This window comes from Ovis aries, chromosome 7, assembly GCF_016772045.2.
Source record: "Ovis aries strain OAR_USU_Benz2616 breed Rambouillet chromosome 7, ARS-UI_Ramb_v3.0, whole genome shotgun sequence".
Lineage (NCBI taxonomy): Eukaryota > Metazoa > Chordata > Mammalia > Artiodactyla > Bovidae > Ovis > Ovis aries.
Window position 1 is genome coordinate 79,449,649 of NC_056060.1, and position 142,842 is coordinate 79,592,490.

Below are 142,842 nucleotides of genomic sequence, written 5' to 3' on the forward strand. Positions count from 1 at the left end.
AGAAAAGAATTGCTGGCCTTTAGGCAGTAAATTTTGTCAATAAATTATTACAAAATAAGAGCATATATATATAGATATTATAATAGAGCATATCAAGGAATTATTAGAATTCTTCAAGGAGTTTAGAATCTTCAAGAATTATTACAAAGTTGCAAAGCAAATATTCACAGGCTTACAAAGAGAAATTAGATTCAAATTGAATTTTTTCATTCAATGGAAAAGAACGCTATATTCATATGAAGCTTGAATTAAACCAGTTACTAACAAGCAAGGTAACTTCAAAATTAAGTTTTCTTGTCATTTAAGATACAATGAAAGAGTGCATAAATAGGTGTTTTAAGTTACATGCCAAAAATGAGGCCACTTTCAGTTTCTTATATGACCTCAAGGTACAGAAATAGTCAAAGGAAACATTAAAGAGGCGTGGTGTAAATTTACATTTAAAAACAAATTCAAACTTAGATGAAACTGATTCGTATGAAGAATTAAATCTGCCTAGAAAGATTGTTCCATGGGAATCATCAGATCTAAATGTACCAAAATTTATATTTTGAAATAATTTATCAAAAATGTATTCACAGGCCACAAAATATTCTTAACAGCTTCAGTAACAGCTGCATCAGCAGAAAACTTCTCAAAATAAAAAATTATTGAAAATATTTACTATCTTACATTTGCAAGAGCAACTAACATCACTCTCCATTATACTGACTGAAAATAAAGTTGCGAAAATTATAAATTTTGGTGAGCTAATAAATGAACTTGCAGATAAACAAGCCAGAAATTTCTTATGCTCAATCAATATCTAACATTAATGGATTATTATATATTGCATTATATCTAAATAGCATATTAAAAAGCAGAGACATTACTTGTCAACAAAGGTCCGTCTAGTCAAGGCTATGTATGTGGTGTTGAACTGTGGTATTGGAGGAGACTCTTGAAAGTCCCTTGGACTGCAAGGAGGTCCAACCAGTCCATCCTAAAGAAAAGCAGTCTGGAATATTCATTGGAAGGACTGATGCTGAAGCTGAAACTCCAATACTTTGGCCATCTGATACAAAGAACTGACTCGTTGGAAAAGACCCTGATGCTGGGAAGGATTGAAGGCAGGAGGAGAAGGGGATGACAGAGGATGAGCTGGTTGGATGGCATCACCGACTCAATGGACATGAGTTTGGGTAAACTTTGGGAGTTGGTGATGGACAGGGAGGCCTGGCGTGCTGCAGTCCATGGGGTCGCAAAGAGTCGGACATGACTGAGCAACTGGACTGAATTGAACTGATTGCATTATATAAAATATGACACCAAAAATACTTTTTTACAATGTGTTAGTTTATTTGTTACTTATGTGTCTTTATTACCCCTGATAGATTCCGTAAGTAATAAAAATATTTGTAAAGGCAAAACTTTTACATTCTAGTACCTTTAAGTTCAGTTCAGTCACTCAGTCGTGTCCGACTCTTTTCGACCCCATGAATCGCAGCATGCCAGGCCTCCCTGTCCATCACCAACTCCTGGAGTTCACTCAAACTCACATCCATTGAGTCGGTGATGCCATCCAGCCATCTCATCCTCTGTCGTCCCCTTCTCCTGCCCCCAATCCCTCCCAGCATCAGAGTCTTTCAATAAGTCAACTCTTTGCATGAGATGGCCAAAGTACTGGAGTTTCAGCTTTAGTATCATTCCTTCCAAAGAACACTCAGGACTGAAATCATTTAGAATGGACTGGCTGGATCTCCTTGCAGTCCAAGGGACTCTCAAGAGTCTTCAACACCACAGTTCAAAAGCATCAATTCTTTGGCACTCAGCTTTCTTCACAGTCCAACTCTCACATCCATACATGACTACTGGAAAACCCATAGCCTTGACTAGTTGGACCTTTATTGGCAAAGTAATGTCTCTGCTTTTTGATATGCTGTCTAGGTTAGTCATAACTTTCCTTCCAAGGAATGAGCGTCTTTTAATTTCATGGCTGCAATCACCATTTGCAGTGATTTTGGAGCCCCCCAAAAAACAAAGTCTGAAACTGTTTCCCCATCCATTTGCCATGAAGTGATGGGACCAGATGCCATGATCTTTGTTTTCTGAATGTTGAGTTTTAAGTCAACTTTTTCACTCTCCTCTTTCACTGTCATCAAGAGGCTTTTGAGTTCCTCTTCACTTTCTGCCATAAGGGTGGTATCATCTGCATATCTGAGGTTATTGATATTTCTCCCGGCAATCTTGATTCCAGCTTATGCTTCTTCCAGCCCAGCATTTCTCATGATGTATTCTGCATATAAGTTAAATAAGCAGGGAGACAGTATACAGCCTTGATGTACTCCTTTTCCTACTTGGAACCAGTCTGTTGTTTCATGTCCAGTTCTAACTGTTGCTTCCTGACCTGCATATAGGTTTCTCAAGAGGCAGGTCAGGTGGTCTGTATTCCCATCTCTTTCAGAATTTTCCACAGTTGATTGTGATCCACACAGTCAAAGGCTTTGGCATAGTCAACAAAGCAGAAATAGGCGTTTTTCTGGAACTCTCTTGCTTTTTCGGTGATCCAGTAGATGTTGGCAATTTGATCTCTGGTTCCTCTGTCTTTTCTAAAACCAGCTCGAACATCTGGAAGTTCATGGTTCACGTATTACTGAAGCCTGGCTTGGAGGATTTTGAGCATTACTTTACTAGCATGTGAGATGAGTGCAATTGTGTGGTAGTTTGAGCATTCTTTGGCATTGCCTTTCTTTGGGATTGGAATGAAAACTGACCTTTTCCAGTCCTGTGGCCACTGCTGAGTTTTCCAAATTTGCTGGCATACTGAGTGCAGCACTTTCACAGCATCATCTTTCAGGATTTGAAGTAGCTCAACTGGAATTCCATCACCTCCACTAGCTTTGTTCGTACTGATGCTTTCTAAGGCCCACTTGACTTCACATTCCAGGATGTCTGGCTCTAGATTAGTGATCACACCATCGTGATTATTACTGGCATGTTTTTCTTGCTTTTTGAACAGGGGCTCCCAGATTTTCATTTTGTACTGGGCCCTACAAATTATGCAGTCTTCCCTGTTCAGTACATTGAAGGCTCTCTAAATTTCAGTAAAGCCCATAGACAACCAAGATCTATTTTGTCCCTCCTTCAGGGGACATGTGGCAGTATCTGAAGACATTTTTTTTTTAATCATCACAACTGGGGGACTGTGGGCTTCCTAGGTGGTGCCAGTGATAAAGAATCCACCTGCCAGTGCAGGAGACGCGGGTTCAATCCCTGGGTTGAGAAGATCCCCTGGAGAAGGGCATGGCAACCCACTCCAGTATTCTTGCCTGGAGAAACCCATGGACACAGGGGCCTAGCAGGCTACAATCCATAAGGTCACAAAGAGTTGGACACACTGAAGCAACTTAGCACAGAACACTAGGGGACTGCTATCAGCATCTAGTGAGTCTAGGTCAAGGTTGCTGCAATATCCTACAATGTTCAGGACAGCTCCCCACAGCAAAGAATTATCTGGTCCACAATACCAATAGTGGGGCAGTTGAGAAACTCCTATCTGGGATCTCCAAGTGTGATTCTGGACCAGCAGAACAGCATTCCTGGTGGGTTTGAAATGTAAACTCTCAGGCTCCACCCCAGACCTGCTGAGTCAGGATGGGCACTTTTAACAAGATAGCCAGGTGATTCGTGTGCACAGAAAATTTGAGAAGCACCGAGCTAGAGGATGTGAATGGTGTATTTTAGACATGTGAGAGGAGCTGAGAAGCTGTCTCGGACCCCTTCAGTCATGCCAGGTTAGACCAGCCCTGCAAGGACCCCAAGGACTATGCTGTTCCTGCCACTTTATTCTCTCTTCTTGTTCATCTCCTGAGCCCCAATCCCCAGACATGTGGTAGATAATCCCAGGTGCAAGGACACTGTGGTCAGTGTCTGACAGCACCTCAGCCCTGGCACTCACCCTGGTTTTGAACTATCTCAAGTCAAGCAAGTATGCAGAGAAAGACAGCAGGCTGATCTCAGACCTGGGAACTTCCAAGTTCTGGCCTGGCTTCCAGCTGGTCCCAGGCCACCCTCTGTTGCAGTGGCCCAAGGACTCTGCCACAGGCCTCTATGTCCTAGCGACTGGTCCTCAGGCACGCCCCTGCTTCAGACCACAGCTGCTAAACACACCGTTTCCTTCTCCAGTGAAATAAATGTCCTTTCTCTCTCTCTCTTTTTTCTAACTTTTATAGTTAGTTATTTAGTTTTGGCTGTGCTGGGTCTTCACTGCCGCGTGTGGGCTTTCTTTAGCTGCAGTGAATAGGGGCCACTCCACGTTGCAGTGTGCAAGCTTCTCATTGCGGTGGCTTCTCTAGTTTGTGGAGCACAGGCTTTATGCTCAAGGGCTTCAGTAATTGTGGTGCATGGGCTTAGCTGCTTCGTGGCATGTGGAATCTTCCCAGACCAGGAATAGAACCTGGGTCCTCCTGCATTGGCAGGCAGATTCTTAGCCACTGGACTGCCAGGGAAATCCCTGTCCTTTTCCTCTTTATTTGCCTCCCAACAAGCATTCAAGGTGGCTTCCCAGGTGGCTCAATGGTAAAGAATCTGCCTGCCAACGCAGGAGATGCAGGACACGTGGGTTCGATCCCCGGGTCTGAAAGATCCCCTGGAGAAGGAAATGGCAACCCACTCTAGTATTCTTGCCTGGAAAATTCCATGGACAAAGGAGCCTGGCAGGCTATAGTCCATGGGGTCACAAAGAGTCAGACATGACTAAGTATGCCTGCAACGAGCATTCAAGACTCACTCACCTGCTTATCCTGGAGAGTTTTCATTTTCCTTGGGGTTCCCATAGCTACCAGCAGACAGATCTATGACAGTGGCCCCAAGCTCCAGGGTCCTCGAAACAGGGAAAGTAAATGCAGGCCAGGTGGAGACTGTGGCACAAGCAGAGCTCTCAACCAGACACACAAACGCAGGCCCAGTGTGCACAAAGCTTTGGATTTTAAAAGAGCAGCAGAAAGTCTTGCTTTTTATGTGAAATCTCCTTTTCAAATATTAGTAACTAAATTAAAAAATTAAAACAAACCAAAGGCTGACCACACTCCTGTACAGGAGGCTAGCATCGCCGATAGGCAATTTGTTCGTCTATGCAAACACTTGCTATCTTGTGTTGTCACTATCTGTGGACATCTTTGTCTTCCCACTCGGCCTGGTAGCAACCTGAGGACGAGGCCTGAAACAAGTTGTCCTTAACATATGGTTGGTGAGTAAACGAATGAATGAATGCTGCTGCTACTTCTTGTAAGCCGTGGTCATCTGGTGGGTTTAAAACCATGGTTCATTATGGGCAGTGTCACCTCCTAGGAGATGTTTGGACAACTGTGAGAGTATTTTTGGTTGTTATAAGTATTAACAGTACCATTGGCATTTAATGGGTGGGGGTAGTCAGAATGATATGGACGGATGTATGGATGAGAGAACTGGACCATAAAGAAAGCTGAGAGCCAAAGAATTGATGCTTTTGAACTGTTGGAGAAGACTCTTGAGAGTCTCTTGGGCTGCAAGGAGATCAAACCAGTCCATCCTAAAGGAAATCAGTCCTGAATATTCATTGGGAGGACTGATGCTGAAGCTGAAACTCCAATACTTTGGCCTCCTGATGCGAAGAACTGACTCATTGGAAAACACCCTGATGCTGGGAAAGATAGAAGGCAGGAGGAGAAGGGGGCAACAGAGGATGAGATGGTTGGATGATCACCAACTCAATAGACATGAGTTTAAGTAAGTTCTGGGAGATGGTGGAGGACAGGGAAGCCTGGTGTGCTTTAGTCCATGGGGTCGCAAAGAGTCGGACATGACTGAGGGACTGAACAGCGAGTCAGAATGATAAAAGTAATATTAAGCACTTATTTTGTGCTCACTGTGTGCCAGACTCTCTTCCAGGCATTTTATTGAAAGGAACTTATTTAATCTTTACAACAGTCTTACAAGGTAGACACTGTCTTCATACCCATTTCACAGTTGGTAGGGTGGGTGAGGGGATGCTAGTAGGTCAGCAACGCACAGAGCAGCCTTGCATCGTAAGAAACTGCAGTTTCTTGTATGCTCTGTTGGATGCTTATGCAGAAAAAAAAAGCCTCTGTTTATAACCATCAGAAATACAACGACCACATAAATGAAGGAAGAGTTTTATTTTCACTAACTGGTGAAAAGAGCTCACCATTTCATAAAAATCAACAGGCAGCAACATTGCTCAAGGCATTTGGGTCTCTAAACCCATATACCTACATCCATCTGTGTTTATAGTTACCAAAGTTATGATGATTCTAGATGCAAGCATTGGATTGATTGATTTTTTTCTATTAGTAAACTTTGTTTTGAATAACTATGAACTTCAAAGAAGTGAATGAATCATAAGTATACACCTTATGAGCTTTTGCAAAATGAACACTTGTCTAACCAGGACTCAGATCAAGAAACAGAATGTTCTTAGCACCCCGTAAGTCCCTTCTAGTCACAATGCACCCTAAAGGTAACCAGCTACCATCCTGACTTCTAACACCCTACATTCATTTTGCCTATATATCTTTGAACTTTATATAAATGAAATCATGCAGTATATGCTTCTTTAGTGTCCGGCTTCTTTTAAAATTGTGAGATTCAGCCACATGGTTGTGTGAACTGAAAGCCTGTTCACTCTTGTCACTGTGTAGTAGTCCATTGATGGACATACCACACGGATCTATCCCTTCTGCTGTAGGTGGACTTTTGAGTTGTTTCCAGTTTTGAGCTATTGCAAATAATGATGCTATGAATATTCTTTTGATAGCTGTTTTTGGGTAACATATGTATGTATTTAATTTCTGCAAGTATGTGTGTAGGCAGTTTATGGCATCTGTGATTTTCATCCCATAGTAGGAAGTTGTTGTTGTTCAGTCATTAAGTCTTGTCCGACTCTTTGCGACACCATGGACTGCAGCACGACAGGCTTCCCTGCCCTTCGCTATCTCCCGGAGTTTGCTCAAACTCATGTCCATTGTGTTGGTGATGCCATCCAGCCAGCTCATCCTCTGTCACCCCTTTTTCCTGCCTTCAGTCTTTCCCAGCATCAGGGTCTTTTCCAGTGAGCTGGCTCTTTGGATCAGGTGGCCAAAGTATTAGCAGTAAGAGGGGGTTACAAAATACTATCCAAAGGAAGTATAGGTTTGAGGGGACAGTTGAGACTCTGGTTTGAAGCAGAGGCTCTGTCCATGGTCCATTTTCTGCCCCACAGAGACTGTCCCTGCTGTCATGTGCTTCCTGCTAGGGAGTGCTGTGGCTGAGCTCTGAGGAGGGAGTTTTGAGAATCTTGCCGTAAGACTAAAGGGCCAGGACTTCCCCGGCAGTCCGTCTGGTGGTTAGGACTTTGTGCTCCCAATGCAGGGGGCATGGGTTTGATCCCTTCTGGGTAAACAAGATGCTGTATACTACTGCTGCTGCTGCTGCTAAGTCGCTTCAGTCGTGTCCGACTCTGTGCGACCCCATAGACGGCAGCCCACCAGGCTCCCCCGTCCCTGGGATTCTCCAGGCAAGAACACTGGAGTGGGCTGCCATTTCCTTCTCCAATGCATGAAAGTGAAAAGTGAAAGGGAAGTCGCTCAATCGTGGCCGACTCTTCGCGACCCCACGGACTGCAGCCTACCAGGCTCCTCCGTTCATGGGATTTTCCAGGCAAGAGCACTCCCCACCAAAATGAAATCAATCAATAATAAATAAATAAATAAATAAATAAATAAATAAAAGACTGAAGGGCAGAGAGCTGCATTCTCACTTCCACCACTAGAGGTCAGGCATTCACAAGGGACAGGGACTGGCCACCCCTCTTCCATTCAATCTTCCTTTTCAGGTTCCTGTCCCTTCTTCTTTGGTAACTGGAGATCCAACTCTGCCAGGGGAATTTAAACAAAATCTTCTTAGTGCACCTCAGAGGAGGCAATGGAACCAACACACTTTTGGGGCATCAAATCTTTTTCACTCAACCTTCCCTGTAAAATGGAGACTCTCTAGGGTCTGGCTGTCTCTTAGGGGTAACCCATGTTCTCTGTCCTCATTCACTCACTGGCTTTAATGGGGAGTGTATCCAACCCTGGGCCATCTCTGCTGGATTCACTGTTCCTGCATGGTGACTTCTATAGACACACACATGCTGGTAAATGTTTACCAACTTGTTCTGGGAGATGGGGGGTGGGGCGGATAATTTGTAGTGTTTACTAATTTCTGTGACGTAAATACTTTCACTCTGATTTCAGTTACTAATGAGATGTCACTGAACCTGGAATTGGGAAGAGATGCTAAATAGCACAGTCGTCATCATGCATATGTGCTCAGTAGTGTCTAACTCTTCGCAACCCCGTGGACTGTAGCCCTCCAGGCTTCTCTGTCCATGGGATTCTCTAGGCAAGAATACTGGAGTAAGTTGCCATTTCCTCCTCCAGGGGCTCTTACTGACCCAGAGGTCGAACCCCTGACTCCTGCAGCTCCTGCATTGCAGATTCTTTACCTGCAGAGCCACTGGGGAAGCTCAAATAGCATAATATGATATAGGATTTCCAACATACATGCATAACAGATGTAAATAAATGTGAAAGCACAGATAAGAGTACAATGTAGTAAAATTAGGAAGTGTTATGTTTTGAGTGTGTGTTAGTTTAAAACTTTTGTTTTCATGTAGTGTAAATGCCATTATTCAGAGAAGGCAATGGCACCCCACTCCAGTACTCTTGCCTGGAAAATCCCATGGACGGAGGAGCCTGGTGGGCTGCAGTCCATGGGGTGGCTAAGAATTGGACATGACTGAAGCAGTAGCAGCAGCTTTCTTTATAGTCCAATTCTCACATTCATACCCAACTACTGGAAAAATCATAGCTTTGACTAGGCGGATCTTTGTTGGCAAAGTAATGTCTCTGCTTTTTAATATGCTGTCTAGGTTGGTCATAACTTTTCTTCCAAGGAGCAAAGAGCTTTTATTTCACGGCTGCAGCCACCATCTGCAGTGATTTTGGAGCCCCCCAAAATAAAGTCTGTCACTGTTTCCACTGTTTCCCCATTTATTTGCCATGAAGTGATGGGACCAGATGCCATGATCTTAGTTTTCTGAATGTTGAGTTTTAAGCCACCTTTTTCACTCTCCTCTTTCACTTTCATCAAGAGGGTCTTTAGTTCTTCTTCGCTTGGTGATGTCATCTGCATATCTGAGGTTATTGATATTTCTCCTGGTGATCTTGATTCCAGCTTGTGCTTCCTCCAGCCCAGCGTTTCTCATGATGTACTCTGCATAGAAGTTAAATAAGCAGGGTGACAATATACAGCCTTGATGTACTCCTTTCCTTGTTTGGAAACAGTCTGTTGTTCCATGTCCAGTTCTAACTGTTGCTTCCTGACCTGCATACAGATTTCTCAAGAGGCAGGTCAGGTGGTCTGGTACTTTCATCTCCTTAAGAATTTTCAGTTTGTTTGGTCAACACAGTCAAAGGCTTTGGCATAGTCAATGAAGCAGATGCTTTTCTAGAACTGTCTTGCTTTTTCCATGATTCCACAAATGTTGGCAATTTGATCTCTGGTTTCTCTGCCTTTTCTAACAGGTTTCTCAGGAGGCAGGTAAGGTGGTCCAGTATTCCCATCTCTTTAAGAATTTTCCAGTTTGTTAGAGGAGGAAATTGAGCAGGGAGGGAGGGTGTCCACCTTCTGCAGTGAGTTTGGATCTCGGAAATGTTAAAAAACAAAATTCAACCCAATAACTTTGAAGAATTAGTTGACTTTATTCAATGGCTCAGGAATCAGGGAGAATCCCATCTAGCTATAAGGGCACCTAATCCCAACTATAAGGGCACTCAGAGGGGCTGTACAAAATGGAAGGTTTTTTACGGGGGGGTGGGGGGGGAAGGGTGGGGCAAGGGACCTATTGTTAAAGAAAAGAAAGTGGTGGGGAGGGAAGAAGTGCCAAGGGTTTTATTACGCAGATCGTTTCTTTTTCTCTTGGGGAATAGAGAAGGTCCCTGTGACAGGTTATTATGTGACAGCTCCTCATTGGTGCTGACCAGAAAATTCCAAACTCGTTAAGATTACATTTATGGTAAAGATTGAAACTGCAATTCGGCTTGGTATTAAATCTAGCTTTGGAATCATGGGCTTTAGCACAAACGACGCCATTTTGGGCCTGTGGGTTTTCTCTTTTACAGAACTCAGGGAGGAAAGAAGGCAGAACAAGGACAGGCTTATGGAAAAGGAAGCAGCAGCGGTAATGCAGGGCCCAGAATGGGAGGGTTTCCTTGCTGCTGCTGCTAAATCACTTCAGTCGTGTCAGACTCTGTGCGACCCCATAGACGGCAGCCCACCAGGTTCCCCCATCCCTAGGATTGTCCAGGCAAAAACACTAGAATGGGTTGCCATTTCCTTCTCCAATGCATGAAAGTGAAAAGTGAAAGGGAAGTCGCTCAGTCATGTCCGACTCTTCACGAACCCATGGACTGCAGCCTACCATTCTCCTCCATCCATGGGATTTTCCAGGCAAGAGTACTGGAGTGGGGTGCCATTGCCTTCTCCAGGGTTTCCTTGTGATAGGTGTGTATGCTGGGTGGTGGACATTCTGCTTGCTTTATTTGAACTACCTCAAACATTTGACTGGTTAATCACAGCACTTTTTTAGAGAAGCTAGAATTGGGCTGGGTGAGAGGCCCTGAGAGAGTCTGCCTGACCCAAGCTGCAGCAGAGGCTCTGGGTCCAAGCCCAGACTTTGGCACTGCCTATCAAGTAGGAACGCCTCAACGTTAATTGAGCACCTCTGAGACAAGTATTGTTCAAGACCCTGGGGCGCAAAGATATAAAATCAAAACTTTTTGTCATTAAGGGGTTATTCTCTGGTGGCGCAGTGCTAAAGAATCTGCCTGCGGATAGAGGAGACGCGATTCCATTCCAGGGTTGGGAAGATCTCCTGGAGAAGGAAATGGCAACCCACTTCAGTATTCTTGCCTGGGAAATCCCATGGACAGAGCAGCCTGGTGGGCTCCAGTGCATGGGGTTGCAAGAGTGGGACACGACTTAGCTACTAAAACAGCAATAAAGCCCTGTAAACACAAGCAGAGGACTTATCTCCTATGGCCGCAGGGGGACCACCTACATATAGAGAGAGATGCTGTAACCATAAAGTGTTCAAACTGCTTGCATACTGTATGTTGGAAAATAGCCCTGGGAGACAAAGCTCAGGCTGGGAAATAAAGCCAGGAATGCGGCGAGGTACTAGGGCCGACACTGACAGCCCTCGCGCTGAACTTCAGTTTTCTCAACTTTGAGATCCGTTGCGTGTTTTTAGAGTGCCAAGGAATCCCTTTTAGGAAAGCCTGTTAAAATAGATTTTTAACCGGCTTAAAGACTACAGTCGTAGCCTTTTTGAATCAGAATGGCTGAACGAGGGACCCTTTTACACCCCTACCCCCGGGACAATGTGACGCTGGTAGGCTTCGCAACAACAACAAAAACAACAGCTTAGCGACGGGCCTGAAGAGGGATTCCTAAGTCCTAAGCTAAGGCAGCAGGAACGAAAGCGCCTAGTCGACCGGAGAGCAAACCGATCCTTTGCAAATAACAGTACTCCAAAAAACCAAACCATAGCCGAATAATACAAATAATAATACAAACAATAAGAGCAGAAGAACTGGAAAGGCTAAGCGCAAAGCCGTCGCAGTCAGTCCGCAACTCCTCCTCCCAGTCTACTCTAGCGGAGTCGGCGTGACGGTCCCTTTAAGAACTCCCTTTCTTCCTCGGTCTCGCCTGCCGAGGGGCGTGCGGGCCGGCCGGCAGCGCGTGCGCGCTGGCAGCAGTCTACCGGCCGGGCCTTTTCCCCAACGGGACGATCGCGGCGGCGCGACGCCGGCGCTCGTTACGTGCGCGCGCGTGGCCCCGCCCCTCTCCCGCCCCTTCCCCTCCCCCGTCTGCGCCCTCCCCCGTCTGCGGCCTCCCCCGCCCGCGCCGTACAGCTGGCCCAGTGACGCGAGCACTGCCACTGCTGCCGCCGCCGCCGCCGCCGCGGTGTTCCATTCTCCTCAGCCGGCGACAGTCTCGTCCCCCTGCCACCGGCCTCCTCCTCACGCAGCGCCGGCCAGACGACGGCACGCGCGCGGGGGCTCGCGTAGAGCCGAGAGGGCTGCGGGCGCGCGCGGGCGACGGAGCGGATCCCAGCGCCGCGGAAGCTGCGAGCGCCCCCCTCCCGGAGGTCGCCGCGCCGTCCCCCCGGTGAGTTGTCACCGCGGCCGGGGAGCGGCGGCGGGGCCGGGCATTGTGTCACAGGAGCGCCCGACCGGGCCGGCTGTCAGGGGCGCGGGGCCGGCGCGCACCGCCCAGGAGGGGGACGGCTTGGGGAGCCCGGGCGGCCGTCCCGAGTCGGCTGCTGTCCGCGCTTCCTGCCCCGGCGCCCCGGGCTGTCACCCCGACGCCCCGGGCGGCGAGCCCCGGTGCTTGGCGTGGGCCGGGAGGGCTGGCGGGGTGGGCTGTGAGCCGAGGCCGGGAGGAGCACCGACCGGCAGGCGTACGGCCGGGAGCTTGCTGGCCGGGACCGGGGCGCGCTGCCTAGGGGCCTCGCCGACCGTGCGGGGTCGCGTTCCGGGCCGGAATTCAGGGTGGAGACCGCACTTTGCAGGTCGCAGGAGAGGAGGTAGGCAGAGGCTTGCTTTTCTTTATTACTTGTTAACCGTTTTCGCGTCAGGGCCAACGAAAGCGGCGGGTCCCGAGCTGGGGCAGGGTCAGCTTAGCGATGGTGGACTTCGCAGGACAACCTTGGAGCCCAGTTGTGCAAGCCCCGGAGCTTTCTGGAGCTCCCGCGTCTAGTCTGGTCTTTAATCTCCAAAACTTCATTATTATCCGGGCTGAGACGCACCGAAACCACTTCCTGTTTGTGTATGTAGACTTTTTTTTTTTTTTTTTAATTTCTGGTTTTTAGAAACTCCAAATATTGGTGTCGGTCTGACCCTCCCACAGGGTTGTGACTGTGGGGGCAGCTGAAGTGAGAAAAGTTACCCCGTAAGGGAGGTCAGGAGAAGGAGGTGGTTTGGGGCACCGTGAGACCCAAGAGAAAAGAATCGTGGAAACAAATCTTTATAGCTGGTTCAAGGGAAGTTCAGCAAGGAGGCCTGATGCTGCTGTTCCCTAGAATCTCCTCTGGTGGCAGGTACTTCCTCTGGCTATTTCTCAGATCACTTGCATCCTTATCTCTTTCTTCCAGGTCCACATTGATGGTATGTTTGCACAACATTGGCTTATTCATACATTCTTTTCTTTAGTTTCTCGAAGTATTGGTGATATAGAATATATGCCAGGCACTGTGTGCTGGGTATTCGGGTTACTGCAGTGAATAAGACAGAACCCAGCCATTCCTTACAGAGTTCACAGTTTTTAAATCAACTCATTTGGGATTATGTTGGTAATTTTCACTGGTGGCCATTGCTGCTTAAGGAAGTTCTGCTCAGTGTGTTAATAGGGGACAGTACTGGTACAAGGCCTGATAAATAGAAATCCCTGTCCACAGAGTGGCTTTTTGGGTACTGTAGTAGAAGTGTTCTGTGAAACCAAACCTCACCTACAGTTAGATGAGGCGGGTCCCTGATCAGAGTAAGACATCCCAGGGCTCCCCCTCCACCGCCACCACCACCCTGCCGTGCTTAAACCCTCCGAGCAAACCTGTTGTCAGATGGCAGAGTTCAGCTTATTTGCTGGAGGCTTGCCTGCTCAAAGGTCACAATTTGGGCAGATAGAAACAAAAGGAAGAAACGTAGAATGAGCTGTTACAGATGCAGGCTGGCAGACGATGAGCCCTCAGCACTTTGGTCTCCTGGCTGGTCTCCACCATGTGGTGGTTGAACTTGTGCTGTCATGTAATGGTCTCTTCGTAGGGGATTTCCTCCCTTGCGATGGCCAGGGCAGCAATCTCTATAGCTGCCCCCCTCCACCCCCCATAACACACGTATGCACCCTCCAAAGGGAATTATTCACCTGACTTCTTAAAAGTAAGAACATATTTCAAGTTTATTGCTACTCAGCATTATGCGTTTCCATCCTCCAGGAAAAAAATTTGCCTTATGTTTTAAATCTTGTTCTCTTTTTCCACATTCTTAGCTCTTTGATAACCAGATAACTACTGGTATCTGTCTGTGGCCTGGAGAATTATAGTACTGTGTCTTTGAAAAAATTCGTGAGTCATGTAATCTTCCTCATTTCTGTACGAAAACAGTTGAACTGGGGAGAATGTCTTTAGCAGAGCCTCTTGTAGGCTGAGAAGAAAGGCCGGAGAGCACATGTCCTCATCTTCCTCTGTAGTTCTCCGTTGACCAAGGGGCGATTTGCGGAGAGGGACATGATGCCTGTGTCCAGGCTTGACGTGCCCACTTGGAGGCCTGAATGTCTGCAGACCCACCAGGCCCAGTTGTGTAATTGCCATGCAGGAAGCACTTTATTGAGCTCCTAAACTGACATGTGATCTCCTAGTGAAAGCTGACAAGCAGGATTCCTTTTCCCTCTTCCATCCGCCTGGACAGTAAGGAAGTCTTGTCGAGGGGGTATTCCCTCAGGCAGTAGGAGAAACAGGAGAAGGGACAAGGAGACGGAGAAGCCCAGTGCCTTTTTTGTTTTTAACTTTGAAGGCAGATATTACTGTGATGTAGACTTGAGTGCAGATTTGCTTCTTGGGCTAAGAGTAAGCATTGGGATAAATGCTTGTATGTTGATAGAGATTCTTTCTCCTGGTCGAGATGGCTTCAGGCTAGGGTCCACCCACATATCCGACTAGGGTGAGGCTTAACTTAATGGAGTGAGTTTTTAAAAACTTAATATTCTTAAGTTACATTGCCACATTGCAGGAAACTTGAAACTAGAGCGGTGAGAAATAAGGCCCGTAATATGCCGGTGTTGTTTCCTTATTGGTTGGAATGAAGGATGCAACTGGAGGCTGGGGCTGGGGGTATGTGATGAGTGTTGGAAGCTGCTAACAGCTATGGATCTGAGACCAGTGAAGCAGTCTCAGGACAACATGGGGATGACCATCCTTGAGCATCAAGACATGTTCGCTCCTGCCCTGACTAGGATTCACGGCAGCAGCCGTTGTACCCTTAGATGGCTATGAGTTCCTGTGTCTCTTTGTAAAATCTTTATCTGAAAGAGTAGAGGTTCTGGGGAAAGAGGCACCTCAGACAAGGGCTAGGTTTTAGCAGCAGAGCCTGTGGGCACCTACGGATGTTTCCCTTTTCTTGTGCTCACCTGTGTCTGTGATGCTGGCCTTTTTCTTTCCCTCTTAGTTCCTGGGCCTAGAAACCAGTAGGATTCCTGTTTGCTCTCTCATCTTCTGGTTCATGCCTGAGTGCGGAAGTCTCCACTCCTTTGGTAAGCCCTGCAGTGGTGCTGAGCTGGGTCGCTGCAGCCGTGGACGGCCACCTGTGCTGCTGTCAGGGCTGGGGTACGGTCGAGTCTCTGTGAAGGTGCTGGAACAGCAGGAGCGGGAAATGCAGTGGCCATGGTGAAAACTAAGTGGGTTTCACAGACTCCGTTGGTGCCTGTGATGTATTCTGCCTCCCTGACTCTTTCCATCTCAAAAGAGGAAAATAGCCACCCTTGAAACATCAGAAGCTGCGTGCCAAGAATTCATGCAGTCCTCCAGAAACAGGATATTATTGAAGCATTTTTCTCAAGCAGAAACAGATGTAGTTCCCTGTTAGTGTCGCCAGTGTTAGTGGATCCTTATAAAATTACCTGATAGCAGTGTGCCCATAAGTGTACTCCTCCCCGATGCATATACAAGTATTATTATTATTAATATTTTTGGCAGAGCCTCATTGCTTAATCTGGGGAAAGTTAGCCTGGGATTCCTGATGAAAGTTAGCCTGGGTTTGTAGATGCAGAGGTGGTGACTGACAGTTCCTTATTACCCAAGAGGATCTTCTGTGGTGAAAAATTTGATGACTCAGGATTCATTCCTCCTATAGTTGGTGATTGAACACAGAACCTCAGCGAAGAGACACAGATAGGGGTTTTTCCCCCAGTTTCCTGTTTCTTTCTTTCTTTTTTTTTAAATGAAACACTTCACGAATTTGCGTGTCGTCCTTGCGCAGGGGCCATGCTAATCTTCTCTGTGTCATTTCAGTTTTAGTATAGTGCTGCTAAAGCATTCTTTCTGTCCGTTTTTAAGAAGGGGAAAGTCTAATCTTTTCCAAATCCAGCCTCCCGCCAACAGTGACTTGCCTTCATTCACAGAAGTGGAAGAAGAGAGCGTAAATTGCCCTATGTGTAGACTCTCCTTGCGGAAATTTTGGCTAGACTAGGCTAATGATGTGAAGAACTGACTCATTGGAAAAGATCCTGATGCTGGAAAAGATTGGCAAGAGGAGAAGGGGACAACAGAGGATGAGATGGTTGGATGGCATCACTGACTCAGCGGACATGAGTTTGAATAAGCTCCGGGAGTTGGTGATCGACAGGGAAGCCTGGCATGCTTCGATTCATGGGGTTGCAAAGAGTCAGACACAACTGAGCGACTGAGCTGAACTGAGGCCCATGAAACTTGCTTCTGGGAATGGGAAAGAAGGAGTGTTCATCCCTTTCTTCCTTCTTTGGGTTATTCTTAGTTGATCTCAGTAAACTAAGTTGATGGGAGTTTAAAAAAGAGAACTTGAAAAAGAGAACAAGGTGGTTTTGCTTATTTTGCATTTTAAGTTGTAGTCAAGACAAACTGAGGGAAGAGGGGAGACTGAGGTTTTTTTTTTTTTTAATTGTTAATATGCTGGGACAAGATTACAGAAAACTTGGAAAATAGAGGAGGGGAACCACTGTGATTCTACCATCTTAACACAAACATGTCCATGTATTTATTCTGTGGTAGTCCTGTACATTCAATTTTCTATTTCTTTTTATCATCTAACATTACAGCATAAACATTTTCTTGTAATGACACATCACTTTTATAGTTAGTTTTAGTGGCTTTATAAAATTCCGTTAACTAGATCAGCTGTGATTTAAATACCCTTTCTTATACATCTGCTTCCCTGGTGGCTCAGATGGTTAAGCGTCTGCCTACAATGCGAGAGACCTGGGTTTGATCCCTGGGTCAGGAAGATCCCCTGGAGAAGGAAATGGCAACCCACTCCAGTACTCTCGCCTGGAAAATTCCATGGACAGAGGAGCCTGGTAGGCTACAGTCTATGGGGTTGCAGAGTCAGACACGACTGAATGGCTTCACAACAATCACAACCAAGTGATCACTATAATCTAATCTAATCTTAGAACATTTTCGTCACCTCCCAAAGCAACTCCATTAGTAATCACTCCCTGTTTCTCTACAATTCCTCTAGTTCAGGGGTACCAGTAGTCTACGCTCTGTCTATAGTTTACGTATTAGGACATTTCATTTGAATAGAATCATATATTATGCAGTCTTTAATGATTGTTTTCTTTAATTTAGCATAATGTTGCTGACGCTTATCCATGTTGTAACATATGTCACTACTTCATTTTGCTTTTTTGCTGAATGATCTGTTGTATAGATATACCATATTTTGTTTATCCATTCATCAGTGGACAGACATTTGGGTTGGTTCTGTGTTTCGGTGATTATGAATAGTGCTGTTATGAACTCATGGTTTTGTGTAGGCATAGATTTTTTCATTCCTCAGGGAATTGTTTTTAAAGCTGCATCTGTATTTTTATTTTGGATTTAATGTTCTACTTGGTTATGTTGTTTGTTTGGGTAAGAACAGTATAGTGAGATCTCCTGCCGAAAGATGTTGAAAGTATTGCCCTGAATTTAAGAAGAGGTGCCCTATCTTTCTGTCTATATCATATATTTAAGAAGTTTGAACTCTCCAGTAGCATTGTTTCCAGATCTTTGGTGCAGAACTTTATAAACAGTAGTGAGAGCTAATAGATGCAATAGTGCTTAAATTCAATGTTCATGTACTTCTACTTTAAAAGAAAAGGGGGGGAGTGGGAGGGGGTGGTTTAGCATGAAGCCTCCCAGATCTAAATTGCATCATCATGTCTTTTGGAGAGAGAGTTACCATGAACCCCACAGAGCCTTCCTTATCAATGTAATTTATAGTTCTCAAAAGTTTTTCCTCTCTGTATGAAAAATTGCATGCAAGGGTTCTATGCACCTGCTTGAGGCTGCTGCTGGGCTGGGGAGTGGCATGCCTACTGAAGAGAAAGCCAGTCAGTGATGGGGGAGGGTGAGAGTCTATGTAAACACAAGTCTAGAAAAAATATTCTTTAGAACAGCTTTACAGGCAGACCTTAGTTGCACCCAAGGTTTAAAATATAGATCATGCCAGACACAAAGAGGAGCAGATGGTGCTGCTGGGAGTGTCATTTCCTCTACAGAATCTGCCCCTGGGTGGCTTTGCATCATAGCAGCCTCAGTACTGAAATATGCCATGCCTACTCTCGCCCTTGTCCTGATTGGAACTCCTCGCGTTTGTGATCAGTAGCTGGTCTTGCTTCTCCTGCTCCTAGATTCCTACCAGAATCTCCTGAAAGTGTGCATGTATAGGCCACCTGAGGATCCGAGAGTCCAGATAGTTCTGCCTCAGAAATGTGTGGGCCACAGGGCACATGCCCTTTGTCCACAAGCCAGACAAAAACTAGGAAGTTGAGTTATTTTCCCTTGTACCTGTTTCAGGTTCCTGTACCTGTAGCTAAGTCCCAGGACCAGTTCTTCCAGAAAGTTCGTGTATGTGTATGTGTATGTGTGTAAATGTGTATGAGTGCAGCCATAACTTCACAGCCACTGTTCAGTGCCGAAAGTTTTAGATTTGGAGTAGGCTTTACCTGTTAATGGCTTCCCTTGTGGCTCAGATGGTAAAGAATCTGCCTGCAATGCTGGGGACCTGGGTTAGATCCCTGGTTTGGGAAGATCCCCTGGAGAAGGGCCTGGCAACCTACTCCAGTATTCTTGCCTGAGAAATCCCATGGACAGAGGAGCCTTATGGACTACAATCCATGGAGTCATTGAGCAACTAACACTTTCACTTTCACTACCTGTTAATTTAAATTCTGTTCCTAAGTACTAGGAGTCTCAAAAGAGTGAGGAGATAGTATCCAGATGTTACTTGCACAGCACGCCAGGCATGTGACCAGAGAGAGCTCGTGAAATGCCGAAGTTGGAAGGATGGGACTTGAGGATGGTCTCATTTCACCACCTCACTTTATAGAGAAAAATGGGATATGGTTGCTCAGAGCTCATTTCCTAGAGTGGTGACGGGGCCAGGGCAGAAGCCAGGGCTTCAGATTCCTAGTCTGGTGCATTTTCTGTCCCAGTGTGATCAGCTTCTTTTCCCTGGGCCTCTTCCAGGAAAGAAGGCTGGAGCCCAAAAGGGTGTATGGTTCATATCGTTAGGAACAAACTCATATCCCTCTGTGATTGTGGCTTCTGAGTCTTTAATAGTGAAATTACAAAAGAGAATGAGCCTCTAAATTCAGTTCTTCGGAAGAAGAACTGTTCTTAAAAGGGGAGTTGTTGTGTTTAGCCTGGCCTGCTTAACTCTTCTATCTCTGTAGTGTGCTTCCCTACAATTTAAAAAACACTCTGACTCCAGGCCGAGGGGATGTGTTCTCTGAGTCATTTTCCCCTTGCGGTCTGTCTCACCCAGGTGAGACGGTGGCAGGTACTGGTGGCATCCTGGATGTAGGCGGACTGCCGAGTATTTGAGAACATGCTGTCTGGGCGAGCTGACTGCCTCTCCTTCCCACCCTGTTAGCAGACCGAAACCCCTTGCAGCCTGGCTCTGGTTTCCTCAGGTTTATTTATGTGGGTCAGCCACCCGTCCACATGCAGTGCGAACAAGGTCTCTAACTGTGTCTTTAGGCAGCGAGGAAGGAAACAGACTTCTTGGGCTGAGTTGCCACATATACTCTCTTTCTCCAGATAGCCAGTGAGCAGTTTTGTGTTCAGTAGGTGCTGTTCTTTCAGTTGGCATGCTCAAGGCATTTCTAGAGGGTTAACACATGGTGTGTTGGCTGGTCCACACCTTTATCAATCCTTGATTCTCATCCACCCCCAGGTAGAAACTGTGCCATGGGAAGGCCGTCTACCTCCTCGTTTCGGTCCTGTGGGGGATTTTGCTTGTTACACAGCAGGATGGCAAGAAAAACAGGCTCTGGGTTTCATAAGATTTCATTGGTCCATCTTAGTTTCCCCTTTACGTGCGCCCTCAAGTCCTGATCATTTGTGAGCTGAAAATCTGGTTGGGCTGTGATGTCAGACTGGTGGGAGGTGGGCAGAGGGTTGCTACAGAAACCAAGAGGAAGGAAGGAAGTCAGGTCATTTGTGTGGCAGGTACTTAGTGAATGCCTGTGGTTGTTCAGGCATTGTGAACAGAGAACAAAATGGACACAGCACTTGCCCTCATGAGGTTAACAGTCCGGGGGAATACCCATGGGTTCTTTAATATGACAGCAGTGCTGGAGGAATCTGTTGTGTAAAGCAGGCGTTCAGCTTGGCTACTCAAAAGGAGCGGCTCTGGCTTTTTCAGGGACATTTGTGCTCCAAACCCACAATCACCTTGGAAAGGAGGAGGGCTTGAAACATTCTCTTTGAGAATTCTACCTGGCCTCCCTAGCAAGAGAGCAAATTGCCTTTCTCTGTAGAGCAAACTCGATCTAGGAGTTTGGAGTCTGTATGCCCATTTTCTGGCTTTACTTGAGTGCTGCACAGTCTGTGGGATCTTAGTTCCCTGACCAGGTATCGAACCTGTGCCTCTTGAAATGGAAGTATGAAATCTTAACCACTGGGCTGCCAGGAAGTCCCAATCAGTTTTTAATGTGTGAATGTTTTTTGACCTTGAAGTATCTTCCCTCCACCCTGCCCCCTTTCTTTTAGTTTAGAGAGAAAAGCCTGTGTGAGTTTAACAGTGAGAAATTGGGAGGGGAGTAGGATCAGTGGTGTGAATTCCTTAGGGAATCTTTTATTCTCCATTTCCTTTGTCTCAATTTTAAATAATGTTAATTTGCAGTATCTCTTCCTGTTATGGGGCTTTCCTGGTTGCTTAGCTGGTAAAGAATCCACCTGCAGTGCAGGAGACCCTGATTCGATTCCTGGGTCAGGAAGATCTGCTGGAGAAGGAATAGGCTACCCACTCCAGTATTCTTGGGTTTGCCTGGTGGCTCACCTGGTAAAGAATCTGCCTGCAATGTGGGAGACCTGGGTTTGATCCCTGGGTTGGGAAGATCCCTTGGAGAAGGGAAAGGCTACCCACTCTAGTATTCTGGCCTGGAGAATTACATGGACTACAGTCTATGGGGTTGAAAAGAGTTGGACACGACTGAGTGACTTTCACTTTCACTTCCTGTTATATCTGGCTTTATAACCTGCCAGGGGTGGTAAAGGCCCTAGCACACTACTGGCACAGATAAGGGTCCCAATAAGCACACTTCTCGTGTAGGCTCAGGTTCTTGGCTAAGATTGTAAGTTCCCCAAGGTCAGTGCTTGTCTTGTCCACTTCTTTATACTCAGCTCCTGGATTAACTGGTTAAGAATTGACCAGATGTAGAGGAGTAAAGTCAAAAGGGTGAGAGGGCAAGGTGACTTTGAGGCTGTGAGCCTTGATGACAAGGAATGTTAAGAGTGGCATTATTGATGAAATTCTAAAAAGAAACATTCTGAGGGAGGCCTGGCTTGAGTGGAAAACAAATATAAACAGGGTGATAAGCTGTTAATGTTCATCAAGTTCATTCCGACTGCTGGCTGGAAAAGAAGAGAGCTCAGGAGCCACGGAGGTGGAGGTCGGGAGGGAAGGAAAGAGAGAGGATATTGGTTGTTGTCCAGAATGTTTCAGTGAGGCCAGTCATAAACAAGTTACAGGACTCCTTATGAATTCTGATCCTAGACCAGAGAGTCACCCCTTCTAATTTTCAGGTGCAGGTCTTTATTTCTGGAAAACTGTCATTCTTTTAAAAGCCTCAAGAGGTATCAGTCACACCCTTAATCCAGTTTACACGTGTGCCATCTACTTGTTTGGCCTTTTTTTTTACAGATACATGACATCCGCTGTAAATCTGGCTGCAGGCAAGGAAGTAGTTAACATAAGATGGCTTGTTTTCTGTTTGTTCTCCCGAACCGAGCTCTTCTGGGTGCATGCTCAGTTATGTCCACCTCTTTGTGACCTTTTGGATTGTAGTCCCCCAGACTCCTCTGTCCGTGGGATTCTCCGGGCAAGAATACTGGAGTGGGTTATAATTTTCTCCCCCAGGGGATCTTCCCAACCCAGGGATCGAACCTGCGTCCCTTGCATTGCAGGAGGATTCTTTACCACTGAGCCACCAGGGAAACCTGAGCTCTTCTGGGTTGGTACTTTTGCTCCTGGAATTGTAAAATAGAATTGTGTGGGTCATCTGCTTTGAAGATCTGTGTGTGGTTTGAAAAATCATGTCTTTGAAAGAACGGCTGCTCTCTGCAAATGCTGACTGCTTTTCTTGGGATGTATGTGAAACAGTGTATGAACAGATTTCACAGCCTTTGGTATTGGTAAAACTTCCTGTGGATGGTAACAAGTAGACATTTTTCAAGCAGTGCATCGGAACTCGTTTATTAATTGAACAAGTATTGAATGCTCTTTCCCACATAATCATCTCCCCACAGGGATTCCTTGCAGCACAGTATAACAGAGGTTTTGAATCGTTCGTCAGTATTTTGGTTAGTCTTTTCCTCTCATAGATTTCAAACCCCTAGAGGAGAGAAGGGCTGGTTTAAGTTTCTTCCTCATTTACTTAGGCAGGTTGAATGTTCATATTAATAGCAATAAAGATCTGTTTATTTTACAAAGTACTTTACATAAGGAATCAGATAATTACTGTGAGGAAGATTTCAGTCCCATTTTACAAATGGGACAGCCAAGGCCTTTGGTGACCAGTGGGCATTTAGAATTCACTGTGCTGGTAAATAGGGCCGCTGAGTCAGCTGGGGCTGAGGCTGAATCAAACATTGGTATCCTGCTGGGAAACAAGAAAACTCCTAGAATTGCAGACTTGGTAAATTTTAACTTGTGCATGAAAAGCAATGTAGCAAACCCTTTCCTCGTCCCTACCCCTGTGTTGGTGTGGGTGCTCTCGAGATCAGTATGTCAGTATGTTTTTGTGTATCAGTGGGACAGAGATGTGAAAGTATGTGTAATTCAAAAGGGCACATTGCATCTCCTAACTAAGGAAAAAGCATTGCTGTATAGTCTGAGAAGATCTCACTTTTATTTTTTCAGAGGAGCAGGGAGACCACAGGGGCAACACCCTGGTATTTAGAAACCTGTGCAGTTTGGGGGTTAATAGAAGGTCCATTTGAGGGTGAGCCAGAGCAGAAATTCCAAGTTCTAGGACTCTGTGTAGGGATCTTGAGGGCTCTGCAGTTCTATCCTGTATCAGCATTGTTGGAGTCCTATTCTGTCTTTCTACAGGTGTGTTCTGACTGGGACATCAACTGGGACATCCAACTGTGGGTCCTGAGCCCCCCTGAGATGCCTCCCACTCCTAGGGGCTCCTGAAGAGTGTCCTTTCTTGCTGACATGGGGATCCAGGGTCTCTTGCAGGCCTGGCCTGACCTCCTCTTCTCTTCCCCGTTGTCCTGCCTCTCTCCCTTTCAGAGGCAGAAGAGGAGCCTGTGTGGACAGTGAGCGGGCTGGGGGGAAGGTCCTGCCTCGCCCAGGACAGCTTAGAGTTGAAAAACACGAAGCAGCACTAACGTTGTTGGGGCGGGGTGTGCTCAGACTGCTCTGGCTGTTTTTCCATTTGGTCAGGAAAGTGGAGGAGTGAGACTGGCTGCGGGCCAGGCAGAGTTTCCACCTTTCCTATGGCGAATGAAAATGGATGATTGTTCGGGGGAGTGGGTATGAGTGGGAGGCGTCGGAGCAGACCTTGCACTCATACTGGCCCTGCTCAGCCACTTCCCAGCTTCATGACCTTGAGTGGGTTTAACCTCTCAGACGCGGAGTTCTATCACTTGTGAAGTGAAGGTGAGAATGTTACCACTACCTGTCTCTTGAGGGGTAACCACCAGAATATTAATAATTACCTGGGATGGGGAGTTCTGGGGTGATAAAGGGTAACAGGAAACTAGAACTTTTTGTTTTATTTTTAAAAAATTGGAGGATAATTGCTTTATAGTGGTTAACTATAACTTCTTAAACTTGCTTTTTGTTTCATTTGAATTTTCACTATTGGCATGCATGACTTAAATTATTTAAATTATGTTGAAAAGTAACTCCTCCTAGGATTGTCACGAAAATCAAATAAAATGGGATAGTTAAAACACTCGGTATGGTGTCTGACAATTAAAAGCTAACTCATGGCAGTTTATTTGGGGAAAGAAGTGATGTTTAGTAGTTAACCCTTGCTTTTTGTAGCGTTAGGTTTTCTGTCTGGCTTATGTATTTTGGGTGAGTCTCTTTGTTAAGCCCCAGTTTGTCAACTGAAAATGGAATTAAAGTCAATATCTACTACATACAGGGGTTTGGAGGAGACACGCAAAGCAGCTAGCCTGGTGCCTGGCTCCTAGTCAGTGCTCAGTAATTATTGCCTGTTAGCCTGTTATCCTCTCAGTCACCCTGGAAGTGAGGAGAGAGTGATGCCCACTTGAAAGCTTCAGAATGTGAGGCGCAGAGTGTAGTTTAGGACAGGTGTCCTGTCTTAAGGCCAGGTGCTGAGTTAGCAGCAGAAATGGTGATGCCAATGCTCTTGTGGCCTGTTGGCCCCTGTTGCAAACCAGAGAGGTCTCACGAGTGGGCAGATGGGAAGCACCGGCCAGGGCCGTGGATGTGAAACACGCCGCTGGCCTGGACAGTGTGGGTTACTGAAGGTCAGTCTGTCCGAGAAGGGAAGAGGCTGGTTTAGGACCACTTCCTTTCTCACTCTCCGAGGCAGATGGATGGCGTCCAGATTGACAGAAGGGAGGGGTGCATTTCCTCTCGCTTGTCTTTCGCATCCTCCTGGCTTGTCTTGGGGGGGACTCCTGAACACTGCCCTTGTAGTGGGCTGTTTTCTCAGCTCCTTCAGTCTAGCCTTCTCTGCCAACCTGCCCTGCTGCTGAGTCCACGCCAGCAGCCTCCCAGGCCTCCTCCCTGTGTCCTGGAAGGCCAGCACAAGGCCTCTCAGCTTCTTCCTCCACACCCCTCTGGGGCTGCTGGTGACTTTGCATCTGCTCCTCAGCTAGCTGCCTGTCTGTGCGGCTGACTGGGTAAGCTGAAACCAGACTTGGTGGGAAATCAGTCTTGAGCTTCCTTTTCTGTGTATTCACATTTTGAGAAGAAAAAAAACCAAACAAAAGACCCTGAGTGATTTCTGCCCAGTCTTGTTTTCGGAGAGTGAGAGAGAGGTCCTAGTCACCAAACCCACTTGTGGGGCCAGAGCTGATTTTGCCCTGGCTTCTCACCTTGGGTTTGTACAGTACGCTTCTCATCCTCCCCTTTTCAGTTCTCTTTTTACGTAACAGGCGTTACCGCATTTGCCTGGCTCCCTTCTTCATAGGGTCACGAAGTCCTTACCCAGCATTGGTGAACAGTGTAGGTGCTGCAGTGTCTGCAGTTCAGCAGCCCAGGTTGGCCCGGTGTACTGGAAGAGAGCATGTGCGTACTTGTGCAGAGTCTCGCGCTTGACAGTTTTTATCCTGTTACCCTGTGTTTCGAACACACCCTTTTCCATTTGCATTTGATGGTGGCTGGTGAGCCTTGTAGTCCATTTTTCCTTGGAGTGTATCCTTGCTATGGGTGTTGAGTTCACATTTTATGCTTAATTTCCCATCAGGATCTGAACAGTGGGCCTGCTGTGGTGCTGCCACCAGCCAAGTCATTGCACCTCGAGACAAGTCTTCTCTGACTCCCAGGCTGCTTTCTTTTTCTTATTTATGGCAGCCTGAAGGCCTCATGAAGTGCATCAAAGTGTTTCCTGTTGGCTTGGTGAAAGGAAGACACTTGGAGGACCTTAAAGGCCTCGTGGAGGGGACCCTCTTACTGTTAGCTAATCACAAATTAAGACTCTTGAGTGAGGAAGGAGCCCTCCCACCCACTCTGTAAAAGCCCCTCTGAAACTCAAGTGGTTCAGGCCGTTTTTCATGTTGCTGTATTATTTATCTGGTTTTTGAAGACAGACTTGATTAAATTAATCCTGGTTGTAAGGGTAGTGCCTAGAGGTCTTGGAGGAGAAACTTAGGGAAGAATCAAACTCTGGGTTTATTTCAGGCCTAATCGGGAGCTGGCAGCAGCGGCTTTGGGGCTCCAGGGAGAGGGGAATGGCACCCTGCCTTGGAGCTGTCATCTAGGATGCCACCTTTTGGGAACCAGACTGTAGACAGTTCCTGGCCCGTGTGAAGTTGTGCCTGGGCCTTATCAGAAATGAACCAGATGGTGTTTCTAGCAAAACTGGCAGATGTTCTTGCTGTCAGAATTAATTTGAGAGTTTTACATGTAAATGTGGAATTATGGGAATTTTTCTTTTGGGGTTTTAGTTGTGTGTGGAAGTGCTGCCCTTACCTTAACAAGGCCTTTATTTATCTCCTGCCTCAGGCCAGAAGTGACTCCCGACTCTGTGTCCTCCCATCCCCTCTGGTTGCTTTCCTCCCCAGATGGGTCCTTTGTGGTGGGGAGATAGAGGGTGACCAGGCCTGTCTTGAGCGTAATTTGAAGGTTGGTGATGGGACCGGCTGCCCAGATGTGTCTGCTCCACAGATAACATCAGTGACTAAAATGTTCGTCATTTGAGTCACTCCTTTGAGTTGAGACCTTTGGATGTAGCAGGTATGATACCTAGAAAGAGTGACTGTATCAGAGTCACAGAGCCCAGGAAAGAGGCAAGAAGAAAAATCCTGTGGGGTCTGGGACAAGGCAGGAAGTCCTGAGCGCACGCTCTGTGCCAGGCCCTGTGTTTGTACTGTTGCTAGGTGGGCCTGTATCCACTTTATACATCAGAAAATCAAGCTCTAAAAAAGTTAAGTACTGGGGTTTCCTTGGTGGCTCAGTGGTGAAGAATCCACCTGCCAATGCAGGAGACACGGGTTTGATCCCTGACCTGGGAAGACCCAGCCACGTGCCGTGGAGCCGCTAAGCCTGTGCGCAGCAACTGTTGAGCCTGTGCCCTGGAACCTGGAAGTCACAACTGCTGAGCCCACGAGCCCTTAGAGCCCATGCTCTGCAGCAAGAGAAGCCACCGCAGTGAGAAGCCGACACACCTCAATTAGAGAATAGCTCCTGCTCGCGGCAACTAGAGGAAGCCCACAGAGCAATAAGACCTGGCACAGTCCCCCCCCACCCCCCAAAAAAAGTAGTTTTTAAGTAACTGTGTGTACCTCGAACCAAGGTTAAAATGATTCCAAAGTCTTTGTTGTTTTCATGGCAGGTAAAAATACATACTGATGAGGAAGTTGGGGTGGAGGATGAGGTGGAGAGGGAGACGGGGCAACCTGGAGAGACCAGAGTGCGTGGGGGAGCTGCTGTGGAGGGGTTCTGGGGAGTGGGTGATCCTGGGTGAAGGATGTGGAAAGGAGAGGCTGGCCGAGCTGGAAAAGAAGGAAAAAGAGTTTTGGGTATCACTTTGGAGGGGCTGACCATTGGCCGTTGGCAGCTCTAACCTGAAGGACTCATCTTGGAGTCTGTTTGGGGTCTGGAGAACCAGAGAGCCTTTGTCTTCAGGCCGGTGGCAGTTGGGCCCGGCAGGAAGCCTTTTAATCCCTGGTATTTATAGACTGGCCTGTACTCTACTCTGAAGCAACTCCATTTCGGCTACTGAAGGCGGCATTGCCTTGCCTTTGAAGTGCCACATTTATGGGTCCCCTGTTTGGCCCAGCGGGAGGGGCTGGGTAATGCTGCGTCATATTGTGCTGATTCCCGGCTGCCTCAGAGGTTGTGCAGGGACAGTTCTGCCATTTCCCTCGGAGTGACCTCTGGCTGCCCCCGCTCCTGCAGCTGCTGCTTTTCCTCTTGAGGGTGAGGTGGGAGTCAGGACTGGGGAAGTCAGCCCTCTTGTCTCTGTGTTCAGGGTAGCCGGGAATTCCCTACAAGAGTGATTCTGATTTGTTCCCCAGCTCCTTGCCACAAGCCTGGGGTTGCTTGGTTTATAGCACGGGCAGCCCTTGCAGTAAATCCTCAGTCCCGCCCAGCCTTGATTTATTGATACCTGCTGGCGTGAGTGTGGGGGGTGGTAACCAAAGATGACGGAGACGGGCCTCTGACCCAGTACCTGGAACTGATGAACACGCAGCTCACGAGTAAAGAGCAGGTCAGTTCCTTTTCCTTATAGCAGGACGTGTCCGTACACCTTCAGTCCTGTCTATCGTAAACGATTATTGTGAGGGCTGATTGTAGCAATAATGAATTGAGACTGCTTCAGAAGTATAAAACTCTAGATTCACACAAAACCTTGTTAAAACCTTAATAAAAGATGACATGTCTTGAGTGCCTTCTGGGTACCAGGCACTGATGATCTAAGTGACTTACATAGTTTATATAATCTTCACAGCAGCTTCAAAATAGGTTGCTTATATTATACCCATTTTACAGTTATGAGAATTGATGCCAAAAGAGGATAAAAAACATCTTTCTAGGATGAACAACTGGTAAGTAGCAGCAGAAGCAGACACCTCTGAAGTCTTGACTGCACTATGTGACCTTTCTGAAAACCTCAAGGAATCATAATGGGGGTGGGTGTCCTTCCTCAAAGGGAGGCAGCAGCCAGGACTTACCCTCAGAGACCAGAAAGGATCAGGGAAAGGTCAGCCCAGTGCCCAGAAAAGCATTAGCATTTCTGTACAGCCTAATCACATTACCGAAAGCAGTCCTGAACTTGGAGCCATCTTTCTTGGATAGTAATGCAATTGACATAGATAATTTAAGCCAAAAAAGAAGGGCAAACTTGGTGAGCTCACATATGTGTATGGATACCTATTAACTGTAAAACACTGAGAGGCAAAACCTTACAGCAAGTGCGTCTGTCTTCAGTTTACAAATGAGTGCCAAGACCCAGGCAATATGCCCTGTGTTGGGACTTTAAAAAAAACATATTAAAAATTTTTTTTCTCCTGTCAGCCTTTTTGTATTGAAGTTTCTATGAAGGATATCTGAATTTGGTCATTAATACTCAGTGTATCCATCTTTGGCAGTTACTTTTCAGAGGAATCAGGCTCATTTTAGGGGGCAGCTTCTAGCCAGGTTATTTCAATTGTGGAAGGTGTGGGGCAGATGGCTTCCTCAGATGCAGATCTGTAAAGAAAAGAGAGCTTTGGGACTTAAAGTCTCTGAATTCCTGCTTCCCTTCACTCCATTCTGCCAACAGCATTCTTCACATGCAGCGCCTGTGACTGAGGTGACGTGTCTCATTCGCAGTTGGGGGGAATTAGCCATCAACATCTAATGACCTAGTTCTCAATCTCTTAAGTGGCTTCAGAAAGTTTCCTAGAATACCTCCAAAGCAGTGTTTCTCAAAGTGTGCTAAGTCACCTCATCCACCTCTAACTGAGGAATTCTTACCTAGAATCAGTCTGCAAGTTAAAACACTTCGCTCTGCTGAGGTTCTGGAGTAGAGCTGGGAATCCAAGTCCAAGTCCACTCAGGAGGGTGTAGAGCTGCAAGCTGCAGTGTGAACAGTTTTCAAAATTTCCTGTTTTTTTTTTTTTTTCTTCCCAAAGTGAATGGGCATTTTCCCTCTTATTCCATAATACATCTAGGATAATTTTAATATTTGAAATGAATTACATAATAAAGGACAGAAATGGTATGGACCTAACAGAAGCAGAAGATATTAAGAAGAGGTGGCAAGAAAAAAAAAAAAAAAGAAGAGGTGGCAAGAATATACAGAAGAACTGTACAAAAAAGATCTTCACAACCCAGATAATCACAATGGTGAGATCACTCATCTAGAGCCAGACATCCTGGAATGTGAAGTCAAGTGGGCCTTAGAAAGCATCACTATGAACAAAGCTAGTGGAGGTGATGGAATTCCAGTAGAGCTATTTCAAATCCTGAAAGATGATGCTGTGAAAGTGCTGCACTAAATATGCCAGCAAATTTGGAAAACTCAGCAGTGGCCACAGGACTGGGAAAGGTCAGCTTTCATTCCAATCCCAAAGAAAGGTAATGCCAAAGAATGCTCAAACTATCGCACAATTGCGCTCATCTCACATGCTAGTAAAGTAATGCTCAAAATTCTCCAAGCCAGGCTTCAGCAATACATGAGCTGTGAACTTCCAGATGTTCAGGCTGGTTTTAGAAAAGGCAGAGGAACCAGAGATCAAATTGCCAACATCTGCTGGATCATGGAAAAAGCAAGAGAGTTCCAGAAAAACATCTATTTCTGCTTTATTGACTATGCCAAAGCCTTTGACTGTATGGATCACAATAAAGTGTGGAAAATTCTGAAAGAGATGGGAATACAGACCACCTGACCTGCCTCTTGAGAAATCCGTATGCAGGTCAGGAAGCAACAGTTAGAACAATGTGGAACAACAGACTGGTTCCAAATAGGAAAAGGAGTATGTCAAGGCTGTATATTGTCACCCTGCTTATTTAACTTCTATGCAGAGTACATCATGAGAAACGCTGGGCTGGAAGAAACACAAGCTGGAATCAAGATTCCCGGGAGAAATATCAATAACCTCAGATATGCAGATGACTCCACCCTTATGGCAGAAAATGAAGAGGAACTCAAAAGTCTCTTGATGAAAGTGAAAGAGGAGAGTGAAAAAGTTGGCTTAAAGCTCAACATTCAGAAAACGAAGATCATGGCATCCTGTCCCATCACTTCATGGGAAATAGATGGGGAAACAGTGGATACAGTGTCAGACTTTATTTTTCTGGGCTCCAAAATCACTGCAGATGGTGACTGCAGCCATGAAATTAAAAGACGCTTACTCCTTGGAAGAAAAGTTATGAGCAACCTAGATAGCATATTCAAAAGCAGAGACATTACTTTGCCGACTAAGGTCCATCTAGTCAAGGCTATGGTTTTTCCTGTGGTCATGTATGGATGTGAGAGGTGGACTGTGAAGAAGGCTGAGCGCCGAAGAATTGATGCTTTTGTTTTTTTTTTTTTTTTTTAAATCATTTTATTTTATTTTATTTTATTTTTTTTTTAATTTTAGTTTTTTATTTTTTAAATTTTAAAATCTTTAATTCTTACATGCATTCCCAAACATGAACCCCCTCCCACCTCCCCTCCCCATAACATCTTTGAATTGATCCTTTTGAACTATGGTGTTGGAGAAGACTCTTAAGAGTCCCTTGGACTGCAAGGAGATCCAACCAGTCCATTCTGAAGGAGATCAGCCCTGGGATTTCTTTGGAAGGAATGATGCTGAAGCTGAAACTCCAGTACTTTGGCCACCTCATGCGAAGAGTTGACTCATTGGAAAAGACTCTGATGCTGGGAGGGATTGGGGGCAGGAGGAGAAGGGGACGACCGAGGATGAGATGGCTGGATGGCATCACGGACTCGATGGACGTGAGTCTGAGTGAACTCCGGGAGATGGTGATGGACAGGGAGGCCTGGCGTGCTGCGATTCATGGGGTCGCGAAGAGTCGGACACGACTGAGCAACTGAACTGAACTGAACATGGAATTGATTTGAACCTCTACCAAGATTATATGCTTTGGTGTCAGACTGATTCATTTGTAATCTTACTGTCATGAATTGCTATCTCTGTGGCCTTGGGCAAATTATTTAACTTCTCTATACCTTGTCTGGATAGAGAGTTGCTCTCCAAAGAAAAAGTCGCTAGGTCGACTCTGCAATACCATGGACTGAGAATTCTTCTCCAGGGGATCGGATCTTCCTAACACAGGGATTAAAGCTGTGTCTCCTATGTTGCAGGCAGATTCTTTTTCATCCGAGTAATTAGGGAAGTCTGAAGATAGGAGTAGTACCTTTTAAGGTTCTTATGAGGATTAAGTCAGATATTAAATGGAAAATGCCTAGAGTCATGTGCAGTGATTAGACAGTTAGATTCTAGGTAATAATAATAATGTGTTATTTTTCTTATCCTGAGGTTCCACGTTACTGGGAGTGTGACCACCCCGGTTACAGAGTCGAGTCCTGCAGGGTAACAAAACATCTGTCTTCCATTGGTACAGCCAAGTCACAGATTTCTAAAAGGCCTTTTGCCATCCATAGGAAGCCTAAACCAAGCACTGGGAAAATGTTTTGTGCTAGCATATTCTCAGCACCCCAGTTTTAGTTCTCTGAGGCCCTGTGTGGAGGGTGTGGGTGCCTGTTCTCAAGCAGTCAGGATATGTCACAGGTGGGAGGGATGCACTTGTTTGGAAAATGTCAGGATCCACCAAGTTGTTTTAACCCGCAGCTGTTTGTTCTTCATTCAGTCGACCACTCTTTTTCCTCTTATTCTTGTTTAATGGTTAGGAAAGAGGGCTAAACTGCACTTTCACTTTAATGATGTGTGTGTATTTGTGTGTGTGTGTGTGTGTGTGTGTGTGTGTGTTAGTCGCTCAATTGTGTCTGTGATCTATGGACTATGCTTTAATGGTACACATGTCAAATTCATTTCCCCCACCAACTTCTTGTTTTTAAAAAATTTAAGAAATCACAAGTTCTACTTTTTTTAAAATGAACTTACTAGTTTTTTTTTTTTTTTTTTAATTTATTTGGCTGTGCGGGTCTTAGTTGCAGCACATGAAATCTTTGATCTTTGTTGCAACACGCGGAGCAAGTGGGATCTAGTTCCTGGACCAGGGATTAAACCCAGGCCCCCTGCATTGGGAGCTTGCAGTCTTAGCCACTGGATCGCCAGGAAAGTCCCTCTACTTATTTTTTAAAGAAAGATTAGGAAATACAGATTACTTGATTCATGGAAGAAGGAAATCACCTGTGATTTCCCTTCCAGAAGTCACCACTGTTCACCTGTTAACTGTCCTACTTCTGTCTAGGATGGCCGGGGGCAGCAGTGGCCGCAGGGTGTCAGGGTTCAGAGGAGGGACCACCCTTCTGAGAGCTGGGATGGCCCTCCTGTGGCTCAGAGCCTCACATTGGGCAGTTCTGCTTTGGGACAAGCACTTGGCAAGTCCTCAGGTGTCCTCCTACCTTGAGAGCAGTTGCTGTGCAAGGCCAGCTGCTAGTTTCCATTTGATGCCGTGTACTCAAGCATTTTTGGCCTTGTTCATGTTGATTCCGCCCTCCTGATTGTGCGTTCAGTTTTCACATAGCCAGGTGGGGTGGGATCTTGGGCCTCTTTGCTCTGTAGGAACTGGTACTGGCTCTTAGGGTTGGTGGTGCTCCATCCCTTGCCTCTGCCTTGCTAAATGTCTCTGGGAAGGCTCTGCCCAGGAGGAGAGCTCAATGGGTAGGGAGAACACTGCCTCACGGCTTTTAAAATGTAATGCCTCCTCCCCCTGTTCTCCTCTTCCCAAATAAGAGCTGCCAGTAGCAGTTTAGTGCTGGACGATTGAGATGTGTTATTACTGTGTGATGGACTGAGGAATTGTTAACTCATCCATCTCCTTCACCCCCTTGCAAATGGGAATTACAGGAAATCACAACTAGCATGAAAAACTGGGCTAGTGGGAAGGATGGAATGTGTAACCCTTATTCCCAAAAATGGGCAGAATGTCGGAGCTGACTGACCTTAGCCTTAGGCTGTCAGTGGGCCAAAGCATGGCCTGAAGCTCTTACCATCTGGGAATTGACACCGAATCTTGCTGCTTTCTGACTTTGTGTCATCATGACTCCCTTCTTCTGAGCCCCTCCTGTCTGATCAGTAACCAGCTCCTGCCAGTTCTTTCTGCTGGAGGTTTCTGTCACCACCACCCTGGCCCAGACCTTAATCATCCTGTCTGGCCTCCCAGGCTGCTTTCGTCTCCCTTGCCAGGTTCATGTCCCCTGAGCATTGTTCTTATCTCAAGTAAGACTAGGGAAGAGAATGCAGTCCTGTGTGTGCGGGAGGTCATATTACCGTCTCTTCCCCCATGCTCCTTGAGGGCGATGACTGAGTAGCCCGGTGCCTCTTACATAGTAGGCCTTTAGTAAATACTTGTTGGGTTGGATGAAGTCATGTTTCCTGCTCAAGAACATTCACTGGTTCCCTACTACCTATGGATCCAAAGCTGAATCTCTCTGCCTGTTTTTCATAGATGTACAGTCTGGCCTTATAGTAAGTATTCAGTGGAATACTTAATTTACTTTGTGGAATAACCAGAGTCTGTTAAGTGATAGATACCAGGGAAACCGTTAGAATTGTGCCTTGCCCTGAAGGATCTCAAATGGATTTTTTTTTTCTGTTCTCCCCTGATTCTTGGCTTCTTTCCCCAGCCCTGCCTTCCCGATTTATCATGCTTATTTATGCCTTCCAGCCCCAGAAATTCCCTCTTTCTGTCTACATACTAATTCAGCTCTCAAGGCTTTCAGGTCAGATCTCCCTTCGTTCCTTTTTAAGGTCCTCTCTCTCGTTTTAAATGTTTATTTGGCTGTGCTCGGTCTTTGTTGTGGCATACAGGATCTTTAGCATCAGCATGCAGAATCTTTTTAGTTGAGTGTGTGGGATCTGTCTGGGCTTCCAAGGCAGCTCCATGGGAAAGAATCCACCTGTGATGTAGGAGATGCAGGTTCTATCCCTGGGTCGGGAAGATCTTCTGCAGGAGAATATGGCAACCCACTCCAGTATTCTTGCCAGGAAAATCCCGTGGAGAGAGGAGCCTGATTGGCTGCAGTCCATGGGGTTGCAAACAGCTTTACACAACTGAGCATGCATGCATGTGGGATCTAGTTCCTTGACCAGGGATTGAATCTGGACCCTTTGCATTGGGAGCTCAGAGTCTTAGCCACTGGGTTCCCAGGAAAGTCCCTAAGGCCCTCTTTAATTGTCTTGGTTCAGGTCCATTTCTGTCTCTTTTTTTCTTTCATTATTCTGTCCATAACACAAGTAGTGGCTGCTGTTCTTCCTTATTTTCTGAAACGCGTGCCCCGTGATTTAGTGTTGTATTGCACCCACATAGACTACTGAAATAGACACTCTTGCCTTACTGTGTGCCTTGATTGCTTGCCGTCAGGGCAGGCAGCTTCTCCACCTCCACTGAAAGTGGACTGGGGCCTGTGGTCTCTGTGCCTTTTGCAGGCTTCACATAGGACATGATACTGCACAGAGCAGACAGAGGTGGAAGGTAATGTGACCATGCTTGAGAGTGTGGTACCTGGCAGGATTTTGGGTGGCCTGAGGCTGGAAGACCATCAAGGAGTTTTTTTAGGGCTCTGGAAACCAAGACCTGAGAGAAGATGGAAAGATCAGGGAGGGTCCAGCTTGTCCCCCAAGAGTTTGTCCCACTCAGAGATTCTCTTGAAACCCCAGTTCACATGGAACTGTGTTCATTCTAGAAGTTGGCCAGTGTTCTTGGGAATTGTGGGGAGGCCAGGTGCACGTGTGATGAATCCTCTCTAAAGGAGGATGTGAAAGGTGCCTGGCCATAGGGAAGCTCATAGCTTAAGGGAACAGACCGTTAGGGGCAGTGGTGAGTAGATGCAGTTTGATTTGTTTGTATTAGTGACAAATTAATTCCTCTGGGAAGTTTAGGGATTTAAATATATTCTATAAATACATGTTTTTCTTTGCTTTGTCACTGATGGGGTTTATGGCTTATGTTACATGTTTCCTTCTAATAATAGAATCTTATGTGAAATTAAAAGCAGTATCTTCCTCTTCTGACTCAGAATTATAAGTGTACTGCTGACTTCCTTCCCAGCTTTTATTTCTTATATTCAACCAGGACTGTGCAAACAGGTTAGTACGTCTGTGGGCTGAGACCGGTTTCAGCCAGCTAAATTCCCTGTAATCCAGTCTCGATCTGAGAGGCACATCTAAACTTAACTGGAGTTCTAGGTAGGAAGTGTGGTTACGGAGGCAAAGCCATTTAATTGCAGCTTGTTTGAAAATAAAACCAGCTTGAGTTTTCTTCTCACAAACTTTCTCTGAAACACTTCTTTAGATCTTTTATTTTTGGCAGATGGGTTTTGGGGTGGCAGCCTCATTACTCGTGATGGAGAGGTAAAATAAGCCAGTGGGTGATTTCCCAGAATCCTGAGCCTTTGAACATTGCAGTTCCTTTTGGAAGTGCAGAAGCCAGGCTGCCCGTCTCAGATTTATACCCTCTTCCCATTCTCATCTCAACTAGTAAATACTGTGGCATCAGTCTGCCTAAAATTGTAACGGCTTAAATTTGTTTAAATGTCTGCAGCAGTTTGGTGATGAAGTTTAGGTAGTGATGATAGTAATAGACAAGCAGGCTGACTGAGTTGTGAATTAGTTCTTTTAAGGTTCCCAGGAAGAAAATCACTAACTCACTTTTCATGTCAAGGTGTTAGTGCTGAGTAGAGCAGGGAGCAGCCTAGAGAAACCATCTGCCCAAAGGTTACCTTTCAGACAAGTCCTTTACAGGAAATTGTGTGTTTTCTGTTTGGAATGGGGTATGTTCATTCTTTTGAGAAGCCTTTTTACAATAGTATAATGGTTCCTCTGGAACTCCTAGCAGTGTTCTTTTTCTGCCCTCTCCTGTATTTACAGCTGCTTTTTCCCTAGGGGAGCATTCATCTGTTTTTTAAAAGCTGAGAGAAAACAAGAAGTTCTCTCAAACAGTGAGGTTTGGAAATCAAAACCGCATTTGCCCTTCAGGAGGGCAAGTTCTTGCGGGGCTCTATGTTGGGGTTGAAGACACGGAAGTGCGGCTGTAGTGTCCCGATTCCCTGCCCTCACCACACTCCCGTGCCCCTCCACCCGCAGCATGCTTGTGGCAGATGTGAAGGGGTTTGAGCACAGGGCCCATTATGACCCCTTGGTTGTACTAGATCAAACATTGCTTTTCAACCCCTGAGTAAGGCAGTTTTTCTGGCAGGCCACTGTCTGGCCCCGCATATCCATGGCCAGGGTCCTGGGCTGATGTTAGCCCTGAGGGGCAGGAGGAGCCTGTGGTGATTGCCCTGGAGTGTGGAGGCAGCAGCAAAGCCGCAGGCGTTTAGGAAAGACCTCTTATTAGGATGCTTTCACTACCGATGCTTCCAGACCTCGGAGCTGGGGTTTGCCAGGTCCCTAGATGCAGTTAGTCAACGGACTTCACCCCAGTCCTCCTTAGCCTCTTTCCGCCCAGTTTTAACCGCATAGCTGGTTGTGGACGTGCAGCTTTGTTTGATGAGGACGAGAGGATTTCTGCTTTGCAGCTGAGTAACTGTGCCTTCTATTTAGGTTCTGTAGAGGGTTACATTTGAAAAGCTAATGAGTGTTTTCTTCCACTCTGCGCACACAGTGATCCAGAGTGGGCTGCAGCGCAGGTGCTGTTGAAGGCAGATGTTGAGGTGACAGTAAGGGCAGCTGGGCCCTGAAGCTCCAGGCCTGGCCCCCTGGCTGACAGCCTGTCCCCCAGGGCCAGGTCACCAGAGAGGGCTTCAGCTTCCCTGAAATGACTGCTTCTTATGGCTAATGTGACCAGCCAGAGGAGGGGGTGGGTTTCCTGGGGAAGAGGGTGGGAGAGTCTTAATTAAGCCAGTCTGGTTTGGCAGTTAGCTCCGACTCGCCTCCAAGTCTGTGTTGGCTGATAATTCCCTTCAGCGCTCAGAACAAGCCTTTTTCGTTTCCAAACACACACCGCCCCCTACGCCCCCAAAACTACAGCCTTCCTTGAGTGTTAACTGTGTGTACCTTCTGCTTCCTTTCTGGAAGAGGCAGGTAGCTACTCGTGAATTTTTTCCCCTGAACTGCTCTGGCTGCATTGGAGTTCCTGGAGACTTAGCGCTACCGGACATTCTCATCTAGCAGAGGCCTGGCCAGGAGCCATTCCTGGAGGGCTCAGTGAACAGAGCAGTGGGAACAGTGCTGGGGCTGGCACTCAGTCTGGGGGGGCTCTGTGGGAGGTATTTGGGGAACCTTGCTGCGTGAAGAGTTGGGAGAGCTGAGTTTTGGTTCAGCCACTGACAAGCCCTGTGTTCCCCGGGCAAGCCGTGGTCCCCCTCTAGGCCTCACTTTCCCTCTCTTAACATGGATAGGTTGAACTTTAGGTTGTAATGTGTTAGGATCCCAAGACATACCCCATGAGTCTGCTCCTGATAAAAGAAGGGGACCAGAGGCAGCAAAGGTGGGTGCAGAACCTTGGATGATACTAGAGTTGTTTTCCAGGTTCATCTCATGGTGGCAGAGCACTGGGTGACTTTGCCATCCCACCCCCAGGGTGATCTTTGGAGGTGATGCTTGGGTTGGGCCCTGCTCCTTTCATTTCCAGCCCGTGGAAGGGGTGGGCAGGCACGTGCAGTTGGCTGTCTCTGCCAGCTGCCTGGGGCTGAGCCATCTGCTGCTTAGGCCCGCGGGTAGGGTGGGGGCTGAGCCCCAACCTAATCTTCTCTCCCGCACTAGCCGCTCAGCAGAGTCTACCCCACTTCTCCCCACATTCTGTCCTGTGTTTCAGTGCTCTGTTAGGCTACCCTTCACCATGGTCTTGCTTTGTTCCAGCTGCCCCCACCCCTAGGAGAACCCTTGCTGTGTTTTTGTTTACTCTGTGTGTGTGCTTTGCCCTTTAGCCTGTGCCCCAAGAATTTTTCTGTAATGTAAGGCAGCGGCAGCAGGAAGACAGTGAAACTTTGGACTCTGTTCCGTGTCTGTTCAGATGCAAATGACGAGTCTCTTCCCATCAGAGTTTGTACCCATCCCACCTCCTGAGGAGTCTTTGAACAGCAGGGGTGGGCTGAATCAGTCGCTCAGAAAAGCTCTGATTTAGCCTGTGCTTCAAGGCTTGTGATTAGATTGACTAGTTTTCTGTGAGTATGGTTTCAGTGTGTCTGCCCTCTGATGCCCTCTTGCAACACCTACCATCTTACTTGGGTTTCTCTTACCTTGGATGTGGGGTATCTCTTCATGGCTGCTCCAGCAAAGCGCAGCCGCTGCTCCTTACCTTGGACAAGGGGTATCTCCTCACCGCCGCCCTTCCTGACATTCAGCGTGGGATAGCTCCTCTAGGCCCTCCTGCGCCCGTGCAGCCACCGCTCCTTGGACGTCGGGTTACTCCTCCTGGCTGCCGCCCCTGGCTTCGGGCGCGGGGTGGCTGCTCTCGGCTGTTCCTGCACCGTGGCAGCCTGGCACTCTCGGCCGCTGCCCCTGAAAGTGCTGCACTCGATATGCCAGCAAATTTGGAAAACTCAGCAGTGGCCGCAGGACTGGAAAAGGTCAGTTTTCATTCCAGTCCCAAAGAAAGGCAATGCCAAAGAATGCTCAAACTACTGCACAGTTGCCCTCATCTCACATGCTAGTAAAGTAACGCTCAAAATTCTCCAAGCCAGGCTTCAGCAATACGTGAGCTGTGAACTCCCTGATGTTCAAGCTGGTTTTAGAAAAGGCAGAGGAACCAGAGATCAAATTGCCAACATCCGCTGGATCATGGAAAAAAGCAAGAGATTTCCAGAAAAACATCTATTTCTGCTTTATTGACTATGCCAAAGCCTTTGACCATGTGGATCATAAGAAACTGGAAAATTCTTCAAGAGATGGGAATACCAGACCGCCTGACCTGCCTCTTGAGAAATCTGTATGCAGGTCAGGAAGCAACAGTTAGAACAATGTGGAGCAACAGACTGGTTCCAAATAGGAAAAGGAGTATGTCAAGGCTGTATATTGTCACCCTGCTTATTTAACTTCTATGCAGAGTACATCATGAGAAACGCTGGGCTGGATGAAACACAAGCTGGAATCAAGATTGCCGGGAGAAATATCAATCACCTCAGATATGCAGATGACTCCACCCTTATGGCAGAAAGTGAAGAGGAACTTAAAAGCCTCTTGATGAAAGTGAAAGAGTAGAGTGGAAAATGTTGGCTTAAAGTTCAACATTCAGAAAACGAAGATCATGGCATCCTGTCCCATCGCTTCATGGGAAGTAGATGGGGAAACAGTGGAAACGGTGTCAGACTTTATTTTTCTGGGCTCCAAAATCACTGCAGATGGTGACTGCAGCCATGAAATTAAAAGACGCTTACTCCTTGGAAGAAAAGTTATGAGCAACCTAGATAGCATATTGAAAAGCAGAGACATTACTTTGCCGACTAAGGTCCGTCTAGTCAAGGCTATGGTTTTCCTGTGGTCATGTATGGATGTGAGAGTTGGACTGTGAAGAAGGCTGAGTGCCGAAGAATTGATGCTTTTGAACTGTGGTGTTGGAGAAGACTCTTAAGAGTCCCTTGGACTGCAAGGAGATCCAACCAGTCCATTCTGAAGGAGATCAGCCCTGGGATTTCTTCGGAAGGAATGATGCTAAAGCTGAAACTCCAGATACTTCTGAGATCACCTGATGAAGGATGAAGAGCTGACTCATTGGAAAAGACTCTGATGCTGGGAGGGATTGGGGGCAGGAGAAGAAGGGGACTACCGAGGATGAGATGGCTGGATGGCATCACTGGCTCGATGGACGGGAGTCTGAGTGAACTCCGGGAGTTGGTGATAGACAGGGAGGCCTGGTGTGCTGCGATTCATGGGGTTGCAAAGAGTCGGACACGACTGAGCGACTGAACTGAACTGAACTCAAGGCTTGTAGGCAAGAGGCAAAGAGAAAGGAACTTGTCTTCATGACTGTAGGTGACTCTGGGTTTGGAAGTTCTGAACTGGTGTGTATGTGTGTGTACATGTGCACAAACTGTGCAAGGAGGTGGAGTTAGAATAGAATGTGGACAGTCTTGAAAGTCAATCTTTACAAGTGAGGAAATGACAGAGCAGGGAATACAAGGGCAGTATGCGCTAAACTAGGGCTTCTCAAACTTTTCAAACTTCTCAAACTAGGGGAATCTTACTAAAATGCAGATTTTCATTCTGTGGATCAGGGATGAGGGAGAAAGAAGTGGCAGCCCACTCCAATATTCTTGCCTGGAGAATCCTGTGGATGGAGGAGCTTGGTGGGCTGCTGTCCATAGGGTCGCACAGAGTCAGACATGACCGAAGCAACTTAGCATGCATGCATGCATGCATTGGAGAAGGAAATGGCAACCCACTCCAGTATTCTTGCCTGGAGAATCCCAGGGACAGAGGAGCCTGGTGGGCTGCCATCTGTGGGGTTGCACAGAGTCGGGACATCACTGAAGTGACTTAGGAGCAGACCCTGAGACTCAGTGTCTCTGTTAAGCTCCCAAGTGATTCCAGGGCTGCTCCTCAGTGGCCCGAGCCTCCCCCTCCTCCTCTTAACACTGATGAATAAGATTGACCTGAAAAGTCAGAAGGGAGACTTTCCTATGTATTTTAAACCTGAGAGCCTGGGCTGGTCTTTAAGCCAGTGTTTGCAGAGCCCTTTCTAGATCACTTGTACCTGAGCTCCTGGCTTCTCCAGAGCTCCCCCTTCGCTGGATTCTGTCTCTACAATAGCAGAACCTCTGTCCTTCAGGGGTGGATGTGCATACTAAGCTGGATCCTTTCTCTTTGGCTCATGATAAGGACAGATAGCATTCAAATAGAATTTGAGAGCTGGAAGAACTCCTCAGTCATCTTTTCCAAGCCTTCTGTTTTACAGAGGAGGAAATGGGCCCAGAAAAGTTTTGTGATATATAACAGCCAGAATCAACAGCTAGTGGCCGAGATGGGGTGAACACCCAGACCTCTAAACTCTTATTAAATTCCTCTGAGGGACTGTAAGCCTGAGTTAGGGACAACAGCAGGATCAAGGAAGAGCAGGATAGGAAGAGGCTTGCCGGTGGCAGCAGGGAGTTTACAATGTGCACAGCTTCTGCTGGTACCTGCTCAGCTCCATGCTGATCACTCAGGCCAGGGCTCTCAGCTGCAGCCTTTTTGATGTTTGGGGCCAAATTCTTTGTTCTGGGGGGCTGTCCTGTGCATCATGGGATTTTCGCTGGCACCCTGGACCTCTGCCTCTTGGATGCCAATAGCATCCCCCAGGTTAAGACAGTCAAAAAGTCCTCCAAATGTTGCTAGAAACCCTGGCTTGTAAAATTGCCCCCGTTGAAAACCACTTGTTCAGGCAGTAAGGTATTTTGGGAAGGAGAGTCTCTCTTGGGCACCTGTACTAGGGTTTTTTGAGAGAGTGATGGTCTCAAGAGCTTTCCAAAAAAGCACAAAAAAAAAGATAGAGCTCCAGCCTTCCCGGGACCTTATAGTTTATTAACTACAGTTTAGTGGAGAGACCAGACCAGCCAATGTCAAAAACAGATAAATTGCCATTTTCATTGGTCCCTCCACGGTAGAGCCCCAGGCTGGACTCTGAAGAATGGGGTGCCTGCCCAGGGTCCTTAATGAGAAGAAGATTATGTTACCCTGGGCTGGGTTGCATAGCTAAGGATTGAGTAACTCTGTGTCACTTCTTGAGTTACTTTTACCTGCTTCTTAAGGAATATTTCTTTCGTTCTGAAAAAAACATTTTATCTGAATCTGTAAAGGCCCGTCAGACACATTAACCAATAGATGTGCACACTTGAGGGAGGGGGGCGTCTTGAGGCCTAATGCTGGTGAGGCTGACTCTTTCCATGATGGGGTTTACTGTTTCTTTCTTCCTTGATTTTCTTCAGCTAAGGGATGGATCCTCTGATAGACCTTGCTTGTCTCTTTTCCAGTGTCTTAAGGAATATGACTGTATAAGAGCTTGAGTTTGTAATGTTGAGTCAAGAGTATAAAATGTGACTCTACGAAAGTAAGAAAGGGTCTTTACCCCTTTTTACTCCTCATAGAATCCTGTACTTCCAAAGAGCTTCCCTGGTGGCTCAGTGTTAAAAGAATCTGCCTGCCAATGTTGGAGGTGCTGGTTCAATCCCTGGGTCAGGAAGATCCCTTGGAGAAGGGAATGGCCACCCACTCCAGTATTCTTTCTGGGAAATCCCATGGACGGGGGAGCCTAGTGGGCTACAGTCCATGGGGGTCACAAAAAGTTGGCCATGACTTAGTGACTAAAGAACAAGTACTTGCAGATGTTTATAAGACCACTGTGTTTACATCTTGTGCTCAGCACAGGCCTCCCTGAAAAATATTACTGCAGATCACAAAAAACCCAGTGATGGGAACTCATAGTTCCCGTCAACTTTCCTTAGGAAATCAGTGTCAAATTGACTTTTTTCCCCAATACTTTGAACATGATGCTCCGTTGCCTCCTGGATTGCATTGTTTATAACAGGAGACTTGCTGTAATTCTTTGTTTCTCTGGGTGCATTGTCTCTCCTCCTACCCTTTCATGACTGCTTTTAATATTTTCTCTTTAATGATCATTTTCATCATTTTGATTACAGTGTGCCGTGCGGTGTTTTCTTGTTGAAGTACTTCTTCTTGTGGTTTGATGAGTTTCTTGAATCTGTGAGTTCATAGTTTACATCAAAAAATTTTTTTGTGCATACCTATGTGTTCTTCCCATGCCTCAATTATGCACGTGTTAGGCTGCTTGATACAGTCATACTTCTGACTTATGTTCTGTGTATATCTCTTTGGATAGTTTCTGTTGCTGTGTTTTCAAGTTTATTGAATTTTTTCTTCGGCAGTGTCTAATCTGTTAATCCCATCCTGTATTTTTTCAGGTATTTGTATTTTTCCCTCTAGAAGTTTAAACGTTTGAGTCTTTGTGGTCTCCTGCCTGTGCCTTCCTCTTTTCTCATGAACACACCGAGTATATTTGTAACAGAGATTTGACCATCCTTGTCCACCAGTTCTGTCACCTGTGTCATTTCTAGGTCTGTTTCTATTTGTTTATTCTCCTCCTGTGACCACAGGTCATGGTCATAATTTTCTGCCTCTTTGCATGTCTGCTCAGTTTTTATTTGAAACTAGACGTAGTGAGTTGTATGTTGTTAGGTGCTGAAACTTTCCATATTCCTTTAAAAACTTTTTGGCTTTGTTCTCAGAAGCAGTTCAGTTAGTACTTAGAATTGGTTTGATCCTTTCAAGGCTTGGTTCTCAGCCTTTATTTATTTATTTATTTTTGTCCTTTTTCTTTTCTTTTTTTTTTTTGCAGACAGCCTTTAGTCTAGGGCTAGGATGGTCCCACTATTGAGGCCAAACACTTGTGAAGATTCCTTCCAGTGCCCTGTGAACCAGGAGACTTTTATTTTTTTCCACTCTGGCCCATGGGAATGTGTAAACTTCTGGCTCTGTGTGAGCGTCAGGGGTTAGTTCTTTCCTTAGCCTTGTTAGTTTCCTCTAACACGTGCACGGATCAACACTCAGCCTCTGCAGATGGTTAGTTTTTTCTCTTTGAGCTCCCTCCTCTCAGTTTCTTTGCCCTGCACATTCTAGCCTCCTTGACATCCCCCAGTTCCCAGCTGTCTCTTTAACTCAGTGAAATCATTGAACTCTTTCAGGTTTTTATTTGCCTACTCTATGGTCTGAAGACTCCTTTATGGGGTTAGCTGGGGCACCCGCAGGACTCTGCATTTCTTTCCCTTTTTTCAAGGATCACTGCCCTGTGCTACCTATTTTTGAATGTCTGAAAACCATTATTTCATAAATTATCTCTGATTTTCTAGTTGTTTAAGGAAAAAGTAAATCTAGTCTCTGTTATTCCATTATGACTTCTGTGTCCCTCAGGCTAATTTTTAGGTGTCTTTTGCCTCCTGTGTTCACTTGTTGAAAAATTAATGCAGTGAGACAGATTTCATTGGGAATTCAACCAGGTTCAGGTCATGTCACTGCACCAAACATTTACCAAACAGCTACCATGTCCACAGGAACAGCGTGCTGTAGTGTCATGCAGTATGTGGTGTGTAATCTGGAACTTAGCCTGTATTGCGATGCCCTGCTTCCAGGCAGAACACTGAGTGTGTACTTCAGGTTTATCCTGGCATGCGCATATGCATGCATGCGCTCTGAGCCTCGTTCCTGTGCCTCCTCACCACAGGCCCATTCAGCCTGGGTGGGTGACTGATCTAATAGGCACAATTGATGAGCAAATAGTGGGTGCTCAGCTGTCTGTCGACAAGTGAGGCTCCCGACTGCTCTGTGCAGACACAGGAGCTCTAAATTCCTATGTGCAGTGGCCCTTCCATCTTCCCTAGTCGCACTGTGCCAAATATTGTATTAAGCTCTTCGGAAATGTGTGAAGCACGGACTCGTCACAATTCTATGAACTAGGTATTGCTACCCCAACTCCGTATATGACGAAACAGAGACACAGCAGGTAATGCAGGACACCTAAGTACCTCTAAAAACAAGAGGCAGAATCAGGATTGGACTCCTTATGACTAAAAATCCATGTTGTGATTAATTCTTTAATTGACTGTTTCATTTCCTTCTCCTGGCTCCACCTTACTTCCCTGTTTCCTCTGTGGCACTTGGGCTGTATATCTCTCACGGGTTTTCACGTTTTACCTCATCGTAGTTATCTGTGTATGTGTCTCACCTCCCCTGTAGACTGTAAACTCTTTAAAGGTATGAGCTTTCCCTCACTTTGGTACCTTTTGTGGAATCCAGTATAAGTAAGTGCTCTTTATGTGTGTTGAATGAAGTCAGCAAGATATGTGTTAAGATTGGGGGAGCTATCAGATTCCCTCATCAAATTACGATGCTTCTTTTTCATCTGCTGAGTTTTATTACAGTCTCTCTTAACATCATCTTGGTTGATACATGGACTTTATGAGGTTCTTCATTTGATACCTCTGCCTGAATTTTGACTAATTTGAAATAAACTTTGAGTCTGTATTTAGAGATTTAAGGGACTATTCCTTCCTATGCATTAATCAGATCCTTTCTTCTCAGGTCCTGACTTTGAACTCCACATTGAGAGAACTAGAGGTATGGTTGGAGCTAGACCTAGAGCATGCAGGCCTTGGTGGATGGCTCTGTACTGTGAGAGGGTCGTGTCAGGGCAGAGGTGGTGCTGGGGCGTGGGACTAATCAAAGGGGAAGGAACAGTAGGCAAGTTCCTGCTTCTCCTCCTTGCTTGGGGCCTCACAGTCCAACCTTGACAACTTACAGGAAGTTTGGGTAATTTGTGAGGAGGAGGACGGGAAGAGTCATGGTTTGCTTATGAATTAGGAGGCTTCTTGAAACTTAACAGAAGATGAAGAACATTTGGACTAGAAGACAGTGTCTTGATTGGTCTAAGTGTATACCTCACCAGGTATACATTTAACAGTAAGCTGCTGTCGGTGGAGGTGAAGAGCATGTTCTTGGAATCCTGAACCTGAATCTCAGGGGCAAGTCCTCAGCTGGCATTTGAATGGAAAGGAGGAGAATGGCAGAAACTGAGACCATATTTACAGAGAATCTTAAGGCCTGAGAGACACTAGGAGAGGCCACTTTTCTAGCCCTGCCACTAGATTAACAGTTCCTTCTCACTCATGAATCCTACAGAAGAGGTAGTTTTGGAAGAGGGCTGATGGGCTGGAGAGGCCTCTATTGTTGAACAGAAGGAAGCAGGCCCGTCTTAAACATTCATCCCCAGTGTCTCCCTAGCTTTGGCAGTCACAGTGTGTGGGTGTCATTTCAGAGGGATTCTCGATTGGGGTGGGGGTGGGGGGAGTGTCTCAGAGCTGCAGTTCCAGAAGCGTTAACTGAAAACCTTAGCTTAACTGAGAAGGTACAAGTCGTAGTACACAAATTCTCTGTAGCTGTCATCCCATCTTTCTTCTTCCTTCTTTCCCGGTTCCACCATCCTTCCCCCCAGGAGTTTTGCCCTTATTGTCTGTGCTTTCTCATTTTGAATTCATGATCTTCCCTCACGACTCTAATAAATCCACTCTTGAGGCGATCACTAGTGATAACCTTGTGATCAGATCCAGTGGATGTCTTTTAGGCTTCATTTATGGGACCTTTGTTGGGTCTGCCATTCACCCTCACATTCTCCTTGAATCACTGTGTCCCTCCGGTGACAGCTCTGATGCATAGGCTCCTGGTTTGTACTTTTGGGAGGGTCTTTCATGATCTCTCTTTCCTTTACATGCTGCTTTAGAAAGTTAGTGTTCCCCCGAGGATCCTGTCTTGACTCTCTTCTCACTCAGCTCTCTCACCAAGATGAGCTCTCATCTCTTTTGCATGCTTTCAGCGATCACTTTCAGGCCGATCACTCCAGGGCTACATCCTGAGTTCAGAGTACTTTGCAGAGTTTCATAGTCATTTCTAATTTGCCTGCTAGACCTTTCTACCTGGATATTCTCCCAGTACCTGTAGTTCAGTCCTTCCAGACACGACCTGAGCTGCATTCATCACGTGCTTCACAGCGCCTGCTTGTCCACATGTATTCTTTCCTCTCGTGGTAGCGTCTACCATTCACCCAGTCACAGGCCGGAAACCTCGGTGCCATCTTTTATGGTTCTCATTCATTGCATCCTATGAGTTTTTGGCATCCTCTGTAGTCTTTAGCATGCTATGAATGCTGAGTGAATAAAAGAAAGTGCCTATTAATATCATCTGAATTTAATTTCAGTCTAGCACTTCGATCTTGTTACTATACTCTGATTACACTCTTAACTTTTGGGGAGGGGCGTTAAATTTTTGACCACATTCAAATTATATTAAGGAGAAGGCACTTTTTTGTTTAAATAGACTGCTTTGCAGGGGGGATTAGTCATTACTAGAATTGGGTTGATTGGCCATGTGCTGTCTTTTAGGGCTCTCCGAGGAGCTGCACACAGGTAGAGATGAGGTGGATGAAGTCGCATTGTGCTGGCCCTGGAGGGCGTTGTGCTTCATGAACAAGGGCGTAGAGGCAGCAGATGTGTCCATGTTGTGGCTTCGGTGTGAGTCACAGCTAAGACTCTTCCCCAGGGAGCGGAGCATGCCCCTTTCAGCTCGTTGATGAATTTCCTTAATTGTGTTGTAGTGTTTCTAACATAAACGTTGAGGATATACTGGTAACTGTCATGCTTCTCCAAGTTGATCTCCCTTCCTTTCCATCTAACCGCCTGAAAAGAATAAAAAGAAGGGACTTATCTGGCAGTCCAGTGGTTAAGACTGTGCATTTCAGCGCAGGGGGTGTGGGTTCAATCCCTGGCCCTGGTCGGGGAGCTAGGATCCCACGTGCCTTGAGGCCCAAAGACCAAAACATAAAACAGAAGCAATACTGTGACAAATTCAGTGAAGACTTTAAAAATGGTCCACATCAAAAAAAGAAAAGAAAAAAAGGAGAAGGTGACTTAAAGAACCAGAGGATTTTGGAGCCAGAGAAGCTCTTCAGGTGGTGATCATCTAGCTCAGCCTTTTACATTTTCAGATTATGATGACAATAATAGATGGTGAAAACTAGAACACCTATTTTTGACGACTTACTGAATACAGGCAATGTGCTCAGTGCTTTACATGTAATTCCCATGTGATACTTAGACCATATGATATACTTACACCATACTCATACCATATGATAACATGTGTTACATGACATGATGCCTACAAGGTAGCTATTGTTAGTGCAAGTTTAAAGATAAGGATAATGGAGGTCCAAAAGATTGGATAACTATATTGGGGTTCATGCTGAAGCGGCTGTTGTGCAGAGAGGTGAAACATCATGCTTTTTCAAGGTCAGGTTTTCCAGTTAGAGGCAGAACATGAGTAGAATCCAGATCTCCTGACCTTGAACTCAGTAAGCCTGTATTTTCGTTTTCACCTGAGAATCCATTCTCTATGGTCATTTTAGCCTCATTTCTCGCTCAACCCCTTTTAATTTCAGTGAAATCAAATGAAACAAAGTAAGGAGTGGTTTAGAGTTGGGGGTTTTGGGTGAGTTTTTACAGTTTATTTTTAAATAGGCAGCATTCCCAGACTGACTGGGAATGTAGCAGAAGGCCTGAGAACCAGGCAGTGACACAGACCTGTTTATGCCCTCCCACGTGAGAGCCTTTGGAAAGCGATCCACAGGGATGGTAAAAAGCAAACACGACTGCTTCAGCCAGTTCTCTTGGGTTTGCTATTTTTGACCTGGAGGAGGTGTTTTCCTGCACAGCCGTGAGTATGTACTTAGAAGACCAGAATCTAGCACCTAAACATCCCCTGAGTAAAGATATATAGCTACGTTTATTTCCTGTTGCCAGACAGCAGCAGTCAGCAGCTCTTGGCAGAAAGAATTGTCACTGTTTAGTTTTTCCTCTTTCCCTCTGCCATCTTTTCGGTGAATTGTTCTTCCGTTTTTTTTTTTTTTTCTTTCTTTATAATTAGATCTGTGGATGCAGAATGGGTCAGAGAGCTCACTAAATCTGTGCATGACCGTCAAGGTCCAGCTCAAAGCTTCCTCTTTCACCTCCCCCTGCTCCCAACCAGAATCCTTTGTTCTTATGGCCTCTGTGTTCTCATAGCACTTTTTTTTTTAATTAAAAAAAAAAAACCCTAGTAACAGTTTCACAGTGCTCTATGGATAAACATATAATTCCTCTCATGGAGACTGTGAATTCCTTGAGAGTAAGAACTATGCCCCACGTCATCTCTGTGACCACCCAGGCCTTGCACTGAAGACAGCCAGTAAATATTTGCTGAATTGCAGTATAGTTACTGCAAACATAGAGCCCTAAGAAATCGGATTTAGCAAATCAGCGTCCCAGCTTTTATTTGCCAAGTGAGTATTGAAACCTGCTCTGCTCAGCTCTGATGGAAACCAAGCAGAGGGCTGTGATGACACGTAGATGCATCTTTGGGTCCAGGAACCAATTACAGCCATGTCTGTCAAGCATCTGTTTTCCTGACTGGCAAAACTTCAGGATTTATCTATCCGTCTCCCTTCCTGTTTTATATCTGCTGCTACTTTGCCATCTTGTGTTTCCTACACACATTATGAGGTTTGGGGTTTATCTTTATTTTCCGCTTCTGTGAACAAATAAATGTTGAACACTCTGGGGCACAGAAAGAGGCAGTTGGTGAGCTCTGCAGAAATTTACCACCTGCAGTAAATGTAGTATACAACAGTTAAGTAACTGTGAGTGGTCCACAGGAAAGGTTATGATCAGTTCTCCCAGTCTTCATGCAGTGATGCTGTGGCTTCAGAAGAGCTGTCCCATGTTGTGGGCTCAGTTGATGAGTTTTCCCAGAGGAGATGCAAATAAGCTTGACCTTGTATTGGGAAAAAAAGAGTAGGGAGCCCTCTGCAGTATGAAAGCAGGAGGAAAGACTTCTAGGTCCCTTTGATTGCATTTATCTGTAAAATAATGGCACAATGGCACCTATATAATGAGGTAATGAGAGAGAGTGTATGCGGGTGTGTGTATCTCAGTCCTGTAAACTCTGCCCTTATCCTGTCCTACAGCATATTTACGCTGTAGGACATATTTAGGAAAACCTCCTTGGTCCCTCTAGACACATATCACTTCAGGATGCTCACGTACAAGGTTATATGATTTGGAGGGAGGCATGTTCAGTTCCTTAAAAATATATTTTTAGAACTTCACGGGAGAGACCTCTGGAGGTTTACTTGTTTAACCTCGTGGCTCTTCTTTCTTCTAAACTAACTGTGTTTTGGGCCTTTTCTCAGGACAACAGTGTCCTTTGGGAGTTTCGTGTGGGCTCAGTCACAGCCTGTTAGAGCAGGAAGGGGCCTCCAGCAGTGCTCATGTGAGGGCCCCGTATTCCAGATGCTGTTCTGATCCTTCACGTTGATTCCGTTTCCACCTCCCAACAGCCCAATAAGGTGGGTATTATTTACCCATTTTGTGGATGGGAACTGGAAATAGTTTGCCCTGGACCACCTAATTAGCAATGTCCACGCAGACCAGAGGTTCTTACCCAGTCTGCTGGCGTCTTTCCATGGGTCCAGCCTCTCTGAGTGAGACGAACAGGAAACTGTTTCAGTTTTTCTGATGAGGAAGCAGAGGCATCGGGAGGCAAAGTCTCTGTCCTGGTTCAGGCCGTCAGTCCAGAGAAGAGATACTTTCCTGCCTTCAGGGTTGGAAATGGATGGCCTGAGCCAAGGCACTCTGCCGTGTCTCTCATTTTCCCTGTCCTGAGTCTGTCTGTGTTTTTTTTCCATCCTTCTCTCTTGCATTTTTCTATTTCTCTCTGGGCCCCTACAGCTCTGTGGTGATCCTTGCCTGTGTGTGTGTGGAGGCTGGGTTTTTTCTTGTTGTTGTTAGTTGTTTGTTATTTTTGGAAAGGGCTTTAGGAACACTGGGTATGGATGGCCTGTACACATGTGGTGATGGATTGATTAAGCTCTAAATGGAAAAGCGGCATCTCCTGAGTTTGTTGCAGTGCAGAGGGAGGTAGATGCTAGGATATGTCTGCTCTGGGGAATAAAGAAGAAGGATTTAACATTTCTTCCTTCTAGTCAGAACTTTTGTTGACTTCTGTTTCAGAGGAAATACTTCGGGGCTCCTCCTTTTCCTTAGAAGACATTCCAGATCGCTTAAAACTGAAAGGACATTGGGGGATCATCCAGGCCCATGCGGTGAGTGCCAGGAAGAATGAATGACTCATCTGAGGCCCAGCCACTGCTGGTTGGTGGTGCTAGGACTTGAGGGCTGTCTCCTGCCTGCAGGACCAGGCTGCAGTCATCCTGCTGGGTTCTAGAAAAGAGTCATTAGAGGTGATTACAGGGAAGAGTCCATGTATCTGCTGATGTTCCTGCTGTCTGAAGCCTGAGGAACAGGGTAGGGAGAACAAAACAGCAAGAGGCTGTAGTGAGCAGTTTGGGCAAGAAAGACAAGAATACGGGGATATCCGAGCAATTCAGAAAAGCCTCCCGTACATGCCTTACCCTGGCTTCAGTGGTTTCTGAGAAAGTGAAAGGGTTAGTTTCTCAGTCTGACTCTTTGCGACCTCATGGACTGTAGCCCGCCAGGCTCCTCTGTCCATGGAATCCTCCAGGCAAGAATACTGGAGTGGGTTGCCATGCCCTCCACCAGGGGATCTTTCTGACCCAGGAGTCGAGCCTGCATTGCAGGTGGACTCTACCATCTGAGCCACCAGGGAAGCACCAGGAAGTTTTTCTGAGAAAAAACTGAGGGTTATTTTTGTGATTTGTAGGAGGTAAATTTTAACAAGACTCTGATGTTTGTGTCCTTTGGACTTTGACCTTGTTTGTGTCCTTGACTGGAGATGAAAAGGAACTGGATAAAGTAACATTATGACTCTCAAGGATCTCAGAGTCCAAAAGACAACTTCGTGCCTATTGAAGTATTCAGCTGTTGGTGGCATAAAAGAAAGGGGAAGATACAGAGGTTAGTAAGATAGGAAGGAGCCGTTTATCCCCAGGGAGGGAAAAAGTGAACTGAAGACATCTAGAAGTAATGTAATTTTGTCATTTTATGGGGGAGGAATGGGAGGCATTTAGGTATCTTTTGCTGCTTCGGCCCAGCCAAATCAGGATGAGTGAGAGTGAAGCCGGGAGAGAGGGAGAGGCAAGGAGGGCCCCACGGCACACTCGCTGCTCTTATCACACCCTTTGAGGAGCTCTGAACTCCACAGAGAGCTAACACTTATTTCCTGTACAATCTGAAATGCAAGGGTTAAATTCTGTTCTGACTTCATGAACTGTTGTCTTCCCCCCATCACACGGTAGTATGGGGGTTGGTGAAGATGGTTAATCAAAGGAACAAACTTATTCTAGATTCTCCATCACCACCATCCCCTTTCCAGACTAGGCTGAAGCAAGGAAAGGATTTCTGTTGGTCTTACCTATTCACTTACCCCTTATAACTAATGGAGAGATGGCCACGACTTAGGAAATAATCTGTCCTGAGTGACTCATGTAAACTGAGTCTGAGCCGTAGAGAAACCCAGGTAGCCTCTGGGAGGCAGGTGGAGCTGAGTCAGGACCCTTAGCCTCCACAGAGGAGGGATCAGTAGAGTGTGACCTGACCGCGCCTCCAGCAGGACTGTGACATCCTCCACCTGAGGAGCAGGGAGAATGGGGCCGTGCGTGCAGGAATGGGCCCCAGGCACAGGGGCTACTAGGAGCTGGGCCCTGGGTGCCCTGGCTGTTCCAAGGTTCCCCCTTGCTGCTGCTGCCGCCTGTCTAGGCTGTGAGCCATTTTTCAGGGTGACTCTTAGGATACCTTTAATCTTAGCAGGCTCTTTGGTTCATCTGGAAGCATCTATGGCAACAACAAGTAAGCAAACAGTGTGAATTCGGAGCTCGTGTTACAGGCTGTCCTCAGCCCCAGAGGCGTGGCATGCTTATTGTCATCGTTCTCATGAGCAGTCTTCTCAGGTCACCTTCTGCTGTCTTGGCTTAGAGGCTGAGACTGTGAGTAGAAGGCCTGAGTCTTACCAGTTCACAGAGGAAGCAGTCCCTTCCATTTTGTCTCTTTCGAGCCTTAACTAGAAACTAGTGAGATAACTCTGGAGAAGGCAGTGGCACCCCACTCCAGTACTCTTGCCTGGAAAATCCCATGGACGGAGGAGCCTGGTGGGCTGCAGTCCATGGGGTTGCAAAGAGTCGGACACGACTGAGCGACTTCACTTTGGCTTTTCACTTTCATGCATTGGAGAAGGAAATGGCAACCCACTCCAGTGTTCTTGCCTGGAGAATCCCAGGGACAGGGGAGCCTGGTGGGCTGACGTCTATGGGGTCGCACAGAGTCGGACACGACTGAAGCGACTTAGCAGCAGCAGCAGTGAGATAACTCAAGCTTGGTTCTCACAGCTTCCATTTTACAGATGAGGAAGCAGAGGCAGAGGTGAGGGCAGTGTCCTTCCTCTTGGCTCTGGACAGGAAATGAATGTTTACGACCGTCACATTCAGCAGGGCACAGTCACTGAAGCGTTTGATGTTCTGTGTTCACAGAGGTGGGAGGGGCCCGATGGCAGTCCAGATCATGGTGGTCTCCTTTTACCACAGGCTGTTGAGGTGGCAGCAAGAATCCCAAGAAGGAGAATCAGAAGGGTGAATGTAGGTTTTTCCATAACTCTTCCTCACCTCACGTTTTGGAAGGAAATGCTGGCTGTTGGAGAAAGAAGTGAGTTGTACAAAGAGAAGCGTGGATGTGCTCTGGAGGATTCTGTGGCTGAGAGAGGCTTTAGAGCCGTTTTTAGGTGTGAAAACAGAAGCCAGAGAGCGTTCCTGACCAGCAGGCTGGTTGGTGGCAGTTGGTCCCCCTTGGTCCTTTCCTCTCTCCTCATGTCTGGTTTAGATGCTTGTAAGGATGGATATGAGCGCAGGCTTTGGAAGTAAGCATGATTAGTTCCCAGTTCCTCTTAATCATAATTTTTTCCCAGTTTTTTTGTTTTTGTTTTTACTGTGGTAAAACACACATATAATAAAATTGACTATCTAAACCATTTTGAAGAGTGGTATTAAGTACATTCATAATGTCGAACAACCATCACCACTGTCTTGTCTCCATTACTGTCTTCATCTGACAAAACCTTAAACAGTATCTCCCAATTCCTTACTCCCCCCAGCCCATGACAACCACCATTCTACTTTCTTTCTCTAAATCATAATTTTTTAAATCAGGGGAAGTTGTCACTAAAACACCCCCCCCCCCCAAAAAAAATACTGAAGTGAAATGAATTTTTTTCCCCAATTTTTCACCTATAGGTTTTTTGTAGGGATAGTAATGAATACTCAGTCTTAATTTCTTTTCAGTGTTTTTCTTTTCACTTGGTCTAAAGCCACAATTCAAGGACAGTTTTTTAAAATTCTGCATTCAAAGCGGATCCTTTCTTAAAATGATTAGATGTAGCGTGATCCTTTCTCTGTAATAGCTGAGTTTTCCCATTTTGGGATACTCTGGGGCCGTGGGGACTCACTTTTCTCCAAGTTATTTCTAAAGCACTCCCTTGGCTCAGCCTTGCTTGTGAACGTTTCTTGACTCTCCTCTTTTCATGTTTTTTCTTTGCAGAGCCCGAATTTCCATCACCCAATTTGTTCTGCACTTGATCATGTCTTTGACTCATGGTGGAATTAGTCCCTTGGCCCAGGTGCCTGCTTAACAGTAAGGGAGGAAGCAGCTGTTTCTTCAAAACAAAACATGAGCTTATATGTATGCATCTTTTCCCCAGTTCCATACTCGCTTCTCCCCGTAGTATTCATGAGTTTGGCAGACATTTGCTGCCTTCCTGTGTGGTGCCAGGCCCTGTGACGGCTTTTGAAAATTCCATGTTGAGTAATTCACGGTCCCTGCCTTCAGGAACTTTGAGCCGGGTGAGGTAAGACAGATAAACAGATGTAATCACCTGATAGAGGTACCGTCAGAGTAGGGTGCTCAGGGCACTTGGGGAGTAAGAAGAGGGTTATTTCTACTGGAGGTGGGTGTGACATGTCAGAAAAGAACTCCCCTAGGAGATGACCCTTGTGCTGAACCCTGCAACTGACTGTATTCCTGGCAGGGAAAATCAGATTTACTGGCGTGTCCATTCATTTGTTAAGGAAGGAGATGGGTGGCCTATGGGAAGGCCTTGCTGCATTAATTTTATTTTGTATTTTATCTATTTGATTAGGTAATACACAAGATACAACACTCAAGGAGATGAAAAGGGAATACATTCGGTGAACAGTGAGCCTTCTCCCCTGTTCACCCCTAGTTCCCCTCCCTGATAGCACTTGGTAGCTACCAGTTTCTTGTACATCAGTTCCAGAGAGAGACTTTCAGTGCATACAAGAGTGTGTGTATGTATGTGTGTACGCACACACGTGTGTGTACACGCATATGCACGCGTGTTTATCCTTTAAAAACACATGCACACATACACATATGGTTTTCTTCACATACTAACTTTGGAAGGCATTCCATATTAGTACAGACTGAACTGCCCAGTTCTTTTTAAACCACTGCGTGTATTGTGTTACGTAACTTATTTAACTAGTCCCCTTCAGTTTTGTGCAATTAGAAATAATACACTGAATATCCTGCATATGTATCATTGCACACAAGTGGTTTCTGAGGACAGAATATAGAAGTAAAATGGATAAGTCAGAGAATATGTGCATTTAGGGGCTAGATATTGTCACATGGTTCTCCAGAGAGCTCTACTTTAATTGTTGTTTGGTTGCTAAGTCGTGTCCAACTCTTTTGTGACCCTATGGACTGTAGCCCACCAGGCTCCTCTGTCCATGGGATTTCCTAGGCAAGAGTCCTAGAGTGGATTGCCATTTTCTCCTCAAGGGGATCTTCTTGACCCAGGGATCGAACCCAGGTCTCCCTAGGTCTCCCTGTTGGCAGGCAGATTCGTTACCACTGAGCCAATGGGGAATCCCCTACATTAATCAAAAACGCTAAATGTAGGATTCTTTACCACTTGGTAACCCTCCCTCATACCAAGTTACCCTCCTACTTGGTAACCAGTCCTCTAAAATCCGTGCCACAGTGATCTTCCTGAAAGAATTTGGAGTTAGAACTTCCTGTGTATAATCCTTGTAAGCTCCACATGGTCTTCAATGATAAAGTTTTTATTCTTTATTTTTTAATTTTTCTTTAATTTATTTGACTGCACCAGGTCTTAGTTGTGGCGTGTGGGATCTAGTTCCCTGGCCGGGGATGGACCCAGGCCCCTGCATGGAAGCACAGAATCATAGCCACTGGACCACCAGGGAAGTCCTGGTCTTCAGGCTCAATTTTAAATTTAGCCTAGCCCCTGCCTGTGGCGTCTCCTGGGAGTGTAGGAGTCCGTCACTCCCAGCCGCTTGTACTCGATGTGCTCCTTCTTCACTGGACACACCATTCAGTAGTCTGTCTAGCATCCCCTCTCCTGGGTAGTCTTTCCTGACCCCCTCCACTCATGCACAGAACACTGAGCACAACCCTGATCTGGCCTCGGAAGTACTTGTGCACGTGCTCGAGCAGGTGTCATCCTCCATGACCCACTTGTTCTTCCCCTGGGGCGGTGAGTGCCTGCCCAGGCCTCCAGCTGTGGCTGCATGCACAGTGGCAGCACCAGGGATCCATTGCTAACTGGCTGGTGGCCTGGGCATAACCTTTAACTCTCTGAACTTTAGTTCTGGCTTCTTTCAGAAGAGGAGATGAAGCCTGATGACCTCTAAGGTCTCCTCTGATGCTCAGATCTTATTAATAATTATGACAGCAACAGGTGCCATTGTTTACTGAGGACTTGCAAAGTGCCAGGCACTGTTTTGAGCACTTTGTCTGATCCTAAGGGGTTCATTGGTAGGACTGATGTTGAAGCTGAAACTCTAATACTTTGGCCACCTGATGCAAAGAGCTGACTCATTTGAAAAGACTCTGATGCTGGGAAAGATTGAGGGCAAGAGGAGAAGGGACAACAGAGGATGAGATGTTTGGATGGCATCACCGACACAATGGACATGGGTTTGGGTGGAGTCCAGGAGTTGGTGATGGACAGGGAGGCCTGGCGTGCTGCGATTCATGGGGTTGCAAAGAGTCTGACATGACTGAGGGACTGAACTGAACTGAACTGAATCCTTACATCAACCCTATGAAGATGATGGTATGGTTACTGTCTCCATTTTACAGATGAGAAAACTGAGGCTCAGAGAGTAAACTGGCCGCAAGTGATAGCACAGGAAAGAGATTTGAATTCTGGCATTCTGACTCTACCATTCTTAGCTGTATAACTGTTTTTACACATTGACATGCATGTGGTTTTGTGTACCCTTTTGGGTCATTAGCAGACTCCATCCCTAGACCTCTCCACGAACCATCCCTGTTCTACAGCTGTGAAGGCCCAGGTTGGAGTGTGGGTAAAAGCTGAGGACAGAGGACTCTACAGTCCCAACCATTTAGGGGTGGTGAATGAAGACCCAGGGCTAGCTCTCTCCGTGAGCCCCTTGGTCATGCTCATTGAAGACCCTCATAGCTGCTTTTCCTTTAGACTAAGACAGTTCATATTGCTGTCTGCAGTACCTCTCTTTAGAAGGGCTGTGTAGGCCTGAGCCAAAGGCTTCATACATGGGTTAAAGTCAGGGCTGGGTGATATCCCTCAGGGACATCCTTTATTGGGATTGTAGATGGCAGGCTTGCTTATCCGGAAGAGGCAATGACCACCCACTCCAGTACGCTTGCCTGGAAAATCCCATGGGTGGAGGAGCCTGATAGGCTGCAGTCCATGGGGTCGTGAAGAGTCGGACACGACTGAGCGACTTCACTTCTACTCTTCACTTTCATGCACTGGAGGAAGGAAATGGCATCCCTCTCCAGCGTTCTTGCTTGGAGAATCCCAGGGACGGAGGAGCCTGGTGGGCTACTGTCTGTGGGGTCGCACAGAGTCGGACACGACTGAAGCGACTTAGCAGCAACAGCAGCAGCAGCAGGCTTGCTTATCTGTTTACATAAAGCCTTACTGGAGAAAGAGGTGTGTATGGCGTTTAAGGAGGAAGTGTAATCTTATATTTGGAATATCTTTTATAAACTAGGATCAGTGATATCAAATGAGTTAAGTAGAATATAATAGATTTATATCAAAATGTATGATCAACCCTTCTGCTTTCCTGAAAGCAAGTGGGAAAAAACCCTTAGAAGTCTTGATCCCTGATTTTTTTTGCTTTTTTAAAGATACTGGTGGGAGTCTTTGAGCCTGAGTAGATGGTTGGGTTAGTCAACAGTTATGCCTCATTCTCCCCTCAGTGTTTGTCACGTAAAGCCAACAGATGCAGCCTCTGGGGTCGCAGGTGTGTTGGGTGAGCCTTGAGTAATTAGTCCATTTTTGAGCTTGGTGGGGAGAGCCAGATCCCCAGGGGCTCCTGCAGCCCCTGGTGGTTGAGCAGGCCGAGCCAGGGGCTCTTGGCACCGGCTGTGGCGTTCCTTCTCTAGGCGGTGCATTTCTCCCTCTTACACACATGTTCTCTTTTTGTTTTCTTTTTTTTCTGGTTAGTTGAACTTGCTCTGAGTCCAGTGGCAAAGGCAGAGGCAAACTCTGGTGCAACACTCTGCACGTGAACAGCCATCTCTTTCCTCCTCTCTGCTGGAGCCCCCAGGGCAGGCAGGCAGCAGGGCAGTTTCTGAAAGCTTTACCCAGCTTGACGGATCCCCAGGTGAGCCAGCTCTGGTCTCCTTGTCCCGTCACAAGGATCTGGCTCCCAGGTGGTAACCACGCCTGTGGCAGCTTACTATGGGCCTTGGCATTTCCCCAGGGAGGAGTTGAAAAGCCACTTACATGTTTGTCTCTTCTCCTGGCAGTAGAGATTCAGCTGCTAGAATTCTTTCAACTTTGTACGTGACCGTGGCTTCCTTTATCATAAAGGAAGGCCTATTATAACTAACATACGGCTAAAGCTTTCACTTATGTCTTTGTTTTTTTTTTTTTACTAGGTGAATTTACCTGAGGCTGACTTCAGAGTTCTTCCTTGTGGCTTTTACATTTTTCCTTTTAAAAATAACTTGGACGGATAAAAGATGTGCCATGGCAGGATAGCACCAAAGAGCACCTCAGCGTTTGCCGTGGCCTCTGCGGGACATGGAGTATTCCTTCCCCTGGTGATTCTTAGCACCCTCCTTGGAGACGGACTTGCCTCAGGTAAGCCCCTGCCTGCTGCCTGAGTATGTGAAGGAAGTCTCAGTACCATTGTTTTCCCAAAGGCTGGGAGAGGGGATTCTCCGCTTGTGGAGCAGTTAATGGGAGAGCAGAAGGTGGCGGCTTCAGTGCTGGTGCTGATACAGCCGGGAGTCAGTCCTGGGGGGGGGGGGGGGGGGGGCAGGGGGGCTCCAAGGGACCTAGGGAGCCAGCTGGAAGTGGGGGGTGTAGGATCCTGCCAGGGGTGACTTGACCACCCCCCTCCCCTAGCTGTAGTCATGTGGGGGACCGAGGTGTAGGATTCAGAGTGTGATGTGCAGGTAAGGATGCACGCTTTGGAATCCTCTGTCTGTGTTCAGGGCCCAGTCCTGCTCTCGCTAGTTCTGTGACCCAGAGCAAGTCTCTGCTTCTGTAAGCCTCAGGTCCCTCACCTGTGCTGTAATGACAGAGTTGGGTAATAGTGACATAGACCAGGTAGTCCCCAAAGCCTAAAATATTTACACTTTAAGATATTTGGCCCTTTATGGAGGAGGTTTGCCAGCTTACCCCAGCCCAGAACAAGCGATGCTGACTAAGAATGTGTATGAATGGAGTGGCTGTCAGAGTAAGAAGAAAGAAGGGACTGGGCAGAGCTGGGACAGACCTCAGAGGCTGAGCAGTGGCCCAGGGTCGGGCTCACGGCAGCCCTGGGGCCAGAGCCCTGCCCAGTGCCTGGCGCCCCGGCACGCGTGCTCCTGCCGGCTCCGCTGGGGAGGCATCCCAGCGTTCCCTGGCCGTGTGAGTGCAGAGCTTCTGCCTTCGGCCTCTTTATCTTCATCGGGCCATCCCTTGTACCCCCCCACTTTCTTCTATGCGCTTCCCCGCTCCCTCCCATTCCCCACCCCATTTTCCAGCTACCCACACCTTCCCAGCTTTCCATTCAGGGTCTGAAATCAATTATCAGGGACTGATGGTTCCAGACTGGCTGGATAAAGGGATTATTATTCTCCGGTATGGAAAAATATAAGTCTACAGCGTGGGCTCAGACCGGGATGGGAAAATTGGCTCTGTTGTTTTCTTTCCCTCCCCCATCTGCAAAGAATCCTTCCTCCCCTGCCATCCCACCGCCTCCCCCCAGTCTTTTTATTCCCCATTAAACCTATGTACTGGCACTGAGCAGGGTGCGGACAGGGGAAGGGGTTTCACCATTGCTTTGTTCGAGTGCATGAAGTTGTGATATTTTTTCCTCTCTGGAGTGGTTTCTGGTGGAAGGAGGTAACCACAGCTTGGCCTGAAACCCAGAGCACACCTGTGTGGCCGAGCCTGCCATGAGCGGTGTGTCGGGCAAGCTTGCCAAGAAACCAAGACTCTCAGATAATCTGAAGTTGAGGAAAGGCATTCAGGGCAGGAAAGGTCAGGAAAGGTCTCTTCCTGCATTTCTTACCTGTTCCTATAGCTGCTCTGAAACACCCGTTCCAGAGGCATTCTAAATGAGATGCTTGTTACCCAGAGAGCTCCAGTAGATATGTTCTTGTGTCCTGGCACAAACATGACTGCAAGACTCTCACTGGACAGAGGCCAGCAGGCATCCTCTGGAGGTGGTTGTCTGCATAGTCTCTGGTGGTAAATACCACGAGCATGCCTAGAGTTGGTCGTGACTGCCCAGGTTTAGAAGAAAAGCATCATGAAGAGGCACTTGAGAGTTCTGGGGTAAAGCTCTAGGTAAAGTGACATCTGTCATGTCCCTAGTTCAGTCTTCTGTCCTGGTCTCTCTTATCTGCAGCCATCGATTTGGAGTTAGAATGGAGACAGGGTTACAGAGGATTGGGTTCAGCTTGCCCCTTGGTCATATCTTTAGCAGAGACAGAGAGAGTTACTGAAAGTTCCCTTTTTCAGAGTGGCAGAAGGAAGCATGTCTTACTCTTCATACCTGGGCACAATCTGCAGGGGAAGACCAGGTCTAAAAATAAGGCCTGTGCTCATGCTACCCAACTTGCCTTTTGGGCTGGAGAGGAATTAGGATCCCTGCTGTGTAGCAGCCTCTCCCAGGTCTCTTTGCTTGTGACTTTAAGAAACTTGCTGTATGTATGACCTCAGGTAAATCACTTGACCTCTTGGTGTCACCTATAAAACAGAAATATAACACTTGAGGATGTTAGGTGGGTGTTGTGTGGACTAATAAAAATGATTGGAAGGCGCTTGACATATAAAGTGCTCTGTGTAATTTTAAATAATAACAACAGCAGATTTGGTATGTGACCTCCTGTTGAGTCACTCTGGGCAGGAGACTTAATGTGGATGACGTTCTCTTCTGTCTTTAGAAAACAAAACTGGAGAGACTTCCCAGGTGGTCTAATGGTCATGCTCCCAATGCAGAGGGCCTGGGTTTGACCCTTGGCCAGGGAACTAGATCCCGCATGCCACAGCTAAAGATTCCTCCTGCTGCAACGAAGACCTGGAGCAGCCAAATAAAGTAAATAAATATTTAAAAAGCAAAACAAAACTGGAGATGTAGAGTCACTTCTTGGATTGAGGATAAGGGGTTGGGAGGAAATGTCAAACCTGACCAGTTAAGGAAGGATTGATTAAGTCCAGAATTCCTTTCACCTTCCCTGTTTGCATAGTTGGATGGTCCCAAGCCAGCTGCCTTGCTGACTCATATAAAAAGCTTTTAATTTCCATTCTCTCCCTGTTCTGAGCAATTTTATTGAAAAAACTTAGTATCTTTTTTTTCCCCTTTAAGATGTTGCCGTGACACTTAAAGGCTGTGTTCAAAATCACACAAGCACCTAAAGCAAGGAAGGCAGAGAAAGCTGGGTGCTTAGCATTCACTGAAGATGGAAAATGTTGAGAGCTTGGCGCTCGGGGGGATGGTGTGGCTTTGGCCCTTAACATCACTGTGGCAGAGATGTTGGCAGGTGGCCCTGGCTCACCTCATTGTCTCTGAAGGGACTTGGAGTCAGAGGTAACATACACTGAGCTAGGAAGAGAGGACAGGTAGGGAAGTGATGTGTATGGAGCATCATTTGTTTATCAGGCTCTGTGTTATCACATAAAAGTTCTCAGAATGCCTGTGATCTATGGGGTCCTGTAACAATTTTACAAATGAGAAACCGAGGCCGAGGGAGTTTAGGTAACTTGCACAGAGGCAGACAGTTGTAGGTGGGGAAGCTGGCTGGGATTTGTACCCAGTCTGTCTGACTCTGTTGCCCATGCTCTTGGTGAGAACCACACTACCTCTGCTGAGTGGCCGGCTTCTCTGAGACCTGTTTCTTGTACTGTTCTCTGTTGGTGCACTCAGATCAGCATCCTTCAGAGGATAACTTTGACAGAGGAAGAGAGACACCGCCTGTTTTCCTTCCTGGGTGAAAGATGCAGGGGTCATCTCTGGGTTACCCTGTCTGCCTCTGTGGTTGTTTCTGCTCTTTTCTGCAATGACCCTTGGTTGTTTGGGTCCCAGTTCAGGCACAGGGTTTGCCAGGGCAGTTCTATTTTTGGAAAGGAACAATAGGGACCACAGCAAATTGTTTGCTAAATGAAGTTCCCAAAACATCCGCAGAGCATCTTCCTGTCAGCTGCCAACCATGCTGAGGCCATGATGTAATCTCTCCATGGTGTAATTACCTGTGACTATAAAAAGACTTGGGGATTGTGGTAGGATGCTGAGTGGGTCATTATAGAGCTGGCTGAACCCTGGCGTCACGAAAAGACATTGAGAAATTGTCCTCTGCGTGCTGATTGTTGTGCCATGATTAGAACACCGCCAGCGCATGGTATGAGCTTTGCACTGTAACTTCCGAACAAAACAAGCCAGAAGTCTACCAGACTGAACACCTCAGTGGCTCTCCTCTGGGTTAAAGCCTCATTAAACACAAATTCCACCTACCAAAACAAAGGTGCCCCACTACCCTGGTCCTTAATTACAAGCTTACAGGTTATCCTTACCCACCTCTTTCTGTAAAAGAGGGTCACAGGTGCTAAAAAAAAAAAACAAAACTAGGTGAGTGCTCAGAGTCTTTAATTGTTCTAGGTAGGTTTGTAGATGAATTCTTTCACCACCTCTCACCGACTGGGAGATTCCTTTCTTCCTCGTCACCCCAGCAGCACCTACAAGGGTGTGAGCAGTCCTCCCATTCCAGGTGGCTGATACTGGTGTAGCCAGCTGCCTGGACTGTGGCCAGATCAGGAGTGACCTTGGCTGCCTGTGTTCAGCTTTGGGGCCTAGAGGAACAGCAGTGTTTAGCGATGACTCTTCCATGGTGCGGTGTGACTGAGACGGATGCCTGCTGCTGGATCTCCCTGCCCTGTTTACCCACCTCACCTTAAGCCAACCTACAGTTTGAACTCTCCACAAAGAGAATGAATACTGCCTCGGTGCCTCACTGCCTGTATTACCTTGGATAATCTTGCTGACCTCATTGTCTGTGTTTCGCTAGAATAGGGAAAACAGTAGATAACCTTACTTCATACGATGTTGTGAGGATTAAATTAGATAGTTCATATGGAGCACTTAAGGACATTGACTGGCATACAGAGAGTTGCCAGGTGTGAGGACCAGACTCTAGCACCAGTTGATTCTACACTTTTGACACCATAGCTGATTAGCTCCGTTGGAAGGTGCTCCTTGTTTCTTCCATCTCTCTTGGATTCTTTCGGATTCAATTCAGTGCAGCATCCTGAGTATATTTAGACACATGCGGACGAGTTCTTCCCAGTTCGCATGCCCCTGATTCTCAAATGCCACATGTTGGCATCTCGCGCAGGAAGCCAAGCAGAAAAGAGCAGCAGCGGCCCTTTGCAGTGCTGGGGCTGAGGGTCAGCTGGGCCATCTCAGCCAGTCCTTCCCTTCAGTGAGGCTGTCTTGTTGGCATCTCAGAGCTGGGGTTCCCTCAAAGCTGCTGGTTGTTAGGAATTTCCAGAGGGTTTTTGAAACCTTAACAAAATGAGAATGCCAAAGGTCTGTTCCACTACCTTTTGGGCTGTGCTGGGTCGCCGTCGTGGTGCGGGGGCTTTCTCTAGCTGTGGCCCACCCTGCTGCTTCTCTTGCTGCAGGGCGCAGGCTCTGCAGAGCACATGGGCTCTCAGCTGTGGCACTCAGGTCCAGTTGTGGCTCATGGGCTTTAGTTGCCCCACAGCATGTGGGAATCTTAGTTCCCTGACCAGGGATCGAACCCGTGTCCCTTGCATTGCAAGGTGGATTCTCAGCCACTGGACCACCAGGGAAGTCCCCCAAGGGTCTGCTCTTTAAAGAGGTATTTCATCAGCACAGTGATGTGAATGAAGGGTTACATTCTACAGAATTTCTAAACACATCTAGGAGAATACAAGAGGGAATTAAAAATGAAGAACTCTCTTCTCGTCTCTCTGTTTTGGTGGTGCTTTTGCCTCCTGCTCCTTTCCTTAGCTGTGTTTGACAGCATTCCTTTTTGTAAGAGCCTTTTTCCTACCTAGGTTCACTTGTTTCCCTAGAGACAAGGTTTTCCCCCTGTTTTAACTGCTTTAACTTGTTAGCTTTGCCAGTAGCCAAATCTTTTAAAAGTGCAACTGTTTAATCATTCAGAATTCTGGGAAGCAGTGCAGAGAAGATAAACAGATTCTCTTCAAAGTTTATTCTTTGCACAGCATTTTTTCTTTTCAAATTCACAAAAAGTATTTTAGCTGTTTAAGCCAAAGAAGGGAAATGTGTTTCAGGAAGTTATCGCTAAGAACTCCTGCAAGATTATAAAATAATTCTGCTCTGGCCTTTGTTACTCTGAGTAGCCAGCGAGTGACACTTTATATAATACAAATGTCCTAACTATCAGTTCTTCACATTCAGTAGATACAGGTCTCTCTGGGAGAAGGCGGGACCTGTGTATTTATTATCACTGGCTTGAGTTCCGACAGCTCAGCCTTGTTGACTCTGGCAGTGGGAGGCTTAAGAGAATGTTGTTGGGATTGTCATGCGCCAGACAAGGACAAACGGGGCGTGGGGAGCCGCCTGTCAATATTTGCCGAGCACCTATCTCGACACTTCGAGGTGCGGGGCCAACAGGAGAGGAGCCTTGGATGTTTCTGCTTCCCAGTTGGTCTCATTACTTTGGAGGCCAGATTGCACAGGACCCAGTGCAGCCACACTCAGGCTCCTGATGACGATGCATGCTTGCTCCAGATTGCTGACTAATAGCCTGTGAGGTTAGCTGGTGACATCAGTGGATTGTGTGGCCCTCTGATTTGTCCCCATCATGCAGTGGAACTTGATCTTAGTTCATGTTCTTTCTTCTTGGTTTTATAGAAGTTTGCACATAAGCTCCTTGAAGGCAGGGACAGTGCCCTTTGTACTTTGTTATATCCAGGCCAGGAGTCGTCCCGGGGAGGTGGGGGTGGGAGGGGTCCCCCCCGGTAGGCCTGTGCAGGATCATGGTCCATGCTGTGTGTGAGGGCAGGCAGGACGGGTCCCTGGCCCTGTGAGGAGCAGCAGCCTGGTCAGTGGTTCCCCGGAAGACTCTGTGCCCATCCTTCTCGGGAGTGGAGGAGGATGTCAAGTGTCTTCATGCTTTAATGGGTGAATGTAGTGGTGGGGGGGGGAGGGCATCTTCTGAGAGGAAGGGAGTGGGGCTGGGCAGGCCGCCCAGACGAGTTCATCACCCAGTGTGGTAAATTTCAGCCTGAGCGAGAGTCTGTGAACCCAGTGAGGGTTTCCTTGGGCGATGAGGAGGGAGGAGAGGTAGGCTTTCATTACATGTGGGGAGTGAAGTCCTGTGGAATAATGCATGTGCGAACCGTGTTGGCTCTAAACTTAGCCTGACATTGGAGAGGGAGACAGCAGCTGGACCGGTTTGGCTTCCCTTCCCCGTCCACAGCTCCCTCTACCTCTGTCCTTAAAGTCAAGGCTGAAGGGACTCCTTATTCTCCTTTCCCTGAGCACTAGAACCTTCAAGCCTGTCTTTATCCTGTTCTTTCAGTGGCTAGATTTCCTGTAGCTAGAGGCCCGCTGTCTCCCCTCCCTCCCCTTCTCCCTTCACTTCATCCTTTAAGATTTGGTTCAAAGTCAGCTCCTCTGAGACAGCACCCATCCCCTTACCACTAGAATGAATAAGGTCTGAGGGAAGGAGAGTTAGGCTACGTGTGTATTTGCTGAGTGGTATAAGCAGGAGCTCTTGGTCTCAGCCCTTTGTCTTGGGAGGATGTCAGAGAGTTTTCCCTATGAACAGGATTCTGATTCTGAGAGTCTTGACCGTCTTTGATTATTGAAGGGACTGGACAGCTCATTAAGGCTTCTTGGGAATTCCTGCCTTGGGGAACCTGAACCCTTTGTCTGCAGATCACGATACACAAACCCTGTGGACTTGTTCCAGACCCAACACCCAAGGTTGCCGTGCAACAGATTGGGTTTCGTGTTTTCATAAGCGACATCAACTCATTCAGCAAGTGTGTGTTGATGATATAAGGTGGGCCGGGGGTGGGGTGGGGCAGCTGCAGATAGGTAATGTGATGGAGGACTTTCAGGAACTGGGTACTGGACTGGCTCTTGTTGGAAGTTGTCACATGTAGTCGGTCCTCAGGGTCAGCCCGTGAGAGGCAGGTGTCTGCAGCCAGCAACAGGACTCTACACCAGGAGGAATGCAGATGGGGCGGTTTAGACTCTGATATGTCCACTGTTTCTTGTTGAGCTCCTGCCGAGGGTTGCAATGGTGCCAGCTACAGTTCTGTAAGATGCTCCCCGTGGTCGCTATTGCTGCCCTGGAATACCCACCGGCAGGGTTCTAGGCTCAGGTGCAGATGGCTGCGACAGCCCTCTCTGAGGGAGAGGCGTCTACCCGAAGACCTGAGGCAAGCAGGGGAGACAGAATGGCATAGTCAGGTCAAGGATGCTGTCTCTAGGGCTAGGTGGGCTGGTTGGAACCCTAGTTCTGCCGCTCGCGTGTTGTGTGATTTTCCAGGCGTTTCTCAGTGTCCCTCAGTCTCGCTACACGTGAAAGGGCACACATGCCATGTGGGGTTAGGGTGTGGCCGTGATCACTGTTGTTACGTGATGCCTCGGCCAGCCCGTCGGGGCCAGTCTGGAGGGAGGAGAGGCAGAGAGAGAGAGAGTTTCGTGTCTGCTGGGCTCACCAGGCTGTTCCTTCCTTTGGAACTTGCAGCGTCACTTCTGTTGAAACTTTGGAAGTCCAGTATACTCTGTCCTCTAAACTGGTTTGCTGCTTTACCATACTGGTTGAGTGAGTGGTCTCTTCTGTTTTGGTGGAGTATGTTTGGAAGCCAGGGTTTCAAAAAAGAAAAGAAGCGTAGCCTTAGCCTAGGAGTTCAGAGGTTGGGCTGCACATCACCAGAAGTACAGTTTGGGGGAAGCACCGAGAGGGGTAAGATGCTGCTGGTGGAGGCAGGTAGGTGCTCTTCCTGACTTCCCTGGTGGCTCAGACAGTAAAGCCTCTGTCTGCAATGCGGGAGACCTGGGTTCGATCCCTGGGTTGGGAAGATCCCCTGGAGAAGGAAATGGCAATCCGCTCGAGGACTGTAGCCTGGAAAATCCCATGATAGAGGAACCTGGTAGGCTACAGTCCATGAGTTGTCAGAGCAGTGGAGGAGGGAGAGGGAGGAGGAATAAGTTTGGTGTTAAAGGTCAAAAGGTTAGAGAAAAAAACAAACACCAGTTAGTTAATGGATTAAGGGTTGAATGAGTCTAAACAAGGAAATGAGGAGGACTGGAAGAGGGTGTTGCTTTTGGTACAAGTCTATGGAGAAGATAGGTAGGAGAATGGACTCTTTGCCTGTGGGGACTGGAAGGGACTGGCTGAGTGAGGCCGCCCCTCCAGGCCGGCCCCTCATCCTCTGCGTCTGCCCAGCCAGCCCGTGGGAGCTTTTCAGCCAGTCTGGTGCACTGCACGGGGTCTCACATCAGGAATTCCATGGGGAAGGTTCCTCATGCTTGAGAAGGGAAGGGAGAAGAGGGGAGGAGAAGCTGGCCATGGGCATGCAAGTGTATCCAGGACTGGTCAGCTGGGGTCAGGCCAGTGCCTGGAGCTGTTGGGGTGAGGACTCTCCTGTGATTTGATGTGTGCAGGTACAGAGAACCATTGTGCCTTCTAGTAGAGATGTGTTTCTGGTTCAGCCACCTGGCACTCAGTTCCTTGACCACGGATTGAACCCCTGCCGTCTGCAGTGGAGGAACAGAGTCTTTAACCCCTGGATCACCAGGGACGTCCCAGTGTCTCAAATTTCTTATGAGGGACCTTTAGTAGAGGGACCCGTTCTCTACGCTGTCGCTCTCAGCACCTCCTTGTCAGGCACTTCAGAAGCTTTGCAGTCCCTCTTGTTCAGAAATTCTGTTACTGGTAACAGAAAGCCCTGGCCCTGCAGGAATAATTAAGATTGTGAATGATAGGATTAGGTGAGTTAGTACATGTAAAAGTTCTGGGTAAGCCATAAAAGTCTATTCCAGTGGAAAGGATTATTGTAATGCTTCTTTTTTCCTTTAGAGAGCATCTCTTTGAATTGCTCGAAGCACTTGGTTAACACTAACTGGGTAATCCTTCATCCATCCCTGGGCAGAAGGCTGGCTTTTAAATAGCCCACTTTGTATAGATCAAACTGAAGTTTCCAACAGAGCCCCAAATCTTGAATCTAAAGCCCAAATCTGTGGAGTCTAAAGCTTGGATCTCCCAAGTGTGAGACTGCCTCACTCCTGGGAATAAAGAAGGTGAGAGAAGAAATGGAGGGATCCTTTAAAAAAAATTTTTTTTTTAATTTCCACTGACATGGTCATGTCAGACAAGGTGGCTGTAGTCAGGATTTTGAGAAGCCTAGAAATCTTCCTCTTGGAAAGACCCACGTTCCTCTTGGAAAGCCCCAGAGTCCTGTTGGGATTGAGGGCCTGGTGTCAGCTATGGAACCAGAAGGCTAACTCTGGCACGAGCTAACTCTGGACACAGAGTTCTCTTTAGGCTGTGGCTGGTGGTACCTGAGGCGCCAGATTCTGCACCATAGTGCCAGCCCCCGTGGAAACCCACTTGCCACCCCGACGTGCCCCAGGATGTGTCAGGGCACCCGCTGCCTGTGCCTGTTGCCTTCTGCAGGTCCCATGGCAAGGCCCCAGGGAGGTAGGATCAGGTACCTCCCTGAGTGTCTGGCCCAGGGCAGTTTTTCTGCAGAACAAATACTGCAGCCTCCACTGGGCAGAATGGCATCTGGGCAGATCAGAGTCATGACAGCTCTCTAGTCAGGAAGAGGCCTGGGCCCTTTGACCCACCATTGTCCCTTCTGACGTCTGGTCTCAGCAGCGTAGAGCTGGCGAAGGGAGGTTTTGTTTTGTTCTCATTGCTAGGTAAGGCCCTCCAGGACCATCCAGATGTTTCTCCCCCAAGTTCGTGCTTTCCAGCCTCTGGTCACAGCTTCAAGGGCAGTTTATGTACTTTCTTGTACAAGGTCTTCAACCTAGAAGTAGGGGAAGACAGGCTGAGTTGGAAAGCTCCTTCCTCCAGTGGCAGCTCCGTGGGCTCCTCCTAGCTTAAAGTTCAGGTCGTTCAGCTGTGCCAGCTAAGAGTCACCTGCTTGTGAGAGAAGCATGCGGCTGACCCTTGTAGATTATATGCACTATTGGGTCTCAAATTTGAGTGTGTGTTCGAATCCTCTGGGGGGCCTGGATTGCTAGGCCTCACCTCCAGAGTTTCTGATTTGTCAGGTCTAGGGTGAGACCTGAGAGTCTGTGTTTCTACCAACTTCTTATGGACTGCTGCTGATGGTCTAGGGACCACACTCTGAGAACCACTGGTTTGCACTTGGGCTGAAAAAGCCCACTTGACCTTTCCAGAGCAAATTTGATAAGATGTGAACAGAGGGTTGGAGAGGTCACGAACTGTTGGGGATAGAGGAAGGTCAGAAATAGGATGCTGCAGGTGGACCAGCCTAACTTGAAAACTGAGAAAAGGTTAAATGATTAAGGAAGGTGCTGGCTGGTCTCTTTACTTCACCAGTCCAGTTCTGGTCCTTTCCAGCTATCCGACAGAGGGAGGGGCTGGGCCTGAGGAGCCCCAGCAGCATCACTTTGGGCATCTCCTTCTTCCACTTCCTATTCTGCCCTCTTAGGCAGTGGTGAGCTCTGAAAGTTTGTGTTTTAAGTCTTTCCACAGCTTGAGGTCCCTGGTACGGAGAGCAGGGTGCTGAGCTGGGTACATTAGCTGGTGGACATTAGCCTGTACACCACCTCTCACAAGCGGTAACTGAAGGCCCCTCACTTTGCTCAGGGACAAGCGCTCTCCAGGGTCCTTTGCACTTGGATACCCAGCATTCTTTTTTCTTTTTCGGTTGCGCTGGGTCTTCGTTGCTTACGAGTGGGCTCTCTCTGTCTGCTCTGAGCCGAGGCTGCTCTCCAGCCGCAGTGCGCGTTGCGCTGGGTCTTCGTTGCTTACGAGTGGGCTCTCTCTGCACTGAGCCGAGGCTGCTCTCCAGCCGCAGTGCGCGGGCTTCTCACTGTGCGGGCTTCTCTGGCTGCAGAGCACAGGCTCCAGGCGTGTGGGCTTCAGCAGTGGCAGCGCATGGACTAGCTGCTCTGCTGCATGTGGGTCTTCATGGACCAGGGGTTGAGCCCGTGTTCCCTGCTTTGGCAGGCGGATTCTTACCCACTGTACCACCAGGGAAATCCTACCTGGCATTCTTTAATGCCTTCTCTGATGGCTTCCTCAGCAGGGTCAGGAACTTCCACTTGCTTGTTAACTTTTTTTTTTTATTCTTTAATTTGTGTGAAAACTTCTGTTGATATTGAACCAGAATCCCATTGAGGGACTGACTGTCTGAAAGTGAAACCAGAGAAGTTTGGAAATTAAAGTAACTTTACTTTTTAGAGTCTCTGGCCTCTACAGTTACGCTGTTCCATAAACTGTCCACAGAGGGGTGACTTCACATTATTGTCAGGTGCTGGTCCCGGGACCCCAGATCGTCACTCTCATTGCCAGCAGTGTGTCCCGAAAGTCTGAGTGAGTTCTCATTTGCAGGTGCCCGGAGATGTTGGCCTCCCTTCTCCACCGCCCGGCACAGGGCTCATGCAGGCCTGTGGAAGTATTGGCTGGTGCGTGGAATAGAGGGATGCGTCCATGCGCCTCCTCCCCTTGGATTTCTCCCTTCTCACTTTGTGTTCTTTGCCCTCCTCTGCCCTCCTCTCTCTCCTCCCTCTCTGCTCACTTTACCCACTCTGTGTTCTGGTGCAGCTGGCTGTCAGTGTCTGCACCATGCGTGGAGGGGTTGGGGTATGCCTGGGGAGTTCCCAGGGGTCCTACCCTAGCACCTCATGAGGAGCACATCCAGGCTCCCTAGTCTTTCCCCTGTTCCCTTCTCTCTTATGCCCACTTTGGGGTAGCTGTGAGTTACAGAATGTTTTCACCATCCTAGGGGAGGTTGCCACTCTTCAGATTGAATTGGACCCTGTTTCCTGCCCTCTCTGTTGGCAAGCTGAAGGACTCCTGGCCTGGAGAAAATTAGCATGTTCTGCCTCAGAACCATTGTCTGGCCTGTCTCCCCAGCCTCTGTCTGAGTGGGCAAACCAAAGATCTCCCAGCCTTGGCTGACTGTCACATAGCCGCTCTGATCCTGCCTGGGTGGCTTTCAGGCAACTCAAGCAGTGACTAGCCTGAGGTCTCCCTGGAAACAGGGGAAGATTGAGGCTGATTTAACTCATTTTAAGTGAAATCACCAGCCTTTTGATGATTGCATTAATTTCTTCCCTTCTGAACACACTCATGCTAGCAATAATTGGAAATCCTGACTCTGTTTCTCATTTCCCCCTACTCCTCTGCTTTAATCTGAGGCAGCTGGATACTGCACTCTGCTTTTTCATTTATTGAAAGAGCAGTTTGAGGATGATTTTAATGACCAGCTTTGACAGTACTTCCAGAAGCGGAGACTGTTGCTGTTCTTCAGTTCACACCCGCTTGGGGACCTCTGGCTCACTCACCTTGCTCCTATAAAACTCTGCTTTGTTCTTGGTGTGCAGGTGGGAAGGGGGCCCTGTGAGAACGCAGTAGTGTGTGCAAGCTTTTCATCACTCAACATTTGCAGACCTGCGAGGTGTGCCAGGCACGGTCTAGTTACTGAGCGTTTCCCTGCCTCCTCTTCCCTGCCCTGGTGGAAGCAGAGGCCTGAGCCTGTGAGGTTCCAGCAGAGCTTGTGACTAACCACAGACCTTGGAATTGTCTCTAAGGCTTTCTCTGTGTGTTTGTATCATAGGGATGCCTGTTTCAGTTTTTCCTTTCTCGGCTCTAAAGAGAAATAAATAATATGAATCACCTCCCAAGATCAGAGAAATAATGATTGCTTCCTGCTATTGGCAGCTGACAAAATGTAAAGCGCTTTCTTGTGTATCATGTCATTCTGGTGTCCTCGCAATGACTTATCACAGCCAGTAGAGGATAAAGCTGGTTTTGAACCCAGGTCCTCCCATTGCAAGTGAAATACGTTTTGTACTACTTGGTGTGTGTGTGTTTAACACTGACTTTCCAATGTCATTGTCTTTAGCATATCAACCACTTGAGTGTTAAACTGTTATGTATGCACTGGGCCTTCTGCCAGAAGCTGAAGTCCTCATAGTCTAATTGGGGGAAAAGATAAGATAGAATGCATCTTCATTCCCTTGAGTGGTTCAGGTACTGAGTGCTATTAGAAGGAAGAGAATTAAGCCTGACATCATCCAGGAAGGCTTCTGGAGAGCTGAGATTTCACGCTGGGCCTGGTGGGAAGGCAGGATCCAAACCAAGGAGAGCTGGAAAGGGGAGTTTGGCATGAGATTCTGGGATGCAGAAGTGGTGATGAGGTTTTAGTCCTTCATCAGACTGAGAAAACTAACATCTTCTGGGTGATGCTTCCCCAGCTTTCCTGTGCTTTTAAAATCAGGTTCACATACCCCAGCCCACAAAGAACCATTCAGTTTGTCTGGAGTGCAGCCCAGCAATCTGCATTCTTTAACAGTTTTTAAAAAATAATACCAGTCTCCCCTCCCTTCAGTTCTCTTTCCTGAACAGAAGAAAACAAGGGTGCAGGTTTCATTTGTTGCAGAGGCGGTGAGGGTGGCCGCACTTTGAGAAACACTGTACCCTAAGCAAGTGCCCTTTCTGCTGCAGGAAGCGTTAGGGGTTAAGAATCTGGGTTTTGACACCATAGAAGCCCCACTCCTGAGGACTAAGTGTTCAGGATAACTAAGGAGGAAAGGGAGGCATGGTATTAACTAATATAAGTTTAAGGTGACTCTGATAGCCACTGGGTCGGTTGGGGTGCTTTCTTGAAGGCAGGTAGGTGGTGGGAGCATTGAGGCTGAGGACTTTTAAACAGTTCATGCTCAGGAGTTAACTGCCTGTGCCTCTGACTCTTAAGAAAAGCATTTTTATAGATGCTGTGTGGTAGCTTAGCTTTCAGGTGGATGTCGGGGATAGAAGCAGTCAGGGATCAGTCAGTGGGTGGGTGGAAGCTCGTCTGGGATTCAGGGTCATTTACATTGAGAGCCTTGGAAAAGGTAACGCTGTGTTTTCCATAGAAGCTGGCAGTTTTGGTGAATCTTATGATTTTTTTCTGTCAGTATTTTGACACCAAATGGGACCTAGGGTGGCTGTGAAGATTAGAAAACTTACCAAGTTACTAAACACCCTGTTAGGAATTAACATGTCTTGGGATTTCCCTGATGGTCCAGTGGTTAAGACTCTGCGCTTCCATTGCAGGGGGCCTGGGTTCCATCTTTGACTGGGGAGCTAAGATCCCACATGCCTAGGGGTATGGCCCAAAAGAATGATATGTCTTAGTTTGGGGGTGTTGTAAAATACCTATAGTAAATGTGTGATATGTTTCAACTAATAGCCACTTTAAATCTGTTATCCCATTCTTAGTCAATGACAAATTTCAAATACTAAAAAAATAGAGATTAATATCCCTGGATACTTGCCCCCCAATTTCATATTTTGCTTCATTTGCTTCACATGTTTTTCTGCAGAGATATAGCCAGTATCCTGAATCAATATGTATCCTTCTAACCATGCCCCTTGTATTTTTACATACTTACCTGTGCATTTACATCTAGTATTTTAAAGGCCCTCAATCTTTGGAAGTCGGATTTCATTTATTTATTTGCACTTTGTATATTACAAGTTTTACATACTTACTCATGCATTCCTAAGTGATACAGAATATTGTTCTGTGTTTTAAAGTGTATGTAATCTTCTGTAGCTTTTTTTTTCACTCAACATTGTTTTTGAGGTTTAGCCATGTTGATAAATTTGTTTTACCTACGGTATAGCATTCCATTTTTAGTTGGAATTCTGGTGTACTGTTAATATACCAGAATATTTGTAACCATTCTCTCATTAATGGACATATAGGTGACAAGTTTTTCATTGTTAAAAACAATACTGCAAGGAACATCCTTGTACATGTGTCCTAGACATGTATATAAGGTTTCTCTGACGTACACACCTAGCGATAGAGTTGCTGGATTGTTAGAAGTGTTCAGCTTTCTGTGTATTACCAAGTAGCTTTCCAAAGTAGTTGTTTGAGTTTTCACCACGAGTGATGCATATGAAAATTTATAGTTCTGCCCTGGTGGCTCAGATGATAAAGAATCCACCCACAATGCAGGAGACCTGGGTTCAGTCCCCGGGTTGGCAAGAGCGCCTGGAGGAGGGCATGGCAACCCACTTCAGTATTCTTGTCTGGAGAATGCCATGGACAGAGGAGCCTGGCAGGTTGCAAAGAGTCAGACACAACTGAGTGACTAAGCACAGCACCATATGTTTCGCAACAGCTAGTATTGTTAGATATTAATTTTTGCCAATCTGATGGACATAAAACTCTTGAGTTTTGTATTTCTTTGACTATCTTCTAGTTTGCAGATTATTTTAACTTTTATCTGTGGCAGTGGTTCTGAAGGGTCACTGGGACCTTTTCAGGCAATTGACAAGCTTAACACAGTTTCCATATCACTGCTAAGATACTGTCTGCCTTTTTTGCACTCATTCTTTTGCAGGTGTGTAGTGGAGTTTCAGAGACTACGTGACGTGTTGACACAATCACTGTGATTTTATTATTTTTAAATGAATTTATAAACTAGTAATAAAAATTACTTTTATTTTCAACAATGGTATGTGTTGATAGATGTAACACAGAGACAACTTTGAGGATTCTCAATAATTTTTGATAGTGTAAGGGAGAACAAAGAGATGAGAACCACTGCTCCTTTACTCATACTCTTTTTTTCCTGAAATGTGTTTTCTTTGACTTTCTTAAGAAACCCTCTTCAAATTTCATAAAAGATGGGCTCATATTTCCTTCTAGAAGTTTTTTTTTTTTAAATTTCTTTCTTTACGGCTGCTCTAGGTCTTCCTTGCTGAGCGCAGGCCTACTCTAGTTGCGGTGCACGGCTTCTCTTGCTGTGGAGCAGGGGCTCTAGGGTGGGGCCTCGATAGTTGTGGCGCATGGGCTTAGTTGCCCCGCAGCTTGTGAACTCTTCTGAGACCCCAGGGATTAAGCTGGAGTCTGCTTCTTCGTCAGGTGGACTCGCCACTGGACCACCAAGGAAGTCTCTCTTCCAGAAGTTTACTAGTGTACTTTTGTGGATGCTGTCTGCCGTTTCCCAGGCCCTTCAGCCACTTAATTTTATACCTTCTCAGAACATTTGTAGAGCCTTAGTAGAACATTTTCCATGCCTTTTTTTAATAGCAGAATTTTTTGGAGCTTTTTGGGGTGAGGGGAGCAGGATGATGGAAGGATAGGCAGGGATTTAGTCGCCTTTCCCAGATCCTTTGTTTAAGAGAGGGTCCTAGCATTCTGCCAGTTATTGCCGTGTCTCCTTGAGATGCTGGTGCACTCTGATTTTGGATCCTTGTGTTCATTAGTTCATCACAACTTGGCTGTCCAGGAACCAGAACTCACCAGTGACAGGGATTCTGGAAGCGCCTCCACTCTCTAAAGCCCCCATTTTCCACTGGACATTTAAGCTCCTTTTAGAGAAGGAACCAGGAAGATCTCTTCTTCCTGGTTGTGTCCAGGCGGGCTGGCTGGGCAGGGGTGTGGGGCCACTGTGCAGGCAGGCAGCTGCCAGGTTAACTACAGTTGGGGCATAAATGGTAGCCCCCTTTAAGGGTTGGGGGGAAGTACTGCTAACATCCAAGGCCTCACCTTTCACTAGACTCTTAACTGGTTTCTCTGTTTCCAATATATTCCTTACCTCCTTCCCCTCAAATCTGTCTTCTACCCAGCAGGCAGCATAACTCAAAATCTCAGACTTAGCATGATTCTTCTCCCCTTAAAACAAAAACAAACTCAAAGCTTGCTGTGAGGCCGCTAGTAAGGTCTGTACCCTCACCTGTGCAGTCTCTCCAGCCACTTCCTTAGCCTGTGCTCCGTCGGGGAAACACCACTGGGCGTTTATTCCCATGACACACCATCAAATGTGCCCCCAGTGCCTCGCAGATACTGTTCCCTCCACCTCAGATGCTGCTTTTGACTGCTGACCTTACCAGTAAAGCAACACCATAAATTATGTTATTTACCCCTTAGTTATGTTCTAGAAGTGTTTGTATGCTCTCCATGTGTCAGGGGAGAGCTTGTTTGACTCTCAGGCAGGTTCCACAAAACTCAAATACAAATTCTAAGAAGATGATCCCTTTCATCTTTCATCCCCACGAACTCAGCCTTTCCAATTAAAATGAAGACTTGGAGTTGACCTCTTCTTAGTCTTTGTTTCACTTGTGGCTTTTCTGGGGGACAGCTGCTCCATCTCCTTCCCTTCCCGCAAGTTCCTTCCCCATAAATTGTTTATTGCGTTGAGTCCTGTCACTTTGCACCCCAGTTCTTTAGTAACCACAAGCGAAGGGGATTTCTTTTTTGTGGTTAAGGAGCTGATGTAGACATCCTAATAAATTGTCTTCCAGTATGTCTTACTTGCAAGGGCGAGAATGTGCTGAACAGACAAACGAAAGCACCTAGTCCCCCACAGTTATTACTCGTTTTGAAAAAAAATAATAAACTGACATTTATTTCAAATTGACTAGCCTATTTTGAAAGTGCTGCGTGAGTTGTATGTATGCGATAACGCTGCCAGCGGAAAGGCGCTGCGCAGGAAAGGGATTCTGGATGACGTTGTGTTTCCCATTTAGCCACGCTCAGACTCCTGCTTCCCCTTCAGCAGCTGAAAAAAAGAAAATTTCACGAAATATGGAAATCTGTTAGAGATGCAGATTAGGTAGATTAACTTCTTTTCTGAAAGAGCTTTGTAGCAGGAATCCACATGGTTCTAGAGAAAGGGGGCTTCCGCACGAACACCTGCAGGCCTGTGTGCTTGCTGTAGGAGGTTGGGGTGGGGACCTAAGAAGGGGCTGCAAGTCAGAGACTCAGCTTGCAAGAGCCTTCTTCACATCATTATTGTGTCTGAAAGACTTGACTTTCTTTGACAGCTTGTTTATGGCCTTTTCATTGGTTCTTGAGAATGGTCACTAGGTGGATTGGGAAAGTAAGAAGCAGAAGGAGACAAGTTATTCTTTGCTCTGTTGCTGATAAGGACAAAGCTAGGATTGATCTGTTGCACGCTGCCTCCTGGTTCATGCAAACAGGCCATATGGGCATGAATTCTCAAGTTCAGGGAGAAAGGGCTTATCCCAAAGTGAGGTCTGAACACACAGATGCTGGTTGCTGGGTATGAAAACATTAGGCCTTTATATGGACATGGACCTGAGTGGTTTCCTTTGCGGGTGATGCTTTTCTTTCTTCTTATTTGAAGAGTACTACTAATGTTGCTGTACTGTTTGATTAGCGGTAGTTATAAAGATGAAAGATGAGGAGTAGTTAGGTAAGCCTTGCAGATCAAGCAAAATGATATGAATTTTCTCCTCCTAACCCAGTTTGCTCGTGCACCCTCCCCTGAAATGCAGACAGTGTGGAATATGTGAGAAAATGGTCCTTACGATCAAACCTAATGTATAAAATACAAAACATACCACCCTCCCCTGAAATGCAGACACTCTGGAATATGTGAGAAAATAATCCTTACGATCAAACCTCATGTATAAAATACAAAACATACCGACCACCCCATTAAAAAAAAAGAGGAATGTGATTATTGCAAAAGGATTTTACCATTCTCCAAAGGAAATGGCAACCTATTCCAGTATTCTTGCTGGGAAAATTCCATGGACAGAGGAGCCCAGCAGGCTGTAGTCCATGGGGTTGCAAGGAGTCAGACACGACTTAGTGACTAAGCAACTCCTTCAAAGGAGTTACCATAGTTGTTTTGTGTGGTGCAGCTTGTGGGATCTCAGTTCCCTGACTGGGGATCAGACCTGAGCCCTGTCAGTGAAAGCACCCAGTCCTAACCACTGGACCGCCAGAGAATTCCCTGTGCAGTTGCTTTTAAGTGGAAGTATCTCTGGTGGGTGTGAAATACTGCATTAGCACCCAGCTTGACAGGGTCACATCTGCTGTTGAAGGAGTCCAGGAAGAGAAGGAGGAGATGGGGAGCTTCCATGGCACCTTGGCAGAATGAAATGAGGCATTAAGTAGGGCCACCAACTCTGAGAACTGCTGCGCTCTACATCTGGCCGTGAGGATTTGCCTCCTTCCCCCTCCCACCCACCACCCCCCGTGGCTTGTCTCTTCTGCTCCTGCACAGCAGGCTTCTTTGCCAGGGATGAAGAGCTTGGATGTCAAATTCTTTCTCTCTGCTCTTGGCAAGGCAGGCTGTTATATTTGTTTTTTAAAGAAGCCTTTTTGCACTTGGGGAATTTTTTTCTTTTCTCTTATGGGAAGTTGCTTCATCATTTCCCAAAAATATACCGCACCTCTTGTTTAAACAGGGTGCCCTTGAAGAGCTTTGGAGCCTGAAGCGGGATAGGGGTGTTGTGAAATCTTTTGTTTGACGCTTTGATGAGAGCTGGAATGCTGGCTGTCTGCAGGCAGAAGTGTCAGGATTTGCCAGGACTGGGTCCAGGAGTGGGGTGTTGAGGGGGAGAGACTCCCTAAGATGCAAGAACTGGGGTCTTTTAAGCATTTAAACAGTCCATGTTGTAAGCGGTTATCATCCCTTCTGGGCACAGACTCTATCACGTTTTTGTCCAGTGCCTTCAGTGTGCCCAGGCTGGTGAACGTGGATTCGCTGTTCTTTTGAGATGCTCATGGTACCCTGGAGAGGCAAGACCAACTCACACATAGCAACGGTGAACAAAACGGTAGTAACTGTGGGCTAAATTGTGAAGTCGTGGGCACTTCATTTCAGGGAAAGAGAATTCCTACAGAAGAGAGCATTCCTACAGGCCTTGCACTGTGTGGGGTGTTAAGCTGATGGCGGGTAAGAAAGGACATTGAGAGGGGAAGAAAAGCCAGCAGGCTGACCTGAGGCCATGAATGTGGGTGAGTAAGCCCAATGGTAGGGGCAGCCTAGCGGGACTTGACGTCGGAGAAACAGGACATACCAAACTGTGGAGAGCCTGTCACATCCAGGAGAAACATGTATACTACAGAAAGAAATGGGCAGCCTTTCCCAGATTCTGAGAAGAGAGCAGCAGCATTAGGAAAAACGTGGCTTTGGGGAATATTAGCTGACCAGAGTAAGCTAGAATATGCCTTCAGGTGGGCAGGAGGAGAACCTCAGCTCCATCCACAGCTCTTGGGAGGAAGTCGTACTTGGTCCTTGGAGAGAGGGATGGCCCGGTACACGGCTTCTGTCTTGGGTGAGCATGGTCACGCGGTGCCTGTGGCCTATGGCCCCTGCAGCTCCTCCTGGCAGGGCACAGCATCTCAGGCCACGAGGTTGGTGCTGGCTGAGTAGGAGCAGGTGTTAGGTGCCAGCTCGAGCTAGGCTTTTATCAGGGCCCCTGTGGAGGTGCTGTACCCAGGTGGGCCCAGTGGAGCCTGGCACGCGGTGTGGTGGGCCCCATGCTGCTCGTTTTAGGCTGGGATTGGCCAGGGATGATCGCTCAGATCCAGACAACACGGGTCACCTCGTGCCTCATCAGGAGTCGGGGTGCACCCGTGCCTTCCACCCCTTCGCAATTGTAAATAAGGAATTTGGGTAGCTTTGGACTACAAATAATACCAAAGAGGATCAGTCAGAAAGTACTCTTCTTAATAGACTACTAGTAGCTACTGTTTATAGAAACTGAAAATTGAGAAAATAAATTATTGTTGAGGGAGATTGCGTCAGTGGGGACAAACACATCATCACAAGATCTATTAAGTTCCAGTAGAAAGAGGGAAGAGTAAATGATTGCCAAGGGAAGTACTGCCCAGTTTGCCTAAGTCAGGAACGTAGTGACAGTTTCCATACCAGCCGCTGGGCCTGGGCAGGGCCTGCCCCTCCCAGGTGACCCACCCCAAGCTCCCTGGCACGGACCCAGAGCATGTCCAGGGCAGGTATCAGGTTTGCAACCTGGGAAGTGAGTGGCTCCTCTTTGGGGATCATCCCAGCCTGTCTCCAGGGCAGGGTGTAGGCCAGCAGAGGCTCGGCTGCCACTGGGGTATGGGCCCTGGTGCAGGAGAGAGATGAGGGCTTAGCCTGAAGCCTCGAGACTTCAGCTTTGACCTCATGTTGCTGCTTTTAAAGACCAGTGCTTTTTTCCCTTTGTGTGTGTGTGTGTGTGTGTGTGTGTGTGTGTGAAAACTAAGGCCCCAGACACTCTGTTCAGATTGCTGGTAGATAAACGCTAAAACCATTCTGAGTAACCTTTTTTTTTAAACAGTTGAGTAACAGAGTAGTCCATAAAACAAGATTTGACTTTAATGGGCCAGCCCACATTTGCAGAAGGCCCAGCTGTCTTTGGGCTTCCCAGGTGGCGCTAGTGGTAAAGAACCCTCTCCTGCTAATGCAGGAGACCTAAGAGACGTGGGTTTGATCCCTGGGTTGGTAAGTTCCCCTGGAGGAGGGCATGGCAACCCATTCCAGTGTTCTTGCCTGGAGAATTCCATGGACTGAGGAGCCTGGCGGGCTGCAGTCCATAGGGTCACAAAGAGTCAGACACGACTGAAGCAACTTAACACACACACAGCTCTCTTTTTTTGTTGTTGTTTTTTAATGCTTCATTTTATTTATTTATTTTTTAAAATTAATTATTTTACTTTACAATATTATATTGGTTTTGCCATACATTGACATGAATCCACCACGGGTGTACACCTGTTTCCCATCCTGAACCCCCCTCCTGCCTCCCTCCCCATCCCATCCCTCTGAGTCATCCCAGTGCACCAGCCCCAAGCACCCTGTATCCTGCATCAAACCTGGACTGGCGATTCGTTTCACATATGATATTATACATGTTTCAGTGCCATTCTCCCAAGTCATCCCACCTTTACCCTCTCACCCAGAGTCCAAAAGACTGTTCTATACATCTGTGTCTCTTTTGCTGCCTCACATACAGAGTTATTGTTAACCATCCTTCTAAATTCTGTATATATGCATTAGTATACTGTATTGGTGTTTTTCTTTCTGGCTTACTTCACTCTGTAAAATAGGCTCCAGTTTCATCCACCTCATTAGAACTGATTCAAATGTATTCTTTTTAATGGCCGAGTAATACTCCATTGTGTATATGTACCACAGCTTTCTTATCCATTTGTCTGCTGATGGACATCTAGGTTGCTTCCATGTCCTGGCTATTATAAACAGTGCTGCGATGAACATTGGGGTACATGTGTCTCTTTCCATTCTGGTTTCCTCGGTGTATATGCCCAGCAGTGGGATTGCTGGGTCATATGGCAGTTCTAGTTCCAGTTTATTAAGGAATCTCCACACTGTTCTCCATAGTGGCTGTACTAGTTTGCATTCCCACCAACCGTGTAAGAGGGTTCCCTTTTCTCCACACCCTCTCCAGCATTTATTGCTTGTAGACTTTTGGAGAGCAGCCATTCTGACTGGTGTGAAATGGTACCTCATTGTGGTTTTGATTTGCATTTCTCTGATAATGAGTGATGTTGAGCATCTTTTCATGTGTTTGTTAGCCATCTGTATGTCTTCTTTGGAGAAATGTCTGTTTAGTTCTTTGGCCCACTTTTTGATTGGGTCATTTATTTTTCTGAAATTGAGCTGCAGGAGTTGCTTGTATATTTTTGAGATTAATTCTTTGTCCATTACTTCGTTTGCTATCATTTTCTCCCATTCTGAAGGCTGTCTTTTCATCTTGCTTGTAATTTCCTTTGTTGTGCAGAAGCTTTTAATTTTAATTAGATCCCATTTGTTTATTTTTGCTTTTATTTCCAGTATTCTGGGAGGTGGGTCATAGAGCATCTTGCTTTGGTTTATGTCGGAGAGTGCTTTGCCTATGTTTTCCTCTAGGAGTTTTATAGTTTCTGGTCTTACGTTTAGATCTGTAATCCATTTTGAGTTTATTTTTGTGTATGGTGTTAGAAAGTGTTCTAGTTTCATTCTTTCACAAGTGGTTGACCAGTTTTCCCAGCACCACTTGTTAAAGAGATTGTCTTTTCTCCATTGCATATTCTTGCCTCCTTTGTCAAAGATAAGGTGTCCATAAGTGTGTGGGTTTATCTCTGGGCTTTCTATTTTGTTCCATTGATCTATATTTCTGTCTTTGTGCCAGTACCATACTGTCTTGATGACTGTGGCTTTGTAGTAAAGCCTGAAGTCAGGCAGATTGATGCCTCCAGTTCCATTCTTCTTTCTCAAGATTGCTTTGGCTATTCGAGGTTTTTTGTATTTCCATACAAATTGTGAAATTATTTGTTCTAGTTCTCTGAAAAATACTGTTGGTAGCTTGATAGGGATTGCATTGAATCTGTAGGTTGCTTTGAGTAGTATACTCATTTTCACTATATTGAGTCCTCCAATCCATGAACACGGTGTATCTCTCCATCTATTAGTGTCCTCTTTGATTTCTTTCACAAGTGTTTTATAGTTTTCTATATATAGGTCTTTTGTTTCTTTAGGTAGATATATTCCTAAGTATTTTATTCTTTTCATTGCAGTGGTGAATGGAATTGTTTCCTTAATCTCTCTCTGTTTTCTCATTGTTAGTGTATAGGAATGCAAGGGATTTCTGTGACACACACAGCTCTCTCTGTTCTTTATTATCTTTGTCCCTCAGAGAGGTGAGGCTGGCTGGGAAAATTGAGAGGATTGTGTGAGAGAAGGCAGCAGGCCCACAGTTCAGAATCAGTTGCTCTGCAGTTTCTCTGCCATCGTGGAGTGTATGGTTCCATTTGGTTTTGCACATGGGCTGCAAGTCCAAACAGACTAGCCCAGAGGATTGCCCACCCACTCCTGTGGAGTCTATGAAGCTCATGGATTCTCTTCCTGTAGGCCTGGTTACTCCCAGCAGCTGGGGGTGGGGTGGGGAGGGAGAGACTATTGTTCTGCTCACATTATTCCACTGCGAGAAGTACCTGCAAAGACTCAGGATTGCCACTTGAACATGTAACAAGCCTTTTCCATCCACAAGGCAGAGAGAATTGGAAACCCAGGATGAGTAACAGGCCTGTGGCGTGTGCTTGGCTTCCCTTGGTGCCGTGCAAACCTCTGCACCCTGGCTGCAGTCCTGGCTTCTTTGTGAAGTGCAGGTGTGTGTGTATTGCTCAGTGCCAGTGATCCCTAGACACATTCCTCATTCGTATTTGGGCCTTTGGGGCTGGGTTGTGAGGGGCAAAGGAGTGCAAATCGGATACCTCTTGAGGTGGTTCTGAAGCAGTGCTGAGCAGTCAGCTTTTAAAAGTTTGTCTTAGAAACAACCTGTACTTTGGTACATTGTAAATTGACACCCCAGTTGCCTTTTGGGAAATGAGTTTGGACTTTGGTGCAGCAGCTGAGAAGGAAACCTCAGGGGCGGTGGGTCTGGGGTGTGGCTGCCTGCCAGCCTGCAGCACGCTCTGAGCAGCCTTGCGGACTCCATCTGTGCAGTCGTGTATGTTGCAGCAGTAACTTGGATTTGGGGCCCTTTATTCTCTACGGATGAGTTGAAAATGGGAAAATGACATTGCTGATGGTAGTTATAAGAAGGAAAGGTCTTCTAAAGCTGATAATAATTGAGGAGAAGATTTTGAAACTCAGCATGCCAAGAGCCGGAAATCATTAGTGTCAGTTGAACATTTGCTGACTCTTAAGTCAGTGGCCCTCCTCAGTGATGAAGAGGAAGAACATAGTTAAAGAATAGTGTTAAAAAAAAAACAATGCCTGAGTTATGCTGTCCAGAGAATAAAAGCCAAAGCATAATTAGGCATTTTACCATCTTGTTTGGCTTCCTGAGAGCCCATCTTCCTTATAATATATAAACCTATCATTTGACTTCAGGGGGCCCTCTCTCTGGAGAAATGGAAAGACTATAACCAGGTTCCCCTGTGATCAAGAATTGTGCAAAAACAAAACCCTGTTTGTAAGGGTCCAAGGCCCTTCTGGGGCTGAATCTGTCCCTTGGAACACAGTCCATATTGACCTACTGTCAAGGCCTTTCCTCTAGCAGTGTACTCATTTATATGCTGATTTCTGTCATCTTTTTTACATTTAGATACTTTTAACCTGTGATTGTAAGCTGTAAGATGGGCTGCATTTATTTAAAAGGCTAGGTTGCTCAAACACTGCTGGCTTTCTCTAACTGGAAAAGTCCCAGGATTGGGGAGGTAAGAGAAAATCAAGCACTAAAAGTAAGCTAGAAACTCGTGCCTGGACTGTGAACTCTTTTGTATACTACAGTCTCAGTCCTTGACTTTGTGAGTATAGAGTTTTATTACATGTGTGCTTTAAACAACTAAGTTTTTAAGCAAAAACCACTGACATCCCACACCAAGGTACCATTATAATGGAAAGAGAAAAATCTCCTTAATTATAGCAGTGTTGCGGCCTTCTCCCATGCCTGGCTAGCCAAGGCATGGAGTTGATAAGCATACAGTGTCTTTCATACTTGCCATTACAACATGTTAATTAAGAGAATTCAGCTGTGGCACCAGCTGGGGATGTCTGGCTTTGTGGAAGATTGCAATTAGATGCTTTATTTTCTATTTTCTTTTTCCCCTTTCAACTTTGGTGGAATGCCTTTGAGTGGGGGCTTTTAGTCTCAGCAGTATAAATACTTTAATGTGCCTAATTATGTAATCATACACTTACACTCCTGTGTGTACACACACATCATTTTATGGATTTTTATCCCCTTTTCCAGTATGTGGGGCATCTCGCCTGCTTTTTGATTTGGTTGGTATTCTGTGCCGTGGGCAGGAAGACGAGGAGGGCCAGAGACAGTTTGGGGTTTTCCTCTGGTTATGATCTGTCCCTCTGCTCCCTGCCCCCCACCACTCTCCTTTATCTCTCAAATAATTAGCATCTCAATAGTTTCCTAGCAAAGTCAAGGTAATTTAAATGAAATTGGACTTTATAATACTATATCTTTCCATGAATTTGCAAGTGTAGTCTTTCAAAGTGTATAGTTTTATTTTTCTCAGTCCTCAATTCCAGGCAGGCCTAGGGCATAAGCCTGGACATGAGAGCTCAGGCACAATGGAACCCATTGATTTCTGGCATTCAGCTTGCGCGGAGAGGTCCCGTGACCCCAGCTGTTAGACTGGGATCTGGGAGCAGCTGTTTTCCGAGATTCAGTCCTCCAGGGACGGGCCATCTGCTGCCGTGTGAGAGAACCCTGGGAACGAAATCGACCGCAGGATATCTCTGGACTGCTTTTCTCTGCTCTAGTCCCTGCAGTTTTTCCCGGTCCCCCTCACCTCGGCACACCTAACACTCAGGATGCATCTGCGCCAGAGAACTCACGGGGTTTCCTTTCGGTCCTTCTGCCGCCCTGGCTCCACCACACTTGCACCCCCAGCTCCACTGAAAACTAGTTGCCAGAGTTGGCAGGGAGATTCAGAAGGCTTCTTCAGCTGGATTAGAAACATAGAGCAGGCTTTTCGTTTTATTAGTAGTAACATGACTTTGCATTTTAGGAACTGGAAAGATCCTGAAAATCTCGTTATAGGGAAGAAGAACCCAAGAGTTTTTCATTATTCAGATTTGTATTTGGGGCCCTCCCTGATTTTCTGAGCTTCCAGCTATCTCCTGCTACACACACACCCTCTTCTTGCTCCTCTGTTTATGCCCTTGTCTCCCCCTTGCATGTTCTTCCCCCTCCTTTATGCAAGTCACAGTCCCCTAGTCACAGTCCTTCATCCCATGTCACAGTCCTGTTTACCTCTAGATTTGGAGTTCTGGTATCATTTCTTTCTTCCTTTCTGATCTCTTCCCCCATTGAATTAACCCTTCTTCAGAACCTCCTAGTATAGCCCAGATTGATTTCTAACATGTGTCTCCTGTGGTTAAGAATCCCAGGGACGGGGGAGCCTGGTGGGCTGCCGTCTATGGGGTCGCGTAGAGTCGGACACGACTGAAGTGACTTAGCAGCAGCAAGCTCCCAGAAGGTAGGGTCTGTATCTTTGCTGCCTTCCCAACCCTCCTTCCTCATTGCCTGCCACAGTGCTGTAGTGCTTAGTAAAAACCTGTTGAAAGAACGAATGGATACATGCAATCATTAGGTGAACTCTGGGGGATAAACAGAGTAAATGTTACTATTATTATACCCTACTTGGGGCGCCTCATCTGTACCCCCAAAGAGTATGAAGTCTCCTCAGGGACCGTGAAAGTCGCTCAGTTGTGTCTGCCTCTTTGTGACCCCGTGGACTGTAGCCTGCCAGGCTCCTCTGTCCATGGAATTCTCCAGGCCAGAATACTGGAGTGGGCAGCCATTCCCTTCTCCAGGGGATCTTCCCAACCCAGGGGTTGAACCCAGGTCTCCCACATTGCAGGTGGACTCTTTACCGTCCGAGTCACCAGGGATGTATTATTTACTCTCGAAGTTCTATCACCAACCTGGCACACTGGTCGGGGCTCATAGGTATGAATTTGTTACATTGAGAAAGCATTCCTATTAGAGTGAAATCCAGAGGGAAGAAGAATCAAGGTTTGCAAGTGTTTTTTAACTCTCTTCTGGGTGAAAGTCATTGAACCATTATTTGGAAGACAAAAGATTAAAGGATGTTTTCTGTTCACGTGTGTGATGTTTGGACACAGGTATCTACTGACGCACAAATGATTGAGGCTGCAACAGGCAGTGTCTTCTGACCAGGAATCTTGACTGGTCAGTCACAGGTGGCTTACCAGGCGCAGGGGTCCAAAGACCTGAGAGAGGCAGGGAGGCAACAGGAAGGTGGGCCTCAGATGGACAAATAAAAATCACGGTTGCGACTCTGTCCCTGAAGCTCAGTAGTCTGTTTTGCGTTTGCTTTGTTTAATGATCAAGGGATCTTGACAGCCTGTCACAGCCAGGCTAATAAATACTCAGGCTAAAATCAAAGGGGAAGCAGGCCCCAGACATGTGAGAAAGCGCTTGAGGGCCCCAGACATGTGAGAAAGCGCTTGAGGGCAGGGGCCCTGCCATGGACCTCACAGCGGGTCTGATGTGAGTGAATTCACAGGAGGTGAGAGAGACTCCGGCCTTCCCTGCTGCCTGGGAGGAGGAAAGGGATCTGCCAGGAGTCCTCTGGCTCCGTCTGGCCCAGAACTTTAGAAAGACCCACAAGCTGAAAGATCAGTTCAGTCCAGTCGCTCAGTCATGTCTGACTCTTTGTGACCCCATGGACTGCAGCACCCTGGCTTCCCTGTCCATCACCAACTCCCGGAGCTTGCTCAAACTCATGTCAATCGAGTTGGTGATGCCATCTAACCATCTTATCCTCTGTTGTCCTCTTCTCTTCCTGCCTTCAATCTTTCTCAGCATCAGGGTCTTTTCTAATGAGTCAGTTCTTTGCATCAGGTGGCCAAAGTATTGGAGTTTCAGCTTCAGCATCGATAAGTCCTTCCAATGAATATTCAAGACTGATTGCCTTTAGGATTGACTGGTAGTAGAGAAGAATAAAACTCCTCTGGGGAGACTTCTCACCACCCTTGATCAGCTGATGATAGCAGAGGGTGGGCAGTTCCCCTTCTAGGAAGTGCAGAGGAAACCAAGAAGGCCGGACAAGCTCCTTTTCCTGTGGTGCCTGTATAACAGTGTGGTTAAGCTGATGAGGCGTTTAAAGAAGACTCTCTCCTTCCTCACGAGATGGAGGAAGACTCTCCAGATGAGTGGATTTTGTAACTTTTGACTCCCATCTTCCCATGGCCCATCGGTCACAGTGTTCCTCATACTTCTTGGCTCACAGGTGATTAAGGCACTGACCCTTGGCCCTTCCCGCTTCATTCCCCATGCCATGCACCCCACCCTCCGAAGAACCAAAAGAGCCTTGTCCTTTCCCTTTTATATCTCCTAGTCTGGTGGTAGGGTCAGGCCTGACACAAGTCCCCGGGATGTGCAGGGCTCACTTTATGGCCGGCCTTTGACCTGTAGTCTGTTATTTGCACCTTGTCTGTCACAACAAGATCCAGTCACATGTCTTTCTTCAGAAAAGATTATTCAGACCTTTACCCCTCAATTACCAGGTGAGTGTTTTTCCAAGAAGTGTGGCGCCTGCCAGTTATAGGTGACCCCCATCGCTGATTTCTGCCGCCCTCTGTGGCTAGAGTTTAACAGTTACTCCCCTTCATTCTCTGCAGGTGTGTGGGCCTGGGTACGCAGCAGCTTGTTGAGCGCCTGGCATAAGCAAGGCGCTGCCTAACTCCCTGTTTGGAGGCATGCGGCAGATGCTGTTTATTCTGGGCCTTGGCAGAGCTGCCGTGGTGATCCTCTGTATTCTAGGCGGCGGGCAGCAGGGCAGCCCTTTATCTAAATGTAGCTCACACCCCCGTTCTGCTCTTAGTGGCGGGCTTCCTGTCATGTATCCCTCTTGGAAGGTGGGTGTTCCCAAGCTGAAAATGCCCCCATGCCCCCTCCCACTTGCAGCTTTGGGATCCATGCTCCTTAAATAGCTCCATTGTTTGTAATGCTCAGAGATTACTAAAGGAAACCAGCTTGCCTCCCCCCCCCCACCCCCCACCTCTTTGGAAAAATGTGGCCCTACTTGAGATATGAGCTGAGTTCTCTGGGCACAAGTAAACTCACCAGTCCACATTCTTCTCCAAACAGGAATTACTGCAACTTTTCATCAGATGGACCCCACCCCCATGCTGCACTTCTGTAGGTCTTGGGGTAACTATTTTGGTGGCATCTGTAACCAAGGAGCTGGAGAAAGGCATGCTGGAGTTTGAATCCAGACTCTACTGCCAGGTAGACTTGTAATCTCAGGCCAGTACTGAATGACTCTACTACCAGGTAGACTTGTAATCTCAGGCCGCTACTGAATTGCTCAGAGCATCACTTTCTTCATCTGAACAAACTGAGTATGACACCACTTTCCTCATAGGATGGAAGAGTTAAAAATAGGATGGTAACTTTAAAGTGCTTCTCATAGCGCCTGGTGATAAATGTTAATTCTCTTCATCACTTCTACCCTGTTGGACAGCAGAGATCTTTAAATTTGTTTTAAATTTAAATTTGTGTTTCTCAAAGGCCTGCTGTGTGTGCCTGACAGCAGACTTGGCATAAGGTATTTCCATCAGATGGTAGACAGGGAGTGAAACCACAGCTGTGAGTCCAGCCCTGTCGTAAGCTCCCAGCCAGACTCTGAAGTCAGTTATCACTCGCTCATCAGTTCTCCTTCTGAGGTTGGTCAGTGCCTTAAGCAGCTGACTGGGGCCTTCCTGCAGAGGACCAGCCTGCATCCTCTTAGAGGTGGGGAATTCTGAGGGTAAGAGCAGACACGTGGGCAGCTTTTTCAATGATAGGATAAAGGAGATGAGACCAGGAAGTAGCAATCGCTGATGAGAAAAGATAAACATGTTTTCTCTTAACCCTTTACTGCTCTCAGGGGAACATAGTATCATTTGTTAATGCACAGCCCTGCTGGCATCCCACCATCCTGGGGTGGAGGCGGTGGAAAATTGTGGGTGCTGCTCTCTTAAGTCACTGCAGTGAGTGGGAGGGCTTTGATACTGTGAGGCCCAGGCCTGGAGCAGCAGCAGCAGAAGGGTCGTCCTGCCTGCTCGTCTTCTCAGTGGTACAGTGTAGGGGTGGGCTGAGGAGGTAGCCCTGGGTGGCCGCATGTCTCGCAAGCCCCTGAGCTGTGAGAAAAGGGGTGAAAGGGTAACAGGCCATATGGAGGCCATTAATCTTCCCTGGTGGCTCAGAGGGTAAAGTGTCTGCCTGCAGTGCTGGAGACCTGGGTTCGATTCCAGGTTGGGAAGATGCCCCGGAGAAGGAACTGGCAACCCACTCCAGTACTCTTGCCTGGAAAATTCCACGGACGGAGGAGCCTGGTAGGCTACAGTCTGTGGGATCACAAAGAGTCGCACATGACTGAGCCTCTTCACTTCTCTGTTAGCCAAGAACAGCTCAGGCTCTACTGAGAACATAGTGGGGCAGGGGGCTGGCATATTACTGAGCTGGAGGAGGGGACAGCAGGCAAGCCAGAGTGCTCATCCTACTCCTCTCACTGCCTGTCCCTCTCCAGATATCCAGAAATTTCTGAAGCAATCCTTTTTCTTTACTGGAGTCTTTGCCCTACCCTGTTCCAAAAACTGGGCTTCCCTGGTGGCTCAGAGGTTAAAGCATCTGCCTGCAATGCAGGAGACCTGGGTTCGATCCCTGGGTTGGGAAGATCCCCTGGAGAAGGAAATGGCAGCCCACTCCAGTATTCTTGTCTGGAGAATCCCATGGACAGCGGAGCCTGGTGGGCTACAGTCCACGAGGTCGCAAAGAAAAACTAGAGGTAAGAAATTAGTTTACATTTATACAAATCAGTTTACATTTACAAATCACATTTATAATATGAATAATAAATGTAAAGAATTTAAAGAAAGTGCCTACTATGTGCCAGGCATGATGCAAGACACTTTCAGGTACACAGTTTCATCCATCCCCTTAAGCACTTCACGAAGGTGAGTATTGGCTGTTAGGGAGTAAGGCTCAGGAGACGGTAGGCCCTCAGGTCAAACCCTGATTCACCCTCAGACCACGCTGTGACCCTGCATGGCCCTGATTCTGGTGGCTGGGAGTGTATTTTCATGGGGAGAGGGCAGTTCAGAGAACATGAGATGTACCATGCTGAGGGAGTCTCTCTGCTAGAAATCATGCAGCTCAGATTAGGGTGGAGCCCAAGGTCTTTTAACTGAGATCACACAGCTGGTCTCAGGGCTTAATGAAGCACAGGTTCTTGACGTCTGATTGCAGAAAGAATTCAGTGAGTGATAGGTAAGAAGTAGATTTATTTACAGAGAAACACAGTCCACAGACAAGAAGAGTGTGGGCCATCTCTGAAATGTGGTGTGGTTATACTTTGTATGGATTGGGTAGTTTCATAGCTTAATGAGTGGGAGGGTTACTCCAACTGTTTTGGGGAAGAAGGCGGGGATTTCCAGGAACTGGGTCACCACCCACTTTTCAGCTTTTTATGGTTGGCCTCAGAACTGTCCTGGCCCTGGTAGGTGTGTCATTTAGCTAATGCATTACAGTGAGTGTATAAAGAGGCTCAAAGTCTCCTGGAAGTTTCATCTTCCACCATATTGGGCCTTGTTAGTTCTAACCAGTTTTTTGTTGTGTCCTATGACTGCTGCTGCTACTGCTAAGTCGCTTCAGTTGTGTCCAACTCTGTGCAACCCCATAGACAGCAGCCCACCAGGCTCTCCTGTCCCCAGGATTCTCCAGGCAAGAACACTGGAGTGGGTTGCTGTTTCCTTCTCCATAGTCCTATGACTATGTCATAATTGTGCCCTGCCTGCCCACTTCCCTCCTGTTTCAGCTGTTATCTGCTTCTGATTCATCTCAAGTCAGAAACCATATGACCCTTTGCGTTTAAAAAGACAGTGCCTTGAAATGTGGGCAAAATTTTGTAGGTGAAGTCAGTTTCTGCCAGTTTCTATACCAAGACCTGGAACTACAAGAAGCAGAACAAATGCTTGCCCCACAGCCTGGGTATGTGGGTGGGTTTGTGGAGAGGTGGGGATGGACCAACCTGTGAGAAAATAATTGCAGAAACAGCAGTACAGCCAGTGCTTTATGGGGAGGCAGGAGGATGTTTGGAGAAGAGAGGAGGGTTGACAGAGCTGCTGTTTATTGACTGCTTGGTGTGTGAGAGGCGTGATTGTGATGAATCTGCACAGCACCCGTGAGGTACACACCTCTGCTGTCCCCCTCTTACAGCTGAGGGAGCTGGGGAATAAGAAGACCTGCCCAAGCCCACACAGTGGGGAACTGTCCCAGCTCACTCGGCTGCTCTCACTGTAGGCCTGGGGATAGGCTCTGCCCCATGCCGCTTAGTTCTCTTTGGGACGGTGTCCTGGGGCAGGCGACCTGGAAACTGAGTCGTGAAAATTGGGTGGGGCTCCAGCTGACCCTGTGTACTTTCAGGTCAGGGTTTCCAGGCCAAGGAACAGCACCACTTCTTTCAGAATGACACTGATGGCCGCTCTCAGACGACAGGAGCTTTCATGTTTGGGGCAAGGTGCCATAAAGAAAATGTTCTTCTTCTTGTTGGCTCTGACCTGCCGGCTGGCATGTCCCCTCTCCTGTGAGGTGAGGGGAGTGAAAGATGCAGGCCTGAAACAGGAGGGACAGCCTCTGAAGCTGGACCTGCTTGTGAGCCTGTCAGTCCCCTGGAGCGGGGCTTGGGCCGGGCCCCTGTGAGAGGGCAGCCTGAGCCACGGTGGCTTCTGCTGCTGCTCAGCCCCCTCTGCTCTGGGACCACACCCTGGGAAAGGCTGGAGCGCCTGCAGCTGGCCGTCCCCCGCGTGTGGGAAGTTCTCATGAGAAAAGGGATCCTGGCTGGACAATGGGCTTCCTGTCTGACCGCTGGGAAGGTTTGTCTCAGAGGAGAGGAAGGTTGCAAATGGCATGAGAAATCGTCTCTTCCCTCTCTCCGCATGCTGCCTGTTTTAGACTGGTGATTGTCTGACTAGGGGGTCAGGAAAGCAGAGCGCAGGGGAAAGCAATGGGCAGAAGCAGCCCCTGGTTCTCTCTGGAACAGACAACCTCCTCTGGCCTGGTTCTCCACTCCCGCCGTGCACCCGAGGTGGGACTCTGCCCTGACATGGCTGCAGGCGCTTCTGCACAGATAGGACGCTTCTCCTCGAGCCTCCCACACGGTGCTCAGTTCAGAACTGGAGTGGCTGCAGGACTAACTGGAGAGGAATCTCAGGGTGTGGTGAGGCTGGCCATCCACCCAACTTGATGCTGGTTTGCAAATGGCAGATAAGACCTCAGAGGCCTTCTGGTTCAGCGCCTTCTTGTATGGAAATTGAGGCCAGGAGAGACCAGTGTCCACAGGCAGCACCCAGATCGCCTTTGTCACTGGGCTCCCCTCCTTGGGGCTCACTTTTTCAGGTGGGCTGTGAGGGGAGAAGCTGGGCACAGAACCCTTGTTACTGCCCAGTGCCATGGAGCGGAAGCCAGCCTTCCTGGGTTCAGGTCTTTACTTGCCGGGTGACGTGACCAAGTTTTTTAACCTCTCTCACTCCGTTTGCTCATCTGTATAATGTTATAACAATATGTTTCTTACAGGGTTTTTGTGAAATTTGAATGTGTTAAGACATGTAAAGTGCTTAGACTGATACTTGGCATACAGTAGATGGTCAGTGGATAGGAAAAGTCAATGGCACCCCACTCCAGCACTTTTGCCTGGGAAATCCCATGGACGGAGGAGCCTGGTAGGCTGCAGTCCATGGGGTTGCTAAGAGTCGGTCACGACTGAGCGACTTCACTTTGACTTTTCACTTTCATGCATTGGAGAAGGAAATGGCAACCCACTCCAGTGTTCTTGCCTGGAGAATCCCAGGGACGGGGGAGCCTGGGGGGCTATTGTCTATGGGGTTGCACAGAGTCAGACACGACTGACGTGACTTAGCAGCAGCAGCCGTGAATAGGAGCTGTTATTACTGAGATTTCTAAGGGAGTCCTTAGAAGAAACCTTTATACCACAGTGAGATGTGGTAACCTACCCACTACCCCCACCCCCACCCCAGCCCCTTGCATTTGTCTGTAATACCCAGTTCCAACTTCCTTGAGAGGCTTTCTTGAGGAGAATCACCTCCCTGTTGAACTAGTGAGCTCACACCTTTCCCAGAGCAGCGAGATGCTCCGGAGGCCCAGGCCTGGCCCATCGGGGGATGGACTGGTACCCTTGCCTCCTCTGCATGTCTGCCTGGACTTCTTGGTCAAGCCTGCAGCTCAGGAGCCAAGCACCTGTTGAGTCATTTAGAGATGAGCGGCTTGGAGGAAATTACTCAACTCAGCTAAGGCTCATTGTTTTTAATCTGTAAAATGGAAAAAAATATTAAGCCTCATTGTTTAAATCGTGTAAAGAGAGAGCTCTAAAGAGAGAGCTCAGAAGAGTGCCTGGCACAGGTAATAAGGCTTTTTGCAGTAATTATTATTTTCCTAGTTTTACATCTGAAAAGAAATTTGCGCATTTGAATCCCTTTCCCCCCCACCCCCCACCCCCTATTTTTGCCTTGCTTTTTCTCTGGCTCTCTCTATTCCTAACAAAGCCTTGAGGGCTAGAAATAGAAATTAAACCTTCGTGTATTGAGAAAGGGTTTTGAAAGCAAGCACGTAAACAGTGCTTTAAAGAACAACCTGAAGGGACCCTGTGTGCTCCATGGCGTCTTCATCTGCTGTTTACCCTCCTGTCTCACACCTAGTGGTGTGGTCTGAACCCTTCTTCTGTTCTCAGACCCCCATCATCTGTGCCATCAGTACAGTGGCCACTAGCCTTGAGTGACTGTTGAGAACTTGAAATGCAATTTGTCTGACCTGAAATGTGCCAGAAGTGTAGAAAAGAATATTATCAAATATCTCATTAATAAATTTTTATATTATGTGTTGAGATATCAGATGTGTATTTTGCATATATTGGTTAAATAAAATATATCATTAAGATTAATGGGACTAAGAAAAATCTAAAAGCACCTCTGTGGCAGCATCATTTCTGGGGGACAGTATTGTGCTCGGTGTTTGCTTCCCATCCATTCCTTCCTCCCCTTTCTGTTTTTTTGCACCTGCTTCTCTTTGCCTGGGCCCTCACCTTCCTCTGGTTGCCAGCAGTTCTCAGATGAACAGAAAAGATGTCCCTGCTCAGAAGGACACCCAGGGCCAATAGAAGAGCTCAGCTTTGAGTACTTTGCTTTTTTCATTTACATGAGAGTTAGCCCTGCATATCTGTGTCCTGTCGATTGTAATCTTTCTGAGGCTTTGGTCCTGTCACGCTTAGCTCTGTGGCCCTGCTAGAGCATCTTAGGAGGAGGGGCGCTCTGATTGTTTCAAGGAGTTACAGCCACACAGGGACACATGTGAAACCGCCTCAGCTGTGTCCCCTGGTGACCACAGCTGCTGTGTTGATGTGCTGGGTTTGGGGGAACCACTTTCTTCTCCTCTGAATTCCCAGGAAAGTTTTCTCTGACCACCATTTCTTGCAGCACCTTCACTAAGCACCTGTTTCTCTGTGCCCAATCATGTTCTAAATGCCACTACACTGGTTTTAGTGTAAAACGACATTATTTCAAACCTGCAAGTGAACACGTAACACAGTTTCTTAAGCACAGGCACTTAAAACTCACAAAAGAATCAGACACGACTGAAGCAACTTGGCATGCACGCACCCCGTGAAGGAGTTGGTGGGGGGTATTGTTTTGTGTTTTGTTGGGGTATAGTTGCTTTACAATGTTGGGTTTCTGCTGTACAGTGAAGCGAATCAACTATATGTATACACATATCCCCTCTTTTTTGAATTTCCTTCCCATTTAGGTCATACAGAGCATTGAGTAGAGTTCCCTGTGCTATGCAGCGGGTTCTCATTATCTATTTTACACATATTAGTGTGTGGGAGTTTAGGGTTTCCTTGATGCCTGACATCAGACAGAAGCCTCTTCTGTTGAGTCTTTTTACCTGCACTCGGTATTTGCATTCTGCTTCCCTTCCTCAAGCTGATCACCGTCCCTGCCCTCCACACCTCATTTTAAAAGGCGCTCAGTGTGTTAAACTGGACACTTTGACTCCAAGGCCATTCCTGGAGCTTGTTTTAATTCGTTTGTTATGGAATCTTAGAATTTGTTTGTCTCTGATTGGTCTCTTCCTCTTAAAAGTCTGGTCCCCAGAACAGCAGAAGAAAATCACATTATCTGAGGGCTGATTGGGGGTTCTTACTGATTTCTGCTCTTAGTTTAGGCTCAGGGGTAGGAGTACCAGCCAGATCATTCTGCCTCCCCTCCGTCTGCTCCCTCCCCATCTGGTCTTATGTCTCCTGCTTCGTGACAGCTGTGCCCTGGGCACTCCACAGGCCCCCTGAAGAATTACCTCGCTGATTCTTGTGCTCATGGGAGGCCAAAAAAAGTGGCTGTAAGAGATAATGGGAAGCAGAGAAGGAAGCTAAAGAGAGCTAATTGATTTTTTTTTTTTTCCTGTAAAATTTCCATCTTCTGGCTTTCTCCCTCTTCTTTTTAAAATTATGCAGCTTTGCCAAATCAGATGAGTTCATTGTCTTCTTGGGGCTAAGAACAGATCTTGAAACTCCCTCTGCGGACCTGGGGCTGTCAGAGAGAGCAAGCCTGATGCACAGATTAAGTCAGCCTCTTGCCCAGAACAGTGGCTCCCGGAAGCCACCGAGTGATTTATTTGCTCCTCCTCATGTTCTTCCCGGTCCTTTGACGCCCAGGCGTCGCTAAGGGTCCTCCTGCCAAGGCGCTCCCACTCTGCTTTCTGATTGGGCGGGAGGGCCGTATTTTTTCCTTATGTTCTTGGCATCTTAAAACAATCCTGCCTTTTTCTGGTTTTTCCTTCTGAGACCTCCTTATTTCTTCCTTTGACGTGGGGCAGTCCCTTCGTGATGCTGAGTCTGCTGTACCCTAGTTTGTTTCTTTCGTATGATCCTCATGGAACGTTTTAATCCAGTTTATTTCCCCATGCGAGGGTGGCTCGACTGCTGGCCTTCTCCAGAGGTTTTCTCCTCCTCCCTTCGTCTTACATCAAAGTCCCTGCCTCTTGTGATTTCACCCATTGAATGTGGTATGAACACCTCCTGTTGCAGCCAGGGCCCCTCTGCAAGATGGTTTCGTTACAATATTATTACTTCTACTACTACTATTATCATTATTTTATCTATTTATTTATTTATTTGGACAAATTTTTTTTATGCAGTCAAGCTAACCTAGGCTACCTGATGTTCTCTGGGCTTAATCTACGCTTTGCTACTTTGGAGCATTCGATTCAAACCGCCACCTCCTTTCCTGCTGAAATCAAGCCCCATTGAAAATGCGCTTCTTCCAGTAGCCATTCCTGGCTTTCCCCACACAAGGTTGATCTCTCCTGCTCTGAACTCCCCCTCTTGCAGCACTAATCCTGTTATTTGACATGTATAGGATGAAATCTGTGTGGAGGATTTCTGGGGAGAAGCACTGAGTGACTGGGAAAGAGGGCTTGCTTTTCTGTGTTCACCCTCTTACTTTCTGAATTTTTTTCCAGGTATATATTTCCTATGATTATTTTTTCCCCTTCTGAAGGTATTATTTACATAACAAAGACCCAGTGTGTAAAACTTGAGAAGAAAATATTGGAGAGTATGTTTAGAAAAGTGTCCTAAACATATTCTCCAAAATGTGTCACGACATAAAACTCAGAAGCCATGAAGAAAGAAGCTTTTGAAATACACGTGTGGACTTATTTGTCATACCCCTGTTTGGCTACAAGTAGCCCAAGCACTTTCCGAAGTGCTTGGGCTTCCCTGATGGCTCAGTGGTAAAGAATCTGCCTGCAACGCAGGAGACGCAGGCTTGATCCCTGGGTTGGGAAGATCCCCTGGAGGAGGGCATGGCAACCCATGCCAGTTATTCTTACCTGGAGAATCCCATGGACAGAGGAGCCAGGTGGGCTACAGTCCATGGGGTCGCCAGAAGTCAGATACAACTGAGCAGCTGAGCACACATGTGCCTGAAGTGCTTATCTTTTTACCCTTTTTCAGAGCATAGCACAGTGATCCCTGCCCAGTCATCAGTAAATATTAGTGAATCAAAATGAACTGTAAGTAGCGTCTTTGTAGACCTCACTTTTTGTACTGATATAATGAGTGCCGGGTGATGTCCAGGGCCCTCTCAGGGATTCCATGATGTTGTGGGCTTTTTGGGCAGCAGTGCCCAGCAGAGCTGGAATGACTTGAGAATCAGCAGCCCTTCCCCTGGGACTGTCCTCCCCCACGCACTGGACCTGTGTGAGTCCTGCCTGCTTTTGGGAGCTGCTGTCAGATGCTCAGCATTAATTACACTGAGGAAATGAACCAATTAGACACAATCTGGAGAGAGCCAGGTGATCTCTGGCAGGCTTGTTGCCCTGAACAAAAGAGGGAGCGTGTACAAGGTAAAGCGGTTTGCTGAGCTTCCTTTGGCAATCCAGCTGGCCAGCTTTTTGAGCAACTTGGCCAGAGTTTAGAGAGGCACCAGGAGAGGTGTGATGCCTGTGTCTCCCTCCTGTTCTAGCCTTTGAGCTAGGTGGGTGGCGTGGGAAGAGTCTAGAGACGACGATGTGTCCTCAGAGGGCGCTGAGTGGGTTTATTTGGGCTCATCTACTAGTTTCATAGAGGACGTTCAGACTTCTTTGATACCTGTGGACCTGCCTCATTATTTTAATAGGTTAAGTAATGGAGTCTTTTCTCTGAATCTCAGTGATAAGTAGCCTGAGAGGAGGGAACCATCATCTCTTTTTTTTTACTTCATATCCCCCCTCTCTTGGTTGGCAGTCATCTTACATAAGAGCAGGTTGCAGGTGAAGGGAAGTGGTGTTTGGTGAGGGTGGTGGGCAGGCCTGTGAAGGGAGAGCACCTTACCTCAGACAGTCAGAAACTCGATCTATTGGAGGAAGTGAAAGACAGGAACCCAGAGGTTCTTACTTTCATATTGATGTCCTTGTGATATCTTGATGGGGACAGGGTATTTGTCAGTAAAACCTTGGGCTAAGCTGAAGTTTGTGGGTGCCTGGCCACCTGCCAGCATATCTTCTTCCCAACAATGATCCCTGAGTGCCCCTGTTGTCCCCTTCCTATTTTTGCGAGGCACACCCCTTGATCTATTGCCTGGCGACTTAAGTTCTGCAGTGTCCCACACTTAGGTACCGTTTACCATCTCACCTGTGCAGAGGGTCGGTAACCTTGACATACACAGTCCTTAAAGGGCAGCTCACTCCTGGGGTGGAAGCAGTGTCTGCTGGTGGGAAGGGCACAGGTTTTGAATCAGGAGACCCAGCTCTGTTCCCCGGTCTGCCCTTGGCTCTCTCTGCCTTACACTTGGCTCAAAGTCATTTAACTTTTGTGGAGCAGTGTCCTCATCGTCAAAGGGGAGGCATGATAACTACTCCACAGAGTTGTCAGGACAAATAAATAAGATAGGAGATGAATGAAGGTGCCTTTAAAACTGAGCAGACCTACCTCAGTGAAAAATACAGGCTTCACTGTAGGGTGGAGTTGAGTGATGCCAGTGACCACGCAGGTCAGGGAATTCGTGGTGCCGGGGGCTTGGGAAGCCTCCCAGGAAACGCATCAGAAATCCCCTCTGGAGCCGAGAAGGCACATTTTATCACACAAAGGAGTCCTTTCTGATCCTGAGCTGGAAACAAGGCTAGCTTTGCCCCGCGCAGGTTGCTGGTGTTCTACCACCTGTCACTTGGTTTCATTGTGTTCCAGTAGGTTTTATTAAAACCATGTTACACACTAGGTCTCTGTGAATCTGGCTTGGTCAGAGTCTACTGTTGAGTGAAGGATGCGGTTCTCTGCAGGCAGTAGGGAGGGGGAGGGCAGGGGGACGTGGTGTTGGCAGCCTGGCTTCCCCTGTTGCCAGGGCGCCTCCTTCTGTCTTTGGCAACCTGAGCTTCCAGCGTTCGGCAGCAGCCTTTCCAAGGGGCTGGCGCTCTGCTCCTGAGGTGTTTCCTGCCGAGACCTTCAGCATTGCCCCTCTCCATGTTGCCAAGGGCACTCCCGCTGGAGAACCTCACCAAGGTACCTCCTCTCTCTCCATCTCTGCAGTGTGTTCCCTGCCGCCAGAGCCAGAGAATGGTGGCTACATCTGCCACCCCCGGCCCTGCAGAGACCCCCTGAACTCTGGCAGCGTCATCGAGTACCTGTGTGCCGAAGGCTACATGCTGAAGGGCGACTACAAATACCTGACGTGTAAGAACGGCGAGTGGAAACCAGCCATGGAGATCAGCTGCCGTCTCAACGAGGGTCAGTTTGGCAGGCGAGAGTTGGGTACTTGGTGCCGGGCTCCTGCTTCCCTTCCAGCTCCCGGGAAGTGACGTGCACTCACTCCAGAGGGCCCTGTGCTGTGGGGGGCAGTGTGGCCCCTCTGACGCCCTGCAGCCCCCCCTCCTCTGGGGTTTCATGTCTCGGTTATACATTTGGATCGCTGATGCGTGTCCCGCGGCATTTCAGCTGAGCCACTGAGGCGGCTGCTGTGCTATGCAAAGTCCCTTCGATGCTCTAGCCCAGGGCCAGTGACCTCTGACCGTGTTCTGCTGACACACAGCACAATGCGGGCACCTTCTGTAGTGTCTGGTATATTTTTTTTCCCTGAATGGAAGAGCGCTGTTTAGTTACAGAGCCGCAGTCCAGCTGGGCAGAAGCGCGCTCCCCCTCAGCCTCCTCCTGTCGTACATGACATGAGGTCCAGCGTCCTGAGGAAAGTGTGTGTCATGCAGCCATCCCTGGGCTTTTTACCCCAGTTTCAGGACCGTGACACCCCGGAGAACGGTGGGGACTGGCTTTAGATATACAGCTAAAGATGCAGGACCTTAGAACAGAGGGTTATTACAGCCCTGTTTTTATAAAGTTTCCTGCCACATGGGTGGGACTTTAGATGGTGGAAAGATGTGTGCATTTGAATGGCTCATGTCTTCAACCTGCTGTTGAGGACAGGATCAGCTTGGGTTTATAAAGGTAAGATCTCTAGGGGTAAGCGAATTTAGGTGTTAGGTGGTCCTCAGTGGTCCAAGGTGAAGGGAGTTTTAGTTTCAGGAACAGAATAAGGAAATGTCCATTTTCCTTGACGCAGAAGCCGTTGGCTCCGCACCGTTGCCCCCAGAGCGACAATGGCCATACCTGGCATGTCTCACCGGGGCACCATGCGGGCGGCCTTTGAAGGTCAGCAGTGGGGCTCACGTTCCATGTGTCTGGGTACAAAACACCGCTGATGATGGCTTGTTTCCACAGACAAAGACACCCACGCGTCGCTCGGGGTCCCCACGCTGTCCATTGTGGCCTCAACTGCCAGCTCCGTGGCACTCATTCTCCTCCTCGTGGTGCTGTTTGTGCTGCTGCAGCCGAAGCTAAAGTCTTTCCATCACAGCCGGTGAGCCCAGTGGCTGTGGCAGCAGGCATCACTGTGGGGGGCTGGCCCTGGACTGGCAGAGGGGTGCTGGTGGGCTTGCTGGCCTCTGCTGGTCTGTGTGTGCCCAGGGAAAGGGGAGGGCCCTGTGTGTGTTAAACTTCCAGGTGTACCAGGTAGTGTGCTTTTGCTTCACATCCATCGTAATCCTCACAGGATCGTTGCAGATTAGGAAACTAAGGCTCAGAGAGCTAAAGTGAGAGAGGGTCATCCCTCTAGGTCAGGGGAACCGCCCCGCCCCGGCCCCCGCCTCTGGGCCGCAGACCAGTCCCTCCTGTCAGGTCAGTGGCAGTGTTAGAGTAGAGATAAGGTGCACAGTAAAAGTAATGCACTTGCATCTTCCCCAAACCACCCCCTGACACACCCCTGTCTGTGGAAAATCATCTTCCACGACATCAGTTTCTGGTGCCAAAAAGGTTGGGTGCCACTGCTCTAGGTGACGACAGAGCTGAGATTTAAACCCCAGTCTGTCTCACTCCAGTGCCGTGTTATTTCCACTATGTCAGTGGTTCTCACATGTGGTCCCGGCAGCAGCAGCATCACCTGGGAACCTGTTAGGAATGTAGATTTCCAGGCCCCACCCAGACTGACAGAATGAGAGACTCTGCCTTTCATCAGCACTCCAGGCGATTCTGGGGCAGGCTCATGTTTGCAAGCCGCTGCCCTCTCTCCCTGGTCCCCACTCCTGGATGCACAGAGAGGCTCCAGTGGGGAACTAAACATAGGCGCCAGCACCTGGGCCTCCATCTGGATTTATTTGGTTTGGGGCTGGAGCCTGTGTATAAAAGTGATCCAGAAAAAAAGGTATTTGCATAGCTAAATTTCCCAAACATACCATACACACTTATTAACACACAAACACACACATTTATTATCTCTCTCATTCATAAAAGGTCACAAAATCTCAAAACTAAATGATGTTGAAGAATTCATGCTTAGGCATTAAAGTTACTAAAATAAAAGTCAAAGGAACGACTTTAGGTGACAGGAATGGTCATGGGTCGCTGGGGCTTGGGTGCTGGCAGGGCTCAATTTCTTGACCCAGATAGAGGTTCTACATTAGCATTATTGCTGTTTAGTCGCTTAATCATGACGGACTCTTCGCGACCTCCTGGACCACCAGGCTCCTCTGTCTGTGGGATTTTCCAGGCAAGATTACTGGAGTAATTTACCATTTCCTTCTCCAGGGGATCTTCCTGACCTAGGGATTGAATCCGCTTCTCTGCATCTCCTACATTGCAAGCAGATTCTTTACTGCTGAGCCGCTAGGGAAGCCTATACACTAGTATTACCTTTGGAATAAATACATTTTTCTGTGTTTGTCTGACATTTGTGTTATAATCCACAGGTTTTTTTTTTAAGTTTACAAAATTAAAAAAATAAAAGGCAAGTAAAGTGACTTGAGTCAAAAGAACAGAATTCTTCCTTCAGTTTTCAAGTCCAGTGTCCCATTTCAAGATCACGGTGTTTCTTTACCTTCTCCTCTTTTAAAAAGGAGCTTTATGGAGATGTAATTTGCTTCCCTGGTGGCTCAGCAGTGAAGACTCCACCTGCCAATGCAGGAGACGCAGATTCAATCCCTGGGTTGAGAAGATCCTAGAGGGGAAGTGGCAGCCCAGTCCAGTGTTCTTGCCTGGGAAATCCCATGGACAGAGGAGACTGGTGGACTACAGTCCATGGGGTCACAAAGGGGTCAGGGACGACATAGCAGCTAAACAATGAATGTACGTGCCATACGGTGTGCCCGCTGGAAGTGTCCAGGCAGGGTACGTCCACAGGTACGTGCAGCCCCTGTTCTTCCACTTTCCTGGCTTAGCTGTGCTGAGCCAGTGGCTTTATTTCTGAGTCTCGAGCTTCCTAGGTTTTGCACAGGACCAGAGGGCCAGGTGCCTGTATACCCAGAGGTTAGTAACATAGTCTCTGGAAGCAGGTAGAATAGATGCACATCCTAGTTTCTCCCTTACCAACTGTGTGCCTGGGCAGGTTACTTAACTCCCCGGAGCTTCATCCGCATTCTTGGTGAAGGACTCAGGTGAGGATGTGGTAGGATGAAGTGTATAAAGCCCTTAGTGCCGTACCTAGTACATAGTAAGCCCTCAGAAATGGTTGGTGTCGTTGGTATTGTGATACCCACTCATGTGCATATTCTGATTCTTCCTTTGTCCTTTTCTTCTCCGGATGCAGGCGTGACCAGGGGGTATCCGGGGACCAGGTCTCCATCATGGTGGACGGAGTCCAGGTTGCGCTCCCGTCATACGAGGAGGCTGTATATGGCAGTTCTGGTCACTGCGTGCCGCCAGCGGACCCCAGAGTGCAGATTGTGCTGTCAGAAGGATCTGGGCCCAGCGGGAGGAGCGGACCGAGGGAACCGCACCTGCAGGACCAGGGGGCCTGTTCTTCTGCAGGCAGTGAGGAAGAGGCCCCAGGCCAGTCTGGACTCTGTGAAGCCTGGGGCTCTCGGGGCTCAGAGACTGTGATGGTGCACCAGGCAACCACCTCTTCCTGGGTGGCCGGCTCAGGGAACAGCCGAGTGGCACACAAAGAAGCCCCAGATTCAGAGAACAGTGACATACAAAGCCTCACGTCAGAGGACTACAGAGATGGTAGGTGGTTTGTGCTGGTGCCCAGGGCCCTTGCTGGGAGTGAGGAAGGATAGTGAGCCTTTCTAATCATTGGTGTGCCTGGGGGCAAAGAAGGATAATACCTAGGGGATTATCGTACAAAATAGGATTTTACCCTAGGTGGGCCTTTGGGCTCTGTATTGGGAGACTTTTTGCTATTGTCTGTGAGTCTTATTAGGTTTGGAGTCTCCCGAAACTATTCATGGCCTCAGGGAAATGCTAAATCACGGGGTAGACAGCCAATTGGAGGTAGAAGTGGGGCCTGTCCTCTTGTTCTAATTTTTATGTTCATGAAAGGACAGGAATGACAAGGAGATGTGGGGTCTTAGAAAAACCGGAGCCTGTCTCTCTCCCAGAGCATTCTGCTGCTTCCTTTTAAATAAGAGCCTGTCACCTCCTGTGCTGTTTGGTTTTCTTGTACTACCTCAGGTCAGACCTCACGGTGATCCTGAGAAGTAGGTATTTTTACCAACGCCTTTTTACAGATAGGGAAGCTGAGGCTCCAAGAGGGTAAGTCTTGGTAAATGGCTGAGTTGGGATTTGAAGCCAGATGGATCTGTTCCCATGCCTGTATCATAATCCGTGGTGCCATACTGCCTCCCAGATAACTCTGGGGCCTTTGTGGTAAAGCCGTCAGAGGATGAAATTGCTGCCTCCAATACCTCTGCCTTTACCGGAGCCTGGAGCGTCAAACACTGGGATTGATTCTTGTCACTTTAAAAACCATCTTTACATGAAATCCCACTGTGGTTCAGGATGCAGAATAAACCTAGATGTGTCCCTTTAGAAAGTCAGGACTTCCATGCTCACCAATCCCGCTCCCCCCGCCCCCACCAACCCCTCTGCCAAAAGTGTTTTAGAGCTCTCTCCTTCCTGCGAGACCTGGGCACAGTTAGTGTCTAAGGTTTAGAATATCTGAGAGCCAAGAAGTTGGAAATTTTTAAGTGCAGATCAGGTTTAGGGTTTCCTGAGTATCAGCAGTATGCCTCCTCTATTTTCTTGGTGGGATGTAGAGCTAGGAAGGGGCCATTAAATACTTGGGCCAGATTTGAAGTTGAAAGCCAGTGGCCCCCAGGGCAGCCAGCTGTGCCTTCTGTGTGCACATACTGAGGTAGACCTCAGCCCTTGTCCTTCCTAAAGAGCCCTGGGGCGCCAGCTCTTCTCCCTTCTCCTCCTTATCCCCTGGCTTTGTTCCACATGTTGAACTAGCATTATTCAGACAGAGCCCATCTTGTGCCTGGTGTTGGATTAGGTTTCAGGTGCGATGGAAAGAACCACGAAACATGCTGTCTGCATGCATGGACTGTCAGTCAGCTGGGAAGATGGGGCATACACCTGAGAAAAAAAATGGAACCTAAATGGTAGGGTCCCTGTCAGAATGTTGTTGTTCGGTGGCTGTCGTGTCCGACTCTTTGCCACCCCATGGACTACAGCATGCCAGGGTCCTCTGTCTTCCATATCTCCCAGAGTTTGCTCAAATTCATGTCAGTTGAATAGGTATGTCAGAATGAGGGGTGCGTAAAACCAGACACATAGGTTATTGAGTTGGTTGCAGGCTAAGCCCAAGTTATCCAGGGCAGATAGTTCTGAAGGAAGCCAGGCCCTTCAGATGTCAGTCTAACCCAGGTGACGTGTGAGGTGACTTGAGACCCAGAGAGGGGGATTGATTTACTCAGAATCACACAGCTGGAGGATGGCTTTAAGAAGAAGGTGAGACTTAACCAGGGCTCAGTAGCCTCATAAGATGAGAATAAGGGTAGAAAGAGAAGCGACTAAACCATCAGCATCAAAGCAGAGAAGAGGGTGCAGGGTGGCAGGACCAGAAAAGGTCTGAATACCGGACTGACTGTTCAGGTTTTCTCACACAGACAGACGGAGAGATGAGCAGGGAAGGCCTGGAGAAGGGGTGAGGGGTTTAGAGGGCCCCTGCAGCAGGGTGAGCTGCGCTGCCGTTGCCCACACGGGTAACCACTCTGCTTTCCGTCTTCCTCTGCCTGCAGATATCCCACTGTTGAAAGAAGCATGAGGGCTGCCACAGCTCCTCTCCTCTCTGCCCTTCCTCTTCTTCCTGTGCGTTTGAGCACCATGTCCTCCAGCCACCCTGCCCAGAGACCCGAGCTGCCCACCTGTGTGTCTGTATCTCCGCACCTCCGAGGGCCCGCAGGCCCACTTCACTGGAAAGTCTGGGAAGAGTCTCGCCGACTGCCTGCTGGACGACTGGAGGAGCCGGCTCCCTGCCCAGCCCAGCCTTCCCACCTGTGTCAGGGGCGTGAACTGAGCGTGCTGGGTTGAACCCACCCCTCCCCAGAGCCCTGTGGTCCCCCCGACCAGCTCTTGGGTGGTAGCCCTGGCTCATGTGGCCCGGGTACGCCGTGCTTGCTTGTGCCTTCCTTCTGCCCCATCCGGTTCCCCCGTCACGCAGGCTTCATGGCTGCGCTGCTGCCCCCCATGGGGGCCAGGCCTGGGTCTGGCCCGTTTGCTTTGGAGGCTGGCACCACTGCCCTTAGCAGGAGCAGATCCAAAAGTGGCTTCAGCTGGGGCCAGAGTGTGGGGCTCTGGGCCTGCCGTTGGCTGACAGCGATGGCGTGCTGCCTCGACTGAGGATGGAGGCTGTGAAAAGTCACCCCGCAGCCATCCTCACGCCCAGCTGTCTAGCTCAGAGGTGGTGGCTCCTGGCCCTGGTGAGTTTCTGAGAAGCGTCCAGAAGATCCCAAGGGAGGGGAGGAAGGTGGCTGTTAATGATTTGTCTTCCTAATATGCAAGTCCTTGCTTCCTACTTCCAGCATCTGGCCTTCCTGGCCTCATTTTTTTTTCTCTTTCCCTGGAGCCTAAGGGGAAGGTGCCTGCTGCCTCCTGGGTGTGACGCCACGCGGCCCTGGCTTCCTTGCCGGCCAAGGCCGGCAGCGTCCCCCATGGGACGTGAGAGTTCTGAGATGCCATGGGATGCCCCACTGGTCACTGGCAGTTGGGGCCCAGTGGCCTCGTCCTGGGTTCGTGGTGATGGGAGGGGGCCTGCGGGATACCGACCAAACCCCAGACGGCTGCAGGCAGCTCTGGCCCGGTCCTGAGTGTCCTCATCACCACAGTCATGTGCCTTAGTAACTGTGCCCGGGAAGCATGCTGCCGCTTGCTCGCTGCTGCTTCTCCTCCTCCTCCTGCCCTCCCCTGCTGCCTTCCACTCGTCACAGCTGACAGACGACCCCCCTGGAGGCATCAGCACACACCCCCACTCGGTGCACTTGCTGGTAGGGACGGTTTGGGAGCAGCCTGGCTCCAGGGCCCTGGTGTGGAAGGAGTGGCCGGGCCCTTGCTGGGGCCGCTCCCTCGGCCGGGCTGCTGCCTCTTCACGAGATGTGCTGTTGCTTTTGTTCCTGAAGCGCTGCCCCTCTGCTCCCCCCGAGCCTGAAAATACTCGAGCTCAGGGCGTTTTCACTTCCTGACCTAACAGGGTAGCTCCGGTGGCCTTGGAGAGGAGGGGAACGAAGGGCCTTCTCTCAGCCTCCCGCCCCCTCGCTCAACACTCGCACTTTATTCCCGCTCATCCTGGCCTCTCACCCCTGTAGTCTTCCTTCCTCTCAGGGAAGGGCAGCGCCTGCCAAGCGTCTCTCTTTCCTCCCTACCTGGCACCCACAGCCCTGGCCCGTAAGGAGGAGGTGCCCAAGGGAAAGTGCAGAACGGAGCAGGCCTGCCCTTGGCCTCCAAAGAGGCCATATCCAGAGATGCGCCTGCCAGCTGTCGCTGGCCCAGGGTCCATCTGGAGGGCAGGATCCCCACGACCCCAGTCACTTCAGCCCACACAGGTTCTGCTCCACCCGCAGTACCCTTGTCTTCCTCCAGAAGGGAGCAAGGCCCAGTGCGGGGGGGGGGAGGGGGGGTGCTTGGGGGTGCCTCCAGAGTCTCACTGCTGAGCCCACAGCTTTCGTTTCCCCATCTTCCAGCACCTGAACTCGAGTCTAGAATATTTTTTTAAACAGGGCTCTTACCCTTTTTTATAGAAGTACTCTGGGGGTTTTCCCCGTGAGATTGCACGTTTTGTTTGCGGTTTATCCAGCCACAGAGATGATCCGCCTGCCGCTTGAAAAAAATGAAAAAGCCTGCCTTCTGAACCCTTCTTTCACCTTGCCCGCCCACCCTGAGGGGATCGCAAGCCCAGACTTGCCACCTGGAAGGGAAGAGAGAAAAGTTGGGAGGCTCCCCTCCCCTGCTCCCCTGTCCTTGGCTTTGATGAGGCCTGCCTCCTGGAGGCCCCTGGCATGTGGGTACCGGGCCAGCCTCACCTCCCTGCTTACCCCTGTGACGGCTTCCCGCAGGCAGTTAGTTCTCGTCTCCCACATCAGCCATAAACTGCTGTTTCTAGAGCTTCTGGCCCTTGTCTCTTGTGAAGGATCAGGGCCTCCACGGCAGCCTTGGGGGGTGGGGTCTGGCTGAGAGACAAGGTGGTGTTGGGGGCCACCAGAGGGTCCTGGAGCAGTGGGGAAAGCTGCCGGGTTGGCTTCCCTGGGCTCACCTCTAGGGGAGCCCAGCAGAGAACTTGTACAGGAGGAACAGTCGGCACCAAAGGACTTTTAAGAAGCGTTTTTTTCTTTTTATTTGCATGCACAGTCTGACTCAGTGCAGGTTTTATATCTTGGTAACTTGCAGTCACATTCCAGTGACTTTCAAGGGCCAGTATATGGTGAAAAATCACTTAAAATTTCTAACCTTTTCAATGCCTTAGTTCAGCAGGTAGGCTCTGTCTTTTGCCATTTTTGAGTTTTGTGTGCTGTGTTCCCATTTCACTGGGTGTGAACTGTGAAATGGGCCAAGTCCTGGCCGTGAGTTCTTTTGGTTTTATAAGGCATTTCAACGTACATTCTCCCAACACTCCATTTGCAAACAGAACTTAACTCCTGTCCCATCCCCATTCTTCCTGCCCACCGCCTCCTCCCCTCCCCCAGCCGTGAAGCTTCATGGAGAAGCTGATGGCCAGACAAAGGTATACTTTTCCTGCTAAGTCAGTGGTGGCACAGGAACCCTAGCACTTGACCTTTCCCTTCCCACCCCTATGGAGCTCAAACCACTTGCTTCCCACATAACTGTCACTTCCATTCCCAGGGAGCATCCCTACATAGAGAATGGAAAATGCTGCAGACATTTCTAGATCCTTGCCTGTTTGTTTGGTTCCCTGCCCCGCCCCAGCTCCTTGAAAATACAGGGCCCAGAAGGGAAAGGATGCAGGCTTGACAGCTTCATTGCAGATGTGCTTGCTGAGGACAGAGTCCAGGAGCTTTGCTGAAGCCTGCCAGGGCTCCTGGCCTTCAGCACAAGGCCTGTTGTTACTGGAGTCTGGTGAGGGGCTCGGAGAGGATTTTGTGTGGCAGGTTTGTAGACCGAGTGGTAGAGTAGCCAGTTCCCTGGAGAGGGAAGGGCAGGCTCAGCTTTCCTGGGAAGCAACCCCTCTTAACCGCCAGTTGAAAATCTAGTAGAATTTTGAACGAGAACCCCAAGGTTGAGCCCTGTGCTAGGAGCTGGGGGGATGCGCCTGGGCAAAGCACTTGGGTCACCAGGTGGGGAGAAGAGAGGGTTGAGGGTGGCCTGGCGGCTCATCACGCCACTGTGGAGTCTCAGCAGTGGTTTCACATGACGCACGCATTGTTGACTGTGCAGGATGTCACTCAGTCAGTTTGGGTTTGCTTTATTTTATTTTATATATATATTTTTTGGTATCCTGTACATTGCAGTGGGTGTGAAGATAGTATTTTAATATTTGTACAAAGTTTAATTTAATTTTAATTGTTCTCTGTATATAACTGCATTTCTAAATAATAATAATAAAAAAAAAGTTCTTTTGAAGGCAGTTGTGAGAGATGTGATCCTTCCAGAAAGTTTTTGCAGAAGCCCTCCCGGGGCAGAAACTCATGAAGGGGATGCAAACACCAGCTCTGAGGGGGAGAGGTGCCTGATAAGAGGAGACGGGACAGGGAGGTGGTCTGTGGAACAAGGAAGGGAGACCACAAGCACAAGTGAAAACACACCAGTCCTCTTTTTAGAACTCTCAGCGTGCCAACCACTGTGCCCAGGCCAGGATTCAGCAGTGAGTAAGATGGTGAGTTGGGGGCCTTCATGGAATTCCTGACATGTCAGGAAGGAAGACAGAGCGGCATCCAGTGATGGCTGTGGTGACGGAAGTTATGTTGAGGGGACAGTCAGGAAAACCTTATGGATGAAATGCCATGTAACTGAGAAGAGAGAAGCCAGAACCATGAGACTGAGGGGCAGGACCCAGCGTCTGTGTGGGCAACAGAGAAGCACTTGCAGTTTGAGAAACCAAAAGGAGTCTAGGGCCGCTGCAGGGGGCTGAGGGCAGAGGGCTCAGGGACCGCTGGAGGAGGCAGACAGAGGCTAATGGTAGGAAACCCTTGCCAGCCACGCTGGGACATTTCACTTCTTCCTAAGGGCAACAGGAAGTGCCCTCATGGTTTTCATTAATAGAATGACTTAGCTCCACTTTGTTTTCGGAAGCTCTCTCTGTCTCTTAAGAAGAATGAATTTACGGGTATAAAAACATACATAAGAGAGAGACCATGTAAGAAGTTGTTGGTCCTGTGGGGAATAAGGTAGTTTGAGCAGCTAGGTGAACAGCAACACCGTTCTCTGAGGGGGAGAGGAAGTGCTGGAGCCTAGAGCTGAAAGAGCAGAAGGTGTAGAGGTGAAAAGAGGTCATTGCCAGGTAGGAGAGGCCAACAGTACCCAACAGGTAGTAAGGGTATGAGTAGAAAGACGTACCAGGTACTTTGGGATAAAAATTCAGGCCACCCTTAGGTTTGTCCCCCTGGGAAATGGTCAGGATGTGTTTACACACAGTCATGTGGAAAACCATTCTAGGGGTATCTGTGCCAACACCCAGTCTCAAGCTCAGAACACCCATCTTCAGTAGGCTCTGCCCAAGCAACACTGCCATAACTGCAAGGGGGTGGAGAGAGGAGTGTTCCAGCTTTGAAGAGTGATGGTGATAGTGAAAGGCACTCAGTTGTGTCCAACTCTTTGCGACCCCGTGGACTGCAGCCCGCTAGGCTCCTCTGTCCATGGAATTCTCCCAGCAAGAAGAATGGAGTGGGTTGCTATTCCCTTCTCCAGGGGACCTTCCCAACCCAGAGATGGAACTCAGGTCTCCTGCATTGCAGGAAGATTCTTCACCATCTGAGCCACCAGGGAAGCCTGATGGTGGTAATGGTTGGTCCTTAAAAAGCACTTATTCTTCACCAGGCAGGGTTCTAAGTGTTCCATTTGTACCAGCTCGTGGAGCCCACGCAGCAGCTCTACATGGCAGGTATCAATAGCTTCCCTGCCCAGAGCCCTGAATCACATAGAATGGAAGTGAGGCCTAAAGAGGTGAACTGACTTCCCCAAGATGGAGCCAGAATTGAATTCAAACCCAGATGGCCCTGAAGGAGTGATCCCCTCCCCGGCCCACTTCCCACCCCACCAGATTCTGCCTGCCTCTCAAGGCCCTCATCCCCTTCCTACTGCCTTTCAGAGTCTCTGTTCTCAGCAGTGAGCTTCAGACAGAGGAAGAACTCTTCAATTTCAGAGCAGGGAAATGGCATACTGTCATGAGGATAATGAGGTACCCTCATCTCAGAGGATTGGGATGTGCCCTTCATGGCGTTGAGGGAAGAGGCATTTAAGCTATGCAGAATGTGATGAGAAATAAATTCACCAAGCAGCAAAAGTTGTTCCTCCAGGAGGAAAAAAAAAACAGAAAGACAAGACCGCTTGTTTCAATGAGAGATAAGTCATCTCTCTCTTTGGAATATAGGGGAGAAGCATATCCCATCAGGTAAGGAATGCTGGGGAAGGGAGTTTTGTCAAAACGGGGTCAGCCACAGGTTGGCAGCCTTTCTCTTGATGACAGGTGAGGGGAACAAAAGAAACAGCCCACAAAACCTGCAGAACTGCTGGGGGAAGGGCTGTCTTTGAAGTGATTGGCCCAGATTGGAAAGGAGATGGAAGGGGAGAAAAGAAATTTCCTACCCTGCTACTGAACCCCCATTTCCCAATTTGGAAAGCTGAGACTACTAGACAAGGACAAAAGTAACAATCTCCAGGGCAGGGCTTTCTCAGACTACTTAAAACATCTTTAAATATGCCAAAGTAACACATACTCATTTCAGAAAATTTAGGAAAAAAATTAAAATCACCCATAATTCCACCTTCTACTGACAATGTTCTAATCGTAAGATTTCATTGATACCATTTTTAACGGTTGCATAGACTTTATCATATTGGTAATCTGGACTTGTAGATTGTCAAACGTTTTTTAAAATTCTTATAACCAATGGTTTGATAGTATTTTAAATTACTTCTTTGGCATAAACTGCTGGAAATGGAATTGCAAGATCAGAAGAAGCACATTTTAGAGGCTTTTGATACAGTTCAAATTGCCCACGAAGAAAGTTACTCCAAATTACAATCTCATAGGCAGTGTTCATTTTCCCAGCAACCTCACCAGCCAGCATGGGTTATTTTGTCCTTGTTTTTTAATTTATTGGCTGCACTGGATCTTCATTGCTGCACAGGGACTTTCTCTAGTTGCCACTAGCAGGGGCTCCTCTGTAGTTGTGGGGCTCAGGCTTCTCATTGCAGCGGCTTCTCGTTTCTGTTGCGGAGCATGGGCCCTAGGGCACGTGGGCTCAGTAGTTGTGGCACAGGGGTTTAGTTGCCCCTAGGCCTGTTGGATCTTCCCAGACGAGGGATCAAAACCATGTCCCTTGTATTGGCAGGAGGTGGTCACTGGACCACCAGGGAAGTCCCTTTTTAAAAAAATAAGCCAGTTGAGAGAAAATGGCATTTTGATCTACAGTTGTTTCATTATTTATGAAGTTGAATTTTAAAATCAATTGAAAACTGTCCAAGTTTGAGGTCCAAGGCATCCAGGTTTGGGAGAGAGAGAGAAGTTCCTGAGGCAAGAAATGAATCTGTACCTGGGTAGACACGGCACATTCCCATGACGACAGGCCCAGATTGTTGCTCTAAGCTCTGTGGAGGTAAGAGAGAGCATCACAGGGCTTGGGGACTGTCCCATCCCACACCCAGAGGTGAACAGCTGTTTGGCATTTCAGATTTCCCATGATGCCCCTGGGCCACCAGAAAAGGAAATTTCATAACATAGGAATGTCCTGAACAGCCCGTCTGGGGTAACTTGAACTGTTCCCGAGCCTGGGGTGGCTGACGACTCTCAACTTGGCAGAAAACTGCGGAGGCTTTGCAAGTGTGGACTTCCCCACCGTGGAGCTCCCTGGGGAAGCGGGTTGTCCAGCCTCCAGCAAAAGGCAGCATGCTTGCGGGTTCAGCCTGCTGACCTGGGCTGAGCATCTAAGGTGATCTCGGGTGTGTGAAGGAAGGACTTCGGCTCCACACACACCAAGGATGGGGGCTGCTGCTGTGACTTACTAGGGTGGTCTCAAAGCCCTTGAACATGGAGCTCTGAAGACTTTTACAGAATTTGGTGCTGTCGCCCTTTTATGGGATGGCTATTCCCACTCCTGCTCTGGTCATTCATTCATTTGCCAATTTACTCAACAGTTGTTGTTGTTGTTGTTTTAAAGCTTCCCTGGTGGCTCAGATGGTAAAGCATTTGCCTGCAATGTGGAAGTCCCAGGTTCGATCTCTGGGTTGGGAAGATTCCCTGGAGAAGGAAATGGCAACGCACTCCAGTATTCTTGCCTGGAAAATCCCATGGATAGAGGAGCCTGGTAGGCTACAGTTCATGGGGTCACAAAGAGTCGGACACCACTGAGCAACTTCACTTTCACTTTCTTTCGTTGTTTCTGTTTTATTTTAGAGTTAGCTTTACGCAAAATCTAGGTCCCAGGAGTACAGCAGTGAGTAAGAGTCAGTCTTTGTCCTCAAGGAGTTTGCAGACTGATAGGGGAGAAAGAGATTAAACAGCTGCCTAAAATTTAAGGCAGAACTTAAAGGAAGCTATTGGAGCACCTGCAAAGCGCCTGGGGAGTAAAGAGTAAAGAGTTCATTTCTTGGGGGACAAGCAAAGATTCCCCAGGGAAGGTGCCATTTGCTTTGCATCATAAGGGATGAATTTTGTTTTAATACTCTAGGTAGGAGAGTAAGTCAGCAAGGAGCTGTAGGATGGGGAGTGCGCAGAAGTGGTTCCTTCGGGCTGTGTCTATGTGCGTGTGTATGCTCATTCAGTCGTGTCCTACTCTTTGCGACCCAATGGACTGCATCCCACCAGGCTTCTCTGTCCATGGAATTTTCCAGTCAAGAATACTGGGATGAATTGCCATTTCCTACTCCAGGGATCAAACCTGAGTTTCCTATATCTCGCGCATTGGCAGGCAGATTCTTTACCCCTGAGCCACATAGAAAGCCTATTCAGGCTACAGAGACCTATAGGAGCAAAGCACCAGCATATAAGATGAGGAAGCATCTAAAGTTGCCACTTCTGCAGGTTAATTTAAAAAGGTCAGTATGAGCAATTTCAACCTAAAACTTAAGATCTGCCAAAATTATAAATGCCTTTCTCCTCTGGGCTGATTAAACTTTAGTTACTTTAATCACAAGAAAGAAATCCAGGATACCCATATACAAGAGTCTGAGACTTCCTGTCCCAGAGTCTGTTTCCTACAAAAACAGAGCACTTGGTGCCAACCTGCCAGCTCCTGCTCCTGCCTGCAGGGGGCGTCTTCAGAGAAAGCGCGAACGGGTCCAAGTCTCCAGTACAGGGCCAATTCACTAGCTCTTTGGGGACAGAAGGGACACCCAGGGCTTGCAACCAAGTTTCTGCCAGCAGCAGCCAGGCAGCCATTTCAATGTTAAGAGGTATTTTTGTCCTTTCTGTCATTTCCTTAAGGCAGAATTAAGGGACAGTGGTTACATCCAACTATAATACTCTTTCCTCATCACCTTTCTTTTTCATTAGAAACATTGGAAAATAAGCTCTCTTATAATGAGTGATACATGTTAAAACATCAGAAGTAATATTTTTTTCACCCATCAGTTTGGCAAAAGGGAAAGCTTAAAAATATCTAGTGGGAATGTAAATTGGTACATTCTCTATGGAGAGTAACTAGGAGACAACCATCAAATTACAATGCAGTTTCTCTTCCCTTATTTACTGAACAATTCAATTCTAATACCATAAAGTGGGAGCAGAATTACACAATCAGAAAAGGAAACAGAACGAGCACAATGAACCCTGCAACGTCAGATTGGAACGGTAAGATTTCATGGTTTCAATCTATATAAATACAGAAATATAAATAAACTAATGCATGTATGCAGGTACACACACACACACACACACAAGCTAGATATTCCCAAGCTCTTTCCAGAGGATTTGGGATCAGTGATACTTCAACAGCAGTGAGCACACCTAAAGTTTGGATCTTGGCTTTTAAAGACTGTTTGCCACTAAAAGGAACCTGGGCTCCTTGGAGAAATTGCTGGGGTCTAGCCTCGGTGGATCCAGGGTAATTCGAAGTGGGGACGGAATAGGCGTCCTAGGAAAAATCTTATTTAATTACAGATATATATAGAGAGAGATTAGAAACGGATAGTGTAGTAGGAAATATTAGTGGAGAAAAAGAGGCTGAATAACTTGGTTTACGTGGGATACCAATAAAATTCCAAGACAAGGAATTTGCACCATCTACGTTGGGCCACCGGCACCACTTGAGTATTGGAAGGTGCCCCTCCTTGGGCTCCTTCTCCCGTGGAACTTAAAAGCCGGGGCAAGTAAGTAGACATGGCGAGCACCCACACTCCAGATGGGAATTCAGCCAGAAAAACGGGGAGCAAGAAAGAAACGACACGGGGAAATCAGTCTTTCCAGAAACTGATCCCATTTCTTTATTTTTTAGGTTTGCTTATATACCCTTTGTTACACATAGAGACAAATGAAAATTTTAAAGTCACGCAGGGGTCAGCAGTCCTCACCTTTATCAAAATCAGGTGCTTCACATAAACGTAAAAAAAAAAGGTCTTTGGGGTTTTACATCGTCTTCTGGCAATGAGGCCTGCTGACATTTTATGATCCTTTTTTCTGATAACCAAAAAACTTATTTTTTCCAAGGGTGTTTCTTCTTAAACCAGGTGCCACCCTCTGAAGGTACCAGATAAAGTTGCATTCCTATAGGGTGAGGGTATAGTGGGTTACAACTAAGAAAGGAACTTATTTAACCTAAGGTTAACATGATTAATCTTAAAGGTTAATACTTATTTCTCCTATATGCTAGTTATATTCATTATGAGGGCAGGGACTATGGAGATTTAGCAGCAAACATCAGCCCAACAAATGAAAAACCCTTCACCAATGTTCCCCTTAAGTCTATTTAGTCTTAAGATAGTGATAAAATTACATTTTTGCATAACAAGGACACAGTGATTTATAACAAAGTACAGTGATCTATAACAAAAGAGAAAATTCATTAACTCAAAAAGTCTAGTATTGCTAACATCAAAAACTACTATATTTCCTTTTCTATATTCCAAATACATTGATTAATATATTCCCAGGTGCTTAAGGATATGGAGGCCTGGCAGCAATCATTGACTCAACAATGAGAAAAGCCCTATGCTAATTAAGACTTTCAAGATACTCCAAACTCTCTGTGCTGTTTATGGTTGAGAGGTTGTCACACAAGCTAGTCTGTCAGCAGAGAGGTTTAAGTTGAAACACTCTTGTCACGCCCAGGAATTTTTATTGACTTGGAGCTGTAAGTTAACTCCTTCCCCGAGAGAGGTAATGGGGGTCAGCCCCCCGTCAAGTCAGAGGTATAGGTGAGAGCATGAAACAGTAAAGTAGGTAGACTCTGGTTTTGGGGGTAGATGCTCAGGAACAGGGGGTTTCCTGAGGCTCAATCCGCCTTTGCGTATGCCAAAGCCGCCTTCCTCATGACCTTTGCCATGGGCGGAGTTCCTCACGCTGGCTCCAGGCAAGAAATGACTGATTCCAGAGCCCCAGCAGGAAGATTACTAGATGAACTTGCAATATTTTGTTGTATCAGAAAGTTTAAAAAGAAAGTGCTAAGAAAATGATGGGTACATGTCCAAAGTACTCCCATTTGCAAGGGTATCTACTGACCAAATCAGGAGCGACATGAGCATCAAAATAATGAGAATAGATTTTACTCCATTGCATAAAATGGGAGGCCACAAATCCATATAGGTAAACGGAAATCCATATAGGGAAATGGTAGATATTACTTCATTCAGGGGGACAAATCAAAAATCATGTACCACCTGACAGAATGCATCACGTCCAGACACGTCCACCAAAACTCAACCTAAATCTAATCATGAAAAAATGATACAAACCCAGACAGTGATTTTTTTTTACAAAAACTGGCATATAGTCCTCAAAATGCCAAAAATCACTGAGAAATGCAAGGCGTGATTCTGAATTGAATCCTTTGACATAAAAGACGTTATTGGGACAACTGGTGAAACTTGAGTCCAGTGTGAGGATTAGATGGTAGTAATGTATCTGTGTTAATTTCTTGTTCTGTTGGTTATACTGAGGTTATTCAGGGCCATATCCTTGTTCATAGGGAACACATGTTAAAGGGGATCCAACAACATACTCCCCCAAATGATTCAGGAAACTTTTTATAAATTTGTTTCTAAATAAAATTATTTACTTAAAAAATATTACAATGTACTCTTTGACCAAGAAATTCTCCTTTCAGGAATTTTTTTCTGAAAGATGTTCTTGCATAAAATATCAAATGTATACAAGCTGTTCATTGCAGTTGTCTAATCACTGCAGATGGTGACTGCAGCCATGAAATTAAAAGATGCTTACTCCTTGGAAGGAAAGTTATGACCAACCTAGATAGTATATTCAAAAGCAGAGACATTACTTTGTCAACAAAGGTCCGTCTAGTCAAGGCTATGGTTTTTCCTGTGGTCATGTATGGATGTGAGAGTTGGAGTGTGAAGAAAGCTGAGCGCCGAAGAATTGATGCCTTTGAACTGTGGTGTTGGAGAAGACTCTTGGGAGTCCCTTGGACTGTAAGGAGATCCAACCAGTCCATCCTAAAGGAAATCAGTCCTGGGTGTTCATTGGAAGGACTGGTGTTGAAGCTGAAACTCCAGTACTTTGGCCACCTCATGAGACGAGTTGACTCATTGGAAAAGACCCTGATGCTGGGAGGGATTAGGGCCAGGAGGAGAAGGGGACGACAGAGGATGAGGTGACTCGATGGACATGAGTTTGAGTGAACTCTGGGAGTTGGTGATGGACAGGGAGGCCTAGCGTGCTGCGATTCATGGGGTCGCAAAGAATCGGACACGACTGAGCGACTGAACTGAACTGAACTAAACAAAGCCAAAACTTCAAAATAACCTAAATGATCATCAACACAGGCTAAATACATATGATACATCAAACATTAAATGAACAAGGTGGGGAAGGCAGGGGAAGAGAATAAAACAGCTCTGGACTATTCTTCAGGATACATTGTTGTAAACAAAACAAAACAAAACAAAACAAAAAAACAGGCACAGAAGAGGGTGCTGGAACACTATCATTTGTATACCCGCCCCCCCCCACCGCCGCCCCCAAGAAGAAAGATCTTTTAAATGTGTCAATGTGCAGCCTTTTCTCTGCACAGAGAATCACTCCAGATACATTATTCCTTAAAAAAGCAAAATGCCTGATAACGAGGCACACAGAAAATATTCTCAGAGAATGATGAAAATGTATCTGATCTTTTCATTTGTTACAAATCAGTAATCTGCCTTCTGGGAAGGGACACACAGCTCCCCAAAGAGCTTTGCTTAAGAACTAATAAACCATATTCATTGCCTATTATTTCCATCTGCCTTTCTGGAGAAAATAAAACTATTTACTAGAATCTTTAGTGTTATGAACTGAATTGGTCATAACACCCACCCCCAGCCCCCCGACCAAATGCATATGTTGAAGTCTTAATTTCAAATATCTTGGAATGTGACTGAAATTGGAGACAGCATCTTTAAAAGCGTAAGTAGGTTAAAATGAGGTCATTAGAGTCATAATCCTGTATGACTGGTGTCCTTATAAGAAGAGGGAATTTGAATACATATATACAGAAGGAAGAGGGCTTCCCTGATGGCTCAGTGGTAAAGAATCTGCGTGCCAATGCAGGAGACGTAAGAGATGCGAATTCGATCCCTGGATTAGGAAGATGCCCTGGAGGGCAACCCACTCCAGTGTTCTTGCCTGGAGAATTCCATGGACAGAGGAGCCTGATGGGCTGCAGTCCATGGGATTGCAAAGAGTCAGACACGACTGAGCAACTAACTTTCCCTTTCCCTTAGGCAAGTGGGAGCCATCAGAGGATTCTGGAGAGCAGGAGAGGCTCTGAGTATATTAGAAAAGAACTTGGTGGGCAATGAATCAGAATCGAAACCCACCCAGGAGACTACTGCAAGCACCCTGGGAGGGAAGGAAAACTCAGCCGTCAGATGATTAGAAGTTGTGGAGAAATGAGATCATTGCCCAAGATGGTTCAGGTTAAGAGATCTGAGGTTTGTGTGGCTGACTGTACTGGGTGGAGAGGAATAAGAGACAGAAAGGTTGAAATGACAGTACAGGTGACCCTGGAGTAACGTGGCTGTGAACTGCACTTGTCCACTGATACACGGATATTTTTCTGTTGTAAATACTAGGAGCAGACTCATTGGAAAAGACCTTGATGCTGGGAAAGAGTGAGGGCAGAAGGAGAAGGGAATGATAGAGGATAAGAGAATTGGATGGCATCATCGATTCAATGGAGGTGAGTTTGAACAAGCTCTGGAAGACGGTAAAGGATAGGGAAGACTGGCACGCTGCAGTCCATGGGGTGGCAAAGAATTGGATATGACTTAGAGACTAAACAACAACAAATACTATAGTAAAGAGCACAGAAGGACTGATGCTGAAGCTGAATCTTCAACACTTCGACCACCTGATGCGATGAGCTGGCTCATTGGAAAAGACCCTGATGCTGGGAAAGATTGGAGGCAGAAGAAGGGGACGACAGAGGATGAGATGGTTGGATGGCATCGCCGATCCAACATGTCAATGGACGTGTGTTGGAGCAAATTCCGGGAGATGGTGAAGGACAGGGAAGTCCGGCGTGCTGCAGTCCACGGGGTTGCGAAGAGTCGGACACGAATAAGCGACTGAACAACAACAAATAGAACAGGATCTGAGGTTGGCTGAATTCACACATGGGGAACCTTGGATATGGAGGGCAGACTGTAAAATTATGCTCAGATTTTCCACTTCTGAGCGTGGGCACCTCTAACCTCCATGTTGTTGTAGAGTCAACCTCATATCTCTATGGTAAGGAGGAGAAAAAAGAGGAAGGACAGAGAAATACACAAAGGGAGTATTGGAAAGAGAGTGTGTAGGGAGTCTTGCAGAGGGTTCAGGAGTGAGAGGCTGAGGGTCCCGTACTCAGGGAAGGGTCATCACACTTATTCAGGGAAGGGGCCTGTCCTAGGGAATTGCTTCTGGGGTGAAAAAAGAACTGGTTGGCCTCCCACAGGAAGATGTAGGGGAACTCCAAAGGATCAGAGCACACCCAACCTGGGAAGGCAGAATCTGGAGGGTAGGGTTGCGGGTATCGTGAGGGCATGGGGGCAGTAATCTGGTTCCTCTTATTTTTCCTCCCAGCACCTCAAACTGAGGCTGGGAAGGATGATTTGCAGGCAGAAGGATCTGATTTCTTCTCTCTGATAGAACAAAAGCCAATTCTTGGGGAAGAACTTGAAGTAGTTGATGCCTGGTCCTTGTCTTGGCCTCGGAAGATCAGCCCACAGTTGGGGGGAGTTGGGATGGCTCAGCCTGCTGGCGCCATCTAGTGTACGACTGGTAAGAGTTGGTCTGCAAAGAAAGCTGAGCGCGGAAGAACTGATGCATTTGAACTGTGGTGTTGGAGAAGACTCTTGAGAGTCCTTTGGACTGCAAGGAGATCCAACCAGTCCATCCTAAAGGAAATCAGTCCTGAATATTCTTCGGAAGGACTGCTGCTGAAGCTCCAATACTTTGGCCACCTGATGAGAACTGACTCATTTGAAAAGACCCTGATGCTGGGAAAGATTGAAGGCGGGAGGAAAAGGGGACGACAGAAGATGAGATGGTTGGATGGCATCACCAGCTCGATGGACATGAATTTGAGCAAGCTCTGGGAGTTGGTGATGGACAGGGAAGGCTGGTGTGCTGCAGTCCATGAGGTTGCAAATGGTCGAACACGACTGAGCAACTGAACTGAACTGAGACACTAGTCCTCTGCCCGTCAGAGGGGAGGCTTAGGCTAGGCCGATGGGATAAACTGGAAAGTTTGAGTCCAGCCTGCAGCAGAGTTTTGGGCAGCTGTAGCCTCCAGGGATGATGGAGAGGAAATCTGGCCGAGAGTTCATGGGCACTGAGCCTGGGACTCTGTATTAGTTTCCTGTGCTTCCGGCATTCCCTCTATCTCCACCAGTCATCAGGTTCAGATCCGCCTGATCCAGCATGACCTCATCTAAACAGGAGGACATCTGCGAATCCCTGTTTCCAAGTAAGGTCACGTTCACACGTCCTGGGGGTTAGGACTTGAACCTACCATAGTGGGAAATGCAATTCAACCTTCAACAGACTCGTTTCATCCAACAGCGTGTCTGCCAAGTGCCAGGCCTGTGCCAGGGCTGGGCTTGCTGAGCTGAAGGTGTGGACACTGCTGGGGCCTTGAGGCTCCTTAAGAGTCTTGTCACTGGTTCACCCTTGGTGAACCCAGCAGGGCAGGTCCAGAGACTTGGTGTTTCACTGAAGTAGGAAAAGAGGATGGAGGAAGGGCAGGAGAGAGGAAGGAGGGGCTGCAGGAAGGATGAGGGGAGAGATGACACAGCGGAAAATGGGGAAGGGGCCTCAGGACCACAGGCTAGAGCTTTTGCAGAGCAGGTGACCTTAAGCTGGGACTCGAGTTTGCCCAGCAGAAAGGAGATGAGCAGAAGAGAGGCCTTCTGGGCTGAGCTAAAAGTCTGAGCAGTGACCTAGAAGCCTGAAGGAGGCTTGTGACATTGAGGGGTTTAGTGTGGCTGGAAGGGAGGGTGTGTGTGTGGCGGGGGATATTCTGCCTGTGCTGTGCTCTATGGTGAAGGCTAGGTGGGCCATTCTCAGGGTTTTAAATACTACCTCTAGGTGGACAGACACCTTAGGAGGTTTTAAAGCCTGCACTAGGTGTCAAAATTACCAGGGGTAGAGACTGAAGCAGGGTTTCCCTGGTAGCTAAGGTGGTAAAGAATCTGCCTGCAATGCAGGAGACCTGGGTCAGGTAGATCCTTGGAGAAGAGAATGGCAACCTACTCCAGTATTCTTGCCTGGAGAATCCCATGGACAGAGGAGCCTGGTGGGCTACACTCTATGGGGTTGCAAAGAGTCAGACACAACTGAGTGACTAACACACACACAGAGACTGAAGCAGGCAGAGACTCATGAAAAAGGGCTTCAGAGGGCGTCCTGGGTAAAAATGAAAATATCCAATCTCAGAATTGCCCGCATTTTCTGAGAGCATCTAGTGCAGAATAAAACCACAGTGCCTTGAAACTTGCCCCAGCTACTTAACACATACTTCCAAAACAAGCCCCTCGCAAGCTCCTTCATGGCAGCAAATACGAAGAGATCCAATCTATGTGACTTCAGGTGTGTGCCCCATAGGCTGTGGTTGTGGGTATCAATGTAGCTGATAAGTGTCATTTAATTTCTAGTTTGCCAACTGTTGTTAATAATTAATGAGCATTTGACTTCATGGAATACTTTTTTCTGCTAGAATAGATAAGACGTAACATAGTTTTCTTTAATCCATTAATGTAACTCACTATATTGAATAGTAATAGAATTGACTGCTATTAAACCATCCTTATATTCTTGCTAAACCCAGCTTGATTAGGATAAAAGCATGTGTGTGATTGTGTGTTTTAAAATACACTGCTATTTTTGTTTAATTGGCATCTATTGCCAGTTAAAAGCTGCTGATCACCATCTGGTTTTGCAAGAATGAAGCCACTGTCACCTGCCATTGCAGACCCTCCACACACCTGAGAAGGAGTTCCGGGCCAGAGATCAGTAATGAGGCCCTCTGTGCTTGGGGAAAAGCTGGCAGAACAAGCCTTCAGATACTCGGACATTTCCAGGAGAAGATGTTATGAGCTCAATTTCTCACATCTTCTCATAGCTAGAAAAGGACTAAAATTCTTAACAGAAGCATCTGCTCCTGGTGACCTGCAGCAGTCTTCTGCCAAAAATGTGTGCCTGCTTGTATGTATCCCCCTTCACCTTGTGGCTCAGCTGGTAAAGAATCTGCCTGCAATGTGGAAGACCTGGGGCAGTCCCTGGGTTGGGAAGATCCCGGTGGAGAAGGGAAAGACTATCCACTCCAGTATTCTGGCCTGGAGAATTTCATGGACCTTATAGTCCCTGGGGTCGCAAAGAGTTGGATATGACTGAGCGAATTTCATTTCCTTCCTTCCTTCACTAGAATCATATATATACTGTGACTGCCCACCCCGGGCCCCGCCTTCAGAGTGGGTCCTCAGCCCTTTCTGAGTGGAGGTCTCTCAGGCTGTAATTCTCATTTGGCCCCAAATAAAATTTAACTCACAGCTCTCATGTTCTGCATTTTTTTGAAAATTTCTTTTCTTGTCCTTGTTTGCCACAGAGCTATAGTAACCCATGTAACAGTATTTTGTGACTTCCCTCTTTTTAATTTTTGGAAGCTTATTGGTTTCTTAACAGTCAGATGAAAATGACCTATAAAACCATATATGCAATTCCCTGAATGATTATTGATTGAATTAGGTTTTCCATTTTATTGAAATAATTTTGGTGATTTTCTTTCTATAAAGTTATCTATTTCAATGAATGTTTTTCAAATTTGTTGGCATAGAGCATTTTGATTTTTAAAACTTTACTGTCTGTAACCAGTTCAGTTCAGTTCAGTCGCTCAGTCATGTCCAACTCTTTGCGACCCCATGAATCGCAGCATGCCAGTCCTCCCTGTTCATCACCATCTCCCGGAGTTCACTCAGACTCACATCCATCGAGTCCGTGATGCCATCCAGCCATCTCATCCTCGGTCGTCCCCTTCTCCTCCTGCTCCCAATCCCTCCCAGCATCAGAGTCTTTTCCAATGAGTCAACTCTTCGCATGAGGTGGCCAAAGTACTGGAGTTTCAGCTTTAGCATCATTCCTTCCAAAGAAATCCCAGGGCTGATCTCCTTCAGAATGGACTGGTTGGATCTCCTTGCAGTCCAAGGGACTCTCAAGAGTCTTCTCCAACACCACAGTTCAAAAGCATCAATTCTTCGGCGCTCAGCCTTCTTCACAGTCCAACTCTCACATCCATACATGACCACAAGAAAAACCATAGCCTTGACTAGATGGACCTTTGTTGGCAAAGTAACGTCTCTGCTTTCGATTATGCTATCTAGGTTGGTCATAACTCTTCTTCCAAGGAGTAAGCGTCTTTTAATTTCATGGCTGCAGTCACCATCTGCAGTGATTTTGGAGCCCCCCAAAATAAAGTCTGACACTGTTTCCACTGTTTCCCCATCTATTTCCCATGAAGTGATGGGACCGGATGCCATGATCTTCGTTTTCTGAATGTTGAGCTTTAAGCCAACTTTTTCACTCTGTAATCATACCCCTTTAATATTTCTCAATTTCTAAAATTGTTTACTTGTTGTGACTTCCACTTTTTCTTGAGCAATCTCACCGGAGTCTTTTTGTTTTTTTTTTTGAAGAGTTCAAGAGCTGTTTACCAGAATCTTACCTTTGGCTTCATTTGTTTTAGTTGGGTTTATTAACAGCTACTTTTATACAATAAAATTCACACTTTCTCAGTTTTAGTTTTGACACTAATATAATCACGTAATCACCACTACAATGAAAACTGTTCCATCACCCTCTAAGATTTCTTTGTATTCCTGTGTAATCACCCCTCCCCAACTCTAGCCCCGAGGCAAACACTGATTTGTGTTACGTCTATAAAATTTCTGCTTTACAGAATATCTTATAAATAGAATCATACATTATGCAGCCTTCTGAGTCTGGCTTCCTTTACTTAGTATAATGTGTCTGATTTTTCTCCATGGTTTACATGTATCAATGAGTTCTTCCTTTTAATTGTCAAATAGCCTCCCATTGTACAGATGTACCAGGGTTTTGTTTGTTTGTTTTGTTTCAACAAAGTTTGGTAATCAGCTTTTTAAAAAAACTCATGTATCATTTTTTAAAAACTTTTATTTTATACTGAAGCATAGTTTGTCATGGTGGCTCACACAGGAAAGAATCCTCCTGTAATGCAGGAGACCTGGGTTCGATCCCTGGGTCGGGAAGATCCCCTGGAGAAGGGAATGGCTACCTAGTCCATTATTCTTGCCTGGAGAATTCCATGGACAGAGGAGCCTGGTGGACCACAGTCCATGGGGTCACAAAGAGTCAGACACGACTGAGAGGCTAGCACTTTCACTTGTTTCACAGTTGATTGACAATGTTGTGATAGTTTCAGGGGTACAGCAAAGTGATTCAGTTATACATACACATGTATCCTTTTTCAAATTCTTTTCCCATTTCAGTTGTTATAAAATACTGAGCAGAGTTCCCTGTGCTCTGAGCTAGATCCTTGTCGGTTATCACTTTTAAATAAAGCAGTGTGTACATGTCAATCCCAAGCTCCCTAACTACCCCTCCCCTCTACCCCTCCCTACTGGTAACCAGAAGTTCTTTCTCTAAGTCTGAGTCTGTTTCTGTTTTATAAATAAGTTCATCTGGATCACTTCTTTTTAGATCCTGAATATAAGGGATATAATATAATATGTCTCTTTCTCTGACTTATTTCTCAGTATGACAATCTCTAGGCTCTGGATGTACCAGGTTTTCCAGTTGTTCATATTTTGTTGTTTATTTATTTGGCTGAGCTGGGTTTTTATTACTGGACACGGACTTTCTCTAGTTGTGATGAGCAGGGGCTACTCTGTGCTGTGGTGCTTGGGCTTCTCATTGCGGTGGCTTCTCTTGTTGTGGAACACAGGCTCGAGAGCACATGGGTTTCGGGAGTTGTGGCATGTGGGCTGAGTTGCCCCTGGTATGTGGGATCTTCCTAGACCAGGGACTGAACCTGTGTCTCCTGCGTTGGCAGGTGGATTCTTTACCTCTAAGCTACTAGGGAAGCCCAGAAGCTTCCAATTTAAATGAAGTTCATAAGTTAAAAAAATATATGATGAGATCGGGGGCTTGTCAGCCCCTTTCTATTGCGTTTTGTTGTTGTTGCTTTCTATTGTTATTGTATCATTTAAAAATTCCCTTCTTTGGTCTTCAGTTTAGTTTAGTAGTTCAGCCCCTCAGTCATGTCCAACTCTTTGCGATCCCATGGACTGCAGCACACCAGGCCTCTCTGTCCATCACCAGCTCCCGGAGCTTGCTCAAACTCATGTCCATCGAGTCAGTGATGCCATCCAACCATCTCATCCTCTGTCATCCCCTTCTCCTCCTGCCCTCAATCTTTTCCAGCATCAGAGTATTTTCCAGTGAGTCAGTTCTTCGCATCAGGTGGCAAAGTATTGGAGTTTCAGCTTTAGCATCAGTCTTTCCAATGAACATTCAGAGTTAATTTCCTATAGGATTGACTTGTTTGATCTCTTTCCTGTCCAAAGAGCTCTCAAGAATCTTCTCCAACACTACAGTTCAAAAGCATCAATTCTTTGGTGCTCAGCTTGCTTTATGGTCTAACTCTCAGATCCGTATATAACTACAGGAAAAACTATAGCTTTGACTATATGGACCTTAGTCGGCAAAGTAATGTCTCTGCTTTTTAATAGGCTATCTAGGTTGGTCATAGCTTTTCTTCCAAGGAGCAAGCGTCTTTTAATTTCACAGCTGCAGTCACCATCTGCAGTGATTTTGGACCCCAAGAAAATAAAGTCTGACACTGTTTCCATTGTTCCCCATCTATTTCCCATGTAGTGATGGGACCGGATGCCATGATCTTCATTTTCTGAATGTTGAGCTTTAAGCTAGTTTTTTCAGTCTCCACTTTCACTTTCATCAAGAGGCTTTTTAGTTCCTCTTCACTTTCTGCCATAAAGGTGGTATCATCTGCATATCTGAGGTTATTGATATTTCTCTTTGGTCCTAATTTAGGTTTATTAAGTATTTCTGTTTGGCTCCATTTGTTGAGTACAATTTATTTATTTTAACTTGATTTTCAGGAAATGCATTTAAGGCTACCAATTTCCCTCTAAATACTACTATAACTGCATTTTGAAAGATTTGATTAGTAGCATTTCCATTTTTCAATTCTAAATAAGTGTCATTTCTCCTTTAACCATGAGTTATTTGAAAATAAAACTTTAAGTTCTCAAATAAGAATTAAAAACACGTTGTTTTAGTTATTGGTTTTAAATGTAATTGTATTGTACTTCTTAGAGACAGTGACTAGTATAACAGATTACTTGAACTATCTTAAGATTATCTTTGTGACTTTATAGCTGGTCAACATTTGTGATGGTTTTTTCACACTTGATATAATGTATGCCTTTGTTTTTGGTGCAAGGTTCTGTATTCAGGCAAAATACTTAGGATGGTGCCAGGCCTGTAAGTTCTTAACTGTTAGCTAATAGTACTGTATTTCATTTTATAATTTTTTCTTCATGACCTATTGATTTATGATAGAGGCTGTTAGGTCTTCCCACTAGGCCTTGTGATTTGTCAATTTCTTTTTATAATTATATTAGTTTTTGCTTTCTGCATGGGCTTCCCAAGTGGCCCAGCCTGTAAAGAATCTGCCTGCAATGCAGGAGACCTGGGTTCGATCCATGGGTTGGGAAGATCCCCTAGAGGAGGGAATGGCTATTCACTCCAATTCTTGCCTGGAGAGTTCCATGGACAGAGGAGACTGGTGGGCTACAGTCCGTGGAGTCACAAAGAGTCAGACAAAACTGAACAAGTAACTCTTTTCTTTCTATAATTTAAGACCGTCTTGTTTTTTTGAAAATAATTTTGTTTATTTTTGGCTGCGCCAGGTCTTCATTGCTGCAAGGCCTTTTCTCTAATTGCAGTGAGGGGGGGCTACTTTCTGTTGTCCTGGGCAGGCTTCTCATTGGGGTGGTTTCTCCTGTTGCGGAGCACGGGCTGTAGGCACTCAGGCTTCCATAGTCGCAGCGCGCAAGCTCAGCAGCTGTGGCTCTCGCTTAGCTGCTCCCGCGCATGTGGGATCTTTCTGGACCAGGGATTGAACCCATGTATCCTGCACTGGCAGGCAGATTCTTTACTGCTGAGCCACCAGGGAAGCCCAAGGTCATCTTATTAATTACCTGCTACTGTATGACAAAATACCCCCTGAATTTAATGGCTTGAAGCAACAATACACATTTACAGTCTCGTGGTTTTTGAGTCTGGGTTCCATACATTAATTCGGCAGTTCTGGCTTAGGGTCTCTCATGAGTTTGTCGTTGTTGGCAGGAGTCACTGTCCTCCAAAGGTGAGCCACTGTTCTCCAAAGGTGAGCACAGGTCTGGGGACCTGCTTCCAAGCTCACTCACGTGGTTGGCAAGTTGGTACATCAGTCTTCCCCTACGTAGACCTCTCTGGGACTGCAGGAGTGTCCACTGACATGGCAGCTGACCTTCCCCAGGGCAAGTGATTCAAGAATGTACATACGCATCAAGGAAACAAGAATTGAAAGAGATACATGTACCCCAATGTACATCCCAGCACTGTTTACAATAGGCAGGACATGGAAGCAACCTAGATGTCCACTGGCAGATGAATGGATAAGAAAGCTGTGGTACATATACACAATGGAATATTACTCATCTGTTAAAAAGAATACATTTGAATCAGTTCTAATGAGGTGGATGAAACTGGAGCCTGTTATACAGAGTGAACTAAGTCAGAAAGAGAAACACCTATACAGAATACTAACGCATATATATGGAATTTAGAAAGATGGTAATGATGACCCTGTATGCAAGACAGCAAAAGAGACACAGATGTAAAGAACCGACTTCTGGACTCTGGGAGAGGGAGAGGGTGGGATGATTTGAGAGAGTAGCACTGAAACATGTATATTACCATATGTGAAACAGATCGCTAGTCCAGGTTCGATGCATGGAACAGGGCGCTCAGGGCCAGAACACTGGGACAACCAGAGGGATGGGATGGGGAGGGAGGTGGGAGGGGTTTTCAGGATGGGGAACACATGTACACCCATGGCTGATTCATGTGAATGTATTGCAAAAACCACTGCTGCTGCTGCTGCTAAGTCGCTTCAGTCATGTCCGACTCTGTGGGACCCCATAGATAGCAGCCCACCAGGCTCCCCTGTCCTTGGGATTCTCCAGGCAAGAACACTGGAGTGGGTTGCCATTTCCTTCTCCAGTGCATGAAAGTGAAAAGTGAAAGTGAAGTCACTCAGTCGTTTCCGACTCTTAGCGACCCCATGGACTGCAGCCTACCAGGCTCCTCTGTTCATGGGATTTGCCAGGCAAGAGTACTGGAGTGGGGTGCCATTGCCTTCTCCAATGGCAAAAACCACTACAATATTGTAAAGTAATTAGCCTCCAATTTAAATAAATTAATTTACCAAAAAAAAAAAAAAAGAAAAGAAAGTACAATGAAGTAGCTGTGATGTCTTTTATGACGTGATTTTGGGAACCACATACTTCACCATATTCTACTCATCAGAAATGAATCGCTAAGCTCAGCCCATATTAAGGCAGGAGAGTTATGCTCCACCTTTTGAAGGAAAGAGGGTTAAAGCATTTGTGTGCATACTTAGAAATAATTCAGTTGCTCTTTAGTCTATCCAGACTTATGATGTCCTCTTTTCTTAACGAAATATTTCTTTATTATGTACTTTTCTTCTTTACGCCCTATTGATTTTTTAAAAATTTAATACCACCTAGTTTATTTATTTGCCTATGTTAGGTTGCTAAGCTAGCTTTTCATCCCTTTATTTTCAAATATTCTTTCTGGTTTTGTTGTCAGATATCTGTCATGAGTAGCATATTATTGGATTTGTAGGACCTTAATCTGATAAATTATTTTACCATATGAATTTATTATGTTTATCTTCCTTATAATTATTAATATATTTGAACTTACATCTATTAGTTTGTATTACCCTCTAATTGTTCTTCATTTTACTTTTCCTGCTTTCTTTTGGATTGAAATGTTATCAATTTTCTATAATCTCTGTTTTACACTTCTCTAGTTGGGAAGACATAATATTGTATTTCCATTCTTTAGAGGCCACCAAAGTTTTTTGAAAAAAATGAAGTTATTATTTCCATCCATCAATGTTTCACAAACCTTTGCCCGTCTTGAGATTTAAAAAAAAAACACAAAACTGCTTTTGTTATACATTTCTAATTTTATTGCTTTGTCATCAAAGAGTACAGTCTGAATGATAAGGATCCTTTGGAATTTGTAGAGGTTTCTTCTGTGGCTTGCTGTTTTAAGGGGCGTCCCTGGTGGGTCGGCGGTAACGTGCCCACCTGCAGTGTAGGAGACGTGTTCAGTCCCTGCGTCGGGAAGACGCCTTGGAGGAGGGCACGGCAACCCACTCCAGTGTTCTTTTTGGGAAAATCCCATGGACAGAGGAGTCTGGCGGGCTACAGTCCATGGGGTCACAAAGAGTTGGACACAACTGAACACACACATACACATATACCGTTTTAAAGGCTGCATGTCTCAAAAAAGTATTTTGAGTATTTTTTATGTATTCCTTTTTTTTTTTTCCAGTTCAGAGTGCTGTATATAGCTAATAACTCAGTCTATTGAGTGTATTGGTAGACCTACAGGAGTGTGGCAATATCTCAAACTGCAGTGTGACTATTTTGTCACGTGTTGCTTGCCTTGTGCCAAGAAACTCTCCTGCACTATCACAGACACAAGCCACGTTGGTTTTTCAGTGTATTTATTGAACCTTAATGCCAAGCTCTATTCTTATTTGCTCCATTTGGACAGTTTATTGTACAGGCACATGATCCGTCTTCAAATTAAAAACCCTGGTGAAGGTTAGAAATGGGTTCAAGTTGGTACTTTGTGACAACCTGGAGGGTGGGATGGGGTGGGAGGTGGGAGGGAGGTTCAAGAGGGAGGGGACATATGGATGTCTATGGCTGATTTATGATGATGTATGGCAGAAACCAACACACTATTGTAGAAAGCAGAGTGCTGAAGAATTGATGCTTTTGAACTGTTTGAACTGTGATGTTGGAGAAGACTCTTTGAGAGTCCCTTGAACTGCAAGGAGATCCAACCAGTCCATCCTAAAGGAAATCAGTCCTGAATATTCATTGGAAAGACTGATGCTGAAGCTGAAACTCCAATACTTTGACCACCTGATGCGAAGAGCTGACTCATTGGAAAAGATGTTGATGCTGGGAAAGATTGAAGGCAGGAGGAAAAGGGGACGACAGAGGATGAATTGGTTGGATGGCATCACTGACTCAATGGACATGAGAGTTTGAGTAAACTCCAGGAGTTGGTGATGGACAGGGAGGCCTGGCGTGCTGCAGTCCATGGGGTTGCAGAGTCGGACACAACTGAGTGAATGAACTGAACTGAACTGAACTGAACATATAATTGTAAAGCAATTATAAAATAAATATGTTCAAGTTACTAGAGTGGTGGTCAGATACTGAAAATGGATTTGGTAATGGGAGATAAACCTGTTTCCCAACATTTATAGAGCTTTCCAGTATCTGTGAAAGTGAAAGTGAAGTCGCTCAGTCGTGTCCGACTCTTTGCGACCCGTGGACTGCACGGCTACAGTGGGCTCCTCCATCCATGGGATTCTCCTGGAAAGAATACTGGAGTGGGTTGCCATTTCCTTCTCCAGGGCATCTTCCTGACCCAGGGATCGAACCCAGGTCTCCCGCATTGCAGGCAGACGCTTTCACCTCTGAGCCAGGGAGACAGCATGCAATGCAATTTGTCCACCAGGTGGCGCACTAAGCACGTAGTCTAATTCTGAGAGGAAGAAACGATCTCAGCAAGAAATGCAAGGAAGAAAATGGGAGATTTTTCCAATGAAAGATCAGGACTCCATAGTCAACTCTGTGTGTGTGTGTGTATGTGTGGTGTGTACTAGACCAGGAACTTACAATAACAGAATCTAGGATCTGGATTGGATCCTCGGCCTCTTCTCCCTTAATCCTCTTCCCAGAAGAGATAATTCAAAGGATGAAACAAATGGTTTGATCCATAACTAATGTAAATGTAGTTAAGGTGTTTTATCCATAATAGTGGATAATGCAATATTATAATGCAATATTGTTTTCTATAGTGCAATATTTGTTTTATTTTAAATTTTTAACAGAGATGATTTTATATTTCCACTACTGAGAAAGGTGATGCGTTGCTTTAGCTATTGAAACAAACACAGAAAACCCCACTGAGGACTTCCCTGGTGACCCAGTGGTCAAGAATCTGTCTTGCAGTGCAGGGGACAATCCCTGATCTGGGAAGATCCCACATGCCATGGGGCAACTAACCTCGTGTGCCGCTAAAGCCCGCAGACTTCAACTGCTGAGCCGATGTGCCTAGAGCCTGTGCTCCGTAACAAGAGAAGCCACTGCAATGAGCCCGAGCACCACAGCTAAGATGCAGGGCAGCCAATAGATTAGTTAATTAACCAATTACTTTCTAAAAAGCCCACTGAGTTGTTACATTTACATTATGACCACCCTCCCCAACCTGTTGTTCACTTAGGACACCTCTAATTTTTTCCATTCAGGCACTTTAAACCACGATTATAAAGCTTCTGTTGCCACATTGAGAAAGCTTGTAGTACGACAGGCAACAGAAAAGAAGGCATAAAGTAGATTTGCAGTCATTATAGCCATATAAAGACATGTGCTCATATGGATATAGGTTGGAAGTGGACAATGGAGAAATAAACTTGTAGTATTTTGGGGGGAACTGGAATTGTGTGTGTTTCTTCCTCTATTACAAATCATACATTATTGCTACAATAAATTGATAAGGAATAAAAAAGTGAAGCCACATATATATATACTTTGACATACAAAGCTTAACGTGAGAAATACAAGACAAACTTCATTGTGGTCTTTTTTTTTTTTTTCTGGCCATTCTTATTATTGGTTTCATGCCATAATTCTTAATGAAAATAATTTTGTTGTATAGAAGAGGATGGTGTTCAAAAATGATCTACTTCAGTGGTCAAATATACCAGGTCTGCTGCTGTTGGCGGTGAAGATCCTCTGGAGAGGAGGAAATGGCAACCCGCCCCGGTATTCTTGCCTGGGAAATCCCATGGACAGAGGAGCCTGGCTGCCTATAGTCCGTGGGGTCATGAAGATGCTGCTGTTGGCAGTCTGGGTCTCCTCTGCCTCTTGGGAAAAAGAACAGGACTGTGGGAGGGTTAAGTGATCTGAGTCACTTAGTTGAAAGAATCACTCTACATTCATTCAAACTTAAATGCATGAAGCTAAGAAAGCCTTGCTGAAGGAGAGGGGCGTGTCTCCCCAGACTTTTGCCCGGAGGGCACCCCGTGGTTGAAGCCACCTGCAGGAGTGGAAACGGGTGGCTTTGCTGCTGGTGTCAGCTGGACAGGAATGGGGGCCTCCAGGTCTCCCTCCTTGGCCCTCCCTGCAGCTGTCACAGAAAAGGTGCTGGTTTTCCTGCCAACTGGAGGCTGGAATCCACAGGAGAACCGAGTCAGTTCAGCTTGGGAGTCCAGCTCAGAAAAAAGGAGAAAGGTGAAGGCCTTAGAGGAGAGGAGTCTCCGGTTAGCCTCTCCCTTCCAGACAGGAGAAGAAAATGGCAACCCACTCCAGTATCGTTGCCTGGAAAATCTCATGGACAGAGGAGCCTGGTGGGCTGCAGTCCATGGGGTCACAAAGAGTCGGGCACGGCTGGGCGACTAACACTTACTCTGGACAGACAGACTGGGTGGGCAGGGGCTCTGCCAGCCTTAGCCAGGTGGGCAGGGAGAGGCCTGGGGGGTCTCCCATGTGTCTGGCTTTGGGACAGAAGAGCGCAGGGCACAATCTTTAAAATAATGACATGGTTATAAGACGCGACATAAACTGATTAGCACCAGCTAGGTCCAAGACGGTTGACTCGACTTCCACTTGACTTTGAGCCTCAGTATACGCTCACTGTGGGGGTTTCCCAGGTGGCACTATTTGTAAAGAACCCAACTGCCAAGGCAAGAGACATAAGAGACACAGGTTTGAGCCCTGGGTCGGGAGGATGCCCTGGAGGAGGGCTTGGCAATCCATTCCAGTATTCTTGCCCAGAGAATCCCAAGGACAGAGGAGCCTGGCAGGCTACAGTCCGTGGGTTGCGGCATCAGACACGACTGAAACAACTCAGCACGTAGGCACACAAGCACGTCGGCTCCTGGTAGGGCTTCTCAGGTGGCACTAGCGGTAAAGAACCCATCTGCCAAGGCAAGAGACACAGGAGATGCAGGTTTGATCCCTGGGGTGAAGATCCCCTGGAGGAGGGCATGGCTACCCACTACAGTATTCCTGCCTGGAGAATTTCATGGACAGAGGAGCCTGGTGGGCTACAGTCCAGGGGATCACAAAGAGTTGGACAGAACTGAATGACTTAGCATGTAACATATGCAACACTTAGCTCATTGTAACATACCCCAGGTGCCATGACCATAAGGCCAAAAGGTGAACAGTGGCCCAGCTCCTGGAAATCCCCCCACCTTCCCCAAAATAGCCGGAATACTCCTCCCACTCATGAGCCTATGAAATTACCCACCCCTATAAGAAATGACAACTCCATACTTTTGGAGGTATCCTCTGTCGCTGGAGTGTGTTTCCTCTCTGAATAAATTTTCTTTCACTTTACTATGGCTTCCCTTGAATTCTTTCCTGTGTGAAGCCAAGAACCCACACTTGGTGGCTACTCCAGGGACTCGAACGTGACCTGGGAAATGACCATCCTCTCGTGCCCTGCTCTCTTTCCTGAAGCAGTTTCATTGCCCGTGGTGCCCTCTCCATAGGTCAAAGGCTGTTCCTGGGGGGCCAGCACGGGGTCCTGCTCCCAGGACTTCTCTGCCTGCCAGTCTCACCTTCTTGGATCGCTCTTCAGGCCTGTGCACTCAGCTCAAATATCTGCACTGTGTCCTCCCCACGCTGAGGATGGAGAAAGCCCATTTCACAGATAAGGAAACTGAGGTAGGGGCTTTAATGTCTTCAGGATAGGGGAATTCCCTCAATCAGCCAAGAGGCTCCTTCCCTTGGTGCAAATACCATCTTGTTCTCGGGATAACACAAATAGTACAGGCCTCGCTGGATCATGAGGAGCTGGAGTCTTGGTCTGAAGAGGGAAGATTCAGTGTAATCAGTGGCTAGACTGTGAGCTCCCCAAGGAGGGAGACTGGTTGGGTCATCTCTGTCCCCAGTGCTCTCAGATGCTCAGTCGTGTCTGACTCTGCGACCCCACGAACTGTCGCCCGCCAGGCTCCTCTATCCATGAAATTCTCCGGGCAAGAATACTGGAGCGGGTTGCCATTCCCTTCTCCAGGGGGGTCTTCCAACCCAGGGATTGAGTCTAGGTCTCCCACATTGCAGGCAGACTCTTTATTGCCTGAGCCACCAGGGAGATGAGCTATGGACTGTAGCCTGTCCTAACTGGGGATTAATTGGTGATAGGAACCACTGTTACATCAGAATAAGTGCATTGTTATCTTACTAATTCCAGTACCATTGTATTTGAAAGCAAGAAGTACCACCAAAAAAATAAAGAAAGGACTTCCCTGCAGTCCAGTGGTTAAGACTCCTCACTCACTCGCACTGCAGACGGCATGGGTTTGATTCCTGATCAGGGAACTAAGACCCTGCATGCTGCGTGATGTGGCCAAAAAAAAGAAAAAAAATACCACCAACTGGCCAAAGGGTTCTACCTTCAGAGAAAGCAGATCAAGAACTGGGAGAACCAGTCTGAAAACTACTTTGTTTCGTCATGTGTGAACGAGCGTAGAGGTGGGGGATCCAGGTGTGGGCATTGTGTAAAAACCAAAACACCCCACAGAACCTGGGGAGACATTGGACACGGTGTGTGTGGGGGTGGAGGGCACTTTGGACAAGTAGCCCTGACCTGGCGCAGGAGGGTTGAAAGGAAGCCTTGGCTCCTGATAAAATAAGTTTCTCTTTAAAAGAGCCTCTATGTGATTTGTGCATGAGAAATGCAACAAAGTCCAGAAGTAAAGCCCTGACAGACGAAAGACAGCAGGAGTCTTAGGCAAGCAAGCAGTGCTCACCTATCACTGGTGAAAAATAAAAGGACCTGTGACTCTGGGCAGAGTTAGACCTTCCCAGACTAGGAGCCTCTGTGGTGCTTCTATGGGGAGGAATCCCGTGTGGTCTGAAATTTAAAGAAAAGTGTCCAACTTTTAACCGGATGCAGCCCAGGCAGCAGAAGGGAAGAATGACTTTACAGGAAACCTAGGTTAAAAACACTAATGCTAACAGTGTTCTGACCACTAGGAAGAGCATCTGCCGTTTATTTATTGAGCCCTTATTGTGTACTTTGCATACATTATCTCATCCTAAGTCTTGTTACCACTATGAACTATAAAATTGTGTGATTTAGCATTAATGACATAGGGCTGAGAACTCTGTTCTCTAAAGTCCATGGACCAAGAGAAGCTTTACTGCTTTAACTCTTTTCCATACCAGTGGAACATTCCAGGGTTCTGAGCCATGCAGGTCACTGTAACACATAGAGACTGTGATTTCCATCCTAGGTGCAGAGCTTGACTTAAAGGGTCTGGGGATGCGACATTCCCTGTGTAGCTTCATTTTGTGGAATGGAAACCAGATCCTGAGTTCACTTCCTGGCCCTGGTGGCAGTCAGACAGTTTCTACCAACACCTAAAACAGTGTTGCTGAGGACTTCTTTGGTGGACGAGTGGTTAAGACCTCACCCTCCACTACAGGGGATATGGGTTTGATCCCTGGTTGGGGAGCTAAGATCTCTCATGCTTCCTGGCCAAAAAGCCAAGACAGAAAATAGAAATGGAATTGTAACAAATTAAATACGGACGTTAGAAATAGTCCAGATCAAAAATCTTTAAAAGAAAAAAGAAAGAAACAGTGTTGCTAAGGGGTCCTGGCCAAGGTCACACAATCCCACTGTTTCTGAATCCTTATCACTTTCTAATTTATGACACCCTAATTTCTCCACTGAAGGAAATTTCCTAAAAAAAAAAGACCTAATTCAAAGACTTCTTTTTTGACAGAGACATTTTTAAAGGAAATACTAAAAGTGTTTAAATCTCTGCTAACACAGTACGCAAGCCTCATATGGCTATTGAACACTTGAAACATGGCAAGACGGAGTAGAGATGTGCCCACGAGCAAAACAACACAGCAGATTGCCAAGACGTAAGACGGGAAAAAGGTAAAATATCACATTAATAATTTTTATATTTATTGTGTATCGCAACAATAACATTTTGAATGTATTGAGTTAAGTGAAATATATTATTGAAATTAATTTCACATGTTTCATTTACCTTTTAAAAAATATGGCCGCTAGAAATTATTTAATTATGTGTGTGGCTTATATTTCTCTTGAAGAGTGCTGGTTCAGATAATCATTGTTTCTGTTTTGTTGTTTAGTCACTAAGATATGCTTGACTCTTTTGTAACCCCATGAACTGTAGCCTGCCAGGCTCCTCTGTCCATGGGATTTCCCAGGCAAGAATAATGGAGTGGGTTGTTATTTCCCTCTCCAGAGGATCTTCCTGATCCAGGGATTGAACCCTTGTCTCCTGTTTGGCGACTTCCCTGGTGGCTCAGACAGTAAAAGCATCTGCCTACAATGTGGGAGACCTGGGTTCGATCCGTGGGTTGGGAAGATCCCCTGGAGAAGGAAATGGCAACCCACTCCAGTGTTCTTGCCTGAAAAATCCCATGGACGGAGGAGCCTGGCACGCTACAGTCCATGGGGTCACAGAGAGTCGGACACTACTGAGTGACTTCACTTCACTTCTCCTGTTTGGCAGGTAGATTCTTTACCACTGAGCCACCTGGGAAGCCCAGTCTTTGTCACTGGCTGCTGCTGTTTGTTCGCCCAATTGTGTAGGGCTCTTTGCGACCTCGGGGACTGCAGCATGCCAGGCCTCCCTGTCCCTCACCTTCTCCCGGAGTTCGTGTTCATTGCATTGGTGATGCCATCCAGCCACCTCATTCTCTGACTCCCTCTTCTCCTTCTGCCCTCAATCTTTCCCAGCATCAGCATCATTGTCATACCGGTGGCAAAAGAAGAGAAGAAAGAGACTGGAGAGGGGAAATGTAAGAAGACGGGGGTGGGAGAGGGAGAGTGAGAAAGAAAGGGAGAAGGAGAGGGAGGGGGGAAAGATGTCCAATTAAAGATTGTCAGAAACCTCCCAGGACTGGTTAAAGGTCTGTAGGCTCCTCCTAAGATCGTGGAAGGGTAGTGAGATTCCAGAAAAGGTACTTAAACCTGTTAATGTATACCAGAAAATCGCTGAAGTGTTTTTCAAGATGCAGAGTTCCAGGAAGGAACAGCTATACCAGACCACAGAGTTTCATTCCCACCTGAGTTCGGGACAGTTCTTTCTCAGCCTTTGGAGAATATGATTCCGTGGGTCTAGGAGGGCCCTGAAATCCCGTGGTTTTGCCGACCCTCCTATGGCTGATTCTGTGGTTACCTGAGTTTGAGAGTTGTTGACTTAAAAGGTGGTTGTATAGTGTCAACTATAAATTGGCCCTTAGCAAGAGCATGGCCAGAAAGGCATCAGCCATCTGCCTCTACGGAGATTGAACCCCATACTGCAATAGCTGTTGACCTTCAACAACCCCTGAGGGAGTTCAGGGTGGAGTGAGGCACTCTGTGCTCCCGGGAATCTGGTGGGACAGGTATAGTTGGATGTTTTTAGAAACAGATTTTATGATCTCAATCCTTGCATCTCCTCATATCTCAGTTCAGTTCAGTTGCTCAGTTGTGTCCGACTCTTTGTGACCCCATGAATCGCAGCACGCCAGGCCTCCCTGTCCATCACCAACTCCCGGAGTTCACTCAGACTCACATCCATCGAGTCAGTGATGCCATCCAGCCATCTCATCCTCGGTCGTCCCCTTCTCCTCCTGCCCCCAATCCCTCCCAGCATCAGAGTCTTTTCCAATGAGTCAGCTCTTCGCACCAGGTGGCCAAAGTACTGGAGTTTCAGCTTCAACATCTTCCCTTCCAAAGAAATCCCAGGGCTGATCTCCTTCAGAATGGACTGGTTGGATCTCCTTGCAGTCCAAGGGACTCTCAAGAGTCTTCTCCAACACCACAGTTTAAAAGCATCAATTCTTTGGTGCTCAGCCTTCTTCACAGTCCAGCTCTCACATCCATACATGACTACAGGAAAAACCATAGCCTTGACTAGATGGACCTTAGTTGGCAAAGTAATGTCTCTGGTTTTGAATATGCTATCTAGGTTGGTCATAGCTTTTCTTCCAAGGAGTAAGCATCTTTTAATTTCATGGCTGCAGTCACAATCTGCAGTGATTTTGGAGCCCCCCAAAATAAAGTCTGTCATTGTTTCCATTGTTTCCCTATCTATTTGCCATGAAGTGATGGGAGCAGATGCAATGATCTTAGTTTTCTGAATGTTGCATTTTAAGCCACGTCTTTCAACTCTCCTCTTTCACTTTCATCAAGAGGCTCTTCAGTTCATCTGCACTTTCTGCCATAAGGGTGGTGTCATCTATATATATGAGGTTATTAATATTTCTCCTGGCAATCTTGATTCCAGCTTGTGCTTCATCCAGCTCAGCGTTTCTCTTGATGTACTCTGCATATAAGTTAAATAAGCAGGGTGACAATATACAGCCTTGACGTACTCCTTTTCCTATTTGAAACTAGTCTGTTGTTCCATGTCCAGTTCTAACTGTTGCTTCCCGACCTGCATACAGATTTCTCAAGAGGCAGGTCAGGTGGTCTGGTATTCCCATCTCTTTCAGAATTTTCCACAGTTTATTGTGATCCACACAGTCAAAAGATTTGGCATAGCCAATAAAGCAGAAATAGATGTTTTTTTGGAACTCTTTTGCCTTTCCTATGATCCAGTGGATGTTGGCAATTTGATCTCTGGTTCCTTTGCCTTTTCTAAATCCAGCTTGAACATCTGAAAGTTCATGGTTCATGTACTGTTGAATCCTAGCCTGGAGAATTTTGAGCATTACTTTGCTGGCATGTGAGATGAGTGCAATTGTGTGGTAGCTTAAACATACTTTGGCATTGCCCTTCTTTGGGATTAGAATGAAAACTGATATTTTCCAGTCTTGTGAGTTTTCCAAATTTGCTGGCATATTGAGTGCAGCACTTTCACAGCATCATCTTTTAAGATTTGAAAAAGCTCAGCTGGAATTCCATCACCTCCACTAGTTTTGTTCATAGTGATGCTTCCTAAGGCCCACTTGATTTCCATTGCAGGATATCTGGCTTTAGGTGAATGATCACACCATCATGGTTATCTGGGTCATAAAGATCTTTTTTGTACAGTTCTTCTGTGTATTCTTGGCACTTCTTCTTAATATCTCCTTCTTCTTTTAGGTCCATACAATTTCTGTCCTTTATCATGCCCATTTTGCATGAAATGTTCCCTTGGTATCTCTAATTTTCTTGAAGAGATCTCTAGCCTTTCCCATTCTATTGTTTTCCTCTATTTCTTTGCACTGATTACTGAGGAAGGCTTTATCATCTTCCTTGCTGTTCTTTTGAACTGTGCATTCAAATGGGTATCTTTCCTTTTCTCCTTTGCCTTTAGCATCCCTTCTTTTCTCAGCTATTGGCAAGGCCTCCTCAGATAACCATTTTGCCTTTTTCCTTTCTTTTTCTTGGGGATGGTCTCAATCACTGCCTCCTGTATAAGGTCACGAACCTCCATCCATAGTTCTTCAGACACTCTGTCTGTCAGATCTAATCCCTGGAATCTACTTGTCCTGGATTCACAAGATGGCAGAGTGGAAGGATATGTACTTCTCTTCTCCTGTGAAAACTCCAAAATTACAACTCTTTGCTGAACAACCGTCGACAGGAGAATGTTGGATCCAAGCAGAGGCCCCAGCAAGATGGTAGGAGGGGTGAAATCGCATTTAGAATCAGACCCTATAGCCGCCAGAGACACTCAGAGGGCTCAAACAAACTTTGTGTGCACCAGGACCTAGGGACCCCAAAGAGACTGAGCCAGGACGGTGTTTGAGAGTCTCCTGTGGGGCACAGGTCAGCAGCGGCCTGCCACAGGGACAGGGGCTCTGGGTGCAGCAGACCTGGGTATGGCATAAGCCATCTCAGAGGAGGTCGCCATTAACCCCACTACAGAGCCACCAGGACTTACACAGGACTGGGAAACAGCTCTTGGAGGGCAGGACAGAAACTTGTGCGAACCAGGACCCAGGAGAAAGGAGCAGTGACCCCCACAAGAGACTGAGCCAGACTTGCCTGGGAGTGTCCAGGAGTCTCGGGCAGCGGCGTGGGCCGGTGGTGGCAGGCTGCAGGGTTGGGGGTTATGAGTGTAGCAGTGCGTGCGTGGGACCTGTTGAAGGAGGTCACCATCATCTTCACTACCCCCACCATAGTTTGGCCCCAGGTCAAACAACAGGGAGGGAACACAGCCCCACCCATCAACAAAAAATTGGATTAAAGATTTACTGAGCCGTCCCGCCCATCAGAGCAAGACCCAGTTTCCCCTTCAGTCAGTCTCTCCCATCAGGAAGCTTCCATAAGCCTCTTATCCTTCTCCATCAGAGGGAAGATAGAATGAAAATCACAATCACACAAAACTAATCAAACTGATCACATGGACCATAGCCTTGTCTAACTCAATGAAGCTATGAGCCATGCTGTGTAGGGCCACCCAAGACGGACGGGTCATGGTGGACAAAACATGGTCCACTGGAGAAGGCAATGGCAAGCCACTTCAGTATTCTTGCATTGAGAAACCCATGAACAGTATGGAAAGGCAAAAAGACAGCACACTGAAAGATGAACTCCCCAGGTTGGTATGTGCCCAATATGCTACTAGGGAAGAGTGGAGAAATAACTCCAGAAAGAATGAAGAGACAGAGCCAAAGCAAAAACAATACCCAGTTGTGGATGTGACTGGTGATGGAAGAGTAAACTCTAATGTTTTAAAGACCAATATTGCATAGGAACCTGCAATGTTAGGTCCATGAATCAAGGCAAATTGGAAGTGGTCAAACAGGAGATGGCAAGAGTGAACAGCGACATTTAGGAATCAGCGAACTAAAATGGACTGGAATGGGTGAATTTAACTCAGGTGACCATTATATCTACTACTGTGGGCAAGAATCCCTTAGAAGAAATGGAGTAGCCATTGTAGTCAACAAAAGAGTCCGAAATGCAGCACTTGGATGCAGTCTCATAAACGACAGAATGACCTCTGTTCATTTCCAAGGCAAACCATTCAGTATCTGTTATGCCCAAGTCGTGAAATCTCCCAGTGACCACCAGGGAGCCGATATCCGATGCAAAAGCAAGAGAGTCTTTATTACCAAGCTTGAGCTGGGGCTCCCACTGTTACCGACACAGCGGCTATAGGGAGGAGCCCCGGGTTTTGGATTACATTGCTTATATAGGGAGTGTTCACGAAAAAAAGAATTTCTAGGTAGGGGGATGTCTGATTGGTCACTTTCTTTTGAAGGGTTGTGTGTTGGTTTTTGATTGGTGCCTG

At 47.0% G+C, this 142,842-nt stretch overlaps 1 protein-coding gene and 1 pseudogene across 19 annotated transcripts; one reads left to right on the forward strand and one right to left on the reverse strand.

The window, feature by feature from the left end:
* Nucleotides 1-11,982: 11,982 nt before the first annotated feature.
* Nucleotides 11,983-109,963, forward strand: SUSD6 (sushi domain containing 6). 19 transcript variants are annotated; one of them, XM_042252680.1, is made up of 10 exons: nucleotides 11,983-12,231; nucleotides 51,151-51,242; nucleotides 53,637-53,754; nucleotides 54,643-54,735; nucleotides 58,589-58,748; nucleotides 59,026-59,230; nucleotides 100,154-100,351; nucleotides 101,336-101,474; nucleotides 103,695-104,113; nucleotides 106,132-109,963. In XM_042252680.1, the coding sequence occupies exons 6-10, from the start codon at nucleotides 59,110-59,112 to the stop codon at nucleotides 106,155-106,157; spliced, it is 903 nt and encodes a 300-aa protein (XP_042108614.1). In that variant the 5' UTR covers nucleotides 11,983-12,231; nucleotides 51,151-51,242; nucleotides 53,637-53,754; nucleotides 54,643-54,735; nucleotides 58,589-58,748; nucleotides 59,026-59,109; the 3' UTR covers nucleotides 106,158-109,963. The 19 variants fall into 19 exon arrangements, with proteins under 19 accessions (XP_042108614.1, XP_042108620.1, XP_042108618.1 ...); XM_060418211.1 differs by lacking the exon at nucleotides 11,983-12,231 and adding an exon at nucleotides 23,896-23,966; XM_042252686.1 differs by lacking the exon at nucleotides 58,589-58,748.
* Nucleotides 16,047-16,147, reverse strand: LOC114115993 (U6 spliceosomal RNA; annotated as a pseudogene).
* Nucleotides 109,964-142,842: the final 32,879 nt, after the last annotated feature.

Bases quoted from the DNA above. Each gene is read 5' to 3' on its own strand.
- SUSD6 (XM_060418207.1), top strand. From the start codon at position 90,721: ATGCAGGAGACCTGGGTTCGATCCCTGGGTTGGGAAGATCCCCTGGAG. The intron at 100,352-101,335 runs GTCAGTTTGGCA...TTGTTTCCACAG, and splicing joins CAGCTGCCGTCTCAACGAGG to ACAAAGACACCCACGCGTCG. The intron at 104,114-106,131 runs GTAGGTGGTTTG...CTCTGCCTGCAG, and splicing joins GTCAGAGGACTACAGAGATG to ATATCCCACTGTTGAAAGAA.